The sequence below is a fragment of the Rhinolophus sinicus genome, chromosome 3 (assembly GCF_057876585.1).
Source record: "Rhinolophus sinicus isolate RSI-liver-muscle chromosome 3, RSI-T2T, whole genome shotgun sequence".
Lineage (NCBI taxonomy): Eukaryota > Metazoa > Chordata > Mammalia > Chiroptera > Rhinolophidae > Rhinolophus > Rhinolophus sinicus.
The window spans coordinates 186,772,415-186,916,593 of NC_142503.1; the positions used below are offsets into that span (position 1 = coordinate 186,772,415).

A 144,179-nucleotide genomic window follows, 5' to 3' on the forward strand; every position below is an offset into this window, starting at 1 on the left:
TATTGTTCAGAGCAACTTTGCAGAAACTAGGCAGCTCTGTATGTTTGAAACTCTGGGGCAGTGTGTAAAACAAGGTGCCCAGAAAAGCAAAAAATAGCAAAACAAGTAAACCCATGGCTTAAGATTAAAGTAAAAACAGAGTAAAATATATCTCACATTAAATGACATAAAATACAATCATTATATAAATAATGACAGTTTATTCTTATTTTGAACTTGGAAGTACCTCACTTATTCTTTATATATCAACCTTGGAAAACAATTTTGGTTTTGCTCTTTTGACAGAAGAGAAACTGAGGCTTCGTGCAACTTAGTGATTTCCCTGACAATGTAGTGGAAACTTGAAGTACCATCTTCCAAGTCCAAGTTTAGGGCTCTTGCAACTACACAAAGTTTAATAGATACGATATTTTTTTCCTCATAATGAGTCAGTCTCAAAAACTATTTTTGACTTTCTATATAATGCAATTTTATTATTCTAATATATGTGTGTATAGTGTAGTGGGAAATTTTATATATATATATATATATATATATATATATATATATATATATATATAATTACACACACACACACACACACACACACACACACACAAATTTAGAATCTTATATAGCCAGTCAGATAAATGTGTTTTCTCAGATTAAAATGGCACCTCCCTCTTCATCAGAACTACAGTCAGATATAGAAAGCTCAGTAACATTTCTACAATGGTAGCGTCCAGGTTTGAATAAGTCCTTGGGTATATCATTCATCTCTTCTTAAAACGGTTTACATCTTTATATCTTGCCTATACCCTTTTTTAGAAAGCATTTCCCTTACTTATTCTTCCCCAGTGCTGTTGCAGAATATTTGCTTCAAGTTTTTGCCAGCTTCCCTTTGGAACAGAGAGCAACTGCTTAACAAATGGCAGGTTTATGTAAAAGGAAATCTCCATGGTTTAACGTGCATTTGTTTCCTGTCAGTATGTACCTTCTGTTTCTGTTCACGCATAATCATCTTGTAACCTGCATGGAAAGGCAAAGAAACCAAGGCTTGGGGAAATGGATATTCATGCAATTACTTCCACACTGATTTTCCAATTCTTGGCCCAAAGAGCTTTCCATGAGACAGAGGACTCCAGTTGGTACCTGGGGCTGTGCTATGGAGAAGGCTGGATATAAAAATGATGTTGCAAAGTCCCTTGTAAAATCCATACATTGTCAAAAGAGCTACATCATCACTTGGATGAGGTCTTCCCTCTAGAGAAAAACTATTTCAGGGCACTAAACTACATTGCCTATAACGAAATTGTTATATTTCCCTAATGAGTGTATAATTATTTGTCTATGTGACTCCATTAGACTGAGTGTGGACCGAATAGGGACTCAATATATTCATCACATTCCTGACACATGTTTTGTGTTTTCTACAAATGATTATTAAATGAATAGATGAATTATATACTGTAGTGTGGTGTTTCAAAATCAGAAGGGTATGTATTTCAATGTCATGGATTCACATAAATCAAGCCACATTCACAAAAAAGGATACCATGCATTAGAAGTAGTTTATACTCATGAGAGAAATGAAAAGCTACCTCTCCAGTGTGTTCACCATCGACTTCATTACAAAAATTCTTTTCTTAGAAGAAAGGATTTATTCTCTCTACCTGCTGGAGGAGTTTACTCATGAAGTCAACAAGCATAATTTGAGTATTTACCAGGAGAAGAGAAAACTAAGACTGACTCAGTTCTTTGAGACTCTTAGGTCTAGTCCAGAAACAATCATGTAGATAGCTATTATCACTTTAAAGGAGAATGAAGTGAACACTATACTGTCAGAAAACCAAGAAAGAGAAAGAAGGATAAGAAGTCATGGATGTCATCTTTTCATAGGGAAGTTGGAATTCTAAACCGACCAGATATGACAATGAGGATTGAAAAAGAAGGGGGCATTTCAGAATAGAATCAACACGATTTGGGAATTACTGTGTTTGGGGATTGTAAAACATGCGGTAGTTAAAGATGATTCAAAATATATAGCCAAGAAGAGATTGTTGAACACTTTCCTAAGGATATAGCATCGTGCAGGAGGAATTTCCTGGGAGATTATTTCTGGGTGAATTTGATATCTGGGGTGAGGTGGGGTGATGTTTACAAATTGCACTAACTGCTTATTTGGCTTATTTAAAAATTCCAAATTCATGAGGGTGGGCAGGGCTTACTGATTTACCTCCAAAGAATAGATTATGTAAAAGGACAAATAACTTTACAGTAGAGAAACCCTGCACACAATACCTAGAGAGTGACGAGGTCATGCTGACATCCTGTACTGCCTGACATGATGTGATGAGAACACACTACACCTCCATGGTATTACTTCCCCAAACCCATAATTAGAGTTCAATCACGACAAAACATCAGACAAACCAAAACTGAGAGACAAAATACCTGACCATTACTCCTCAAAACTCTCAGGGTCACAAAAAGCAAGGAAAGACTGAGGACCTGTCACAGAGCACAGGAGATGTACTGACTGAAGGCTATGCAGTATCCTAGATGGAATCCTGAAACAGAAACAAGGACAGTGGTGTAAAAGAACTGATAAAGTATGAATAAAGTGTGCAGTTCAGTTAATGGCAATGTAGCAGTGTTGGTTTCTTCCTTTTGATAAGTGTTCGAAGATGATCACTTCAGGGGAAACTATGTTCAGATTGATGTAATTTTCCTCTGTTTTGAAGGCTGGGACTGTGTGATGCAAAGATAATATCGTTAGCAACAACCACTCAGATTTCTAAAGCACTGATCACATACACTGACTCATTATGTGACAACAATATGAGGCTGGTCAAACAGGTATCTTTATGCTCATTTTATAAATGAGTAGACAGTGGCTCGAAACGGAACTTATCCAAGATCAAAATTTTCAGGGCTTTGGGCTTAAACCATGATCTTGTGATTCAGAATCCTGTGTTATTTTTCCTTTCACCAAGTATGAGAAAGACAGGCCAATGTACAGTGTGCATGTGCAGATGGGGGAGGGTACAAGAGACATGGAGAGAGGGTGTTAAAGGATTTGAAAGGGAAGTCAAATTTCAATTGAAGTGAAAACCCCATTGAGGACTGAAGGCCTAAACATAACTAATGAGCTGACTTTCTGTTTTTCGAAGCTCACAGATTTTTTTTTTTTTTGTCTCTATACTTCCCTATCCTTATGGATAAGTGATAATTTCTCAATGAAAATAACCTTAGTATCACAGTTTTGTGAGTCTGAAAAATTATCATACTCTGGAGCCCTCGAACCACATTTGCTATTCCTTTGCTTCCTCTGGCCCCGTCATCACGTATTTCTAAAGCTGACTCATAGATCATGCGGATAAGAAATTTGTTACAGAGATTATGTTCCTACATTTGGTGTGATATTGTTCCATACTTCACTTTCCTCATCCAGATTACAGTAATGGCACCAACATTCTCACAGAGGGAGCACAGCCACATGATACTGTTTTCTTATAATTTGGAAACAGCACTAATAAAATACAAATTTTGTACATCTGCAACCATCCCCTCTTCCTTTTTCAGTCTTATTCATTTTCCAGGAGCATAAATCAGAAAGTTAAACCTGTACAAGGTTCTGTTTTGCCTTTAATCAAAAATGGATTCTTAAAGATAAAATAATATACTGTTATCTTAGATCAAGGTATCAAAGACATCATGTGCATACTTATGTAACTGACACACACAGGAAGATGGATGTTTAAAAGCAGGTAGATGAGTATTTGTCCCCAAATGTGGTCTTTCGCGTTGGTTCTGCAGCCTGACAAGCTATCCCTATGCTTTGCTGCCCCCTTGGCACACTAGAAGGATTTACAGCGGAATTCTGCACCCGGCGGCTGGAAACAGCTTTCCCACCCACCGCCTCTGCGAGCTGGCCTGGCTGGGGAGGCTTTTGAAATGGCTATTGCAGATTCTCACTGACTGGGGTACGTTGCAGAGAGAGAGATTAGGACATCTTTCTGGTGGAGAAACACATTTTCTCTTTTTAAAATAACTCAGTTTCCGCAAGATCCACGTGTTACCCTCTGAATCATTATTAAAGACTCGGCATTTTTCTTTCTTTCGAGAAAGAACGGGTCGGTTGAAGGTGTCTGAGTTGGCGCTCGGGGCGACGCTCTGGCTCATCTGGGTATGACGGTGATAGCAGAAGCATTCTGCTGTCAGTTTTCTCTTTTCTAAACTTACATCCGCGTCCACGAAAAGACTCGTCTCCAACTCCAGTTAACTTCTTGGGAGTCCAGAGCACTTAAACGAAGCTGCTACAAAATGCAAAGCATCTGGGTGACCGAGGCGGACGCTGCTGTATTGTTTGTTTTTTTGTTGTTGTTGTTTTGTTTTGTTTTTCCTTTAACCGCTCCCAAAGGAGCCGGGGAAATAATGCCAATCAAAATCTAGGCGCATAAAGCTGGCCTGCTGCTTCCAATGTTGAAACTCGTATATTTTCTGCATCGTCATTCCTGTTTGTAGTTCTCCTGTTTATACCATTCTAAGGCTCTGTGCCCCCCTCCATCCCCACCTTTCCATCTCTCTAGTCACATCGCCGACTCCCTCAAACCCGACCCCTCTCCATTTTCCCGTGTTTTAGTCTTATTTGAATACGTGGTCATTTGGCTAATGCGGGCACTGGATGCACGGGTGGGAGGCAGTTTTCCTTGCTATTTCATTTAAATGTGGCGTGGGTAGGTGGGTTCCTTACACAGTTCGTCTCGCACACGCAAAACAGTTAAAAGCTCGAGTTAGAACAAGCAGAGAGTTCCACATATTCAAAGAGCCTCTAGGAAAGGAAATGATACGAGGGACAGGAAGGGGGGAAGAAATAAAGGAATAAAACCCAACTTCCCTGGCAACTTCAACAAATCTGGTAACCGGAGGCAAAAAATAGATTCCGAGGGCTGGGTCTGGTCCGGATGAAATGCTAGGGCTCCTTCCCATGTCGGAGTCTGGCGCTGGAAGCCTGCCACTGGCGTCTTGCCACGCGAGTGCCCCCAGATAGCAACACACCCACTGGTAACGCACGTGAACAAAGCTCTTGCCCCGGGAGCCGCCGCCTGCGGTTTCCTAGTCGATTCCAGCTTCTCCAGGGAGTGTAAGGCGCACACAGGGTTAAATTAATTCCCTCCCCTGTAGGAGGGAGATGAGGGGGAGGGGGAAAGTAGCTTGCAGTCTCCAGCAGGGTACCTTGTAGTTAGTTGTACGTTCGAAACCTGTCGCCGTCACTCGCAATTTTGGCATCTTCCATTGTCACCACAGAGGAACCAGCTCTGGGAGAGAACATCAGTAGCTGCAATCTCGGCGCTGAGGCGTCGAGCAGCGACCGCGCAGGGTGCGTCTCTGGCCCTAGGTCCTGGTAGTCAAGCAGCGGCGAGGCGGCTGCTCCAGGGCTGCCGCTGTGTCCACCCAGCTCCGGGACCAAGTTGGCAGTTCTCAACGATGGGCAGGAGGGACCTCGGCGGCGACCCCTAAAACAATACCATGCCCCGGGATCCCCGCTGCTGTCGCGCCAGCTTCTTCCCTTTCCACCTCCCTGACCCTGTCGGATTTGGATGAGCCCATTGCAAGGAGACGCGCCGCCAGGTAAAAGGGCTGTGGTGCCAGGTGGAGTTTTCAGTAGCTGCCGGGGCTGCCACTACGCTAGCACCACGCGGTTTCTCTCTTTCTTTCCTTTCTTTTTTTTGTGTGTGTGGTGGGGGTGGTTGTTAACCAGCAGGGGTAATCATCGGGTGGGTGGGATGTTTTAGTCTTTATCTTTCATCCAGAGAGAAAATAAGCTGCTTAACTCTCCCCCGACTTTAGAGAGGTCTATTAGCAGGTCGAATACACTTCCTCTAAGGAGTTTTGTAACTGAGCTCTGAGTCAAAACGCAAATTTGCTAGCCTGCTGGAAGCATCACCCTAAATTAAGTTTCTAGAGCCACTAAACTTGCCGGAATCCAGCCTCTCACATCCCAAGAATGAATGTGAACGTTCCTACGTCCCCACCCTGAGCCCGCTCCATCTGCTGTTAATATCACCAGTGTTATTATCGAGAGCAAGCGTCTAAAGCCACCAGCACGCCCCCTGCCCGCAATCCGGGATCGATTAGTGGCTAAGAAGATGCGGGGGATGCTAATTCGTTTTCCTTCGAGTTAGGGAGGGGATTACTTTCTCCCAAACCAAGTCTTTCTCCAGCCCGTCTGGTCATCAGTGGCCAGGCACTGAGCTAGGACCAGCGCGTCCTCTCCGCGCGCCATCGGGGGCGGTGAGGACACGGGCAGCCCACTAAGCTGAACACCGATTGAGTTCCCTGCGCTGCCTGCGTGGGACGCGGGGAGGGGGTGGTTAACACCTCTAGGCGCTGAGTGCAGGGGGGCAAGGTGACAGTGAGGAGGGCGGGAGCAGAGCCTCTCTAGCTGCCAATTCGTCCCTGCGCGGGCTGGGAGCCGGCTGTACAGATTCCTCCACCGCGCTCACCGGTTCTAGCTAGTTCCCCTCGGTTTCAGCCGGCACGGTCACTTCTCGTTTGTAACCCCGGGGCAAGATCAAGGTTGAAGTCTGGGCACTAACCAGGGAAAGGAAGTATCGGGAAAGGGGGTTATTGGGGCGGGCTGGACCCACACTTGATGCCCGGGAAACTCCCGGAGCGTGTGAGGCTCTCGCTGGCGGCAGCTGCTGGTGGAGGCGGAGGCCACCGCTGCTGTCGTCGCTGGTGTTTTGCTCCTGGAACCTCTTAGCAAGATGGCACTCACTGTCCTAGTCCAATTAACTCCCCCAGCCATGTGCCCCACCCTCCGGATATTACTCACACACTGAGTTTGGGGAGAAGCTGGCTATGTATATGTCAGTCAAAGCATTTTCTTAGCCATCTTTGCCTTATGCATTATTTGCCTGGGTCGTGTGTGCCAGCGTGCCTCTCCGGTGTGCGTCTGGGTGGATCTGTGCGTGGCTTGTGCCTGGGAGGCAAATCGGGCGTTTTTCCAAGTCGTTTTAACACGATTTAAGCGCTCAAGTGCGTGGAGGCGATAGACCTAACAGGGATGCGAAGGAAATGAAAACAATTGGGAAAGTGGTGCCAAGTGACTCAGGCTTTGAACTGAGGACCCAGAAATCATCCCTAGCCGGCTGGTTGTGGCCACCGCCCCTGCCCAACTCTTCTGCTGCGCTATCCGAACGGATCCTTCGGGAGTTTGTCCTGTGCTAGTTTCAAGCTCGTGGGTACTTTTGGCCTGGCCCCACCAACGGCGCGTCTCTGCACAGCCCAGCACTTGGCGCGAGCTCGCTCTCCCTCTTCTGTTCAGATTCGGCCTCTGTACAGACTAGTTAGAACATGACAGCAACTTACTGGAGGCAGGAGCTGCGGCAATGAAATTAGAGGAGAAAACAAGACACCCCCTCCAAAGAGACGTGCACCTGGTTTTCTTACATTACTTTTTCACTGTTGCAAAGAGATTGGGAATTGGAAATGTTGCCTGTATTTAAATCAGGCTTCTTTAGCTGTCAAGCCCGTTTCCTAAATCTGTGAGGCTGAATTTGGTTGTCCGTTGTAATATTTGGGGAAAGTGAACAACGCTCTTTCCGGAGGCCAGCGTGAAGGGAGAAAAAAATGGGGTGTTTAAAATAATCATATTCAATTTTGGATTATATTCCCAAGTAGAGTTATTTAAGAAGGTCCGGGATCAGGGAACTAATGATGGGGTGGGGGGCAAACCACCAACTTTACTTGCATTTGAAATAACGCCATCTTGGTTGAGAGACTTGTAATATTTTTACCCTCTATTCTCACGCTTCGATCATGTCTTAGTATCTAAGTAATAGATATTGGAAGTACAACACCAAGTGGGAAGGAGGTAAATCGGCTTTCAGTGTTCAGATGGTGGCATTATCCCTAAGAGTTGGGGGGTGGGTGAGATGGTGCAGGGTAAAGAGAGAAGAGGCGGCATGCACAGTCTCGATGTCATCCGCGGTGTCAGCCCCGCGCTTGGCAACTCTCTTCAGGGAGGACAGGGTTAAGAGCCGAGTCTGACTTGGCCTCTTGGAAAGCTTTGGGTTGCGGCCGCGCCTCCCAAGCATTCTTTAAACCAGAAATGTGGGAGGGACTCCGAGAGGGAGGGAGTAAGCGAGGGAGGGAGAGAAAGAGGGCTAGAAGTGGGGAGCGCGCCAGAGCGCGAGGGACTGGGGGAGAGGAGGAGCGCGGGAGCCGCGGAGGCGATCCCGCGAATTCATTACTGTAAACATCTCCCGGGGGTGTCAGGAGGGTGGGGGTGGGGGCCGCGGCGCCTACATTAGCCGGGCCGCGTCGCATCCAGGCAGCAGTGAGGTCTGAGAAACCTCCCGACCCACGCGGAGCCGGTGCAGCACTCAAGCGAGCCCCGCGCAGCGCCACGCGCAGGGCTCTGCGAGGTGGGCACCCGGGCGTCCGAGGCGCGCTCGCCCGGCTCTCCAGACGCCCCCCGGGGTCCTCTGTCTCCGAGGAGCCCCGGCGCCGCGGGGCCTCTTTCCGCCGCCTTCCTCGCTCGCCCGCCTTTCGGGACTCGTTGGCGTGACCGAGGCGGAGAGGGGGAGGCAGAGGAGGAGGGGAGGGGGCCGCGGCGGCCGGAGCCGAGAGAAAGTGGCATGCTCGAGTCCTGGAGGCGTAGGTGGCGGAGGACTGGGGAAGACGATGCCGCGACTCCGTAGGGGAGAAAGGCGAGAGCGAGAGAGGCTAGCGGGGCGCCCGGGCATCGGCCGGCTACGGGGAGGCGCGCGCCGCTCTGAGCCTTCGGCCTCTGCACCCTCGCGCCCCGACGCAGCGGGCGAAAGGGCCGGGCTCCGGCAGCACCCACCGTCGCCGCCCCCGCCACCTGGAGGACCAAGCAAAAGTTTGGATTTGGGGGAGGACGCGGCGCTGACCGGGATTATTACCAAGGCTGGAAGGAGACCTCGAGAACCTTCGCAGGTAACAGGCACCCCCAACCTTCTTCTTCTAGCCTCTCCGCTGGGCTTCTGCTCCCTCCCAGCGCCTTTCCTGACTCTCTCCAGTTCTGGCTGAAAGTGAGAGGGAGGCGAAGTTCAAGATCCCGGGGACAGGCACCTAGCGCCGAGAGATCTACAGTAACGTTAGAGGGGCCCGTGGCGCTTCTCTGAGAACCGGGGGCAGCTGTGCAAGGAAGCGAATCTCTCCTGGGAATGGATGATAACCCTCGGCCCCAGCTGGTGCCTCCTCTTGTAGCTCGTTGGAAATTTAGAATGTGGAGTCAGTGGTTTTAGCATTCTTCAACCCAGGGAAATAATGCATGGATTTCACTCACTTCCACCCTCACCCTCTTACCCTTATTTAACATCTTTTAAAAATTATATGAACCCACCCGCATTCGCCCACCGCGTTCGGCTGGCGCAGGAAAGCAAATGGGGGCGGGGTAGATGTGCGTAAAAATTTCAAAGTAGGGGGAAAATTATCCTTCCCGGTTTTGACATCCCTGGGGCTCTCCTTCCCTCCTTCCATTCACTTTATGGCGTTATAAAATAGGAACTTTAGAAGTCACATTTTGATTGAAGGGAGATGAAACGCACTAACCATTGGTAACGTGAATTTGCAATGCTTGTGCGCGCGCGTGTGTGTGTGTGTGTGTGTGAGTGTGTGTGTGCGCGCGCGCGCGCGCGCTCGTTCGTGTGTGGGGTTATGGTGTTGCAGAGAGACCGGTTTTTCCTCGGTGGCCTGATGTACGGTAGTGCTGGGGCGGCGAGTGGTCGCAGGTGTTCACTGAGGAGGGGTCAACGGAGAGAAGCTCTCCTTTCCGGAATAGCAGCGTTACTAAGGCTAAGTATAAAGACAATAAAATAGCTCCTGCTTTTCACTCCGAGAGCGGAAAGATTCTAGCCCCAACTCCCCAACATCCCCTCTCGCACAGTCGAGTTTTTGGGTTTCCAAGCAGCTCAACGTTTGCTGCTATCATCTTTATTATGATCGTTATTTATTCACCTGGAAACTCGTAGTGACTTCTTGTAAATGGAAATCAGTCTTCAAGAGCTTTGATTAATTTTAGTGGAGGGAATCTCTTGTAAAGCTTACAGTAAGCTAATCAGGTGCAAGGCACAACTCCGTGTAAAGGTTTGCGCAGGAGTGCAAGGTGCTGATTAGATTTCTTTGCATGCTGCATTTGCTATGCAAAGCCTCTCCTAAGTGGAAACTATTGCTCCCAACTCAGCTGGGAGGCTCTTTTATCACCCAGGGTTTCAGGGAGCTTTGGGGCATGTCCACTTACTCTCAGGCTTATTGCTAAATTTATTATGTCTAACTTTTCTCCTACCCAAAAAGCTAATATGAAGGCTAGCTTCCATATCGGGAAGATATTGTCTGTAGATATAAGTGGCATGACCTTCTTAAATCTACAGTGAAAGGATACCCCAAACATTTTGAGGTAAATAGAATGCAGTTTGGTATTTGTCCAGGGACATATTTGGTGGTTGCAGTATTAATGTATAATTTTAAGTCAGTGTTAGAACTGGACATTTTTTTTAATCGCTAAGCAACATGCACCAGATCCATAAGATTGACAGGCCACCATATTAGAAGACAATAAATCGTTGGGTAATACACATACCATGAAAAGTTGCTTATTTCTTTACAACATTATTGCTCCCCCAAATACAAGCTTTCTTCCTCCCCTCCTCAAAGGCCCGGACAGGATAGGGTTAAACCATTTAGGATTTTTAATAATCACAGTGGACAGTTCAACACCATACTGTCAGGTTGAGTTGCAAATATCTGTGACTGGAGGAGGTTGCAAGATGGAATTTCAAACATGATTCCCTGTCTCTGCCAGTAGGTACAAGAAATTGTAAAAAGAATTGGGCTAGCTGTACTATAGCAGAAACTATTACAAAGCTAGCATATAGCATGGAAGGAATGCTGGGTTTTTTTTAATGCCCATGTCTTAACATGTAAGTAGTTTCATTGTGGGTTTAGAAATTCCAGGGGATGCTTTTAACAGAAGAAAGTAGATTCCCAAATGACTCCATGCTGGGCACCTTGGGGTCCCCAAGACTGTCATGATTTTTCCTGTATGCTAGATTTCAGATGATGTGATTTTACCGGAGTTCGATTTTGACAGGCTGGGTCTAATTTGAACGTCCCCTGATGCCTGTTACATTTATATTCTGGCCTGTCGGAGAGTTTGATTTAGGATTTAGACATAGCTCCCTTATATCTTCCCAGTTTGAGGCTGTGGTTTCAAGAAAGGCTCAAATATGTACAAGTCCAGAGTCTTAATCTGTAGAGACCCAGCATGAGCATCGGACCTAGTTTGACTCTTCAGCTTTGTATTCTACAAGGAAGAATTGCTGCTTCTATACTGAAGTTAGAAAACAGCAAAGGTGACTGACAGGGTGGCTCTTGGTTTTGGAAGATTCCGAAAAGGTCAAGGTGATGTCATTTTATTTCTATTCAGGTCAGACCTTCCAGGATAATCATCTTTTGGTGTCTTTAATTTCAATTCAAGTTCATTTTTCACTAGATTACTTTAATAACTTTGTGGTTACTGCCTTGGTGATTTGAATTCAGTCCATTAGTGACCTCTGTCTGCGAGAAGTGAATACTCATTGTTTTCCTTTCTTCTCATCAGAGTCTGCAGATTATGTGGGGGGCGGGGAAGCCAACAGCTCTGTAGTTCTTTCTGGATATTTAGATTTTTGAGCTTGATTTTTCCATTTCAGCGTTCAGTATGGGGAATGATATTTAACAACAGTAATAAAAATGTTACAGGCTAATAGGCTGCTAAATGGTTCTTCCATAGAGCACTGACAATACAATCCACATCAATAAAACCCGTGCTCTCCTCTGCCAATAAAAGGATTGTACAGTCAGGTAGACTAATGTTTTGAGACTCACAGTGCTGCTGGATGTTAGTGAAATTTTATTGCCCCTCAGGGAAGCTTGATTCAAGCTCAGAACATATATGTGGTAACTGGACTTCATAGCAGCAGTGTGTGTATGTCTTTAAATTCAGCTGTGCTTCTGTGACTTACTGTACGGATCAAAGGCAAAGTGGGGTATGAGAAGGGTGTCTATAAACAGATAGTCTTTTAAGGAGACCTAAAATCTGATTCTTAATCCAGCTTTGTCTTCTCAGGGTTTTCACATCGGAATCTCAATTTGAGTTGATTATTCTAAACGGTAACTGAAGACAAAGTTTACTGAATTTTTGAGGTGGGTGGATACCCATTATCAGACATTTTCCAGATGGTTTTTGATGTTAGTGGTATTTGGAGATATGGAATTTTTAGGAGGTTTTCTTTTTTTTTTTGTTTCCCTTACGTAGGTTTTGTGCAAGACATTTTTGAAGACCAATTATTATTATTATTTTATTATTATTACAGTTAAATAACCATTATAGTACCCCAGCCAACTTTCTTATTTTTCTCCACCTTCCAAATTGCTTTGCTCTTTTTTTTTTTTTTAATTATGTTTTTCTTCTAAAAACTACATGTTGGGGATAGGAGTAAGACTATCAGTACTTCTTTACTCTTTTCAGCAATGGGACCTCCCAATTAAGTATCTGTTTATAGTAAAACACACTCACACTCACATATAATATCAAGAACCATTTTAAGACACAGATTCTTTTCAAGGTTTTAAAATATGTTCCCTTTTAAGGAGCTATGACACAAATATTGTAATAAAAATATCCTGTGTTCCTATGAATACAGAGGCTTATTTCAGTCACATGGAACAGTAAAACACTGTAGTAGCAAAATAATCAGTGGTATTTTCAGTACATGGTCAAAATCTGTTAGAACCTTCATGGTTTTTCTTTTTCCCCCCTTGGCGAATTTCACATCTACTGGCCTTTTTGGTTTTCTTTGATTTCTTCTGCTGTGGCTCTTTGAAGTGATTCAAAATTAAACAGTAGCTACTTCTTAGGGAAATTCATCATGCTATGTTCAGGATTCCAGAAGAGTTAATGATGCAGAAAAAGTCCTGTAAAACATCTTTCTAAAAGAAGTCCTTTTCTTGCAGGCTTCCCACTTACTGGCCTCCTGTACCATTTGCAGTGAATTGGAACTTCGTTATTTATTTATTTTTCAAATACCACCTCTAACTTAATTTAACGTGGGATGTGTTTCTACAGAAGCATGCAGCACCATGTGTCCTGAGTCGCTTGAACAAAGCAGTGTCGTTTTTACGGATCTATAATAAGGGAAGGTCAAAGAAAATATCCTCATATAATTTGGGAAGTCAAAAGGCCACATTCATGATTCTTAAACACTGGTCGGTTATTCTGCTGATACTTAATAAGGGCACACGCTTTCTGGAAGTTTAGTGGTTAAAGACCTCAGCCATTTTTTGAAGCATTCACAAAATAAATCTCTGGTGCTCTTACCTATTAGGTGCTCATTAGAACTGAGCTGTTTTTTCTCACTTTCTTACAAGGTTGCTTTTAAGGAAATATTCAAGAAACTTGGCAAAAGGTCTTCTGTTCCCCTCAGGTCACAGGTCATATGTTATATGTGTATTTCAGTTCTCTTTATTAGAGCTTTCAAGGCACAGATAAAATACTCTTCCAGCTGAACCTTTTAAGAACCTGAGGGCTTTTGGATTTAAACCTACCGAAAAATATCAGGTACCCAAATTCATATATGCCATTAAGCCTCAGAACACTGAAACCTACTTCAACAGGGAGTAAAAGAACAGTGGCTCCTAAGATCGGTTCACAAATTTATTGTCCATTGAAGTCAACAGAGGTCATGCGGCTGAATGGAAAACATTAGACTCTTATCAGTCCCGAAATAGGTCCACATGTTGGTGTCACTCTTAGCCCCAGCTGCCTATGGGCATCACGTTTATGAAATCCAGTGTCAAAATAGTCTCTGTGATGGTTTCCTCTCCCACTTTGCTCCAGAGCTGGGACTCAGATATTTTGAAGAAGGACTAATGCAGGAGATAGTAATGTTCTTCGTAAATATATTAAAGAGGAGGTGAAGTTTAGAAGAGGAGATTGGCTAAGCATTTGCCATAGAGGTTCCAGGAAATTCTGCTTAGGCCCTGAGGAATGAAACTGATTTTAAGGTACATTCACACCTACCTACCATTTATGTACCTCTCCTCTATTACATTTTCTGATTCTTACACACAGAAATTCATTTATTCCTCACAACTGCCTCTGAGAGTTAGTATGAGAAAGCCTTGCTCGCCTAGCCTCTCATTGGGTAACTGGAGCTAGAAAGAAGTTGAGGGCTGCCTAAGGCTGCACAGAGTTCTCATTGACACCATCTGACTGTACAAAATGATGGCCATTACATTTTATTGCATAGATGTTGAATTCTCCAGATACAGTTTAGAAGTTTCCTTCTTTATGAACCCACCCAAAATGACCAGAGTTGGATCTTTTTTTTCTAAAACAGTAAAACATATATAGCAATCATACAAATATGTAGATTAAAAAAGTAGAATTTCACTCTCTCTAATATTATATTATTTACAAGTTTGCCTGTTCTGGATGAGGATAATTTTATGATGTGGGCATTGTGATTGGGGACTTAACTGTGGCGGGGACTAAGCAATGGGGAGGTTGTTTTAGGGGAAAGAAAAGATGTATTTTTATAAAGAAAACCTGCCTTCTCATGTCAGCACACTCCTTTCTACATTTATGACCTTGGACAAATTGCTCAATCTCCTGGAGACCTAATTTTGTCTCTGCAGAGTTCAACAGGGTTGTTGTGGGGTCAGATAAGATTAATGTGTGTGAAAATACCCTGATAACAATAAAGTTTTATATTCCCATACAGAGACATTATTCGAATTGGTGACATTTATCACTTCATGATTGTCATGCGCTAGAATAGTTCTAGGGTTTATATAAATAAAATGGTAACCAGAGTGCTCTGCTCTGCAGGAGCTTTTTTGGGTACTGTGGATATCACCCAACCAGTAAATTGTCTGGTGGCCCTCTTCTTCACTTCTGCCATTCATTTAATGGTGCATTGTTTCCTTTTGTGAGTTTGCTCTATTTTAATACAAGTATTCTTTTCAGTGATCAAGTGTAATTGGGGTTAGTTGGGTGCGAGGGCCAAACTTTCCTTTCCTGAAAGCTTGGCTTGATGTTGGAAACCGAATTTGTCACAGATGGACTCCTTTGAGGATCTTTGGGGAAGAAACCATCAATGAATGTTCTATGAAGTAAGGTTGTTTCCCCTTTTCACTGGGTTTTTATGTTAGCCAAACAAGTTACCTTTTACAAAAACACAGTCGTTAATAAGATATATGATGATTTATAAAACGTTTGTTTTGCAAAGTAAGGCAGACTAGTGCAAAGGACTGCTTTTTTAGTAGTTTGGCAAATGTCCTGAGCTCATTATCGATAAATGGAAAGACATGATTTATTCTGACACTGACATAATCTCTGAAGCTCAGCCTTATATTGACTTTGTTAGTGTCACAGAACATTGTGGGACAGTTCTTTACAACTTATTTCTCCATATTTTGTTCAGTTATTATTTTTATAATTGCCGTATCTGAGACACTTAATTTTAAATGTTCAAGTTGATTTTATTTCCCTAATTTGTATACATGTGGGTGCTTGTAAAGGTAAATTTCTAATAGTTTTAAGGTTACTTAATGAAGCCTGCAGAAAACACTGCTGTGAAGTGTCTGTGGTTAGAGCACAATTCTTGGTCAGAAGGAATATGTCTGTCAGTGGTTTGAATGTATGACAGTCTGTAGCTTGCAACGTTCATTTCAGTTTCTGATTTACTATTTGTCAGAGGTCTGACAGTTGCTTTTTTTTTTTTTTAAGTTGATTAGTATTTGAGTAGTATCTGGCCATAGAACTGTGTTTTAACATGACAAGTTACTTTCACAGAATCTGGTGCTGAATGACATAATAATAATATTTGAAGAAGGAAAATGTTTACTACTCCTCTGAAGAGTTTTGTTAATACAATGAGAAAAATCTGTAGGTATATGTGTGGGGAGTTTGTATACATTTTTCAAATGCACAAACAAATCTAAGTCTCTGATACTATGGGGAGGGGGTACAGTTATACCTTTAAGCTAGATGGTGCCAATTTAACCCATATGTCACTAATATGATAGAATGAGATAACCTTTATTTTTAATTGGAGGTATACTTTTCCAAGAAAGCCCTAGGGAAACTCTTAAGTAAAGAAATGCACAAAAGGCAGTGAGGGAACATATTTTTGTGTGAATGTCTTAGTATTCATGAAGGATATAGTTATTCTTGTGCAGGGAGATGGTATTCACCACATGATGAAGAAAGCTTTTTTATTCATTCAGTTGATGATTTTTAACACTCACTATGTACCAGGCAAAGAATAAGACTGGAGCAACAAACATAGAAGAGGCCGGATCCTTCCACGGAGGCTATCTGGGTTGGTGAGGAGAGAGGGAAACACAAAACCTAATTGCATTACAGTTTTGTACATGATTGAAAACAGTGCAGTCAACCCCAATAAGTGCCCCAGGAATACACTGTATTAATGAAAAGAACCTTATGTTTCTGGAAAGGGAGAGTCTTGGGTTCTAATGCTAGCTCTGCTACTTGTTAGTTTTGTACACTTGGACAAAATTTTCAGTGTCGTTTAGTCTTTGTCTCCTCAAGTATAAAATGGGAGGAAATACTTTCCACGCACAGAGCTGTTCTTCTGAGGTTTGAGATAATTAGGTAAAATGTCTACCTGTCTGGCACACAGTAGAAGCTTAATAAATGCTGACTGCAGATCATTCTGTCTCCAACATGATAATGATTCCATTATGTTACTCTCTCCCTCTACAAATATTTTTGCCATTTCTCTGGAATCCCAAAGAAAGCTTTTGACTCCTTGAACCTGTTCACTAACAGGATGCAGCCTCTCCTGCAAAATAAAATTTCATTATTTATGCGTGTAATGGAGCATGAAAGGACAGCAGAGGAAATAAGCACTCCACGCAGTGGCAGAATGAGCTCATAGCTGGTGGTGCACAGTGTAGGCTGATGGTGACAGAGGGGGCAGAGAGGGGAGGGAGGGCAGAAATGAGAACTTGTCTAAGTTTGGGGAATCAGAAAATGGTGTCAGCTGGGTCCTGCTTAACGGTAGTTTTCCTAACAATTGACAGCGTTTAAGCGGTGCCTCTCCATACACACCCACACACCTCCATGCATCCTTCCACTGGTGACTTGCAGCTTGTACCAAGTTCTGGTCTGGGCTATGATACTGGTCGCAGTGAGCTGTTCTTGTGTCTTTGTCAGTGTTCAGAGGTTTTTTTTTCAGAGTGAATTTTCAACACTTTCTTCACATAGTTCATCTCACACATGACTCTTGGCAGAGTCATGAAGATATTTTAATGTAGAAAATTAACATGTAAATTATTGGTAGGTTTATATAAGCCGCCTTCTGTACTTAGAGAATGGTTATACCTTGCTTGTTCAATGATAGATGTTAAAATCAAAATAGTGCTCTTGGGTTATCGGTTCAGTATGAAAATATTTCTTTTAGAAAGTAATTTTCAATTAATTTAAGTACAGGAGCTTTTTACTGCTTCTATGACAGATACTTCTGAACAAATACAGTGCTCAGAGGCACTGGCCAAAATATGCAATATTGGGATAATTTTTCAATTATCATTATAATTGCATGAATACATAGTATGACATTTGCGTTTTACTTAACAATTGAGATTTGGTTCTTTTTTTTTTTTTTTTTTTTTGATACTATGAATCTGTAAATTTATTGATGTAGGAGAGTTATGTTTAACAAGATTTTAGGCATGCCCCAGACCTCCAAGTTTGGAAGCACAGAAGCTTCTGTTAAGGTCATGTAAGAAATAATGTTATGTAGATACATACAATGAATCAAATTGGAGAAGAGAGAAGCAGGCACTAGGGTATATTTTGTAGACTGTTAACATCTTAGTAAGTATCTTATGAACCAATATTTCATCCACTATAAAACAATAAGACCTTGTTTACAGCTTTAGCACATGTAAGAGAGATTAAAATTCTTTGGGAAGTGGTTTAAAAAATTGTTTTTACCCAAATAGGCAAGAACAAGTCCAGTAGTGCTGACAGCAATGGAATTTAAAACCCAGTTCTAATAATCTCGGAGTCTTAAAGGAATGCAAGGCAAACATCCGTTCAAGTCACGAGCTTAGAAATGAGGATTGACAAAGGTTGGTTCCTTACCTTGCACAAGGCACCACGCTAAGTTTCCTGCTGGACATTTGGGCTATTCTTTCAAAGAAGAACTTGTCTCTGCTCACCAAGAAATCTGATGGGTTGGTCTAGAGTTGTCCTCTTCCAAACTTGACTTATCCATCTGAATTAACTGGAGAAGGTGGTTAAATATGCAGGTTCCTAGGCTCTAGGCCTGGAGATTCTGATTTATTAAATCTATGATGAAGCCTTTGAATGTAGATGCTCAAAAGCTTCCAGGTTTGGAGATTGCTGACTTAGAGAATTTTTAGAAATTTTTCCGACCCAGAGACTCAGTGGTTTTATAATCGTTTCTCTGGTGTATAGTCATTTGTGAGTTTCTGCGAGTATTTTTTTCTATGCATTTGCCACATGGGAAATATTGCTCAATTTAACCCTACTCTTCTAGGAAAGAACCTTCAATGGGGCCAAACGTCAGGGCTGGATTCGCTCTTGGTAGTCACAGTCTTCTGTGTGATCTTTCTATCATCTATCAGTATGCCCTAAACCGCTGGACTGGATTGCTGTTGGTATCGCCGGAGGTAATTCCCTAAAAAGGATAAATAGCATCATATTGCCTACGTCACCTACTGCTTAGATTCCTTGTTCCTCTGGATAAAGCTCAACCTTGTTATCATGACATGTGAGATGTGACGATCCGGATCTCAAACCTTCACACAGGCCTTATCCTTAAGCACGTACCCTCTGCAGCCATGTACCAACGATGGGAAGGCGTGTTCCTCTTCACACTTGGCCTTTCTCATGCTTATACTCTTCGCATACCCTTAGAATATTACCTGCTTACTCTCTTTTTGGCAGACTCTTTTCCTTTAAGACCAACATGAAGTTCACCTCTCTCCCAGCCAATCACTCCTTACTCTGGGCTTCTACAGCATTTGTTCTCTGCCTTTATTGGTTCCCTCTTCATGTTGTATTATAACTGGACTGTTCACATGTCTGTTTACCCCAGTAGGCTCTAAGAACCTTGGCTCATTCATTCCATCTCCCCAGTGCTAACATCAGAGCCCAGTGCATCAGGTTCTGTACAAATGAATAGAATGAATAAATGCATCCTCATGCTGGCCCATCCGGAAGACAAGGAGATTCATAATCTAGTGAAAGGGAGTGGCTCCTCAGAAGTGCTTTTTCATTCCCATATGGGGAAAACAATACAACCACTACCTTCCTACCTTCCTCTAAGCAGGTTTGTCAGGCAAATGCCTACTGTTAACCCAACCCAGATCAGCATCAGGCTCTCCAAACCACACATGAGGCAATTCAGATGCCACACTGGAAGATCTGTTTAAAGAAGAAATAATTTCACTTGATGATATCTCTTTCTTGGCATCAAGTAAAACCATCAGTGAAGTAGATATTCACACAGATGTGGTTTCCATGGCATGAGAAATTTAACTCATCACATTAACTTTGTGTATCTTTCTTGGCATAATTAAAGAGAGCAAAGCAAAAAACTTGTGAAAGATGCATGCATTTGCTCTCGTTTTCATTTTTTTGCTCTTTGTTTTTATTTTGTTTATTTTACCCTAGGCACATTATTTCCAGATGGTGACATCTGAGGAGCCAGGGCCCTTCAGAGAGGAGAAAAGAAGACTAGAAATCATAACTCCTTAATCACTCTGTCTCCATAAAGCAGGACCCACCTTAGTCTTCATGGTTTGCACACTGAATGCAGCAAAGAGCATTGAAAGGTCACAATAATTCTAAACTGCTAGGGTTTGATGAGGTCATGATGGTGACAGAAGTTGGACTTTAAATCCTTCTTGTTGGCCAAGAAACAACTCTAACAACACCTGGCTACTTGCATGGTGGATTATTGATTAATGGACAGAGACAACTGCATGCATGTGGAGTGTGTGTGTACCTATAAATACACTCCAGTCCCTCTTCCCCATTTTTCAGCAAAATTTTCAGTGGCTACAAGGAGTAGATGATGGTGGAGCATATTTTGTTATGTCCCTACCTTAACCCTTAGTCCCTTCTGGGATGTCTATACCTTGGCACCACTTTCCATGCCGATGGGAAACATCTGAGATATTCCTCAGATGTTACTATGCTTTAATGCTGGGGTCTTATAACACCACCCTGAAAGATTTTATAATGTCAATTTATAATTTATGAGACGGTTTAGAAACAGTATATCTCCTGATCCTTGAATCACACTGAATATTAGTAAGGCCACATTCTCATCCAGGGGGATTAATGATGTAACAGTAATTAACAACAGTGATAATAATTGCATTGATCATAGAGTTTGTTTAAAGTTTTGCTTATGCAGTTCATGTATATTATCACATTTAAATCTTCACAAAAACCCTGCTAAGTTGGTTCTGTTTAGTAATATTGCTCATAACCCCATTTTACACACGGGGAAGAATTGCTTCAGGTTGCTTATCTTATTTTGTAGCAGTCGTTAATTACCTTTAGAGGGCAGGTGAGCTTTGGGTAATTTCCAAACTCAACTGTAAATTTTTCCATGCCCTAAAAAAATCTAATTCAGGGTGATTGCTCACTGAAAGAATGAAGTCTGTGGATAAGTGCCTAATGATTAAGGAGTGCATTTGTTGTACAGTACACTCGCCATTTTCTGCCTTTACCCCTTTACCAGCACTACTAATAAATAGTTAAATGGATGAATTTGAGATTCACCTACTTTTCCCTGTGGAGGTGATAATGGACAATGGAATGCCCAGAGGTCAGATAATAACATAAAGCGAATGGCCTCTGAGAGAGCCTGGAAATAATGGAGAATCGACTGTGTTATAAATAGGTCAGATTCTCTTTTCTAAATCTATGTAATTGCTCAGGCGGTAGACTTTATTGGGTGAAAAAAAATGACCCAGAGATGGGTTGGGAAAGGCTGTTCCACATTGATAATTAGAAAATAAGTGCAGTATGTGCTTGCAAGTTTTCACCATGTACAGTTTGATTCTTGACCACAGCTGCCTTTCCCCACTCCTGCTGAGTCACTCATCTTCGCATGTGTCAAGGTTGTGTTTTATGAATTCAGAGATTATAATTAAGACCCTCCAATGATTTGTCCTTCCTAGTTCCATGTAAATATTATTGATGCTGTCTACATTAAGTGATCGATTCCTTAATTTGTTCATTTACCCCTAGGCAGCTAGACTATGGCTAGTGTTATTTCTACGTTCTTTTGTCATCATATGCCCATTATCTGTCATAAGACAACTGTGGATGGGGTGGCATAAGATTATTGCTGATTTTTAGGTCAGTCTAGATGGGCTCATTGATGTGGTTGCTGATGAAAGCAGGCTCTGCCCAGGTGTGGTAGCAGTTCGGTGAATGGCTCCATAGCCAACCAGATCCACGACCACATGAAAACACCAGCTCCGTTTGGCCCTCTGGAGAATTCTGTGGTGTTTCTGTTTATGACAGTGGGAGTCTAGCTGAGTTGGATGGAATCAGAAACATTTACTCCCTGCATTTTGCAACGGAGAAGTGATCAGGCCATGTGAAAGAAACCTAAACATGACAATGTCACTTTTTTTTTTAATTTTTATTGGGGAATATTGGGGAACAGTGTTTTTCTCCAGTGCCCATCAGCTCCAAGTCGTTGTCCTTCATTCTAGTTGTGGAGGGCACAGCTCAGCTCCAAGTCCAGTTGCCGTTTTCAGTCTTTAGTTGCAGGGGGCACAGCCCACCATCCCATGTGGGAATTGAACCGGCAACCTTGTTGTTGAGAGCTCGAGCTCTAAGCAATAGCCATTGGCCGCCCTTCTGGAAGCTCAGCGGCAGCTAGTTGTCTTCAATCTAGTTGTGGAGGGCGCAGCTCCCTGACCCATGTAGGAATTGAACTGGCAACCATGTTGTTCAGAGTTCGTCCTCTAACCAACTGAGCCATCCGGCTGCACGCATCAGTGTCACGCTTATTGGAAGTGGCTGCCTGGTTTGTCTGGACCACATGCATCTCTAAATGATCAGCCTGTTACTCAGTGTCACTCTTCCCTCTCCACCCTGAGTGCTGAATTCGCTTGGATTTTCTGCTGTGCTTTGGTATGGGTATGTTTTAGAATGAGCTAATCATTCTCGGTAAATCCCATTCCACTTATGAGTAATTCATATTCTTTATTAAACAAGATATGCTGCCTAGAACCACTATTTTGAGTCATCTTTGATTACACCCTTTCATTCATTGTCAACCATTCTGTCGCTAGCTTTATGCGTCTTCAAAAAATTCTGTCCTTGTCCTTTCACTTTGGTTCTTTTGTGTCCATGGTAGTTAAGCTCAGGTGTGTCTTTCCACCCTTGACCTTCACACTGTACTTAAGTTACTCTTCCTCTTACTCTCCATTATTTACAAGATGAAGTCTCAACACCTTAGCTTGACACTCAAGGCCGTTCCTTCTGTATCTTTCCCTAATCTTCCAGCCCAAAATTCAGTCTTTTCTTAGGAACTAAATTTAGGGTGTTTCCTTAGTTTTATCTTTATTGTGGTCTCATTACCAAATGCTTTGTCTCCATTATCTGTGAGCTCATTTAGGTCAAAGGCCATGCTCAATAAATGTTTGAGGAGATAAACCGGACCCCAGCCTGCCTACCTCTGTGAAACTCACATACTGCAGGAGTCTATGTCTCCTTTCTATAGTCCAGTTCCCATCAGATTTTAAATATTGAGCAAATTAATATTATCAAAGTTTGCACAACTAACTCTTATGAATTTGAGTTCTAAAGTTATCTCATAGAAGCTTCCTTTGTTCCCTCTGTGGAATCCTGTCAAAGCAGGGCGCCCTTGCTTTGAAAACAGGAAGGTAGAACATTCCAACAGCATCATGAGCCCTGTGTTTATGTTTGTAAAACCTGTAGTCTTTCCAGACCTCTAGGCAAGAGCAAATAGAAATAATCAGAGGCATTAGAACTTGATTATGTTAAATTGGATTCTTATAGCAGAGGCTTGATAGCCAAAATTTGTGGCTTGGTAGTTTATACTGAAAAAAAATACTTGCAATATTGCAAAACCATAGACTCCGGCTTGCTGGAATCTTTGAAGACATCTGGATATTTTGAAAAATACAATAATCCCATGCTTTTTGTTACTGTTCATTATCTCCATAATTGTATTCCTTTTAAAAAGGAGCTGCATGAAGATTTAGGCTGAGGGGATTGGGAAGGCCACGAAGTGTGGATTCAGACATACTGGATTTGTTCTGCTTCAACCAGCTAGGGTCCCTTAAACATGTTTCTTAGTCTCTGTGTCTACTTCCTCAATTTTTGCATAGAGGAAAAATAATGTGTATCTCATAGGGTCGCTGTGTTAAATAGATTAGGTAATGCCTGCCACACATCAAGTACTAATGAGCATTAACTCCCTTCCCTTTTCCCCTCCAACGTAAAATAATAGGAATGCTGTGGCTTATAAATGGCTGTTTTCTTTTTCCTTCCTGGATAAGGCAGTTCTGTAATACTTTGCCACTTTCCCCAAAGGGGCTCTCTGTGGGGCCACAGTACCTTTGCCTGGTTAGTCTATAATAGCATTTATTTCTGGGGTCCCGAAGAGGATAGGATACATTAGAAATAGGCATCGCTGGTCTCAGGCCACTCACTGTTGAAGAACTCTTAAAATCACTTTACTTTCTGGGGAAACAGGAAATCTTTCCAGCAGTCTCATCGCCTCAAAAGCAGTAGGTATCATGGATTATTAGAAAAGAATTACCCAAAGAAAGTGCTCTTAAAAACAACTGCCTGCAGAGGAGTCTGGCTTATCAACAGGCACAAAAGAATTTTTCTACTAAATTTCAGCTTGTCACTATAAACATGAAAATTGCAACGCTCATAATATATTCTATGGGGAAAATGCTGTGAGTGTTTCCACTAGGTGAAATTCTCAAGTGAGAGCTTCTAAGAATGAACATTTACTCTTAGAGAACCCTAGGGAATGTCTATTAGAAAACAGGTGAACAACAAGCAAAAGCCATTACAAAGAGGGAAGCAAAAAAAGGCAAATCAAGTAAATAATTTCATTGCAGACCACAGTGTGGAAAATATGATGTGATATGAGACACATTTCATTTAGCATGAATGGCCAATGTAATTATAATTGGCTAATGAATATTTTTTCTTTTTCTGCATAATATTAGTGTCATCTAAAATGATGAAGTTGTTTTGCACATCAAAACCCCACAGTGATGCATAATTATATTTATAGTCTTCTTTTCTGGTGAAAAGTCAGTGTTCTTTTAGTCTTTATCTAGATTTTGGTTTAAAGGCTTAGCTATCCTCTGAAAACACAGTTATAAGACAAAGAAGGATCAAGAATACAACCTGATTTTTTTTTTCCCTTTAACAAACAGATTATTAGAGCTTTCCCTTGCTTATATTTTCCTACATGTGGAAATATTGATCTCCTTGTATAAAATGCTTTGGGAATCTGGAAAAGGTTTCATGGGAAAATTGTAGCATTGCCTTCATTAGCGATTTTTGAAAGAATGAGAATAATTATCTTGATGGTTTAGCTTAAATCTGGTCTTTTTGACAGGTGTGCAAACATACTGGCTTGTCATTGCCACTTCCTGTTCCATGATTCTATATTTCTAAGTAATTAATGGAATTGCTATGGAAATACATAGCAAATAGATTCCTGAAAAAAATGACTATTCAGATAATTCTTGGCCTTTAAGTGATGGAGAGATTTGTGAATAATGAAATCTAGAGGCAGATCCCTAATTTAATTTAACTGGTAATTGGGTTTGATTCTGACACCACCTTTATACTGAACTCTTAATAGGAAAGGTGAAAGGATTTAAACTTCAAGTCCCATTTCCTTGTTGCTGATGGAGGAGTGATAGTTGGTATCTGTGAAATGTGGTGAACAGGACCACTAGGTCATAACTGAAATGATATAAGCAATGACATTGGAAAAATTAGGAAATGGCCATGGGGGAGAAGATTAAGAAAAGCACAGGCATACCATGGGTAGAATAATCTTCTAGAATCTCCTTTTTTGTGTGTACAGTAGGTCTTAGCCTTCTCCAATGGCTATTTATTGGGGGTTCATAGAAAAAGTGAAATGTTTCCTTTTTTTATGTCACTCTATGATTTAACTCTGTAACACCCACGTGAGAGCAACAGAGGCTCCAGTGTCACTTCCTCTTGTCCTGTTTGACAGGAAGGAGTAGGAGGGTCAGTAACTTGTGGTCATGCGCACATCCACACATGATTCCAGGTAAATGGAATCTCAAGAACAGTGTGGTTGTTCAATATTGGAATGATATTAGGTGAGACTGAGTTTGAATTCCAGCCTGCTATTATTACCTGACTGTGAAATTTTTGGCAAATTATAAATTTTATCAGCCTCTTTTGTCAAATGAATACATTAATATCTTACAGAGTTCTTATAAAGATTAAGTGAAATAAGTTATGGAAAGTATTATGCATAGTACAATCTTAGTATATTGTTGTTGGTTGATTTCCATTGAATACTAAATTCTTTAATAAATGGATGGATGAATGCATGCATGCATGCATGGATGCATGGAATGGATGAATATGCATAGTGGTTCTGCCCTCGAATGCCTAAAATATTCATTTTATTTAAGATTGCAGTCGACCCTAATCAAATAACTGAAGACCTAATTTAATTGTTGCCAGTGAGAAATTATGATATGACTTGTAAAACTTGAAGATTGGTGCCGTTTTTCATAATCTTTTCCAATTTTGTAAGTCGTGTTTCTCTTATTTCTTAAAGCTTGTATTTTGGGGTATCATTTTACATTCTTATCTCCTGTAGTAGGTAAGACATGTGTAATTATTTCTATCCCATAGATTCCCAGAGAGGAAAGTGAAATGCTGAAGGTCCTGTCGCTTTCTGTTTTGTGGAGCTATGTACCAAATAGTCATCTTATTAACAACCGATGCCCTGAATTGGGTCGGACCAGCAGTGTGGGATGCTCAACAGATCAACAAGCTGGTAGACAGAAGGTCTGAGCTGTCTCTAAAAAAATCTTTGATTTTTATCAAATTATTCAACCTACTTGAGCCTCAGTTTCTCCATCTGTGCAAGACTGGGAGGTTCCAGTAACTCTCTAATTGTCAGAGTCTAGGGAGCTAGTATTAGTGGTTAGGAGCTTGGCTCTGGATTTTGTCTGCTTGGGCTTGAGCTGCCTTCACTGCTTCCTGGCTCTGGCATCTTGGCAAGGTACTTAATCTATGTAAACCTCACTTTTCTCATCTGTGCAGTGGGGATAGCATAATCAAAGTCTCCTTAAGGAGAGGCCAGGAGGATTAAATGAGGAAATACTTGCGAAGCGCTTAACCTGGTACGGTTAAGTGCTCAGTAAATATTAACAAGTCTTCCCGCATGGCTTATTCAAAAATAGGTGAGGTAAGTATCAATGATGATTTCAGAAAGCAATAGACATTAATGTATGTCTGCATTACTGACCCAACAGCCTATATCATGCCCTTCAAAGCTACCAAGGGCAGATGATCACAGAGGAACATCCCACAAACCTCCTCAGAGAAGAGACGTGGGTCCCTCTAGGAGCTCAGAAAATGTTTCATGATGATAATATTGATGATTTTGTCATTGATAGCATGGCGTTTCCTGGTACAGACAGGTGAAACACGGAGACCTTTTAGTTTATGGCAGGATTTGGAAAGCTAATTGTGAAACCTTTGATAAAAGGGAGCTATTCCAGAAATCCTTCTAAGAAGCTTAAACTGCTGTAACTAATGAGTCTTGTTGCTCATATACCTGATGCTCCTGGCACTGCATTGTCTCTAAAAAATTTACCAGCCTAACCTCCAGGATCTAGTGTTAGAAGACTACAGGGTAATGGTGTTATTTGATGCAGTGCTGAGTATGGGATTCCCATGTTAAATTTTAACTATGGGATTTTTGCAAATTAAAGACATGCAATAACCACAGATACAGTGAAGAAAGCATGGAATACTTAGACAGCAGCCAACTTTCACCTGTTGGCTCTTTTGATTCGGGTAAGATTGTACAACTATCTGCAGTAGTCATTGCTAGGTAATGGGCACGTACTCTCCTTTGCAGCTTTCAGACAGAGCAAAAGGATGCAGTGGATAATGCAGCAATAAAGGTTTAGTGGTCAAGAAACATGATATCAAGACAGATGTGATGATAAAATCTTCTTGAAAGGCAAAACGAGTATTTAGTAGTGGCCACCTTTTAAATGCCTCGCCCCCAATAATACACATTCATTCTCTCTCTCTCTCTCTCTCTCTCTCGATCTCTCTCTCTCTCTCTCTCTCTCTCTCTCTCTCTCTCTCTCTTCCACAGCCCCCCACCCCTCCCAGGGGGCTATGCTACTGGGATCATCTAAGGGTCACTTCTCCTCATTGAATCCCTTGGGACTATGGCCATCTGATTCATGCTTTTACCTCAGATTCCAGGAGTAATCAGGTATGCAGTAGGGATTCAACAAATACTGGTGGAAAGAAGTAGTGAGAGAGGGAGCAGGAGAGATGGAAAGATTGAGGGAGAAGGAAAAAGGGAAGAAGATTTCAGTTTACATCCAATAGGTGACTGTAAATAGTTTTGTTGGTGGTGATGGTGGTGGTTCTGCATTGTAATTTTGGAAGAGGGCAGAGCCTTTTGGTCCTAAGGAAGAAATTGCATAACAGATGAGTTTTGAAGTGTGTTGAACTCAGCTCTGCCTATGTAATTGACACAATTGTCCAGATTTCTACAAAAACAGAATAGACTGAATTTTATGTTCATTAGCTGATAGGATAGGGCAGATACTTTTCAAAGGTGGTTTTAGGGGTTTAAATTGGAAAGACATTCTCATCAGGAATAGAAAGCCAAGCCTCCCTTCTCTTTTCATTCTCATATAGAAAAAAGGGGGAAAACATTTTACTTTCTTTTCAAAGAGCTCAGCTTATTAAAGGGCTTCATTATGCTCTGCAGGACACCACATGGATTTAAGTAAAAATGATTCATAATAGGCCCAGCTATCAAGTATTTATTGAAGTCCCAAATACCAGAACGTTCTAAATGCTAGTATAGTGGTCTTCCTGAGGGATTTAATAAACCATCATCTTACAAAAAGACATTGTAGACGATAAACGTTTGACAGTGAGTGATCACAGGCTGCACAGACCCTCCTACGGAGTGGAAGTATTATGTGCTTCATTTCCTGACATGTTAGTACACCTGAGAAATACAGTCCAGGATGAACAACACTTTCATTTTTTTTGAAGCTTGCCAGGGGCATGCAGATAACTCTGAGATCCTATCAGAATATTCCCGTGTGGTAGGAATACCTATTCTGAATCTTCCACCCCATTTCTTAACAGATACCTGACGTTCCAGTTACAATTGACAACAGATTCCACTTACCTCATAGAGCTGACAATCTCACCCTCTTTAAAATCGTGATATTTTTACTTGAACCATTATTGGTAAAATTGAACTTACTGACTTTGACCAAAACCATTAGCATTGTGAATATGGGTTTGGTGTTTAACCCAATTCAAGGAATGATTATGTCCTTTTAGCCATTCCTCTCTGAATGTAAAAATAGAGAGCTGCTGCTATGAATTTCAATAAACTCGGCCTAGTTCAGAGAACAGTTCACCATCACTACAGGAGGCCCCTTAAGGTCTGATTTAGAGGTCCCTTTTCCCTGAAGGGGATTTGCTGTCCTGCAGAGTCGGAGGTGATGCTCTGTCACATGCCACCCTCATCCACCCTCACCCCTTGGGTATACATCACACTCTGCAAAAGGCACTAATGTGGATTAAAGACCTATAACATCTAATAATGCCTGTCTAATGGAGATAGGCTTCATTCTGGTAATGTAATTTGGGTCCTTAGAGACTTGGTATGCAAGTTAGAAATTTGATTTTACTCTTAGTGTAAAAGCTATCTTTATTGAAAGAGAGAGACGGAGAGTCTACAGGTGGCAAAGTATTGTAGGCTTTTCACTCCAAATGTCATAGTAGATTGAGATCCTGATATAAGGGGACAAAGGAAGTGAGCAGCCCTAATAATCTTGCTATACCTTCGGAAATGACTCATCAGTATGTGAGAATATGCCTAGATACCTACAAGATGCTATAGGCCAGCAACATAAGTATTTCCCCTATCTAAAACCTTAAAATGAATCTGGTAAGGAGAGAAAACAATGGGGATAAAGCCAACTATTAAAAACTAGAAAAGAAATGACTGTTTAAGCTTTTAACGTTAGAGGAAGAAATAAGCATTCAGATGTACATGTTTCTGTTTTCTAGCCGTGAGATGTTAATGTAATATGGATAGAATACATACAATTAAGAAATTTACCATTAAGTTGATAAATTCAGCTGTGTGAATATAGATGTTTTCTACTTACATTAAACCGTCTGGAATATATAGATTGTTCCCTTAAAATTAAATCAAAGCAGTAGTAATAAGCAACACTGTCTAGACATTTAACATTTTTTACAAAGTTTGGTATTCTATAGACAATTACATAGATTTCATATACAATAGTCTCTCTTCTGAGACAGTGCCCATTGGGTTGTGCAAGGGGTCGGTGAAGGCACCAGAATTTCACTGATAGGGGCTTTGTTTTAGCTATTTATTTACTTTTGACAAGCTCTATCCTACATTCCAGATACCCTGCTTTCTTTCCCAAAATTTCACCTACAAGTGGTGGTCTATTAATTTCACAACATCAGTGATAAAGTTCTGTTAGCTTTAAAAATGGAACCAGAGCTGAGCTTGGTCTGGGGACCCCCCTTGGAGAGCATCCGTGTTAAGCCTAGTAATATTGCTTGTGCTCTACTCTGCAGGACGCACCTATTCCTAGGGGCACTAATGGAAAATGGTTAAGCTCATCCTGAAGCCAGACTCCTGGGGTTCAAAGACTATCTCTTCCTGTTACTCAGCTATTACCTCAGACAAGTTACTTGTCTCCCTGGGCCTTAATTCTTGCCTCTAGAGTATGGAGGTAAAGTCTCCCTTATAAAACTATTGAGAGGATTAAAGGACTTCCTGCACACACTGTGCTCAGGACAGGGCCTGGCAGGTAATACATGCACATTAAGTATTAGCTATTCCTATAGCTTATAAATAATGCTGTACAAGCACAATTTCTGTCCCATTTGTAATTAGTCTAGTAAATGACTTTGTGAACTCTTCCTGTTTTCTAAGTGATAACCCCGCCTAAACAAACAAACAAAGAAAAAACACAGATCCCCTTACTCAATTGGAAACTTAAAGCCCTGACTAATTTACAGGTTTTTTTTTTTATAATTTTATTTTTAATTGGGTAGTTCTGTTACTAGTTTGCAGATACCTTGAGAGCAAGTTTCATAAATACCTATGCAGCTTCTCAATGTGTAGTCAATGAAGTGATACATAAATTTGTCTTCCCTAAGTTTGCATTATGAATATTAGGTTTCATGAGAAGGGTACCTAGATTTCCAAAAGGGAGATAGACTAGGTGGTGTCCCTATACAGACCCAGACAATATAAAAGTAAAAGCAAAACAAAAAAAGACATTTCTGAGAACTGTGTTTTGTATAGCAGTAGTTCATATTAGAAGGAAAATGGGGATTGCAGAAATAGTTAAGCTGGTGCCCTTTGCTGGAAAGCAGGTAATGGACTTCTGTAGAAAGTGTCCCTTACAGAACACAAGCATAATGAAGCCTTTGTGTGGTCTGTTTGGTTCGTGGAATATATTGTATGTCCTGTGTGTTTTCAATTGGGTGAGGACATTGACATTTTGTCAGCAGAGAAAGAGGCAAAAGGCTCTCATTTGCCCCTGGAGTTATATTTAAGGTTGCCACGGAATTTGTGTTTTTACCCTGCCACCATTATCTTTGCTTCAAAAATTAATTTGAAAAATAAGTGAAGGGGAATAGAGAAAACAGACTGGGTAGGTGCGGGGAGTGGAGAGCTGGAGTTATGGGGATGGGCAGGTGGTTAGCTGATTTAAAATGAGAAGTAAAGCAACGGCCGATGTTCCTGGGTAAATGTCGATATGCATTATTAAATGAAACAGGAGTAAAATATAGACTGTCAGAAGCATTTTTCTTCTAGAGACATGGAGAGAATTGAAATGCACTTTCAAAGGAGAAGTCTCTTTCAGTATTCAATCATTTTCTGTTTGAAGCTTTAATTACAGTGCTCCTTGCTACCTAATGCTTTCAGTTTAAAATCACATCACAAAAGAGAGGGGAAGATGCGTATACTCAGAGGAACAGCAGCCATAGCATCAAGAGCATCAGCGTTGAGGTGTTTATTCACCAGGGAGTTCCTGCTACATGATTCCTTTCTAGATTTCCATTTTGTTTTGCCAGTGCTTTTGTATCATGCATATTGGACACAGTGTTTCTTTAGAGTGATTACTGTGATTCTGCCACTGCCAGAGCAGATAATAAGCTTCGGGAAATAATGTATTCTGAAATAAAGGAGCGGTTATTCACGTCACCTTCTCTGGATCGGGTAATGTGGGTGGCTAGCCACTTCCTAAAGGTTTAGTATCCTAATCAAAGAAAACTATTTAAAATATATGTCCGTGCATAGATGCATGAACATCTAAACACACGCATACACGTAGATAAGTTCACATGCATATGCATACATGAACACATATACACATGGAACTGTCATAATTACATGCTAAATACTTTGTTATTCAGCCCGATCAACCCATACTTTCTGAGCGTGTGCTCAGCCTATGGGTACAGAGGTGCAGAGGACTCAGCCACTGTCAAGTTGTTCCCGGTCTGATGCTGGACAGACAAGGGAGTAGGTGTCATAAGCTGTGATGGTGGGGGGTGTAGACAGCGACCTGGAGCAGAGTAGAAGTGGGGCTCAATTCCCCTCTGGGACCCTGCAAAGGCTCCATGAGGAGGTGACCTTTGAGCTGATCCCTGATGAAGAAACAGAAATAAGCAGATCAGCAAAAAGAGGTCTACCAGATGCAGTAAGTAATCACTTCGGGGCTTTATTTACAGCAACGTGAATATGAGTTCTTTTCTTTCCAGATAGTTCAGATGTTCTTTGAATGCACTGTTTGTACTGCCCAGAGGAAAGGGAGCCAGGGAGCTAAACCAAAGTTGCTTGTAGTAACGTTTCTATGTGATTTCCAGTATTTTGATAACATGTACATACGAATACGTGTAATATATGTGATGTCGTTGATAATGCCCTTTTACACTTTTTTTTCTTTTTCCTTTTCCCCTTGTAGCAGCTCAGCAAGTTAGATGAATAGGGTCATTTTTTCAGGTAAGGAAAGGAAGGCTCACAGACTCGGTGTCACTTGCACAAAGTCCCATGGCTCAGTCCCCCTCCAATGATGTTCCTGAACCTCACTACTCTGACCCTGGTCTGTGCTGTTTGGTGTCACCCTAAGGTTAGATGGCAGGTTACAGGTTAGATCTCTGACCCCAGGGTTTCCCTGGTATTAGCAGAGTTTAGTCAGTGACTTTCCAGGGCCTGTCTCCATCACTCTCACTTCATGTCAAGTGGGTGAAGCTTTTAATCTGTCTCAGGATACCCAAAGGATTTTAGCAAAAATGTTGACTTTCTCACAGCTCTGCCCAGTCCACTCCTTTCTCCCTCCAGGAATTTAAACAAATCTCTTAATGCCACTTCCTCATTTCTGTACTTCAAAGTGTTTCTGCCAGACAGACCTTGTCTGTTCCAGCTCTGACTCTTCAGGGATGGGTAGGTTTTATTTATTTATTTACAATTTTTTCACTTGTCTGCACGTGGATTTTGAGCCATCTGGTAAAACGATTTGGGTTTTCCTCCTTTTTATCGGTGAGACAGTGTGAACATACAATTAATTGAGACTAAGTTCAGAATCAGGAGGCATGAAAGAGAAAAAAACATTTTAACCTATCAGAATTAGAAATGATATCACATAAATAAAGGACTGACTTTTTGTAGCCAGTCTTCACACATAGAATCCATGCTATGTGACAAGGAATTTGTAACAGCTAAAAGGAAAAAAAAAGTTCATGAGAAGGAAAATGAAAGGCACTATGTAGCAATGTAACTAGTCTGGCTGCTTTTGGGTTCTGTGATACTTGTGAGAAATTTTTTTTAAAAATGAATATGTTCTTTTTATCTACAATTATATGTTTTTGACTAAGAAAAATGCTAAAGAGCATTTACTCTGTTACTTTAATTACCCTCCTAATTATAACGATAACCTTGTCACATTATGATAATTCCCCAAACAGAAAATGCAAGCTCCGAATTGCACCAATATTTGGTAATTTTACCTTGTTAGCGGCTCACCGTCAGTGCAGAGAACACTAGGTTTTCCCCCCATTACATTTCTGTTGCACAGTGTACAGTATATTTCTTTGCCTTAGAAAACGATACTGTACTCTGTTCAGCATGTTTGTGTTCCTCCATCCCAGGATTTGAATGCAGCTTTTTAACATCTCACAGTTTCAGAAGCTGTCTCCTGAGCAGTACGTAATTCTCCCCTCGTTGTTTGATGGTAATGGGAGCTGTGCAAGTATCTGGAGAGAGTAGAGTACAGCCTGGGGTGAGAAAGTAGCTATTTATCAAGGTATCTTACAATCTCAGTTTATGTTGTTGTAAAACGTTACTGTGCATGTTCTGTGAGATTATATCCGCTAGAAATTTGTCAGCCATTGTCAGCATACTGTAAGGAACGAGGATGTGTATTATTCTAGTCAACTTAATTTGATTCTGCATTTCTTTGCCCTTATTTTCAAAGAGACTGACTACCAGGGACACTTGCTTAATGGTGCCATCTGTTAGATTGTGAGGTGTACAGAATGAGTGCTGGAAATATACTGGGCCCCTCAGAGAACCCTGGCAGGTAGACGACAAGGCATCCTGATGCACGGCTCTTGCCGGCATGGAAATTCTCCCTCTATTATTGCAACAGATGATATTGTTGACAACCAATAAAGTTGCAGAATAGCTGCCTCGTATACAATGATAAAGCAGGTGTGAGATAAAACAGAAGCCTTTCCAAATAGAATAGTAAATTTCCCTGATTTTAAAATGTACAATAACATTGTCCTGAAAATCATTAGTTCTTTAGACAGCCCCAGCCTCTGGTAAAAATTACAAAATTGTTTCTGTTGTCATTGTCGCCTTTGTATTTTGTTGCCATTATTTGGCTTTAGTAGTGTCCCTAATACTCCAGAGCTCCCCATCCTCACTTCTATGGGACACTTCTGTCACCACATTTCTTTTCTGTCCTCAAGCTGTCTTGCCAATAAAACTGATCTTGAGATAAGTTGGAAACGTCTTCACCACAGTGACAATGACTGACACCAATGCTAAGTGTGTTTTCGAAAGTATTTACTTTTTAAAACTATGGGTAACTCCTTGGACCAAGTGCAAGTAGTTTCTGACATGGAATGTTTGGCATCTAACGAGCAACGGGGGAGAATGTCCATGGAAGGAGAAGCATCTTGTTCTCCTGAGAGTTTACTATGTACTTGGTCAGCTTCTAGTGTCCATCTGACTTAGGACATTTCACTTCATACAGACGTAGATATTTCTTCAGTTCAAACCAAAAGAATTGGAATGCTATTAAAAATTTAAATATCTCTATATGATTTCTGGATTATCCATGGAGGATGTGTGGCAGCTGGCATTCATCAGACCAAGTGCGAGGGTACTCTCTACCCTTGTTTGGTTGTGAGGATTTAATGCAGGTTATTTGACGTTCTGGAAATGCAGACTCGTCCTCTATAAACTGAGGTTAATAATACTAACTTGTGGATTTGTTCTGAGGATCAAATGAGATGAGTATTGGAGTAAGGGAGAAAGTGGAAGGGTATATAATGTCAGCTACTTGAGGCTCGTTCCCAACTATCCTAATTTATTTCATAGTTGTCTTAAAGTTTATTTTGTTCGTGGGCATCAATTATTTTCTTGTGTTTTTTTTAGGATATTCTTCAGGCAACAACAGTTCAATAACAGAAAAGAACGCCATCGCATGATTGCATTGGGTTCTTCAAAATGAAATCTATTGATGGTTGAACAGTATAAACAACAAGGAACATAATTGGTCAGAATGACCCAGGGGGAATAGCCCGATGAAATTAAGCAGAGGAAATTTTATACTGTGAGGAAAAATCAATGGGTTGTAACAGGAACCTGCAAGGAGAGACAAGGAAGGCCTCTGAGTCCCAGAGGCCTACAGGCAATGTGTGCCCTAGAGCCTGCCTGGGCTTCTTGTTCTGCCTTTCCAAGACTATTTCCACAGTGTTAAATATAAAGATAAATACTAAAGAAATGCATTTTTTAAATCTTTTTTTTTTTTTCTTACAGAAAGTTAGACATCCAGAAGCATCGATTAGATAGCTACTCCTTGAAATAAACATGACGTTTTTGAGAATTACGGTTTTCTGGATAATGTTGCCTTACTAGATTTAATCATTATAGAAACCTTAAAATTTATAAATTATCATGGTTATGTCCAAGTAATATTACAGCAGTTACCCCTATCAGCAGGGCCACACAACCAGGAAGTGATGAGATTTGAGATGGGCCAGCTGTATCTGATTCCAAAGTTTATGCCGTTAATCAAATGCCAGATGCATTGAATGTACCCTCACCCCCACCCCTCCTTACTTTGTGTGATCTTGGGGAAGAAAAACAAACACAGATAGAGTAGACTTATCTCTTAAAAAATGTTTTATCCATTTCCTCCTAGATGGAGAGCATGGATGTGTCTGGTATTTACTCGTATACATAACTTAATAGATGATAGTTGACTCTCACACTCACTGAAGATACTAGAGTTTGAAAAAGGAGATGGTGTTGACATGTGTAAAAATCCTAGCATGACATAGTCCTTTAAAAAAGGCAGTCCGACATATTACATTTGAATAAACCCGCCAGAAGTCAGGGCATTGATCCCTTTTTTTGATTGACTCATAAGCTGATCTTATCAAGGGAAATATAAGGCAGACAGGGAGTTTTGCTCTTCACTGACTCTATTTTCAATGTTTACATGACAGAAAATCAGAGTGGCACTTGGCTACCTGATCTTCTCTGCCTGTATATGGAGAATAGTATAGCCAAATGACGTGGGGTCTTTTTGTTTTGTTTTGTTTTTTCCATGTCTCATGAATTGATTTCTCCAATGACTACATATTGCTTGAATTGGATGGATAGGTTTATAAGTTTTAGTGATTTTTCTTTTTTTTTAACCCTTACGGTGAGTAGCGATTTGGGAATGTTAAAAGATACACAGGTTTACCTTATTTTAGTACAAATGAATTGTCTTAGAAAAATAGCATATAATAAAAAAAACTGAACAAACAAAAACCATCACTAACAACCTGAGTTAGAAATAAGTTTAGGTAATTAAATCCTAAATCACTACAACTCCATTGGGCCAACCAAGACAATTCTAAATGTATTTATTGGAGGATCTATGTGAAGACATTTTGACTTCGGCAAAAAGGGCTGGTTTTTGTGCATGTGCCATTAGACTCATACATAACATAAAAGAAAGTATTAGAAAGTAAGGTTCTGTTGTAGAAACCATTCTTTATGTCTTTTATAGACATGAGTAATGCTACTACAGAAAAATACTATCCCTATTGTGATTGAAACAAATGACATGTAATTTAATGTAATAGTTCTTAAATTATGCATTTCTATATTTCTGCAAATCAGCATCTTCATTATACGATTTATGATAGTGCTAATCTCAAAGGGTTTTTTGTAGTGATCAGTTGTGAGACTGTATCTAAAAGTAGTTTGCAAGTTGAAGAGTACTAGTCATGTGTAAGTCCTAGTAGCGGTGATTATTCTGATTCTATGTGATGGTTCATACATTTAGATATATTTCATGGGGCTTATCTTGTCTTATCTTAAGTGTACATAATAATACCCGACTTAAATATGTTTCCTTTTGTTTCACTAAATTACTCTATCACATTTCCTGTATAGACATGGATTAGTTCTCCACTGCAATTCTGGGCTTAACCAATTTAATTTTATAATTCGATCAAGTCTTTGGGATTTTAAAATGTTGCTTCCTCAACATTAAAGAGAATTAAAGCTCCTGAATTGATGTGTTCCACCTAACTTACCAGTGGCACCAACACAATGTATACAATTGGACCCTTTGGTCAATGTTGCTCATGCAGTAGTTTGCCATAATCAGAATCATCTGGACGCTGATGGTAACCACTTTGATCATCACTTGGAATTGCAGAAGTCAAACGTGACTTGTATTCAACTTTTGTTATTGGTATATATTGAGTATTACAATTTTAATACAGTTTTCCTTTCTTAAAATATGTATACATTTTTTTTGGCACCCTCTCTATGTAATATTAAAAGGGAAGCTGTTGAATGTACACTAGTCATTTCGTAGTAAGAAAAAGATAAGATATTTATCATATGATTACTGGTTTTATGTTGTCTCTGTCTTGCCATTTCTATGACAGCAAGGAAAGATTAGTGGAGTTATGAACAATGCCAGTCTGAGGAACAGAATTTATAAGAACAGTCAAAGTTCAAAGCCACAGAAATCCTGAAGTTCTATTTTAAATTAGACTTCAATTTCTGTCAACTCCATTCCCCCCCCCCCCCCCCCCCCCAGGGATCTTAGGAAATATGAATGAAATATCCTACTTTAAAAACTTTTGTTGTTTTTTTATTTTGGACATTAGGATAATGAACATCTTCCTGGCACAAATGGTGTTCAGACTGGGGTGTCATATATTGTTTTTGCATAGGAAGAGTGATAGTAATATCCTCAGTATGTATAGAGTCATAAAGATAGCTTTTGTCATAATATTTCTTGTGTGCTACTACTTTTCTCATAAGAAATCTGTCACATTTGTTTTAAGTTACATTGTAGATATGAGAGAAGTAGATTCTGCAGTTGTTTTAATGGGTTGGTTATAAAAATAATGACCCTGATGGAACTATTCAGAGTAATATGTAGCATCTGGTACCCCAGGAGTTTCTTAATTTTATTAATAGAAACATTACCACCTCTTTAGTACATGCATGGCTAGTGGCCACATTTATTTATTTTTTTAAATTCTCAGATGATTTCAGGAACCAAATACATGGAGAAGTATTAAAATATATATGCTTGAGAATCTTGGTGCTCAGGGTATTAGTGGTTTTAAAATACAGGTTGTTTGCTTTTTAAAAAGAGTTGCTATTTTGCGTTGTCTGTCATGCCTAAAAGGTACTTGGCAATATCATAAAAAGACTCCTAGATTGAAAGAGCTGTTGCAAGTTATGAGAGGAAATTGAGGAGACACTGCTGCGTTCACACCTGTTGAATCCATAGGGCCCTTAGAAGGGTTAGAACCTATAATGGAATTTATTACAACATGCCTACCAACAGGCTGTAACTTCAGGGAGAAAGCCATTTCTTTGTTAGTCCTCCAGACAGAAATTTCACTGCTGGGGGCGTCCTTTCAGTAGAGGATGAACAAGCAAAATGGACCAGTTTTTGTAGGATTCTCCCCCACCCCAATCATTAGAATAAGAAAGATGAGTCTGTCTTCTGCCAAACCTAGGCCATGATGACAGATAAACCAGAATAGGAAAATGACAGATTTAGGGGAATTTGCAAATGCGACTATGCCAGCAGTAGTTTTCTCATGAATTATCCTGATGATTGTCACAATGGAGACTGGAGGACAACACAGGAGAGACCTGGGAGATCCACTTCCATATTGGCACTTGCTTAATTCACTCTGGTTGGGGGCCTTGCACATGAACCAACAGGTTGTAGTTTCTAGATGTGTTAGAGGGAAAACAAGTCACAGGTATTGTAGCCTGAAGTACCCCAGTGAGCCACCCATGCATGTACAGGTCCGGGAAGATGGTATTCACTGGGCGATTACTGAGTCTGATTTATAGAAACTTACAAAGGAAAGTTTCATTGAGAAATAAATGTAACACATTATTACTCCATTCGAGACTGAAATCAGGGGCTGTTCTCCAAGAATAAAATGGCTTCTTCAAGGAATCCAGGGGATCGGCTTGATTTTTCAGCACTTGGTAAATAATCATGAAGTAGTTGTGCGCGTGTGTGCGTGTGCGCGCGTGTGTGAAAGAAAGATGGGACATTTCTGCTGCTGTTTTGGTGAAAGCATTTTGGAAAATGCAATATTTGGTATTTTTTTTGTAGTTGGTCCCAATATGTATGGTAGAATACACAGGGTTTATATTCCTGGCCTAGTTGCAGGGAAAGAGAATGTCATCTGGAGGCTGAAAAATAGTCTCAGTATTGATATCAAATCTTTGGCACAAATAACAAGGAACATATTCCTTCTATGTCTCAGCTTCCCAGGAATGAAGCAAGCGTAAATATTTTTCAGTTTGATCGCTTGTGAATTACTCATGATGAAAAAACAGTCCGTTTCTGCCAGATGAAGGGGAATCCAGTGTAGTACTTTCAAACAGTACTGATGTTTGTGTTGTGACTAAAAAGTAATGAAAATAGTTTCCACAGGTCACACAAAATTTTTCATGATTCAACCAGTATTGTTGAAAGTTGGAGGAAGGACACAGCTATTGGAACCTATTCAAATGAAAAAATGTGATTATGCTTGTGCTTAGTGGCCTTTTGTTTTGTTTTGTTTTTAAAGAGCTGGGATCTGGAAAACACATGAATAAATTGGGAGCAGGATAGTAGAGTTGAGCATTACAGAAATGGTTGGAACCGTCCCAGTTCAGCCAGCACATTTGATACGTCCCCTCAGGACCCTGTGGGCACGTTTGCAGTGTCTTGAACACTGATATATTCTCCTCCCTGGCATGATGTCTGCACATAATGCAAACTCCAAAGGTATTTGGAACCTCTAAGCTTCCTTCTGCATACTTCCTCTGTTAGATCACAATGGAGCTTTCTAGGAAAGCATGCACTGTCTCTATTTGCTGCGTGTGTTTGCTCTGTTGTCATATTATATAGATTAAGAGCATGGATTCCAGAGCCAGACCACCTGGGCTCACACCTCAGCTCTGCCACTTATCTAGAAGCTTGGGCAAGTGTTGTTATCACTCTGCCTCAGCATCGTTCTCTGTACAATGCAGATAATTACAGTACATGCTCATAGGGTTGATGTGAAGATTGAATGAGTTAATGTCTGTAAAAGGCTTAGAATAGGGTCTACCACCGACGAAATAACTTATAAGTGAATTTTGTTTTCCTGTAGAGATGACGGGACCGTTTACCTCGATTAATTTCTAGGAAGAACATGGTTTACTCTTCTCCCGGCAGGTGAGTAACAGAAGGCTTGTACAGAACAACTGGCAAGGAGTGTTACTACTTATTTGGAAATTAGTCATCCCTGCTTTCCTAATGGTGGGTCTCTTGAGAATTTGGCCCCTTTCCTGTCTCACAAGGGGACTAATAAAGACGAGATAGTGAAAGGGTAGTAAGGACAGCCTCTATTCATAGAACCGTGTTGACTTGCGGGAAGGAGGATGCTGGGGGAAGATCATGGGCCTTTGAGGCAGAACACATGGTTTGCTCTGGTTCTACCCTCAGCAATTCCCTCAGTTTCTCACTGGATAGGAAGAGTATCTCTGCCCTGCTTGGGCAATTAAAAGGTTTATCATAAGGAGAATGAACACTGAAGTTAGAAGATGATTGGAAAACCCTAATGACCATGTGTGAGGCACTAGTACCAAGACAACAGTTAGTGTTGTGTATATTTGCAAATGAATTTAATTTTCCTTCTGTTATATAATATCGGTGGTGATTTTCCTTAAAAATGTGCTCACATTCAGGAAGCTTAGAGCAACTGTGGACTAAATGGCTCAAAAGATGGTGATTGAGCATCAGAACCCATTGACCACGCTGTTTCTTTTGTCTTTTCTTCTTTGTTTCCATGAGCTGCCTCAGGGAGCCAGTGTCCCAATCCTGTCTGCCCCCCATACCCTCCTAATTAATGAGGACACCTCATTGTGGAGGTCCATCTTAGCTGCTCTCTCTTGCTAGTCTTGCGATCATTACCTTTCTCTTGTCAGTTACTTAATCTTTTGAAACCTGGCTTCACTGTAAAGTGGAAAACCCATTACCAAAGTCATGATTAACTGACATGATATAGAAATGTCTAGCACAGTGCCTGGTATATATTAGTCACCTCTCCCTGCCTTTCATGTGTTCCATCCCTTTTCCCTAATCTACTATTCCCTTAAGGATTTGCAGTTCAATTTACCTTTATTTTGGTAATGCCAGCTATGATAATAATTGATCAGTTAACCCTTTATGATAAATCGTAGCATTTTAACAGTAATTTCCTAGCAACTACAATGGTCACTAAAAAAGACTGTATTAATGGTGGACCTTTTGGGCATTGAGGCCAACTAGTGACAGTTCTGTGGGACAAACAGAAGACATTTTATCCTGAACATGTGATTGTCATTTTGCCGTTGAGCACTGTTCTTAGATTCCTCCTAGAAAGAAAAGAGGAACAGTGTCTGTCCAAAGGAGCTTTGTCATTACCCCACATCCTTGGCAGCTGACCATCTATTGTTAAGGCAATGATTGCCCACGCAGGTTTCCTTTTTCTTGCCTGGGGTGGAGTGAACGGGAAATTTGAGGTCTGCTGGCTCTCTGGGCTGATCAAGAAATAGCACCAGGAGTGACAAAGATTGCAGAACCCAGTATGGAGTCCTTTGTGCTGGGACTGTGACCATGAGGACAGGGTAAGCACTACAGGAGCAAGAGATCATTTCCTGCAGCAAACAGCGACTTGGATGCCTTCAACTTGGTCCTTAGAGATAAACGTCAGAGACGGGGACCCATTAGGAACCAGGACATTGTGGGCTCACTTTAGAGTTCTAATGAAAGTCTGCAGACAGTCACAATAAGGAGTGCGTTTTAAGAATTTCAGATGAGGTTTATTTTGTCCCCAAGCTCTTTGGTTACCATGGTTTGTTTTGGTTTTATCAGTGCTACTAAAAAATACATTTATCTTGCTAAACACCAATGAGACAATGGCAGACTACCAAACCTGAAATATGTTATTAAAGCATTTTTTTCCCTGTACTTTTGGAGCAATTTTGCATTAGCCATAAAATGATCACAAGTGTTGTCATTACCAAGATGTTTTCTTGGCTAGTTCAGTTTTGGGACCATGCTAATTAGATGTGACAGTGACTATTAGTGGTATTTATAAGATGTCGGTATGTCCATTTCATTTACCACAGTATTCTTTAAATAGGCTTTTTCCAAATGGGCATATCATCTTTAAGCCTTAGGAAAAAACCAGGAACAGAAAGTGACAAGCTTTCACACCAAATAAGGCTGTATATCTCCATCATCCTCCCGGTATTGACAGCCATCACCCAAGAGGGTAGGGTTGTCATTTTGACACATAAATTATGTCTTGGCTCCTTCAAAGATGGTTTCTCGTTCTTTTGCCAAGTTTGCATTGAGTATTAAAGATGAAATCTCTTGGTTTTCCTAGATTAGAATTTATGTGAGGATATTGTAAATAAGTCCGTAGATACACAGGAAAATTAAACATGTAATAATTCAACTCCTTTCTCATTTTAGGTATTAGGATTCATAATTTTACTTTCTTACCTCAACCTGACCACAGTATTGGAAGCAGCTAAATGAATTCACATTTAGCGGTCAATTATTTTTAAAACATTGCATAGATGTGCTTTAATTTGTATACTTAATGAAAAAGCAAAGAGTAAAGTGTGTGGTTTTTAAGGAATGCTTTATGTTTTGTTTTCCTTCAAATTCTCATTATTTCTTTGAAAACATTTCGGGTAGCTAAATGTATTCCATTATACTTTTCATTGCATTCTACACTGAGTCAAGAGTTTAGATTTTTAAAGCATTCGTTGCTTCTAGTGTTTGTACAACCTGTTTCTTAAGACAGTGTCTATTTGTGGTTCTCAGTGGTATTGTGTTTGAGTAGTGTAAGGTGATAATAGTGTATCTTGGGCCCTGGTGATAGCCTTAGGATTTGAAACCCAGGGCTTTTCTTCATCTGTTTTGCTGAAGTGGTTTAAAATGGATATACTACACTTCAGCACAGGATGCTGTCGGCTAATGTGTTTCTCCCGAAGAGTGCATCAGTTTAAGTCACCATGATGTTAGCTTGGATCAGCCATGTGGATGAAAAAGTGCACTGTAATAAATCATAAACTCCTAACTGGGCAGGTCAGGGTGGGTAGTCACACCTCAGGCCTATAAATTCTTTAGTGAAAGGCTTATCTTTGCCTTAAGCAAGCCCTGTCCATTGTTTCTGTGCATCTAGGGTCACACACCTTTGACATGCATCTTTTCAGACCCTACCTTCTAATAACTGACTACCCTTTGAGACCCCTCTTTCTAAAAAGCACACAATCTTGTAAACTACCCTGTAATCCAGTCCCCGCCTTGCTTTCTCCACTCTTCCTTGCTTTCCCTCCTTAATTTCAAATGCATAAAAGAAGTTACAAAACTATTACTGTTGGGAGCATTTGGGATCGTGTTCCCTGGTATGTGTCGTCAGGTTGGCTCAAATAAACCCTTATAAAAATTCTCTACAGGTTGGGACGTTTCTTATGTTGACAGCTATAGTGTTTTTACATATGTGTGTGTGTGTGTGTGTGTGTGTGTGTGTGTGTGTGTGTGTGTATGTGTGTATATATATATATATCCAAATATATATATATATATATATATATATATATATATATATATATATATATATATTTGGATCTGCCTTAAAATTTTTCTATTCTAGAAATTCTTTTAAAAACGGAAATCATCACACCCATATATTAGTTTCAGAAACTTGAACAAACTATAAATATAAAGAATGTTGTGGGGTAGGGAGGATTATGAAATTATTAGGTGGCCAAATAATGCAGAAAGTGACATTTTCATTTCACAGTTCAAAATTGGCAGTTAAAAAGAGTATAACCCAATGGATTGGGTAGTTGGTGTGGGCATAAGAAAGGAGAAATGGTTTGTCTAAACTCTGGGCTCCTCCCTTCCATTGACATGTCCAAAGGCTAGATCAAAACTGATTCCAAAAAAGAGAATCAAAAGTGATTACTAATCATGGGCACTGAATATTTCCTGGATTTTCTTACCGTGGTGCAGTGGGAAGAATCGTAACAAGGTGGGCTGGGGTGAGTCCACTGGAGCCGCAGAGGGACTCTGTTTAATCAGACTCTGCGTGTGATGTTAGAAGAACACAGTTAGCACCTTCTTTCCTTATCATGTCTCTTGATTCAGCTTATCAAAACTCTTCGTGGCTTCTGTTTCCCAAGGCAGCCAAGAGCCACCATTGTTATGCTGTCAGTGAAAAGGAAGTGTGTGTGTGTGTGTGTGTGTGTGTGTGGTGGGAGGACGGTGTTAGTGCCAATTTACTAGGATTTCATATCATCTACAACCAATGGAATGCAATCCGCCACATGTTTGTGTGGCGGTGCCTTGACAATGATCACTCTTATTATCTGATGGTGTTATAGTGGCAAGACGAATAAAATGTTTAGAACCATAGGCCTAAGTATTAATAGCAATGGTCCAACTTTTGTGCCCGGCATTCAGGGCTATAAAGGTCATGGAGAATGTACTAGAGATCTCTAAGTCATCACTTAGCCCTATTGCATCATTTCTGTGGCTTTACTTGTATCATAAACCTAGGATTTCCTCTTCTCTACGTATCTAAATCCTACTCTTTCAAGGCCAAGCCCCAGTGTCTTATCTTCCATGAAGAATTCCCAGACTGCTTTCACGCATGGCGGTTCCCTTTCCTCAGAGCTCATCGGAATGACCTCTTCTCTGACTATCCATCAGTTAGTCATCACCTGCCACTCATACTTTTATGTTGTGCTTTTATTGTTATTTATATCATTTTCATTAGCTTCCCAAGAAGGTATCTGTTATCTTTTCAAACAAGACCTGGGGAGCAGGGGAGCACACCTTAGAATTTTTTGTATTTTTTACATCAATTAATCAGGTCCCATGTTCACAGTGGGGGTTGTTATTAAACATGCATTGATTAATTGATTATAAGACAATTATGTGCAGATAGTAGCCTTGATATTATTTTATAGCTCATTTGTTCTGCACGTAGCTAGGCGCGGAGTAGTTTGTACCTAAGTACTGGCAAATGTATGGGGACTGGCTGACGCATTGGGCCCACGGAAATGCACGCATGCTCTTCTTTCTCATTCTTACCATTTAGTAAGACTTGTACCACTCCCTGTGCTGGGTACATCACACATACAGCAGTCCTCACTCTACATTGCATGCAGGCCTGTGCTTCAGTTTGACCTTCCCAGTTTTTGGTCATTTTTATCACTGAGTAGCCACAGTTTGTCTGTTAACGTCTTTCCTGGGCTGAATCATCTTTTTGGACATTTGGACCTCAGAATTAAGAACTCAGAATTGTCACATATAGCCTCCTTGGGAGGGAAGTTCATTTCAATTGTAAATGGAAGGGTGGTGGGGAGTTAATTTAAATGACCAGTATATCACAGAGAAGAAATTTTGCTGATGGTAAGAGAATGAAACACTCAACACTTCCTCCTTTATCACTCCTGCCACAGACACAGCACACACACACACACACACACACACACACCCTTGGAATCAAAAAGTGATTGAGTTTTATTTTCATTGAAGTGCAATTAGATTTTTCTTTACTCTCTTTTAATGCTATATTAGCATCTACTGATACAGTGAAGAAGCAGCTTACATCCGTTAAGGTAATTCCTGACTCAAATGTAGATTTCTTTATGTTATGTTTTGATTGGACAGTTAACTTTGTAACGAAGGCGGTTGCACATTAGCTGAGGGCAGAAAAATGTCTCAGCTCCTTCTGTTGGGTGTGTCAACTCTTGCAGCTGTTCAAGAAACAGGATGTAAGAAGGAATTGTTTAGAAATGACAGCATAGGGTAAATTCTGGCATCAGGTGTCAGAGATTCTATTCTTGGTTGTGCTTCTGGATTGCTAATTTAGAGTGAGTGATTTTCCCTCAGGGTCCTCATCTGGGTAATGAAGAAGTGGTCCATGACAATATTTTCTTAACCAATATTTGAGCTTACATGATCTCTTTTTGACATTCTCAAGTTAACCCTGTCTTAAATTTAAGACATCTGAGCCACCTTTAAAGACCTAATGGAGTGATTTCAGCCATCAGAAAAATCTGGCTTCTTTGTCTTCCTCATTTCTTTTTGTTACTCTGGGTTAAAACAGTCATTCACAAATGTGCATGCATTAGGATTCACCTGAGAGCTTGTAAATGCAGTGATGTTTGGCCCCTAGGAGAATGAATCTCTAGGGGAAGGTCCCAGGAGTCTGCTTTTTCAGAGAGCCTCCTAGGACACCATGAAGCACAATATGGACTAAGGACCTCTGGTTGCACCATTAACCAGCTTAAAAATAGTTCATTCAAAATTTCTCAGGACTGCTTGATTGTTCCGTTATGGGGATAATAGATTTAATAAGTAAAAATACACGATGCCCGGTTAATTTGAATCTCTGATCAACAGTGACTGTTTTGTTGCATACATATGTCTCATGCACCATTTGCATCTTATTTTCTTTCACCTGACAACCTTTCATGCTATAGAGAGCCAAGAAATCTCTGGTTCTTTCACAAGTGTTCATACTGAGGGGTCAAAAAGGGTCTGAGACAAAGAGATGTTTGTGGAGGTTTGGGTGCCGCACTGTGATGTGTATCTTGATCCTTTTCAGGACCATTATATTAGAAAGACATTTTGGAGATGCTTTATTTTTTAATCTTTCATTCATTTTCTTCCCTTTCTACTGCGTTTTGCCAGTGCTGCATTCACTGTTTCTAAAACAGAAGATTTTTTTCTTTCCTTTTCTTTTTTTTTTTTAAGAGTGAAAAGGAATTTAGCCACATGGCTCCTATTAAGCCATCACTTCATATGGAAATTTGTTCCAGTTTCTCATGTGGGTACAGCCACCTTCTCCTAAATTGCACAATTCTATTTTGACGTGAGGCTTTAAGAGGAATCTGTGACCTCCCCATTGACCAATTTGTTGTCTTCCCAAATAATTATTCTTCCAAATGGAGTATTTTCCACTGGCGTTAAACTGCGTTGCTTTAGTCCCCTTTGGAAAACATTTACCCAGTAAGTACCGAGTAAGGTAAGAAACAAAGGCATCAGCCATTGTTTAGGAGCAGACCAGGTCAGAGCTTACAAGAGTCATTTTCACTGAAATTGATCTCTGGGTACCTCCCTCACTTATTGTAGACTGATTCAGCTGAAAAGACCTGTAACCATTAGATAAGCAAACATTTTTGCTTAAGCTCTTATTAATAAGTTATCTGATGTGATTTTCTATGCACTAAATGGGCACACTTTTCTTGTGAATACGGTAGATACTAGCACAGAGCCTGTGATAGCTGGTGGTGGTTGCCAAGTTCAGCTAACTGGACCCAGCCACGTCATCTGTCTGAGGGTTGTTTTTTCCCAACCTTTGCTCCCAGACTTTTAACTGTCTCACTGACATCTTGAAACCGGAACCCAGATCGTCCTACACAATCCTTATGTCTAAAACAGGCCCTACATAAAATTGCAGGTAAATACAGAATATGTATATCTGATACATCTCAGTACCTTGGAGTGGGTAGAATAATAGGAGACTGTGTGACTTAGAATCCCATTTCCCACTTTCTGGGGCTGATGACAATTTGATTATTGAAAGGTTTCTTCAAACTTCAAAAATATCTACCAATCCCTCTGTTTTCCCTCAAAACATGGTTTTGCAGTGGATTCAGGGCTTTGCCTCTCAAGAAAGAAATAATAAGTGCCTCCAGATTGGCTCACCTTTTTAGTAAGTCCATGCTTGGTTAGAACTGGGGAAATGGAATAGTTCTCTGCCTTGAGATTGGCACAGAGCCTCTCCATTGGTAATCTCATGCAAAGAGTAGCTAAGTGGAGTGATAAGAGATGAACAGATTGGATCCCTGAGGCCCCAAAACAATGGTGTTTACAACAAGTATTGAAAATCCTACCCCAGACCATACTTTTTACCATAGGTCCAATGGGCTAATGAATGGACAATGTGCAGCAGCAATTTCAAGCTGTGGAGACTGAGCGTGTGTAGGAGGGAAGACAGGTTTCATACCTTGCCTGGCACGTCCTGGGTAAATGTTTTCCAAAGGGGACCAAAGAGATGCAGTTTAACACCAGTGGACATGGGGCTGCATCTGTCCCCTTCAGCCACCTTCTAGCCTTAGTTCTGCTGCTAAGCTCCTCCACTTCTGAGTGTCAGATGGTTTATCTGTAAAGAAGTGATAATGCTACCTACTTGGCTGGGTTATCCGGAAGATTAAAGCAAGTAATATATGTTAAGTGCTTAGCACAGTGTCTGGGAGGGACACGGCTTTTAAGGAGCTCAGCAAACCTTAATTCCCTCTTGCCTGTAAAAACACTCCATTTGTGAGGGCATATTCTAGAATTGGGAAGGATGTTTATTTATCTGTGAGCTTGTTTACTGTTTACTTATACTCTGTGTTCCCTTTGATTGATAATCTAGCATCGAGTTTACCCGTGACCAGTCTTGAGATAAAATGATCTTCCTTTACTCAAAATCTGTGCTATATTTATTTATCTGTTTTTTTATTGCTAGAGACAATGAATAACATTTTATTTTCTTCTGTAATAAACATTTCTTTTAAAAATTTTTATTGAAGTATAATTGGCATACAATATCCTATTAGTTGCAGGTGTACCTCATAGTGATTCCATATTTATATACCTTATGAAATGATCACCACAATAGGTGTCGTTACCATCTGTCATCATGCAAAGTTATTATAATGATATTGACCATACCCTTTATGCTGTATATTACATTCCCATAACTTACTTATTTTATAACTGGAAGTTTGTCATGCTATATTTAACATTGTGGCGGTCAGAGGCAGCCTCAGAAATTCCTGACCAAACCCTCAGTTATTCAGGTTTCTTTCAGATTGGTTGCTATTTTAATTATTGTGTTTTCTTATTTTCCTTTTAGAACTTGAGCTATGTATTTTTATCACCATGGTTATCTTCTGGTGTCTCCAAGTATTTGGCTGTTTTCTTCTCTTTGGGCATAGAGGCAGTGGCATTATAATTTGTCTAAAAGTATTTGCTTTCTCCAAACAGTAGACAGAGTGACTTACATTTATAAAGTGCTAAAACATTATCATTGTTTTGTGTTTGGTGCTTGCAAACTTGGAACTTTATAGGTTATTAAGAGCTTTCAACACTTTCTTTTCCTCCTTTGAAAAGCAATCAGCATATTCCTTGCCTCCGGCATTTTTTCAAGGAAAGCCAAAGACTTGTGTGTTCCAATTTCTGAAAATCTAATTCCTAAAGCAATGGCAGGACAAACTGGTTGTACCTTTTGTGGGTAGGTTAACAAGCCATTTGTTCTTCTGTTTTCACACTCATTTCGGATTTGCAGTGCTCCATATTAAAACTAATTGCTTGCTTGATGGTGGAAATACTGTATTGCATGGGAGGCAGGGCACTACAAACCCACCTTGGGAATGTTCCAGATGTGCTGCCAAGATCAGGAACACCCTGCGCTCAGAGGGGAGCAGAAATTCTGGTGGCAGACCCCAATCCTTGACATGGAATTCACCCGGTGTGCACCTGCTTTGTATTTCTCTTTAGAAAGAGTGAAAAGCCAACTCTGCCCATGTGTGCGCCTGATCTTAAATATTGTTACTCCTCTAAATATAGCTCAGGACATTTGTCAGTGAACTGTGAAGCGCTTGTTAAAAATAAAATGGAAATTCAAATCTCAAAATAAATAAGGAGTGATTTGTAACACATTGCCATTTGCGTTTTTCATTCTGGGTTGGCGAATCTGCGATCCACGGAGTTCCATTGTGGGTGACCTTATTTAAATAATTATTCAAAGGCTATCAGATCTTATAATTTTGATGTCTGCTTTTGCTGTTAGAGGAGAAAACTACAAAGCAGAATTGATTTTAAGAAAATGTATTTTTATATTTTGTCAATATGTATGAAAATGGAGGAGAGGAAGTGAAATGATTCATTTTAAATGACGTATGAATCCATTTTCTCCTGCAGCACTATTGCAGAAGCCCTATTGACATTAAGGAGAGTTGAGTGCATGCATGAAAAGAATTGTAGTCACAAGCCCAAGGCTGTTGTGACTACAAAGGAGATGCCTGGAGTTTTATTAATTTCCTGCAGCAGCACTTCTCTTTGCTGTTCTGCTTTCTGGGCAGTATACTTTTTTTGAGTCAGTTTATTAGCCTCCGAGGATCTTGCTCTGCCTTCAATATGTGTGTTTTACTTTCCCTGCTGTCAATAGGACTTGAGTAAGAAGGTCAAGGTCAGACTTGGGCCTTTATTCAGCAAATGGCAATCATTACCCTTAAAGAGTTTGTCAAACTGTGAGTTGAGGAAAAGGCCAGATATTTTAAATGTCATCTATGCACAAAAGGACATCCAGTTTGTTGTTTAATAAAAATACATTAGCACCTTTTCCCCCCCAGTTCTTCATATAACCATTTAGAAAACTGTTAAGCATTCTATTGCAGCAGCTTTTGTGATTTGTGCCAGAACAAAAATCATGGGCACACTGTTAACTCGGCAGTGTAAAAGCATATTGTGAACATTATTATCAGATGAGAACATCTTTATAAGTCTATAATCATTTTGAATGATAATGGCAGCAGTAACAATGATAACCGACGGATGATAAACCAAGAGTAGTTGGCTAAGTGGCTTTCTCTAAGAAGTCACCTTGTAAATCAGAGGCAGAACAGAGGGAAGAATGCATCTGCCTGACTTCCAGGCAGAGCCTCCAACCCCTGACTCAGGCAAAGAAAATAGACACCGCAACAGTGTGGGGCAAATGGGGGTTGGGGAATGTAACAAACGATTTTAAGGAACTTTTTGGTTATCTGACTTACTTTATGTAGCTCAATTCAGGAGCATTCTTTTATAAAAAAAAGCATTGCTTCAATTGATAGAAATGCACAAAGTCACAGACAGCTAGCTCTCTTGAAGGGTGAAATACTGCTGCCTTGTCATGGTAAAAGGGGTCCATTGAGTCTAATTGACATCTAGACGGCTGTCCCTGCTCCTCAAACCCAGACAAGCACTCAAAAACCTGGAACCATCTCACCAACCTGGGAAATATCTGGGCAGCAGAAACACATTCCTCCCGGTTGGAACCTCATACCCTCTGATCCTCCCCGGCAGCCCTGATAGCAATCAGCTCTTGGAAAACACTGGAATTCTTTTTTTGAGATGACTGGCGTCTGCAGTGGAGTAGTACTCCTCACCCACCCTCCCCTAGGCATAAGGTCCACCTTCCAGCTGGCGCTGACAGACCTCACGCTCCTTTCTCCTGGAGCTGTCTTTGAAGTCAGTGGGAGCTGTGCAGTGGCTGGTGGGAGTGGGGAGTGGGACGGTAGGAGTGGGGCCAGTTGAAATATATGCTGCTCAATGGGATTACAGGTTTCTCTTTCTCCTCCTTCAAAAATTGTATGTTCACTTTTATTTTGAAATGTGTGTCTTCTCTTGGCTAAAGTAAGACAGAATTGGTCTGGTTTTTAAAGAACACCTCCAGAGCCAATCTATTTATGTAGAGTTGACTGTGACAAACAGCTGCTACCAAAGCCATGAGTGCCAGGATTTGGAAATTGAACGGATACCCATTTCATTTATGCTTAGGTGATCTGGGAGGTGGGGGAGGGCTGGGAGGTTTCAGAGAATTTATAAATGAATCCTGCTGCTTTTTCTCCCCTAGTATCTCATTTCCCAATTACGTGGAGAAAATGACTTTACCTCCCAGAACCTCAATTTTCCTTATCTGTAAAATGGAAATAAAACTCTCAGCTGGTAGGGTTGTTTTGAAGATTAAAGAATGCAGTATTCTGAACCACTTTATATAGTTTCTGGTTCATCTTAATTGCTTAGGAACCTGAATTGTTCGTCGTGATTGGGACTGTACAGCAAATTTCTACTGAGTGTGTACACGTGTCAGAGGGCAAAAATTGAAAGCAACATACTGGCATAATACTGGCATACAACATACTGGCATAATAATAAATACTCTTGTGAACATATATACCAATAGTCCAGGTTAGGAGGGAATGCTCACTCAGTGCATAGGCTGTTGGAATTTCCTAAAATAAGTAGTTATCAAAAGAGGATATCTGGGTCATTTGTAGATTTGTCCTTGAACATTCACCAGTCTGGCTTGGATTGTCTCAATTTTGTCACTCAGATTTGCATCTTGTCTTTCTTTCTGTTTTTAGTTGTTTGGATTTCTCCCAAAGTATTTGTGGCTAAAATTCCTTTTGGACTCTGAGCTGCCTTTTTTACATAAGCTTTGGATTGGAATCAATAGAATGTCAAGATGCCAGGCCCATTCAGCCTAATAGCAGGTGGGTGTCTGCTGGCCAGTACGCCTGGATTGCCTGACAGTAGCAACTTCAGGCCAGAATTAATGAGATAGAGAAGGTGCTATAAGTGTTGCAGAATTTTTGTAGAGTTTTCAGAAGTAATTTTGTTTTTTTTTCTTGTAACAGGATCACATTTGCTCAAGAAATACGTGTTCCTATATATGTGTGTGTGTGTGATTGTTTGTGTGCATGCATTTATTATGACATTGAGCCGATTTATTCTTGGAAAATAATATTCACACACACCTACAAACCTGGCTCATAGCCCTAAATAGAGTTTCGTTTAAGTTAACAGTTTGTCTCAGCCTATTTCATGTTCAAGGAGAATAAAACACTCAAAAACTGAGTGAACTGCTGAAGATTTTGTCTACGCTTATTAGGACACATTCCTGTGATATGGTAGGCTTATGTCAGAAAACAACAGGTGAACAGAAGGGAGGTCACCTGGATGCTGGGTAGAGGGAATGGGACTGGAGCCAGAGACTATGGCGTGAATCTTGCTTCTGCTGCTTAGAGGATGTTTAACATTGAGAAAACCACCTGCCTTTTGACTTTCTTTTTCCTCTGGGTCATTACTTGTATATCAGAGAGTAAAAAAAAAAAAAAAAAAAAAAAAGATTAAATGTGGACATGCAGGTAAAGTGTCTGGAGTACATCATAAGCACTCCTTAAGTGGTGGCTTTCTAGCTCCTAAGTAGAGAGAGAAAATTATAGCGATGGTTCTGGTTTCTTCCATGTTTATACTTTAGTTGAGTTTTTGTGTTTTTTTTTTTCCTTTGTATCTTACAACAGACTTTCTCTCATTTCAGCTTTTAATTTCAAACAGAAACTCAACTCTGGAACCCATGCCTTCTTTGACCACAAATGCCCTTTAAATGCCTGCGACCTCCCACAGTGGGATGGTATTAGGCATCCTGATCTAGACTTGGGCAGAGGATGAATAAAATCAAAATGAGGCTTATGCAAATTAGCTTCCCATTTGTTTGGAGATGGTCCGGAGGCAGCAGCAGTTGTCCAGTATTCCAGGATTCTAGAACAGAGCAAGCAGTGCTCTGCATGACAAGCCCATGGCTTCACATGGCTCATTACAGGATACCACTTATTCCCAGAAAAGACTGGCCTCTACATTTAGTGGTCAAAGAAAGGAAAACAATAGTTTGACAGTACCATTGAGTCCTAGTTCAAACAGCTTAGAAAATTCTACCACGTCTCCACTTTTGGGAACAAAATGTTGGTTATAACTGTCTTTTAGGTTCAAAACCCCAGTTCTCAAGGGCACTCATACGTAATTGTGAGTACAACGATGGTGGTGTTGGAGATGGATCCCAGGGTGAAAATTTCCATGTTCTTCTGGAATAACGTGTTAAATTCTCCGTATGCAATGGTGACATTGCATGCATTTTACAAAGTGTGTTTTGCAGTATCAATTATTTTAAAATAATTGAGAAAAAAAGATTTTAAGTAATTTTTAAAAATTTTATCCAGAAAACAATGTGTTTATTTATGGAGGTTTTAAGGATGGTTGGTACCCAAAAGTTCCTTTTCTACATTTCACTTGAATGAAAATAGGTCTAATATTTGGGGTCATTTTGCAGTGTAATTAGGATGTGTGACAGATGCGATTCTGTCACTTCATTTCACCCTGGGTCATAGCCTTTGGAGGGATGAAGTCTTGACTACGGATGACAGCCTTCCCTGCAAAGATGGCTGCAGTTTGGCATTAACTTGTGTGTTTCCTTTTATGTGTTATGGTTTTCTTTTCATGGAGTTTATAGTTCACACTGGCTATTTCTTTTCTTGGGGGTGGTAGCAAATAGGGAGCCTCATCAGTGCAGTTTGTCAGTGGAAGAAGCACATGCTTTGGAGGAAAAACGAATCTTAAATATTTATTCGACCGTTATTTTTCTGAATCTAGGTTTTTGTGTCTCCAAATTGTATATAAGAAGTCTTTCTGGCATGTTCTCCAGGTTCATGAGAGGATGTTTATAGGAAACAGTACCCTCTCACAATAGAACATACTTAATAACAGCTACTACTCCATACCCTGTGGGATATACTAGGTTTAAGGTATCCTTAGGACCTACTCTTAAATCTACAAGCTGGTGGTAAGGCAAAATAAAGGGAGTTTTGATACCATTCTATTTAATAGCCAGAGGAACATTATTCTGATATATATGTAATACAGCCTTCTCATTATATGATGTCGGTGTGTGTTTAAAGGGTAATCGTGGTTTGTTTTAATTTAGGAACCTCTATGAGAGAGAGAGAAAGCTTCAGTTGGGAACCTAAAGGTAGACATTATTTGCTCAATAACTCTTAGAGATCTTTTCCAGCCCACTTACTGATTTTCATTTGTAGTTAGTGTTTATTTCACGTAGGTGTGTATATTAGATATAGTTTAGGGTTTTTTTTGCTATGTATTTCTATAATATTCTTCAGAATTTTTCAGATTAAAAATGTTCACATTGTTTCACTGCACAACTGGAGGTTAAAGCTAAGTATCCTCTCTACTCCCCCGTCCTTGCCCTTACTTTCTGAAAGAGAAGAACCTAAGGAAAATTCCCATGTGAGGAGTCAGATTGTCCTTGTGAGGGGTTTGGGCTCTAGGAACTGTGTGAGGAAAATCATTGAAAGAGAATCTCTACAGATGCTGAAAATTACTGGGAGGGATCAACCCTGAAGGTTAGACTGTCTCTCCCAACACTTCCAATAGTATATACTTAGGGGGCATTTATTTATTTATGATGATTCATTTTAATTCATTTAATTTTTATGCTATGTCATAATTTTTAAAGAAACAGAGATGATGATAAAGAATATATAAAGTGCATCCATTTTGTTGAATCAAAAACTCAGGAAACACGTTGAACCCATTGCAAATCCTTGCTGCTGGTTACCTGGAGTGGACAGAGTTCCCCAACCGCAATCAAGGAATTAATCCATTGGGCAACTGGTGGGTGCTCTGTCCCATGAACAGAGTTCAAATGTGGGTTAAAGCAATGGATTTTAGGAGCAGAACAATCCTGTTTCGGCAACAGTTACTTGAAGCTCCAGATAAACCCAGAACCAGGCAGCAGATGTCACAGAGAGAAACTCCAAGCACATTTTTGTCAGGATAAAGGCAAAATCAGACTCTCTGCACCATGTAAGGGTATTTCTTCAAGGGATTGTTCAAGGAAGAAAATACAACTCCCTTTATGTAACATGAGAGCTGCGTGTTGATTATAATGCTCTGATAGCAGCAGCTAACCTCCTGAAAATCAGGGAGAAGGAAGGGAAAATGGGCCTTTCTTAAGCTAATCAGAGTCTGACAATGGATGTATGGGTGTTTTAAGATAGGTGGTGATTGGCATTTGTTTTTTGTTACTGATTGGCCCCTGTGGTGAACTGGACTGTCTTTATCCCTGCAATCGGATTTCTTTATTTATCTCTCAGGGAATACAGGCTCTCCCTTCTCTCACCTGAGAGCTCCCAGTCTCAGGAAGGCTCTGCTAATAAGTTGCTCTGTTGTCTTCACCTCTCGATTTAAGCACTGGTGAACTAGGGCTCCTTAGCTACTTGCATCGCAAAATGCAAGAGTTTATTAATATTTGCCCAGGACTAGAAAATGTCTTTTATGAACGGGCTGTGCACCGACCAGGCCATATAGTATTGACTCAGAACTTCACATGTATTTCCTTGTTTAAACAATGACATAAGAAAAAAAAGCACTGAAAAGTACAAATGAAAAAAAAAAATGTAGGGGCTAATGAAAGCCGTGAAAGACCCTTTTGATGGTGTCTTAATTCTGTATTTGCAGGAGACATTGAGTGCTTAGGTTGCGTGAGTCAAGACAGTCAGCCTTGCAGTGCTTAGACATTTCTGCAGCTCTGTCTCCCCTTCCTGCCTTTCAGGACATAACAATATGCCCTCACAGAGGACAGACATTCTTCTCTGGGCTCCCATGCCCGCTTCTCTGCTCACACAGCAGTCCTGCCTGGGTTCAGCAGAGAATTACTTACTGTGCAGTAGCTGGCCGCCGCTGCAGATGCCCGCTCACACAGGGTTCTAAGTGGTGCTGAAAGCTGCTTTATGAGCCTTGCAGAGCCGGTGTGCATGTCTGCAGCTGCAAGTTTGCGAGAATACTGGTGGGTTCAGGCATCGCTGGCCCCACCTTAGTCAGGCTTTCTGTGTGGGAGCTATATGAGGCTTTTGTACTCTTGCTTACTTTTCATTGCAAATGGGGCAGCATCCAAAAAACATGGAAGGGGGTGGGCTTGAAGCAGGGAGCCTGATAGAGGCAATGAATAACGATATGAGAGGGCTGAGGAAAGGCAAGAGGCAGATGAGGGCCTCTGTGGCATGGTGAAAGGATATTTAACTTTGAGCCAGGAAATGTGGTTGGCATTCCACCGAGGCGGCTGACTGGCTGAGTGACCTTGAACCCTGGTTTGGTTATTTGTAAAACGGTGGTCCAAATAGCTCCCTACAAAGTGGAGATGAGATTAGTGGAGATGATGCTTGTCAAGTCATCTGTCATCAACACTCAATAAGTGTCCTCAAGTCACTAAGCCTTTCAAGGCCACCCCTCCTCAGGTTTGACTGAGTTGAGTATCTGCCCTCTGTGATGAAAGAGCAAGATTGTTTGCTCAAATGTTTTATTTCTGTTACTAATCTTTTTCACATTCAGTTTATCCCATACTGTCATTTTTTGGGGGGCAGTATTTATGTTATCAGTATGCTCATCCTCCTTTTCCCACTCAAAGGGGGCTCAGTAATATTCAGTTATACTGAGAATACCAAAAGTATCTCTTAAATAGTGCAATTTTAAAAATGCAAACCTTTTTATTTCTGATCACAAATGTAAGGCAACCTTATTGTAGATAATTTGTAAAATCCAAAGTTAAGGAGTAAAATAACCAGTAATTATAATCTCAGTACACAGAAAGACTCACTGTGTTTATGTGTAATTATATATGCATGAGTGTTAATATGACTGGTATTTTATTGTGTGTTATAGTACCGAATATATTATTTAGGGTTCTGGATTCTGCAAAATTAAGTTTATTGAGATTGAGGTTGGATGGATTTTATTTTCTTCTTATTTAGATATATCTAAATCACAGGATATTTGACAATTCCATCTGGTTCCGGAACCTTCTAGAAGCTCTACATAAAAAGCTGGGAAACTGAAAATGAGTGGTGCGTTTTCCTTTTGTCCTTTCTCCGGCTTTATTGAGGAATAATTGAAAAATGTAATTGTACATACATTTTCCTTTCTTAATGTTCTTCAGGAGAACCGATGCTAGTTCTGCTGGTTGTCAGTGATAAATGATAGCAGGTACTTTTTATGTAATTTACCTTGTTGGCATTGGTTCTACAGGTCACATGCACATACCTATATAATACATACATACACACATATTTGCTATATGTACATGTAAACACACATATATGATTTATTTAATTACTTTCGTAGAAGAGGTAAAGGAAGCATAGAGAAGTTAAGTAACTTGCCTGCCAGTCACACAGTAAATAGTGGAGCCAGGCTTCAATCCCAGGGGTTGTAGAGCTTGTGCTTTTATCTACTCTGCTTACGGTACTGGCAGTTCTGTGTAAGAAATAACGCTCAATCAGTAGGCAAAATTTTCCATTCTACAAGATGAATAAATTCTAGACATCTGCTGTACAACATTCTGCCTGTAGTTAACAATATTGTATTGTACACTTGAAAACTATGTTATGAGAGTAGATCTTAAGTACGCTTATTGCAATAAAATCAAATTTTAAAAAAGAAGAAAATAAATGATACCCAAAATTGGTGTTTCATAATCCTGATAAAACTCACCTCTATTTATGTGCCAAGTCTTCCGCAATTTAGGAATTGAAAATATGGTGTCCATATATAGATATAAAAGAGCCCTTTAAAAAGGGCTCTTTGTTTAATATTATTTTAAAACAATTGAAGGTAGAATACCAGTCAGGCAAATTTTCATGGCCATGGTAGACATGGGATCAATTTAGTAATGATCCCATCATGTGTATAGTGGGGCCATGGTATTTTTCAAAGTCACAAGAAGTTCATATCTAAAAGGACAACATAGGAAGGTAAGTTAGCTCTCATAGATTTTAGGTGAGTCAAAGGAACTCATGGTAGCATGTGAGTATCAAAGGTAGCATGTGAATATTAAAAAGAGTAAAGATTTTTTTTTTTTTTTTTTGGAGTTGGCTTTCCTTTATAGATCAGTCATCTCTGGTTTGGCATAGGGAAATTTACACTATTTTATATAATCAGTATCTTGGTTATGTCTTAGAGAAGGTGTTGTAATTTCCAGTTTTACCATCGAATGAGGAAGCTCGATTTTACTCTGTTTTCAAAAGGATATTGAAAAAAAACCCCACTACATTTGCATTCTTTCAGTGTTTCAGGAAATGGGCAAGAGTAGATTTTAGCCTTGAAATTGCTTTGTCATCAGTTGGTAGCTGTCTAAAGGAATGAAAAAAAAAAAAAAAAAGAGCAAGAGAGAGAGCTCATCTTGGTCATTTTAATTGGTACGGACAGCAGACATCAATGTGCCAACAGTTCCAAAGAATTCTTGTGGAAGAACTACTTCTGCTCTCTGATATTTTCCCGATTTGTTTTGTTTGCTCATTTGATATATAATCTTGTGGTTTCTGTCCCTCTTCACCACCTACAGCAGAAAAACATATTTGATTCTTAGGTCGTTTGAACTAGAACTTGCTCTTCAAGTTCTAACTATTTCAACAAATTAAAGGACCTGAGTGTGGATTTTTTTTTTTTTTTTAAGTGAACACTTTGCTATTACTCAAACCAGACCACACGTTCAGCAGACAAATGTAAAATGTCTCTTTAGATGTGGTCTTCACAATTGACAGTTCAAAAGAACGAAATCCAAACCCTTAAGACTTGAAACAAAAACTCATCCTTAGAATAAGAGCTCTTATTTCAAAGATGATATTAAAATGATAATAATTTTTAACACACCCCCTTTAGCATACATGTCTCATGGTTAAACTCTATCCACACGGCTGTATTATCTTAGTTACCCTACTGAGACCTCTGGAACTCTCCCATGGTGAATGATGAGGGAATGTTCTGGGAGATTGTTTTTATTTCAGCTTCCTTTATTATTGGTGGTGATGAGATTAGATTAAACATTCTAGAATGAACCAAATGAAGAACCATACAGTAAGCATTTTTAAATGGCTCATTCATCTCTCTCCCCTTACACAATGTGTGCTTGGGTTATACAGTCATGTGTTCCCTGAGACAGACCTCTCATTGCAGTTTCCTCTGAATTGCTGAGTGGCCTTGAGCAAGTGAGTGAATCATGTGTGCTCTTTTTCCCTTTTTTGATAAAATGAGAACCATCTTTCCATCATAAGTCCTCTGACCTTTGACTTGGGAGAGTGGTGGGATATTAACTGTCAAACACTTAATTCTAAGATATTCAATTTATTGAAAAGTAAATCTAATTTTGGGGGAAAAAAGCACTATTCATTTGGATTAATTTTCAAGTTGAAATAGTCTATTTGTCAGCCATCAGTATGTAAAATACTGTAAAAAGAAGTCAGGAGGGAGCAACACCAGTCTTTCCCCAGCCACCCTCAGCTTGGTTTTGATTTTCTCAGTGGTGAACACTTTCTAGTCACCAAGCATTTGGGTAAATACAAAACCATTTTGAAAAAACAAAATGAAAAGCACACATCGGTAGTGTCTTGATGTTGGTGCCATCCATTCTTTTCTAGAAGCTGAGGACATATCTTACCCGCTCTTAATGTAAGTGTGTTTCAAGTGCATTGTCTTGTGGGAATTCATTCTCTAGGTTAGGAAGTTTGTAGTGGAAAAGAGCTTGGACTGAAGATCTGAAGATGCACAGACAGGGCACAGACCCCAGCCCTGCCCCTTGCTTCGGGATGTTATGGTGCAGGATCTGATTAAACACTTGAAAAGCAACTTTGGTGAATGCTTAGAGGACCAGCAATCCCATCACCTTGGGCCTGCACAATAGCCATCCAATTGTTTTTGCCAATTAGCACAAAAACTGGTTCACTGAGCATAAAACATATATCTATGTTAGTAGGCAACTAAATGGTTTTTAATTAGTTTTGTGTTAGTGAGTGACAAGAGTACATGGCTATCTAATTTATAAATGAGTTGAGATTTGTCTGCTGAATATATAGCATTTTTATTGCTTAATCAATATTTTGTGAGCTAAGCCCTGACTCATAGATGTGGAGAATAAAGAGGCACTATACTTACATGGACTGCTATATAAATTTAATGTACATTTATCTTATTGTTTTAAACACATGAAACAGTCAAGAAATGAATGACTTACTCCAGTAAATTGAAATAATAAAGTAAATTACAAGTTGATTTTTAACACGTCCAGTTAAATATTTCTCTACATAATTGATTTCACCCTGCCTGAGATGGGTCATTAAAATAGATGTGACAGGAAGAGAACAAAAATCGTGTATAAGAAAGAACAAGTGATAAGATAAAGATGGCTTTCATATTTCTTAATGTTAATCAATATATTCTGTGATGATGGAAAACAATAGAAAAGGTAGAAAATGACCTAGAGAAGGAAGATGATATAGATCCTTTTTTTTTCCCCCCTGCTCTTTACATCCCAATAGCTACATCCTGGTATCTCTCTCAATCTGGTAGCAATTGGGCTGCAAATTGTGGCACACAGTAAGTGGAGACCTGCACCTTCCCGCCCTTGTTTATGAAGTAAGAAGAACTGGTACACCCTTTCACCTTTCTTGGTAAAAGGGTATCGATTCACACATCGCTTTAGCGCCTGTTCATGCGAGATGCTATCAGAGTGTGTGAGTGGCCCAGAGGTGGAGGACATGCATGTTGTCAGTTCCATGAGCACAGGGCTTTCTTTGTAGTCAATCCATAATATTTTAAATTACATAAATATTATGCATATTTTCAAATCAGTAGTTGGAAAATACACAAAATACACCTTCATCCACTGTACACTAAATCTCAGTTCACACCTGGATAACATTTTCTTTTCTTCTTATGTTGTATACTTGCCAGTGGATTGTATTATGATTATTTAAGAACACTTAGGTTAACTTCAGAAGAAGAAAAAGATGATTTGACTTGATGTCTACATAATATCTCTAGATTAACTTTTTTGTTTCTTTGAGTGTGGCTCTCAAATGGTTAATCAATGAGATTTTAAATTTTTCCTAAAATTACTACATTTTTCTGTGAAGTCTTTGCAGATCCATTCTGTGTTATTTTTGAAATTCCATGAAGTCAACGGCTGTCTGTCACACATGAGATTCAAATGCTTTTTCTGTGCCTCATCTCCTGGCTTCATGGCCAGCCAGTAGGTTAATTTAAGACTTATCATACCTTTCATATGGTGCTGGTAGGATTTTAAATATGTTGTGTACTTTTTGGGGCCTAGAACCAAAGGATGCTGTTGGGTATTTATAGTCTACATGGGGACCAATTAATGTTTTATAGATCCTGGACTCTTTGTGTCATTGCCAATGCTAACAATTTCTTTTGGTTGTTTATCATTGTTTACGTAGGTCTTAGTTTCCTGTGTTTTTTTTTTTTTTTTTTTTCCTTGAATTGAAATAATTTTACATCTTGCTCTGCGTGTTAAAGGTACTCTGCATCTGATTTTTTAAAATAACATTTTAAAAATTCCTGTTCATCTTACATACTGTGGATCCCATAATTTTTCTGCTTATTTAGAATATTCAGGTCACAAGTATCTGTTTTTAATGTGTTCCTAAATTTATCTAAAAACAATATTGTTTCATATTAAGTATATAATATTTATACATTATTATTAAATAATACTAAGCAAAGAAGTAATGAAACTGTTGACACTGACCACAAATATGTTTTTACGTAAAATAATTTACATAAGCTAAAATTTATATTTTCAACAATAATGAGACTTGAAGTCTGCTCAAATTGTGGTCTTCTGAATATTTTAATGAACTGACTCTAGATTTAAGCTCCTCAATCCAGTTTACCTAGAAAAATTCAACTTGCAGTTGGTACACCCTGGTAATTCAGCAGTCATGTGAAAAATAGATTAAGCTCTTGTCTTGACATGACCAAGATGAGCATCTTCCGTTGGTTGAGAGCATGAAGTATGGGCTGGTGGGAGGAAACACATGGGGCTGTATGTTCTGTCCCAAACACCAGGCCCACTGTCTGTTCCCCATCAGCATGGCTTCCTTCTTTAGGATCCCCAGGGCTTTTCTGTAGATAAGAATACAGTTTACAATAATTTATCTTGATTAGACAGGGTCTCCTAATATTAATGAGCTGTTAAAATAGGATGATATTAACTTCTAACTGAGAATAAGAATAGGCCCGGGAAAGGCGTCTGCAGAAAGGGGAGGACAGATGGAACAAACCATCTGACTCAAGGAAGGGACAGCAGAGTAAAAACAAAAGAAATTCCACAGACACAAGACGCAGAGGTTTGACCCTAAGGAAAGTTACAAGTCTGTAAAAGGATATGGCACTTGAACAGGAGGTTGGAAAGGCAGGTGGTGATGGAGTGACTGAAGATGGATGCAGGAATCTTGTCCAAGTCTTATTTGTATTTCAAGTTTGCCCTCAGTGAAGGGAGGGGAGGAGAAATATAGGCTCTGATCACTAAAATTGGGGCAGGTCTGGGGATTTGTGTTGTGTGTGGTGCCTGTGAGTGTGCATGTGTGTGTACATGATCAGAGCTTCATCCAGCTGCTTCTCCCAGGTATTCATGTACCAGCTCCCTCCATCCTGCAAGTCTGCTCTCAAATGCCCTATTTAAAATGGTACCCACTTGGCCCTTCACCACACATCCTAAATCCCTCTTCCTTCAGTAGATGCTCAATAAACATTTGACAATTTTCTTCCTCAGCTCCGAACGAAGTTGAGCCTTTGGAATTGTCCCCATCTGAGCCATTTTTAGTTGATCCTAAGTCCTTCTCCGTTCAGTTTTGATGTAATCCTTATAAGAACTAAATTTTTCTTAATAGTTCTATAAACACCCACAATAATTAGCTAATAGAAGTGTGTGATATGTCAGAACGACTCTGGGTCTTGAGAATCACATAATCCTAGGCTCAAGAGCTGATGTTTATAATCTGTGTGAATTTGAGCAAATTATTTCACTTTTCTTAAATTTAGATTTACTTTTTCTTAAATCTCAATAATGGGTCAGCATTAATGACTTACACATATTTTGTGAGGGTTAGTGATACAATGTAAAGAAATGTGTAGGCACACATTTTGAATATATATTTATGCTTATTTATTACGTATGTGTATATATGCACATAGCTATGAGAAGTCATGGATTCCTTTCAAAGTTCTAGAAGAACCTTTTGATCCTTTTGATATATGGAAAGGGCTTAGGAATTAATGTCCTGGTTTTATCCAAGGTATAAGTATCTACCATGTTCAAAGGACATCAGTAGGATTGATATTCAGAACTTTTTTAAAGTTCTAATATAGAAGAGCCTGGAAGTGAACTGCATAGCTATTTCTGTAGGGGAATAAGTTCTCCGTATGAAATAACAGGCCCAGTGAGAAACTTAGGCCATTTGTGATTTGCTGTATTTTCCTGTCTTCATGTACATATTTTCTTGGTACCATGAGGAAGAATTAGAATCGTTCAATTGACTAGCAAGAGGTGAGCATGTTCCTTGCTTGCTTTGTCTCAGAGTCAAACTGCACAAGTCCCTGGGGCAGGTTTGGAGGTCTTCGAGATTTCTGCATTTGGGATTGGGCTTGTTTTCATTCATCTTTGGACAGGATTATGGCTGCATCTCTCAGGAAATTACAGTTCATTTTTGACTATTCAGGAAGGGACTTTTAAAATCCTGGTGTCCAACAAACAGTCTCCCTCCCAGCACCGGACCGGGAGGCCACATCTCACCCGGGGGGGGGGGGCAGGAAACAAGGCTCCGCTGAACTTTATAATGGTTTGTTTTCACACGTTATCTTCTCTCCCAGATCTGGAGAATGACAGAGAACCTGCTCTCCTGGGTTTAGGTGGCGGTCCATTAAGTAACCATTAGCCCTCATATTCACAAGAAACATAAACTTAAATGAATCACGCCTTTTGGTAAATATTAAAATAGTTGGACACATGCTTTCCATGTAGATTTTCTTTTTTGAGAAGCTCTAGCACCTTTGTTTGCTGTTTGTCATGATTGTACCTTGTAGAATCATTGACTAAGCTAGAGATTGACACGAACATAAGGCAGGCTTTTTTTGAAGTAACTTGCTCTTTTTCAATGTGGAAAAAGGACTTCAGTGTGAGAATTTGTTTTCTGGATTTGTCCAATGTGCAAGAAGATAAAATAATTTCAGATTTAGAAATTCTAAAGTAACTGAACCCATCATCTTTTGAAAGGCCTTTTTATCTTTTTTCTTTTTTTTTTCCTTCTTTCTTCCGTCTGTTTTTTTTTTGTGTTTTTTCTTTTTTTTTTTTTTTAATATTTTCACTGTTTAAATTCTTTCTGCCTATCACCATGGTACCTGGGAGAATTCAGATGTTTCACAGGAGAGCAGTTACCATGCAACTGCACAGATCAGAACATGCTAGCTGTGCCTTGTTATGTGATGTGTTGACTTTCAATTGATTTTAAGCACACTTTAAATGGTAATGAGAATGCAGAGCTTGGAAATAGCATATGGCTTTTAACGATTTGATTCTAAGAAAGCAAGCAAACATTTAAAAATGATAGAGTTTCATGATAGAGAAAGTCAAGGTGAAATCAGAGTGTTTGAATGACAGAGACTATTTCTTCTCTCTATTATTTTTAGCTATGCCTTTATTAGATTGTATTGTGTTGATAGGAAGAAATAAAGAAGAAAGCCAGAGTTTGCTATCAAAATTTGGATCAAATTAAACATGACATAAGACTTTGCTCAGAAGGTATGACTACTTTGGTGCTTTTAAACTCAAATCATCCTTTCAAGCAAAATTTAATATGAAAAGTCAATTAAAATATAATAAGGAAATATGTAGTTCAAGGAGCTGGAAAATGAGAGAAGATGTGTCAAGGCATGAAAGAAAAATGAAGAGAAATATTAGCTATTTAGGCATGAACTACATTTATACAAATTACTCACTACATGGTCTGTTATTAACCGAGAGTAATATGTGAGTAAATGGGATGAGCAATTAGGAGATACTTGATTTCTTTACGGTAAAAGACATCACAGAGGTGCCATTATAAGTTTGTCTTTTTTATTTATTTTATTAGATTTTGCTGGCTGCCATTCCCAGCTAAACGACCAAACTCTCTGAGGTTATTTTTTCTTAAGCTGCACTATTTTCATAGTTAAAAGCTTAATACCAGAAATAACAAAGTACAGTTGACTTAAAGATATTCAGAAGGTTTAAAAAACGTGTGAGAAGTCTGGTCTGTTGACAGAGACTCCATGCTTCTCTACAGTTCCGTCATCTCTGCCTGTGCAGAAACGTAAAGGCCTTGGTGAGCTATATAGTAAGATGTGTGCCTTAAAATTATATACTGACGGAGAGGATGTTACCGCCGAGTGGGACTGTAGAGACAATATGCTTTCTTGGTATTTTTTTACACCAGCAAAATTAACTTATTTACAGTTATAAACATAATTGTCTGTAGTTGGGAAATAAATCCTTGATCTCCTCAGTTTTAAACTCTTTAATGGCTTGTCTACACTCATCACTATTTCATTTCAGTTGTTTCACTCAAAATGGTTAATCTAGTTACTTCAAATAGACACAACCTAAGTCTAATGATGAAAATAATGATCACCATTTTTCACTCCATTCAGGTCATTTACTAAGTGAAGTTTTTGCATGAGTGCCCTCATTTAACCTTTACAACCGTGTTGTAAGGAATTTTTGGATTAAAGAAGTTAAGTGATTTGCTTAATATTTGTCCACAGTTCATCAATGGCAGAGAAAATGGACACAAGTCTGCCATTGATGAACTGTGTACACAAGTCTGACTACATTTATTCATCTTGGAATTAAACAGGTGTTTTGTTTGTTTGTTTTTTGTTTTGTTTTTTAATTGAGTAAAAGCATTATGCTGGAATTCTAAACTTCCTTAGATTTTCAAATGGTTTTGGTTTGCAATGTACAAGTGAAAGCTACTATAAACCAGATACTGGAAGCAGATGCAGGAAACCAAGTCTTCTCTGTCATCTTCTCAACACTTTGTTTCTACTCTGTTCATCGTAAGGCTTGGCTGGCTTCTTATGACTCAGGGAAGTTAAATAACTTTAACATTCAGATGCTCTGAGAAGTTCTTAAAATCTTCAGCCACTTCTCAATTGGATCCAATGGGTGGCACTCCATTCTTGGAACTCGGGGGGTTTTCATGTTGAAAGAGACCTTAGGCATTATAAAAACCATCTTCCCATTATGGTTTTAATACTCAAACCTGAGAAATGAAATTACTTTCCCCAAGGCCACACATTTAGTTAGTGACAAAACTCAGACCAAGACTCAGGTCTCTGAAATCCATGGATTTACTGCTTTCTACTATTGAGACAGCCTCTCTTTAAAGAGTAGTGTTGAGTAGTTGATTTAATCATATATAGCATATTTTGTGCAGCTATGCATTAGGATGAAATAACAGGAATTTTTTTATTCATTTGTTTTAAATTCAGTTGACAAATGCAAATAGCTTTTGGCCCCATGAAACACTTTTGACCCAATGAGCTAAAAATAATGTCACAGTTGGCTGTGTTCTGGCCGCTACCTTCCCAGATCATTCTTAAGAATATCTTAATAAATACCATTGGGTTGGTGGCCCAATGGCTACCATAGATACAACATGCTGCTACTCCCAATTTTTAAAGTAACCCTCTAAAGTAGGTATCATTATCCCTATTTACGAAGAGAAAACCTCGACTCAGTGAAGTTGAATGACTTTAGCAATGTCATATGGCTATTCATTAGAATATTCAGGAATTGAACACTGTTTTCTCTAATTGTGAAGCTTCTATATTTCCCCCTTCTATGTACCACTTTGGACTAACAAAGTTAAATAATTAAAGTTGAAGACTTATCAAGTAGGTTTAAAATACCAAGCACAACAAATTCATTGTCTCTTTCTTATATAGCACCTTAGGCATTTAGTTTAATCATTCATTCATTCATCCTTTCGTCAGTGAGTTAACAAATGAATTTATATTTTACAAATGAGGAAGCCAGGTCACAGGAAGATTAAGTAACTTCCTCAAGGTCACACAGCTAGGAAGTGGCAAATCTGAGATTTAAATCCAGGACCCAAATACAAAGATAGGCTGCATCCAGCAATAGAAAAGTTTAAATGGCATTATCCTCACAGGCAGGACAAATAAAATTTTGAGTAGGGCCATACAAAGATACTTCCAGGATGTTTATCCACAAGTAGTTCGGGGTGATTAGACAAGAGAGACAATGAGGTATGGGGCGAATGCATGTTAGCTTATTTATGGGGGAAGCAGTAAATATATGGACAGGGAGTTGTGAAGAAAGAATTGACGTCACTAATGACTCATTTGGGTGGTAGGTTAGGAGGACATAAGAGAAGTGGTAACTCCTTTACTGGGAGTGACTGAGAGGATGTCAGTGCCACTGGTTAAAATGGAGAAGTCAGAAGGGCCTGAGAAATTTGGTTTGAAGTTCCAGATGGATGTGTGGCTGTTAATACCCACAGTTATGGAAACACAGGACTGAATTTCTGATCAGATGTTGGCACTGGTTTGAAGGTTTGGGATCCAGCTTTGTAAGATTAAAGCAGCAGCATTTCATCACGTATGGAAGAGAAGGTGCATGAGGATAGAACTGTGAGGACTGTCCGTGGTTAGGGGTTGGGAAGAAAACAGATATGGTCAGAAAAGTAAGAGGAAGACTGGCAGGATATCAGAGAAACTGATGGAGGGGAGAGTTTAGGGAAAGGAAAAGGGGTCCAGAGTATCAGTCCTATAGAGAGGTCAGCATGAAGGAAGGTTGAAAGAGACCATTGAATTTTGGATTTTTGAAATCATAGTGTGGACTTTTTAGAGAGAAGTTTCAAAAATATTTCGGAATAGTGTAAGATGGATTATAAGGAGCCAGAGAGTAAGACATAGAAATAATGTCATTTACATGAATGCAAGGAGAGAGATGGAGTGGGAGCTTGGTAGACTCTGTGCTGCCAAAGAGGACCTGATCATCTTTGCTATCAGGGGAGACCAAGTTTGGGGTCACGTCCTTGACTTACACACATGCTGCACACCTTATCCACTCCAGGTGCTTCGTAGATGTTTGTTGAAGGACTAATTTAGTCTTATCACTCCACAAAGATAGATGTTGCCGCCATTTTATATATTAAAAACCATGGAATCAAATGGAAGCTATATGTCTCCTAGTTAACTTCATAAAGACAAGGTTAACTTCATAAAGAAGAAGTTTCAGCTGAAGGCCAGGCAGGGGTGAAGGTTCTGAGGATGCAGAGATAGAGGCTGAAGTGCTGAAGTGATTGTAGGATGAGATTGAAGGGAAGCGAAATGCGAAAGAGACCAACTGACAGCAAGTGGCCCAGGGTAGGCAGTAAACTGGCAGTTCCGACACATCAGGGCCGACTTGAATGGCCGTGAACTCATAGACCATTGTTGAGCCATTTTGTCAGCATTGTTTACAAGCCCCTTTGAACTTTAAATGACGCAGTGTGATCCTAATAAAGAGGTCTTGGAGCACAGCCAGGCTGCCAGGACTAAAATTATGCCCCACATCACCAGCTCCCCAAAGAGACGGCTGGCCTCTGGATAACAGAAGACAGCAGGCCGTCCTAGCCGCTGGTGAGTGGCAAGCTGCAGTGGATTAGTGGCCTGGGAAGAAAAGCCCTAAAAAACTTATCACCCCAAAGGAAGGAGCACAACCCCTGGAATCAGAACACTTGGACTTAAACCCCAGCTCTGCTACCCACTGCCTAGGTAAGCTTGAGCAAATCTGTGGAACTGCTTGAGCGTCAGTTTTGTCACTTAGAAAATGGGACCAATGATAAGACTTGCCTCGTTGAGATGTATAGGTGAATACTTTGTAAATTCTATGCAAATATTAGGTCTTTAATAATTACTGTTATTATTGGTAAAGCCACAGAGAGGTGGATGGCTAAAAAACAGAACCAGCAGAAGGATTGCCCTATATCCAGCATACAGTACTCAGAAATGGGAGATTTGTCCCTGAGTCCACCATGGAATGTTTTGAACACCAAGTTATACAAGTGTTTGCTCCTGGAGGTCAGGTAGAAGGGTTCATTGACTATGACAAACAACGCTTCTTGGTCAGTGTGGAGTAAAGGTCCTTTTCACAATAGACACTTTTTAAAAATAACATCTAAAATTTGTCATTACATACTTAGTTGATAGTAAAGGGTAGTGAAATGTGTTTTGTAGATATAAATGTATTTGTGTGTGTGTGTGTGTATTTTACATATATATAGTGTGTGTGTGTATATATGTATACATATACATATATATATTTAAAACACACATTATCCTGTAATTACGTATAAAAATGTCATGTATATGTATATACACGAAAATACATATATAACTACCTTGTTTCTACCTTGAGGGTTTATTTATTTATTTATTTTTGCTCCATCCTACCACAACTATCTTTTCCGGCGATGATGCATTTATTTCAGTTTCTCAGTGTTAGCTTCTTGCTGAAACAACCTATTCCCTGTGCTCCGATTTGGAGTTACTATTGCAGAATCATTCCTGCTCTGCTCCTGGCTCCTCTCCCTACCCAGCTTCTCCATTGGAAGGCGAGATGGCACTTCTGATGTCATTAAAGCACTCTGTAGCCTTGGAGGACAAATTGGAGAAATCAGGATTGATTACATCCTGTGCTCTCTTTGTCTTAGTCAGGGTTTGCTCAAAGCCAAGTTAGAGTTTCCAGAGCGAGAGTCGCTTAAAGGGGGCTCTACATTCAGTACAGAAAACAATGAATTGGCAAATGTTCTCTTATTATGAAGTACGAAATGGAAAAGGCAGGTGTAATTTGGTTTTGGGAACCTTTTTTCCCACTCCAGTGACCTATTTTCCTGGTAGCTGAATGAATCTGGCAATTTATTTATTAGGAACCAAGTTGCTAGAAGATCATAAGTGGGTGGTGTATCCTTTGATGCATGAGAATTCTGCGTGGGGACTCTTCATTCTTGTATAAAATAAAACTAATAACCATTTGGAAGACATATTGCAGAGAAAATCTGCCATCACCCCAGATTAATGATCATCTCTATTCTTGGGTTTATTTTGAGGGGTTGGGAGAGGTCTTGATGTAATTTTCTTCTTTATAACTCAAGTGCCACTTTCTTTTCAAATCTTTCAGATCTCTCCAAATATTCCTTCTTTTCTGCCTCGGTATAATTTTGTAGATACCTCTATTTATGACCTTCTGCCTTCAGTTGTTTATCTCCCCATCTTCCTTGTCTTCCTTTCTCCTAAGGAACATGAAGGCAAGGACTTGAACTGATGTATTTCTGAACTTCCTAAAATCAGTTGCTACGGAGCCCGTCACTTAGTAAGTGCTTACTTGGTAACTGCTTCAGTTGTTCAATGATATAAATGCCAGAGAACAGCAGGTAGAGGCCCCTTCCCTTGTGTCTACAGAGAAGAGGAAAGTTGAGGTTTGGGGCATTCATTGTTAAAGAAGGAAAAAACGACTTGTGTCATAATGGTTTCTAGGATGATGGAATTGACTGATAAGCTCAAAACAACATATAAAGAATGACCCTGTCTTAACTGTTCATTGATGAGTGACGCTCTCTGCTGAGGACAAGATAAGGACAGACAAATAACTTCTCAGTGAAGATGAAGGGGTTCCATCTTTATTTTTTCCTCTCTGTTCTTTTTTGTTGGATCTTAGTCTGTAACTGAGACCTGGGTTAAGCAAAGAGAAAACTTCACAGGTTAAAATTGTGTGGCTTTCTGGGTAATAAAATGAATGGCTTTTCATTCTATCTTGATGGCACCATTTTGACGTGCGAAAACGTACTGCGTTTGGTGAAGCCGGCATGTATTACTTTCTTTAATATATTTCTATGAACTCAAGAACTTCAAATGCTACCCTTTCTAAATTAATCCCACCTCATCTTATTAGTTTAAAAAAAACATTTCTTGTGGAGTTTTTTGTTGTTTGGGGGGCTGGGGTTGGGGTGGGTTGGAAAATTATCACTTATTTAAAATTGGAAAGGAGCTTAGGTATAATTGAATCCGTCTCCTTCCATAAAGAGGCGTGATATGATGCTCAGGTATGTTAAGTGATATGCCTGTATTAGTAGACCTTTCAGGAGTGAGATGTTTCCAAATTTTTACCCAGGTCCTCCTTTAATTATGCCTCGTTTTGTGTGTTTTCCACATGTTTATCTGTTGCCTGGTGATCTCTGATGTGGGTATTTTATTTACCCAACTAAATTGTAAATTTTTCAAGAACTCAGTTATATCTTTGACTTTTTTTGATCTCTCACAAAGAAGCCCAAGTCTTTGAACATTATTATTCACAGTAGGTCACATTTTAAGGATTAATGATGGCTGTGGGCAGCATTTGTTTGCACAAATTGCTGTGGGTGAAGAAGTTGAGAGATAGCTGAAAAACTGCACTAAAAAGGGAGAAAAAAACACACAACAAAAACATTAGAAGCAAGATAAAAAAGACAAAGGATTGTTTTTAAAACTGAGAAGACTTTTTTTTGTTGTTGTTCTTACTGTTTTTGAAATTGGACTAATGGTAGAGGGAATAACAGGGTGCAGATAAACTAAATTGCTCTAAATAGCTTCAGATCAGAGCAGTGCTAGAGAAATGTCTTCAAAGAGAGCTTAGAAAATGGGAAGAAATTAGTCTTTCCTGCTGTGTTTGCATGGAGTGATGGAATGTGGGGATTAGGAAAGAAAATGTGAAGACAAGACCCTGCAATGGCCTTCCCAGCCTCCTCTGCTGCCAGTGCTGGTTAGCAAAGACGTGGTTCTTTTACAGGGAGGGTTCAGAATCATCACAGGTCACAAAGAAGACACTACTAAGAATCCATATTTGGGGCTGAACTGTAGTGCACCTGATAAATAAATATTCAGATAGTCAGAAATGCCGGAGTCTAAAATACTTCAACTATATTTTTTCATCTTTTCCTTTAATATCATCCCAGGCATTTCCATGGGATTCTATTAAACCTACACATCTTTCCCTCCCTCCCTCCCTTTCTCTCCTCCCTTTTTTCTCTATCTCCTTCTCTCTTTCTCTCCCTTTTTCTGTATATCATCTCTATCTCTTTCTGTGTCTCTTTCTCTCTTGTCAAGAAAGAGTTTCCGGAGTCCAGTGTTTGGTTTTGCTCTCAGGTGCATTTTGCTTTTGAGAACTCAGAAATACGGAGTATTATTTATTTCGGTAATGGTAGCTCTCACGATTGGATGTGCGTATCACTTTAGCTTGGGTTTTGGCCTCAATAATAAGTTACAGGGTTTCCAGGTTTTAAGGCTGATACAACCGTGATACACGTTTGAAAATTTGCATTGTGTACACATTATCTAATATCAATCACACATAATTGGGAAGTTATTTCAGACAAATTAAGAAATCCTAAAAATATTTGATAATAACTTATACACACACACAATTTTAAGTGGATATGAATTTGCCAAGCTTTTGAATGTGCCCAGGTTTTCGTCTGCTTTGGGAACCAATGATTGAATTGATTTTCTTTTCTCCACCAAATTCTGATTCCCATTCACTTTCTTATGTTAGAATGAAAACATTTCAACACTTGGAGAGTAATTTGCATGTAGAGTCCTAATAGATTTTTAAGATGCTGTCCTATCCATTTCCCACCCAATTTGCCAGCAAATTTAACTGACTTGCCATCAATGTTTTTCTAAACCATTCAACTAGGTTTTCCATATGAATTACTCCCTTTTTGTACTCTAATTTTATTACTTGGCAAAATATTTGTTCTTATGATATAATTACAGTATAAAGGTATAACTGGCATAATATGGTTTGGAGCTTTGGGTAGGCATAGAATTCAACAGTCAAGAACATGTGTGAAGGTGCTAGAAGAAACCCTGAGTAGCTGCTAGAGCACAGTACTTTCTGATATATTGATCAGGTGGAGTATTGATAAGGACCTTACTGCTGCATATATATGCCAGCTGCTATATATATAAGCTGTGTAATCTTGAGAAAATGACTTAAACACTTTATGATTCAGTTTCTACAACACTAAAATGGTAATATAATAATGATAATAATAATAATACCTATCTCTTAAGGCTGCCATGAGAATGAAATGAGTTGGCAAATCTCAAACATGTGACATTGTGCGTTTCACAATGTCACACAGAACTCAGCACATGTTAGCTATTTTCCTCACTACTATGCTTGGTAGGCTATTGCAGTGTCTCTCAAACTTCTTTTCCTCATTGCCCCCTTCTAAAGAGGTTGTTTTTTATTACCCAAAGATCCCCTTCACTTATGACATTTTAATACCATAAATAGTACTGCGTATCTCTTTATGTACTGTGGCCACTTGGAGGGCTGTCAACTCTCATCATATCTAAGATGTTCTCCTCCTTTCCCCAAGTCCTGATTTTTATCCCCCTGGGGATGCTACGCCCTCACTGAGAATGCACAGTCTATTGTATTTCAGGTGGTAGTGTTCTCCCCAACCCAAGACATCAGGAGGCTATGTTAGCTAGAGTGGGCTTGACTCATTATAATATGGGTTGAGCAAGCTTTTACCTGGGAGTCTGCCCCCTTCTCCCATGGATGCTTCCCTCTGAGACAGATGCATAGATTTGGGAGTTACTGAAGTGGAGGACTCTGTAAAAAATTGAAGCACATCAGTGATTTTTAGAGTCTGAAAAGTTGTTCTTATTAATGCTTTTGTTCTTATTAATATTTTTCTTAATAACCACCTACCAGTTTTCATTTTTTGTTAGTGGATTGTCATTGAAAGTGTGAAGTCATTATTCATTGGCCTGAAAAGTAAGGGGTAGATGGATTCTTGAAACACTGGAGGTTTGACCACCTTACCTGGGGATGGAAGGTTTTCAGCCCCAAGAATAAGAAATACTTTTGGGAGGTCTGGAAGCTGAGCTTAGGTTCCAAGTAGGCATTCAGAAGGAAGTCTTTCCTTCAGTTTACAAACAAGTCTGCTTTGTAGTCCTGCTACGCGAGTTGGATGGAAGTGAGCTGCTTCTTAATCACTTTGTCTTACATTTAGTTGTGGCATATCTTTATTTTGCATTCTATGATGAACTACTGAAGTGAGTGTATTTCTGTAGTTTTAGAAGGACACCAGTCATATTGGATTAGGGCCTACCCTAATGACCTCATTTTAACTTGACAGTAGAGACCCCATCTTCACATAGGGTCACATTCTAAGGTACTGGGGACTAGGGTTTCAACAGATAAGTTTTGGGGGGCACAGTTCAGTCTATAAAAACCCACCACCTGTGATGTAGTGGGCATTCAACAATGAATGAATGAATGATTTTTTTTCTCTGTTTCTTAAATTAGCAATTCTACCAATACTTGTGTTATTAATAAGTTTCTTAAAATTTTTGTATTTCTTTCACCCTGAAGATATGCTTAGGAGATAAAATTTCATGGTGATGTTTCTATTTATTCAGTAACTCATCAGGTGAAGAGTCACTGCCATTAGCAGACCTGACAAGGCCCACCATAGCTCTAATGTTTCAAAAGTTTTAAATCTTATTAACAAATTATTTTAAAAGTGTGCACAGTTAGCCTATAACTGATCTGCTTTCCAGAATGTCCTGGAAGGCCAGGTAGCTTTGACTTTAGAGTTCTCCGACTCTACCAAGATCTGCGTGGAAAGTGGCAGTACAGAGAGAACTAGTTCCCAGCCTCTTCTCTTCCCACAGGGGTTCCTTCCTGAATCCTAAGTTTAGGGCCTTGCACCACACACACCTGATCTGCACTCTCCCGTCCCCAGATAAATGGGCCTAAAGGTGTCAGAACCACAGGAGGACAGACCCAGTGGAGAAGCCCACACAGGCCCTGGGAGAAGGGGCCATCCAGGCTTCGATAGTCATGCCCCTTGACCCTGTGCACACCTTGCCCTGAAGGGAGGGTGTGGGTTGCAGGTCTGAGGGTGGTACTGTGGTTGGTTTTAGCTCCTTCAGGAACTCCCATGAGTTTTGAGATTTTTTCCCCCCATTCTCTAACTTCCATGAAGAGTGAGCAAGAGAATCAGAGGGACAGAACATTGTGAGAAAACACTGGGGTCAGGGCTTAGCGACACCCAAAGGTAGCTAAGGGAGGCAGCTGTTTCACGTGGGAATTCACTTCATTAAGTCTTGACCCTAAATACCCACAGTTTCCATACCCCATGAGTTTCCCTAAAAGACCATTTCACTGCTTGTGAGGAGACTTTAGTCTTAAAGCATGTGAGCGGGTTTCAGACAGAAGCAGAGACTGCACGAGCTCCTGCACCCCTCGAGGGGGGCCCACCCTCACCTGCTACAGCCTGGACAGCAGCCCCCATCCCTGTGCTCAGGGGACACAGCACAGCCACTCATGAATGATGCAGACCCATCAATCCCTGGACTGCACTAGCAATGTTTTTGTCACTAGGGTCACTGAAAGCTGCTTTTTCAAATTATCTATGGTTGTTTGCCAGCCTGTGCTTATAGCTTCAGAAAAAAAAAAAAAAGAAAGAAAAAAGACAAAAGAAAAAGCCAATGCTTTTCTTCACCACATAGAATAATTTATAGGTAGAGTCCAATTTACTTGCTAGGGAACAGCAGGTGGTCTCCGCCTTTCCCAATGGAAGGGACATTATGCTAAGCAGGGTGGCAGGAGTCCATGCTCACAGAAGGGGTGAGACCCTTCTAATTAATTACATGGCTATCTTTACCTACCATGGGTATCTCACTTTGTCATCAAAGTTCTTGTTTACTAAAAACTGTGTTTCTTTCATTTGTTTATTATTCACACATCATCTATTTCTAAAGAGAATTTGCGACAGCTGGAAAAAAGTGTGTGTGTTGGGGGGTGCATTTGGGACGCTTTCTGAAACACGGCACTTGAAGAGAAAATTCTGACAGGAGTAGCTCAGACCTTGCTTTTCCTCCCAAGCTCCTTTTCTTGATAAAATGTCCTGTTCTCCGTCATCATTATTTTCTCTCCCCAAAATCTTCTTTCAACTTTCTGCTGTATGGATTCAGGTCATCCCTTTCGATCTTTACTTCCTCTCACCATACCCTCCTTGCGCTGGTCCATTGATCGTAGGCTTTCTGTTGCTCTAAGAATAAGAATGGCTTGCCAAAACCACAAGGCTTTGCTTGACCAGGCCCATCCGAAACCTTGGTTCTCCTCCACTCACCCCATTCCTCACAGAATGTCTCCAGCCACATTGGTCTTTCAGTTCTTGAAAGAAATCCGACTCTTCTTCCCTTGTACGTTTGTGTCTGCTATTACACAGCCTATTGTGTTAGCCTCTGTCCTCCCATGCAGTACCCTCCCTTGTCCTGGGTCCCCCATCCGTAATAATTCCTCATTCTATGGGAATCCCATTCTCCAAGATCCATGACCACCATATCCAAACCCATATCCACAGCCTCCCAATATTGTCCAGGACCCTTTGATAGGTCCTTCATAACATGACTCACAATCTTATTTTTTCCTAACTTCCAGTTTGTAGTTTTTATTTGATTGTTTTTTTTTCTGTCTTGGTTTTTAAACAAACTACCTTCCTAACTATAGAGACTTTGCCTTGTTCACCTTGCATCACAAGGGTCTTGCACTGTATCAGGCACACAGTAGGCATTCAGCCACACTGGCTTTTGGAAATGGTCTGAGACACTTCATGTGATTTAGAATGTCTGCCAAGAATATTGGCCTGTCTAGAGAGGGTAGCATTTTATCCACAGGGACTGGTTTATCATTATAAAATTTTAATTGTCAGGAAACTGGTAGAAAGGTGTTAGAGGAGACAGAGCCCCATTGGTAATCCACATCACATTAAGTGGCTGCCCAGTCATGTGTCTTCTTCCTTGCCCTGTTACTTGAGTGTTTTGAGAGCAGACCTGCCATTTCCACGTAGTATTTTAGAAGATGAACTTTGTTAGACACACCACGATTCTCCTGAGGACTGGGGTCCTTGCACTGCAGTTGATTGTGAGGGTGTAGCTAAGGAAGGATGAGTAATGTGATCTGGTTTCGAACATATGGTCCTCCACTTATCAATCTCAATATTTGAAATCTGCTTACCATCCCAAATCTCACATCACTCTCATATTTTAGTTTTTAAATTTTATTTGCAACTGAAGATTAGAACTGTTTTCTGGACAACCATCAAGTAACTGAGACAAAGATGAAAAATCAGTCAAAATTATCTTCTCATGTGACTCCTCTCTCTCCCTCTCTGTCCCTATCTCTCCCTCTCTCTCTCACGGGGGCCATTTTTTAGCTGTGTTGCCTCCCTCTGGTGGCAGCTATGTGCACGTTGGCCTGGGTGGAATGGACTGAGTAAGACTATAGTTTGCTTTCCTGGGGGTTACAATGCTTTTATCATTTCAGGCATCATTTTAGCTTCAAAACAAGCTGAGCACACTGTTAAATCATGATTTTGCAGACCCTTTGGTTTTGGACAGTTTCATTTTTTTGGATTTGAGATAGATTACAGAGGAGTATGGAGTATGCTGTAAATAAAAATATAAGCTAGTGCTTTGTCTTAGTAGTTTTAAGAAATTAAAGCAAACAACTTTAAGTTTTCTTGTATTGAAAATAACCTATGATTGTATGTTTTGCATTCCTAGAAGCAGGTTAACTGTTTTTAAATTGTTATAACTTCCCACCATTTTGAAATCTAGCTTACAAAATTTATTTGGCTTAAACGTTAAAGCCATGAAGATTTGTTCTCTGATGGGATTTTAAATTTCTTGCTCATGTAAGATTTCAATAAAACTCCAAAATCTATTCAAAACAAACAAACAAAAAAATAAGTTATGTCTCTTATTTTCTTTTTTTTTTCTTCTTCTTTTTTTTGCAAGAGCTCTTTTTTAGAAACAAAATACACTTAAGAAAGTATCTTCTTGTTTTTTGGTAAAGTTGGAAACCTGCAGTGTCCATAAATGAAAGCAGTGCCTGACTGTATATAAACCTCAGAAAGGATCTGCTTATATGTTTAAATTCCTCTGTGTTTGGGGAACATATCTCAAAATTTATTCAAATGAGAAAGGCCACCAGCATAGATTTTTTTTTTTTTTTTTTAAGGTAGCTTTTAAAATCTTTTGTATTTTTTACTATTTTCTTTTCAATTATCCCCTGTGTGCTCTTCGTAGCTACATTGGATATGATGCTGATGTTTGTCATCTGGGGTTTTATTTCATGTCTTGGAAATCACTTGATTTTTATCTTAACCCACATCTGATCATGTTTCAGGGTGGAGAAATGTCCTTGAGAGAAGGAGAGGGTCAAGGATAAGAAATGATCATCTTTATTCTGTTTCCTGTCCCTGCTCATCCCCTAAATCCAGAAATAGTCGCCTGAACATAGCCTGACACTTCAGCATGACAGGTATTTGGAAGACGAGAAGGTACATTGTAAAATCTATTTATTCAGTGAGGAATTTTTACACCATTTACATTCAGAACTCTCCCTATGATACCAAAATAGGCATAAGCAATGAATTTTTCATTTTTTAGACTCAAAACCAGATAACTCACCTGGTAATACACACTATGTAATTTCATTCTATGTGCTAATCAATATTGCTGACTGAAATCTGTATTCTCCTTGTGAAGGAGACATCCGATTTTCTGTTTCATTATGCATATTACATAGATGGTACAATATTTTGGTGGGAAAATGGGCCATGTTCATATTTGGGATTCAGTTTATTTTTTTCATAAGTGTTTTTATCTCTCTCAAAGATGTTGGCCTATTTTGTATTGATTCTAACTCGGTGGAATGGTAAAGTGGTGTGCAATTAAAGCACAGTTGAACTGTCACACTGAACTTATGGAAATATTTATAAGTCATCAGTGTTACAGGAGAAATATCTATATTTTTCTATGGTAGGTCATAAAGACTTACCTGCAGTCAGGTCATAAGCATCATGGAACTGAAGTATTAGGTATCTAGTGTGATCAGACTTGCCTTTCATCAGATGAAGTTGGTAACAGTGGGTCATACTGACCCTATTTCAGTAGTGCTGTCAGTCAATAAGAACACATAATTTGATGTTATTTTTGTAAAACAAGTCTAGTGCTGTCGTAAGTGCAATTATTTTCTAGCTGCATGTTCTATGCCCTTTTTTCTAAGGTCATCGAACTTCTTTGTGTTCGGGGACACTTCATTCATCTATCTATCCTCAATCTCTCTGGGTAGGATATTGTAGCTTAAACCCCTTAAAGCTGGTTCTGAAATATTATCTTGGTGATCCCTTGAGAGACCTCACATGGAAGATGTCGGAGCATTTTTTACAGATGGCCTCTTCAAACAAAGTCATCATGTGAAGGTCGTTCTTTGCTCCGTTCATTTATTCCACAAACACTTCTTGAATCTCTGCCACGTGCTTCTCTCATCTCTGAGGAAACATTAGTGAGCAAAAGCAGACTCATCTCTGGCTGCGTGCAGCTTACAGGGAGGCAGGACATGGGTTAGGAGCAAGGCTCTCCAACCATGCCCAAGTTCAAATCCCATGCCTGTCACTTATCTGCTGATTGGCCTTGGAGAAGCTCCTTTACCTGGAACACTCATTCCTTCTTTGGGGGTAATAACAGTATAAAATGCATTGTTTTATTAGGAGTCAATGCATGTAAAGTTCTTTAAAAGTATCTGAAATTATAAATGCTAAATTGTTAAGTCAGTGGTGCCCAAACTTTTTTCAACGTTTTTTACCAAGGGCCATATGCGGTAAAATACACAAACAGCCGGGCCACTCACTCGAGGTGAAGTACTTATTGCCTCACCTGGTTTATTTAAGTAAACTAAATATATTTTTGGAATTTGCTGCGGGCCAATTAACAATGTATTATTGACTGCAGTTGGCCCTCGGGCTGCAGTTTTGACACCCCTGTTGTAAGTGATCTTGAAATACTGAAGTAAGTCAAGATAAGCAATTAAAAAGACAGTGTAGGATGGAGATTTACATATATGATTCATTTGCATAGAGATGATAATTTAAGCTTAAGGCTTGAATTCCATAGCCTATAGAGGGCCAAGAATACCAGTCCCTAGACCTGAGCTTACTGGATTCACACTGAGTGGCTAGAATTAAAGAAGGAGAGCCTGAAGAATAGGAAATAGAAGAAGGAATTGGAAGAAAACCAGCAGACACTGGTGTCATGGTAACCATGGACTGAGAATGTTTCTAGAAGGGCATGCACAACAAGTCGAAATGATGCTGTGAGATCAAGTAGGAGGGAGACAGGCAGAGCCTTTTGGATTTCGCAACCTGGGGCTGACTGTTGACATCAGGGAGAGATGCTTGTGGGAAAGTCAGGCAGGAACCAGTGTGGAGTGAGATGATAAGAGATGAGTGGGAGGTGAGAGAACAGACATTTCTGATGGACTGTTCATTTTAGGAATTTGGCTAAAAGTCAGGAGAGAAATGTGACAACAGCTGCAGGGGGAGAGGATTTTGGTCAAGGTGATTTTTATTTTTTTAAAGGAAAAATACTGGAGAATGTTGAAAAGTTTGACAGTGAGAAGTTACATACACACAAAGGGAAGGAAAAGATAGGGACTTATGTTCTAGAGAGGCCTGTAGGGCAAGGGTTCCAAGGAAGAGATGATATGGTCAACCTTTAAGGAAAAGAAAGTAGGTAAAGTAGGTAAGGATGAAGGTGGACTCATATGCTTCGCAACAGAAAGATGTGGGAGATCCTGTCTCATGTCTTCTAGTTAACTGCTTATTCAAATCAGGTTTTCTGCTGAGAGTGAGGGGAAAAGGTCTGGAGATCTAACGAGAGTGAGGGTTGAAGCCATCTTTGAGGAGAATAGGGGAGGGATTTTTCCAGAGAAGTATAATAGGATTGCTAGATGGGGTGAGGTCTCACTTTAGATAGAGAATTTCTTGTTTAAGGTAGACCTAGTCTGTATTGTTAGATGACTTTCTCTAGTGGGAATCTGAAACTCAGGCAGGCACTGGGGAGATAGGGCTTGTGATTGGGTGAGCGGTTGGTTGGATGGGTGCAATGAAAGAACAGAAGGTCAGGGAATCTTGGGTGTTGGCAGAATTTTTGAAATGATAGATTGTAAAGTCTAAACTGAAAAGGAGAGGGAAGGGCACTGATTTTTTTAAACCAGGAAAACTGAGTTGCAATTCTATCTCTAGGATTTGCTACTATTTGAACTTGAGTAAGTCACACATTTCTCCAAGGTCATTTCCTCATTTGTAAATTAGCTATAATAAAATCTTATTCTTTATAGCTCTGTAAATATTTCACAATACTAGCATTGGCTAATGCTCAATAGATATTTGAATATTTATCTGCATCTGAACTCAAGTTGGAAATGTACAGGAGCCTAGGAATGAATAATGAGTATAATTATCTGCTTATTCCTTCTTTTGAGTTGTCAAAATTGTATCAACATTGTGCTCAAATCTCTTATTCTATCCCAGCATAGATTGCCTTCCAAAAAAGAAAGGGCAGGAAGAAGGGATGATGGGAATGGACTTATCTCTTCCCCCATTCCAGATGAATGCTGGAATGAGCACTGCAAGTTTGAATTATAGGGCAGAAGATGAAAGAAGAAACCTTTCAGGCTTTTTGGAGTTAAGTGCTCTTACGGGATTGCATGGATATTGTGTTTTGTAGAGAAAAGAAAGTTCTAGCAAGATTTTCCTTAAATTTACTGTTTGGTGGGTTACTGATTCCACTTTCTATGGATTTTTTTTTTCCCCCCATGAAATTCATGGAACTCATGATATCTATGGCACCTCATCCCAAATGATGAGTATACATATAGAGGTCGTGTGTTGGGCAGTTGGCAATTATTTTCACCTTCAATAGCTTTTCCCACAGCGGCCCCACATAAAGATCTTCCCAAGCTGTACAATGTGATGGCAACCAATCTGGGACTTTTTGACACTGCAGTAGGCAAGGAAACTTTGTTGTCTGTCTTTCTACCATCCGGTAAGGAGCTGTCAAATCTTTCAAACACCCTCAATTCTTGGCACCTCAATGCTGCTCATCAGCGGGGCAGCCACTTGGTTTTCTACTCCCGTTGAGCCTTGTCGTGACGTGAGGAGAGTGGATCGCAGGTCCCTGGCTAATCACCCTTCACGTATGCACCGGTCCAGCTTGGAAGTGTTACCTGCTTCAAGTACTAGGCTATTGCTAGTTTTGTAAATTGAAGCAGTAGGGGGAGCTTTCATTTTTTCAGAGAAGTTGGTGTTGGTTTTAATACCATTCATAAGAAAATCATACTCAAAGCGAGTATTTTCTTATGGAAAATGTACAATACCATCTTCTATCTAAACTATCTATATGGCTTCAGGCAAATTGCTTTATCTCTATGGACTTCATTCAAAGTCAGTATACATATTTCCTGTTGGTTGTTGTGTGATTAAATGAAATGAAATATTGAAATGCTTTTGGAATTGTAAAGAGCTTTGTGCAAAGAGTTATTTGATCTGAAATGAACTTCTACTCAACACCAGGGGCCATGCCATAGTTACCGTTTTAGTAATTAGCTCCATGGCAAGGAGAGGTCACTCCTCAAGTATATGCTAGGCTGTCCTTGGTGCTGATCAGACTACATTGTGTCTTGTTTTCCATTCTGGGCCACACATATCAAGAAAACGTTACCAGTGAAGGCATCAGAATTGCCAAGAGTCTGGAGGAAATGAAAGAAATGGGACATTTACACAGGAGAGGAGAAGATCGCAGAAAGCCAATAAATATGTCCACATAGTTGCAGGATTGATGGCTGGGAAGGTGTAGGTGTGTATCTCCAAAGGAAAGAAATTGTGATCAAAATAATGAATGAAAGTTAGAGGAAAGTGAAATTTGATGGATTTAAAAGAACCGAAACTCTACCAAATTTAGGGACAAAAGCTGCCTGGAGCAGGAGACTTTTCGTTACTTGTTATTTTTATTTTCTTTACTGCAGTAAAATTGGTATATAATATTATATAACTTTCAGGGTTATAACATGTAACTTGACATCTGTGTTCACTACAAAGTGATCATCACTACAATTCTATTTACCATCTTTCTCCATACAGTTGACTCCATTCACCCAGTTTTTTCTCCCTCAGCCCGCCCCTCTGATAACCACCAGTGTTATATGAATTTGTTTGTGTTTTGTTTTAAATTCTACCTATTTGTAAAAACATGTTGTAGATGTCTTTCTCTGACTTACTTCCTTAACATAATACCTTCACAGTCCATCCATGTTGTCGGAAATGCATGATTTCATTCTTTTTCATGGCTGAGTAGTATCCACTGTTGTTATTAAGCTAGTGATAGGAATGACCAGCACACAATGAGTTTATGTTTTCTATGTGTTAGACAATATTCTAAGTGATTTGTAGTCCTACAACATCCACAAGTGAATAATACATCCTTTTCTCTACTTATATATGAGTTATGTGGGGTACAGGAAGGTAAAGTAATGTTCCCAAGTTAGCACAGCTAGTAAGTGAGAAAGTTATTCAGGACACCTGTCCCCAGATCCCAGCTCATGCTCACTGCACCATCTCACCTCTCTTAAATCAGTGTATGGAATGTATTTAATCACTACTTGGCACTCTTAGTAACTCGACATGCCTTATCTTGTCTTCCCAACAATTTCGTAAGTACGACTTACTATCCTTTCTTGAGACAAAATAAAGTGAGGTTCAGAAAGGTTGTCAGGTGACTATTGTCATGCCATCAATGAGTGGCTGAGCTGAGGTCAAAGCTAAATTCTTTGCTCCTTATACACCACCATGCCACCACTCCACCTCTCACATGTTGGTCTGACCCCAGAGAGAGAAGGACCAGTTGTCTCAATGCTCTGAAAGCAATTCCTGATAGTGAGTGCCTGGGTAGCCGAAACTTAAAGTGGCTGATCATCAGATACAAATGGGGAAAGCTGACAAAATGTACATGCCCAGCCTTCTTTGCAGACCTATCAAATCAGAATCTGCAAGGGCAGGACCTAGAAACCTTCATTTTTTTATCACCTTCCCCTAGTGCTTTGGATTAACCTTGGGTTTGGGGGAGTCACTGCATGAGATGATGGGAAAGATCTCTCCCCAAAATAAGAGTTTATAAATCAGCTATTTTCTATGCCTGAAACACGTGGTGTTCAGTATCTGTTTGAACAATGAATGAGTGAACTTCAATGAACCCTTTGAAATGTACTGAAAGTATATAGATGTGAGCTGTAGGGAGTTCATCCTTTGTGGACCATACCCTTTTTTCTTTAATTCTGTTGGTGCTGTCTTAATAAAATTCTTCTCTTTTAGTGTCTGCTCACCACTGGGTTTATTGAACACCCTGAAGGCCCAGTTTTGCAGTCCTAAATTATGCAGATTTTAATGGACCCACGGGATGGTCAGTGGAAGCTCCCCAGTGGATTAAGAAATTGAGAGCAGTCTGTGGCAGTAATGAATGTGTCTTCAAAGGTTATGCATTTGAGTTTGTAACACTAGTTGCTTGTTCTAAACTTATCCTTATTATTTGAACCAACTGCATTGGAAATCTTGTGAGAACAACTCTTCAAATGTGTTAGCTTTATGCTTGCCAGGAGAATAGCTTTTTTTTTTTTTTTTGTAAGTCCAATTTTAATGTTTTCAATTCTAGACGGACTGGAGCCAGGAAATTGTCAACTGTTAAAGTGTTTCCTTTCTTTCCTTCCCTCCTTCTCTCTTCCCTTCTTTCTCTCTTTGTTTTAGCAAAGAAAAAAATATTTGTCTAATGAGAAACTTTAAGGGCTTGGTTGAGTTTCAGTGAATGAGATGGAAAAACGGTTTCCAGTTAGGGGGTGTCTACTTTTATATTTTCCCCAAATTCCTTTGTGAATCCCCACATCTTGGCCAGCTAACTATTGAACTCTCCTGATTGTTGTACGAACAGTATTTATAACCTATCTTCAGGAATGTGGAAATGTGTACAAGATCTATAAATTGCTTTAGTGTTTCCAGATTGTAATAAAGACATTTGTAGTAAACTTAGGCTCCTGCACCTGTGTGTGTCGGATTTTAAGCATGAACTGCCTAACTCCAGAAGCTCTAAGTGGGATGTACCCTACGATACTTTTGTAGGAGAACCCCTCTTCGTGTTAGCTTTCTCATTTGTGTCACTTCATGCAATGTGCTGTCTTGTCACAATCTAGCCAATGCTGAAAACATTAAGGTTTTATTAGTTTTGTCCTAGTATCATTATATTATGCAACCGGGCATGCTTATTGACAGTTCCGATTTTCTGTACTATGGTTTTTATAGTCTGAGTTTACTAAGCTCTCCTGGAATATGGGCTCCTGGAATTAACTAAAAAAACAACAACAAACAAACAAAAAACCCCTTCTTAGGAAGCACTAGGAGAGAAACACTTTGCAGGAAGCTTTTACATGATTTGTGCTTTGAGTCTTGTTTCCTATGAAAAGAGTTAAAGTAAAGTAGCCTGGAATAACCTCTGCTGGTCCTGTCATCTTTAACGGACTGGCAGAGCCAGGGTCTCGCTGTCTCCAAAAAGCGTTTCTTCGATGTTGATTTACACTCAGGCTTTTCAAACTGTGTTTTCAGCTTTTAAATGAAAATTTCTATTTTTACCGAGCACCTTCCATTAAGCCATTCTTCATAATCTCCAGTTTCCTGCAGGGGAAATGTGTTCAATGCAGCATTGAAACAAATAGGAAAGAAAGAAAGAAAAAAAAAAAAAAGAAAATAAAAAAAAAATTTTGCTCTTAATATTTGAAATTCATCTTATAAAGCACAATCTTTTTATTCCCAACAGTTAGAGACTCACAAATGAAATGGCTAATTATTTTGAAACATAGGTTCGTTTATTATTTACTGGGAACAGGAAGGACTACCTCAGTGCAAAGCAGACGGGGGGAAAGTCCTGTGCAGTCAAAGTTTAATTCCTTCCCTCGGCTGAGCTGGGTTGCGCATCTCGATCCACATTACAACCAGCTTGGATCTTTGTGCAGAGCTTCTCAGATTTCTTCCTGGGCTTGCACATTCGTGTCCTTCAGATCATCACATAGACAATCCTTCCCCTTAGCTCTTTTCCTGATACCTGCTGGACTAAGTTAGAGCTTTTCACACAGTACCGTAATCCCCTGCTTAGTCATTTCTCTCCCCTCTGGAAACTAAGCCTCAGGAAGCCCAAAAATCACATCAGCTCCGCAAAAGACTGTGTCCTCATTCTAGTGCCCCAAAAATACAGGTTGAATAAATGAATGAAAAACATTGCATTTTCATGCTTTTCTGGTGTCCGTGGCAAGGAGCATTTTTAGGTTCTGTTTATTAGAAATGGATCTTCAGTGTTCTCTATAAAATCAGAATAATAATGTTAACCTTCTAAGGTACTTAGAAGATGGTACAGGTCCGTGACTTTCAACTTGGGGGAGGTTTTGCCACCCCAGGGGACATATACGAGGTCCGACAATTAAGTTCGCGAACTTGTTGCAACGATGTTGCTAACCTTTTTTATTCATTATGAATTTGTACCAACTGGACAAACAGTTAACCAAGTTTACTACTTGGAAGTGCTGAAAGGCTGCATGAAAAAGTTAGACGTCCTGAACTTTTTGCCAGCAATGCATGGCTCTTGCATCACGACAATGCACCAGCTCACATGGCACTGTCTGTGAGGGAGTTTTTAGCCAGTAAACAAATAACTGTATTGGAACACCCTCCCTACTCACCTGATCTCGCCCCCAATGACTTCTTTCTTTACCCAAAGATAAAGGAAATATTGAAAGGAAGACATTTGGATGACATACAGGACATCAAGCATCATACAATGACAGCTCTGATGGTCATTCCAGAAAGAGTTCCAAAATTGCTTTGAAGGGAGGACTAGGTGCTGGCATCAGTGCATAGCTTCCCAAGGGGAGTAATTAGAAGGTGACCATAGTGATATTCAGCAATGAGTTATGTAGCACTTTTTCTAAGATGAGTTCGCAAACTTAAGTGTCAGACCTCATATGGCAATGTCTGCAGATATGTTTGGGTGCTCATGGCAGCCCCACAACAAAGGAATTGTTGGGCCCACAATGTCAGTAGTGCTGAGGTTGAGACATCCTGAGGTAAGTGAAAGTGCACAGAACTTGGCAGGTCATTGGTGATTTTATTTTTGCTCTACATATTGGGATTCACCTCTTTGGATATTACTATCAGTAACAGGTACACAGAGAATAATAGTTTATAATTATCACATTCCTGCCGTGTGTCAGACACCATATAAGCTTTGCACAAATATTATCCTACTTAATCCTCTCAAGAGTGTTGTGAATTAGGATCTATCATTATCCTCATTTCTCATATGAGGAGACTAAGACTTAAAAGGTTAAGTAATTTACCCAAAATCCTACAGTTACCCAGGTGTCAGAGGTAGGATGAGAACTCAGGGCTTAGGCTTTTGACAATTACACTATACTACTTTCTCTCTAAATACAGTTTCCAGCTTAAGGTATAAAAGGATATCTGCCCTCAGTATGCAGTAGGAATTAGAGCTGAAAATATAGAGGAAATTGTAGCCTACTGAAATTTAAAAATGTTTTTTTTTCCCCTATGTGTTTATAATTTTCCACTTGCACTATTTTGAACAAAGATAGAATATATTGGTTGACATAATATATAGGTTGCTGTTGATCCAAGGATGAGAACAAATCTACCATGCACAGTTATTTTGTGGGGTTCCCAAGAAGCTCAAAGAAAACTCTGAGAGTTGGTTTTCATTCATAATTGTCCAACTTTCTGTAATCGACTCGTATTTGTAAATGTTTTCTGTGCACATACAAATATACATACACATATTTTAAAATATTTTTGCAAGTACAACGAATGTAAAAAGGTATGGGGGGGGCATACCTAACTTTAAGAAAAGGAACAGAATATATTTTGTAAAAAAAAGAAAAAGAAGGAGAGGAAGGAAGCAAGGAAGAAATTGTACTTGTCACATAGCTGATCAACCCACTGTGATCTAGATGGGACTTTTTCCCTATGAAGGTGGATACACAGGGACAGTATGGCCCATGGAATCCTATGAGGAGCTTTCTTCAGGACCACAGCCTTTTATTACATAACTATAAGGGAACCAATCCTAAGTAAGTCCCACCTGCAAGGGGACAATGACTACCTGGGACAGAGGGTTGGCTGATGGGCCTTTCTCTCTCCTCCTCCACAGGACACATCTCAGGCAAGTGGAAAATTTACAGTTTGAATACGTCGAGTCCCCAGGTCCCTCCCTGACACTTTGTTAACTCCCAATGATTATTGCCTTGATGTTGCTAGCTGACTAACTTCCGAAGTCAATTCTGTCATCCTCAAGTATTGGTTTATTGTTTTCTAGGCCCTACAACTTGGCATGTAAGCACAGTTAAACATCTATTATTTTTACATAGGCACTTAGAGAACCTGGAACAGCTGTTTTTCCCCCCAGAACAGCCAATTCTGTTCACTTTGTGCTGCCATCACACTTTGAAGATTACTAGGCAATACTGAAAAATGTATTAAGTTCTATTCTTTTGGTCGCACTTTCCTCCCTCTTTTGAAGAGTGAATGCTAATAACATCAAACAGTTTTTTTGTTCTCAAATAAATCATGTTTTATAAAAATGGGCTCCTCTGATTACAAACAGCTCTTGAAGCTCCTACCAGGCATCAGTGCTTGTCATTCAAACATTTTTCAAGAGTCCATTGGGGCCAAGGGACATACATAGTCATAACACTGCTCCACCTATAAGATGTCATTGACATATATGATTTGAGACTATTTCTTAGAGACAAAAGTGATTTGTATGCCTTATATGCCTTTACTCCTTACAAAAGAGTCATTTGACATGCTCTCACACATATTTCACATTAAATTAAAACATTTGAGTGATCAAATAAGATGGCACTGTTTAGAGTAGTGCTTTTCAAATTTTAATGTGTGCACCCTAGGCTCTCACTAACATGAAGATTCTGGGTTTCCAACAACTTCCGAGGTCAAACTTATGCTGCCAGACCAGGGGTCACACCTGAGTAGCAAGCTACTAGGAACATTGAGATGGTGTGAAACTTTGAAGGCTATGGATGGCACCAAGCTGATGGCATTTCACCCATTTTTCCTATACCTCCCTTGGTTGTATTATAAATTCCATATAGGGATTTTACCAGAGGGGATGGCTCCTCGTCAGTGGCAAACCATACATTTGTAAGTTTAACAAATAATGCTTGATTATTATAAAGTATCGCATTTATCTGTTTTTGCCTGGAAAGAGACTCCCCACACCCTTTTAAGGTTTCTGAATAATAAAAAATGGATTTTACCATGTCTGGTTATCAAAGGCATTTTTTTAGATGGTTCACAATATTTTATAGAACAAATTTAAAATATCCTTGACACTTAATTTTTTTTTTCTCTTTTTAAATTATGTTTCTAAAGATAGTTAAGGGGACAGTTTCAAATAGTTCCTCTGTGCTTTTAGATATAAGTTATTTCAATCTCTAGGTATTGGTGAGAATTAAGAGACTCATAGCTTGCCATGTCCTGTCATGTTAGCTTATTTTGTAGGAAAATCAAATCTGGCACCTTTCAATTAACTTCTTTACCTCTTTAATCTAAAAACAGATGGAACACGTTCAGGAGCAAGAAGGCACGATTACTATCTGTGGGTTGCCTTTACTTCCCCAACTGTGTCTTCTATTATTTCAAAATTTGCTGAAAGTCCTTCTTTAAAAGAAGAAGAAACTCACAGATAGGAGAAAGGTTGTGTTGTCGAAAAACAATGTATTCCCAGTCATGAGCTTCTCAAAGGGACCACATCAGTGTATCTCGTGTGCACCTGGAAGTCCCGAAAGAGGGGATAAGTGGAAATGTGGCATGGACTGCAATTTGGTTATTCTATTTGGTAACTGGAGTGTAAGCTATTTTGGAGGAAGAGGAAGATGAGAGGAAGCAAAACGTGGGGAAAAAAAGTCTTCTCTCTGCTTTCACACATGCTTTTTTCTGTGCATTAAGTTTATACTGCTTAGTCAGTGTCAGATTAAAGGGCTGTGTCCTTGAAATGACTTTGTCAGTCCCTATTTTGTATTTGTTAATTTATAACTGGAAAGTGTTTCATATATTTTTTTCCCTTAAATTTTATTAGTCACTAAGTCACTTGTTTCGTCTTGACACAAGACTGCGACCAGTTGGATTTGTAGGTGATCATCGTTTGAGTCAGTGGATTGATTCAGCAAGGTGCCCGGTACACCTGTCTATTTGGTTATGCAAATGCATACGTATGAGAAAGTACTGATTGGGATTGTAAAATTCACAATAGGATCACTGATAGTGAGAGGTAACAGTACGGTTTTCTTTTGAAGGTAATTGAGTCATTTTCATTTCTTGAATACCTTTTCAACTAAACTTAAAGTATCACTTAACACAAATCACATGCCTTTAGTCATTTAGACCCAGTCATGTCGTTCTTGAAAGGTGTACAGTCAGATCAGCACTCCTTCCATTACTGCCCTGAACTGACTCTTTTCTTTCTACTTTCTACAACAGATTGCACATTGAGCTAAACCAAGAAGTTCATAGGCTGATCAGCACTGACCTGACCTACAATAGAAGAAGGGAGTTCTGCGTGCCCAGCTGGGCCCCTGTTGACCACTGATAACTTGGCTTCATTCATTGCCCGTGTGGAAAATTCTCTCTATTGAATATATATATATATATATATATATTTTTTTTTTGTTGTTGTTGTTGTTGTTTGTTTTTTTGGCACATGGAGGACAATAACAAGGAGGGCAATACAGGCTGATAAGACCAGAGACCACAGGAAGATTCTTTACCGTGGGTCTTCAGGACTTTTCCTCTAGTTGGAGTTCTGGACTTTGACAGAACCTCATCCAGTCATTTTGGTTTTGCTCTCTATTTTTTTTTCTTTTCCCCACCACATTGTATTTTCTTTCTGTACATCAGAAATGGGCCTACAGACCACACAGTGGCCCAGCCATGGGGCTTTTTTCCTGAAATCTTGGCTTGTCATTTCCCTGGGGCTCTACTCACAAGTGTCCAAACTCCTGGCTTGCCCCAGCGTGTGTCGCTGCGACAAGAACTTTGTCTACTGTAACGAGCGAAGCTTGACCTCAGTGCCTCTTGGGATCCCGGAGGGCGTAACCGTACTCTACCTCCACAACAACCAAATTAATAATGCTGGATTTCCTGCAGAACTGCACAACGTACAGTCGGTGCACACGGTCTACCTTTACGGCAACCAACTGGATGAGTTCCCCATGAACCTTCCCAAGAACGTCCGAGTTCTCCATTTGCAGGAAAACAATATTCAGACCATTTCACGAGCGGCCCTGGCCCAGCTCTTGAAGCTCGAAGAGCTGCACCTGGATGACAATTCTATATCCACAGTGGGGGTGGAAGACGGGGCCTTCCGGGAGGCTATTAGCCTCAAGTTGTTGTTTCTATCCAAGAATCACCTGAGCAGTGTGCCTGTTGGGCTTCCCGTGGACTTGCAAGAGCTGAGAGTGGATGAAAATAGAATTGCTGTCATATCAGACATGGCCTTTCAGAACCTCACGAGCTTGGAGCGTCTGATTGTGGACGGGAACCTCCTGACCAACAAGGGCATTGCTGAGGGCACCTTCAGCCATCTTACCAAGCTCAAGGAATTTTCAATCGTGAGGAATTCGCTCTCCCACCCCCCACCGGATCTCCCAGGTACGCATCTGATCCGCCTCTGTCTGCAGGACAACCAGATAAACCACATCCCTTTGACAGCCTTCTCAAATCTCCGTAAGCTGGAACGGCTGGATATATCCAACAACCAACTGCGCATGTTGACGCAAGGGGTCTTCGATAATCTCTCCAACCTGAAGCAGCTCACTGCTCGGAATAACCCTTGGTTTTGTGACTGCAGTATAAAGTGGGTCACAGAGTGGCTCAAATACATCCCTTCATCTCTCAACGTGCGAGGTTTCATGTGCCAAGGTCCTGAACAAGTCCGGGGGATGGCTGTCAGGGAGTTGAATATGAATCTTTTGTCATGTCCCACCACGACCCCTGGCCTGCCTCTCTTCACCCCAGCCCCAAGTACAGCTTCTCCAACAACTCAGCCTCCCACACTCTCCGTCCCAACCCCTAGCAGAAGCTATCCGCCTCCAACGCCTACCACCTCGAAACTTCCCACGATTCCTGACTGGGATGGCAGAGAAAGAGTGACTCCACCTATTTCCGAACGGATCCAACTGTCTATCCATTTTGTGAATGACACATCCATTCAAGTCAGCTGGCTCTCTCTTTTTACTGTGATGGCATACAAACTCACGTGGGTGAAAATGGGCCACAGTTTAGTAGGGGGCATTGTTCAGGAACGCATACTCAGTGGTGAGAAGCAACATTTGAGCCTGGTCAATTTGGAGCCCAGATCCACCTATCGGATTTGTTTAGTGCCACTGGATGCTTTTAACTACCGAGCTGTAGAAGATACCATTTGTTCTGAGGCCACCACCCATGCCTCCTATTTGAACAATGGCAGCAACACGGCTTCCAGCCACGAGCAGACGACTTCCCACAGCATGGGCTCCCCGTTTCTGCTGGCGGGCCTGATCGGGGGTGCAGTGATATTTGTGCTCGTGGTCTTGCTCAGCGTCTTTTGCTGGCACATGCACAAAAAGGGGCGCTACACCTCCCAGAAGTGGAAATACAACCGAGGCCGGCGGAAAGATGACTACTGCGAGGCAGGCACGAAGAAGGACAATTCCATCCTGGAGATGACAGAAACCAGCTTTCAGATCGTCTCTTTAAATAACGATCAGCTCCTTAAAGGAGATTTCAGACTGCAGCCCATTTACACCCCGAACGGGGGCATTAATTACACAGACTGCCATATCCCCAATAACATGCGATACTGCAACAGCAGTGTGCCAGACCTGGAGCACTGCCATACGTGACAGCCAGAGGTCCAGCGTCATCAAGGCGGACAGTAACACTCTTGAGAACACACACGTGTGTGCACGTAAAGACACGCAAATTACATTTGATAAATGTTACACAGATGCATTTGTGCATTTGAATACTCTGTAATTTATACGGTGTACTATATAATGGGATTTAAAAAAAAGTGCTATCTTTTCTATTTCAAGTTAATTACAAACAGTTTTGTAACTCTTTGCTTTTTAAATCTTAAAAAAAAAATAGTTGCTGAAGTACTGTACAGGGTTGTACAAAGAGAACCCAACGCCAAGGCAAAAGAATGAGTGATTCTTCCTTATGAGGCCCACTAACCACTTTGCCGTCGAAGCTGTCAGAAAAAATTCCTTTCCTAGAGCTGGTAGGAAGATGAGAGGGCGGATTAAAATGGACTCATCATGGTCGGATAAATAATAGGGTTCAAACAAGAAATGGCCCAGATATCTCCATGCTATTTCTATACTTCCTGATCTGGAAGAAAAGTTAAAAATTCCCAAATATAAGAAAGGAGGTAGTTTACCCTGACTTGACCCAAAACAGGAAATGGAGAAAGCATCACAAGGAAGTCAGTTCCTGTGAGATAAATTAACCCAACCTGACAGAATCAAGAAAATGGCAGGAGCTTTGAAAAGACCCTTAAACCTGGGTGTTGGCTTTCCGACTGGGAACTTAGAAATCATTCCTCATGTTTCCCCAGTCCTATGTGATAACAGTTAGAAATGTGGGTCTGATTTTAGTCATCTTCAGGGACAGGAATGATGTCCAGGCAAGAAAACTCCCTTTAAAAGCGTTACTGTTCAAAGTATATGTCAGGTTGAATCACCTTCAACAGAGATATATTCTAGAATACTTTTTTTAGAAGAGGCTAATAAAATAATGGGAAGATTATATTGAATGGAATTATTTTTGATAATGAGAATTATTTGGGTAGCTTCATTGCAGCTATGTCAACATGATATTTAGACCGACAAGGGATTAATGTTTGCAATATACTAAAACCACTTATTATTTAAAAATTATTGATACCATTTAGACAAAAGCAAGTGATCAGTGGTTCTACTATACTATGTCAACTGCCTTTGTTAGTATCATGTTGAAATAGCTTGAATTAATACCTTTATTCCCTCACAAATTCTTGTCTTCCAATCACCTCACATGTATTTTCATAATTAGCTGTGTTATGCTTCATTTGTTGTTTCTTCCCCCCTCTGCTCAAAATTTGAAAGAAAATTACAGATGCCAGTTTTGGTTGCACAGAATATCCATCTGTATTTACATACTTTAAAATGTATACTTATTTTCACTGGTAATAATTCTGTAAGGACACATCAAAGCTGGTCGAAATAATGTTTTTGTTTGTTTGTTTGTTTGTTTTAAGAGCAATATTGAGTTTCCACCTTGGACTGACTTTGATCCTGTCCTAATTTTGAAATTTCATGTATTCCTTTTCAATCTTGGATGTTCCTCTTCTTTGGGAATTGTGGCGGGATCATCAATCTTATAATAACAGGATACCAGATGAAAAATGACCGAGTGAGAGAGCCAGGGTTTGTTGCCCTCGTCTTGGCAGAGTGGACACAGAGCAAAGGGCAGAGAGAAGAGAGGGAAGTCCCTGCTTTATTCCAAATATTTTTTAAGCAATGCCAATCTTCGGAAAGCATATATAATTTATTCCTTTTCAACCCTGAGATGTAGAAGGGCTATAGATTACATACATTATCTATAAAAGACACCCTTGAATTCTTTTCAAGATTAAATTTAGGGATTTCACTCTGTGTTGCCTATTTCCTTTACCATTGGCCATTATTTTAGGGGCCCATGAAGTTAATGTCACAATAGTTTTGTTCTCTTTCTCTCTCTCTCTAAACAAAATAGAACTGTGATTTGTCGTCTTTGTAAAAGTTTAGGTATGAAATGCTATGCAAGTTTTTCTTTATAGTAAGAGCTTTATTTTCCTTAATAATATAACCCCAGCTTATATGTTTTAATCTCCCTTGTCCCACAGAATAAGCAGAAAATATAACTGAAGATATAATGTTGTAGACACAAGAATTGAAACTGTGCAGTCAGTTGAGCTGAAATTAGCTGCAAATTAATTTGAATTAATTCTACAGTGATTTTGGTTTCCATTTTAGTCTATTAGCTAGTTAGTTTTGGCCTTTGCGCTTTTAAAGCTGGGTCCACATAATGAAGGGATAAGGCAGTCCATGAAGGTGATCCGTGTATCAGTAAGCCATCTAAAATTCAGGACAATGACATGGGGTTTTGTGTATTTAACTGGATAATTCCCTTCCACTGTCCTCTTCCCCTGGGCTGTGTAGATAGAACTAAGTGTTCAAATGATGGTACTCTGACTTTTGACAGTTTTTCCCCCACTTTTATCCACAAAATAGCCTTTCTCATTTATTAGTGTTGTGTGTATAACCCCTAGTAGGATACTTGGTTGCTGAAATATCTTTGCTCTGAGCCAAGAAGATCAAGGTTGGAGAGGCTTCTATAATGTTTTGTGGGATTCACAGAACTATTTGGGACTTAAGTGGTACCACGGGAACCTAGTCATGTGAAATGGTTAGGGTAATCTGAAGAGGTTCCTTTGCTAGAAGGTGTTCCTAAAGAGATAGTATCTAGTTACAGACTTTAGTTTGATCTTGTGCACTACATGACAAAGATGGCTAAAATGAAAATCAATCCCCCATTTGTCATAGCATCCCTGAGGCTCTCACCTACACCAGGATAAAAAGCACATTATGGGATTTCTAATGTCTGATGTGTCTTAGGAAAATCACTGAACAACCATCAGTGGTGGATTATGTTTTGATTGACATTTTTAGTCATGAGAATGACTTTTGTTAATACATCTGCACTGTCTCTGGGCCTTTCTTGCTGGCATTACTATATTTTGAGGTCAAGAGTCAAGGTTGAAGGTGCAGGCCAAGAGCATGAACAAAGCCATCCTCACTGGTTTATAAAGAAATTGATGCTGACCAAATGAGGTGATCTGAGACAGTATGTGACCACGCAGAGGAAATTCTAAGAGGAAAAGACATAGCCATGATCACACATATTATTGACCGTTATTCATTCCCAGGGCTGTCATTTATACCTACTTGTTTGGAAAGATGTGTTCGATCATGGACAGACCCTGGGCTTTCCTCAAAACCATCAAATGCGTTAGCGGCCCATCACGGGACAATCGCAGGGAGAGACAAAGAATGTGTTCCCCTGCCTATTGTCCTTGTGTAACAAGTGGAAAACATTCTACCCTGTGAGAAACAATGCTATTTCTAATTTTCTGGATATTGGTTAAAATATATTAGATATTTTCTTTTTCCTGAGGTTAAAAACAAAAAGGTGTGTCATGTGACCAGTCTGGTAAAAGGTAGTAATGAAGTAGCTAATATTATTGATCCATTTCCTACTAGTACAGACCTTAAGGGTCTTCGTCATTTCACAGGAGTCAGAATTTCCTTCCCCACTGAGGAGGACACGCTCTTCATATTGTTAGCAGAGCATCCATTCTAAACAAAAGGCGATATTGTTGTAACCCACAGGGGGCAGAGGTGGCCTTGACCAACCAACCTTAGCTGCAGAGCCCATTGCAACTTTTGACAGTGAAGTGGTTAATTTCCATTGATGTCTTTGCTTATAGCATTTTTCTCTAACCTAGAACAAGGAGACATTAAGTTTTGCTTTTAGAACGTGAGAAGAATGGTTTTGCTCATGACTTACATTTCCAGCTGCGTGGGAAAGCAAAGCAGAAAAGAGTGCCCCAATGGGAAAGAGATACATATATACATAAAACAAACAAACAAAAAGAACCCGTTCTAGTTCTTAGTCTTGTCGAATCTTGCCAATGCTCTTATTTTTTTTTTTTTTTTTTTTAAGTTAAAATGCTAATGTAGGAAGCTGTAGCTTACCTCCTTCTCTAATTTCTTCAGGAAGGTCGAATTAGAACTGTTGGCGATGGGGGATGCTTGTCACTGATTGTGGGGAGAAACTTTTGTACACATATAATACTGTTGTTATAACACACAATTCAGATTATTTTGCTAAAGTCTTTGTTTCTCTAACAGCACACTCACCAAAAGAGCACAAAGCAAGGCCATCGCAACAGACATTTTTAAACTAGTATAAAACACATGTGCATGTACACACACACACACACACACACACACACACACGCACACGCTGGGACATTTGTAAAGATATCTATGGGATGTAAGATTTAAACCTTTTCAAGGCAAGGTGAAGAAATCATTGCCACTGTGTGTCCCTCATAGGACCAGTATATCTTCACTGAAAGTTAATCCTAATGATTTGTTATTGTTTAAACCATATGTTGATTTGCTTCTGGTTTGTGTTTAGTGCGTTCTCGCTGACAAGGGACTGCAAGGGGCTGGAAGATTCTGCATCACACATCCTCTGAGACCTACCATGTCGCACACGTTGTTAACTACAAATTTCACTCTACACTATACAGTACCTTGTTGATATATTCAGTAAAGGCTTATTTTAAAAGAAAACCACATTGTGTTTATCTGAGTAAGTTTATTGGGTTATAGGCAATACTCTTTAGTGTTAAAGATAAATGAGAGATGCTTCCTGATGATGCAGGAGGATGATAAGAATGAAGGATTTTTCGTTTTCTCTTACCTTGAAGACAACGTCGGTGTTTTAAGGCCGTTTGATCCTTTTCATGTGAGGGATTTACATGAAATCTTCATGTCCCCACTAAATTGTTTGTTCCTATGAATACCTTTTAAATATAACACACATACATTGAGCATGTTATTTTGTATTTGTGAAATATATGTTGTTTAGGATATAAATACCAATGTAGTTACCTAATCAGAATAGTCTTTTTTTCCTATTTCATAATATACACTATTGGTTTTAAATGTCAATTTTCCTCAAGAATTGTTATGGTCTTTTTCAACCTCAGAATTTTTTGTAGGTCATCAACCCATACTTTGAAAGAACACTCATGAAAAAGTTTCTATTCAAGTTCAACTCCGGATTAATCTCATGATTTTCCAGAACCCCTTTTTCTATCCCCTCTTGGCCATTTCACTAATAATATATTTCACAGAGATTGAATCAGGAAATAAAATCATGACGTTTCAGTTAACTAGTATTAATTATTTGTAGAAGCTCTGTTGGAAAATTTGCTATGAAAGACAGTAGTAACGGGATTCATATTACATTTGGGAGATCTCATGTAAAATAATGTCCGTGTATTTTTTTGTTACTTTTGCCAAGAGTTACAAACCTCATTCTATAAAGACCAGACCCTTAGTCAAGGAATAACATTCATTCAAAGAAGTTTATTAAACTCCACTCTGTTCCAGGCACTGGGCTGAGTTCAGAGGTCTCATAGATGAATAAAATACAGTCTTAGCCAACTCAAGCATACTTTCTACTCTACAGTGTTCCTGAAGAAATTTGTTCTTCATTTCAATGTATTTCCTCCTCATCCAGTTTCTACAGAGGATGATCTTATGGTCTACTAGGGATTCAGAGAAAAATAGGACTCCACTGCTAAGGAGCTTACAGATTGTGTAATAAACTCGTGTTCTAACACATTCTAGAGTCTGAGAGCCCATGTAATGACTTAACATGTTCTCATTAAACTCAACAGAGTATCTAAGGTGACAAAAGAGACATACATACGTGTTGGTAAATTTGATGATGCATCTGTTGTATATATTAGATGATCTTGTTGTTTAATAGATGAAACCATGACAGTGAGTTGATAAAATCAGAACTCAATTTGAATTAAATTTTCAAATTTATACCAAGTAATTGAAAATTTAAGAATTGTATTTGGTAATTACACAGGCAACCTCTTAAATTTCCGTTATGCACCAGAATAGGAATCAATCTAAAATAATAATAATGGCACCTGACAATTACTGAGCACTTATGTGTATGTAAAACTGTATTCAAAATGCTTTGATACACTTGATTGCATTTTGTCTTTAATCTTGTAAGGTGCACTCTCTTAATTTTTCAGATTTTCAAACTCAGCTTCCTGAGAAGTGAAATGATTGGTCCATAATCACAAACCCTGTAAATGACAGAGTCAGGAATTAACCCCAAGCATGACAACATGGTTTCTTAACTGTTTTCTTGCCTGTTAATAAATTGACTTGACTTAAGGCTGATTAGCCTTTAGGACAAATTCTTAGTCAATGGCTTAAGATTTTTTGATGATGGATATATCATAACTTCACTCCAGATGCATATATTACTTACTGTCACAAACCAAGGTAATATTTTTATAAACCTCAAAATATTTATGTGGTTAAAATCCCTTGGTCAGCCATTCCCATTTTGTAATAGAAATTCTGTTTTTGTGATTATTTGATGGCTGCACATTTATCTGATTTGAAAGCTTCAGATGGAATCCAGATATGTCTACACCCATAGGGTGAGCTAAGAGAACTATTAAAAGGCCTTGAGTCAGGTTATTTTTAGTAATGAATATTTTTATACTTGAGAGGTTGCTCTAAGTATTTTGTAGATCCTGCTGAAGATGCTCATATGTCAGAATCTATTAGGGCATTAGCAGACTGATTTCTGCACTTACACCTTTTTTTTTTTTTTTTTTTTGTAGCACAAATAAAGAATGTGTTCTTTAGAGGATATTATACAAGCTTTATTTTCATTAGTTATACAGAAAGTTAAAGATAAAAACTTTTTAATGTTATATTCCAAACCAGATGTCATTTTAGCAGACGCATACCAACTGATGATTGCATTTGTCCATTTTCCTTATATGAAGTCTAAACTAGATGAAAACTTCAATATACCCTTAGGGGGATTCTTATCATTTCCATGACATATTAAACCTCCATATTGGGTCAATCTTTTCCTAATCAAATATGAAACTGTGCTGGCTCAGAGTCTGCCAAACTCTCTGGTTTGGGTAGTATGGACCTTTGTTAGTTTTCTTTTCATTTAGCAGATATTTGCGGAGGCCTGGTTAGTTTTGGTGCTGAATAAGACTTCCAGGAGAGTAAACTTTACATCATCAAAAGTCCTTCCAAGAGGCTGCTGGTATTCAACCCAAGGTCTAGGCTGTTCCTGCCTCTTTACCTTTGAATGCTTACCCTCCAGTATGTAGATAATCAGCCAGTCATCCTCGCTCCAGCACTTTCGCGCTCTCTCACATACATTTGCTTCTATGTTTCCTAACTCGGACATGGTTGAGACCCTTCCTCTAGTCTGTTCCCACTTCAACCTTTCCTACACACTGTGGGACAAAAGGTAACCTAAAAAGAATACCTGACGGTGGCATCGTCTTATTTTCAAGACACAAATCAAACTCCTTGTGTAACATACGAGCATACGCCATGCCTGGCATTCCTTACCAGTATTTCCTCCTCAGTCATATGTGTTATATTTTAGATACATATTTAAAATGAATAGACCAAAAGCTTTCAGTCTATCTCCAAGAGATCTCAAGCTCCTCAGACTGTAATTCTGCTCAAGGTCTTTTCATTCTATGACATTCACTTTCTCCTTTGCCTGGCATGTTCCTCCTTCAGGATACAATTCAAATACCACCCCCACAACCTGGCTGAGAAAGCTTCTTGAATCACACCTGTCAACCATCTGACTCCTCCGGTGCAGTGTAACTTTAAAATACTTCTATTTATAGCACCTCTGTGTTACATGTTTTCATGGGTCTGTTTCATGGCTGTTCTCTGACACCCCTGAAGACAGAGCACACATTCTATCAATTGTTGTTTCATTGGAAGCTGAATATGGTATCCAGTCTCTGGCAGATGCCCAATACCTCCTTTTAGAAACAGTGTGAATGGAGCACATGAGGCACTACAGTGATATCAGGCTCCTTGTGGGGTACGGGCTCCACCCACCCAGAGCAGCAGCTCAAATAACAGCTACTTTGTCCCTGTGGCTGGACGACTTAAAAATAAGCCTCAGAAAGAGCTGCGGAATTCTGAATTATGTGGAACAGGCCTTGTTCAAACACCACAGTATGCATTTTACAAGAAGCAGCAGAACATGTACATTTTCTTTAAAATCTTTTGGTTTACCCATTACTATTTTTTCCAGAACTTTTATTTCGGTGATTATTTGCTGGCCACACACTAATCTGATTCGAAAGCTTTAGAAGGAATCAGGACATGTCTACACCCACAAGGGAGGCTGAGAGAGCTATTAAAATGACTTGAAGAACGTCCTTTTCACATTTTACAGACAATCTCAAAGCCCTGAGCCGGGCATATAAAGAAATAAAGAATTGTCTTGCAACAAAATGTCATTATCATGAAAAGTATGGGTAGACACAAAGTTGAAGTAAACCATTTTGACAGTTTGCTCGTCAAAATGAATTCTTCACATGTAAAAGCAGAGGTAGATATTATTTTTTGTTTGTTTCCATCAGCAATATCAAAAGGGACAGTCATTCACTGTGTCACATCCTATGTCTAAAATGTGGCACACATCATTTAAAGGTTCATATTGTATTATCTTGGCTATTACCATGAAAATAAATAGTTCTCTTCTAGAAAGGATAATCCTATAAAGAGGGAGACTGTGGAGAGTGATGGTTATGAAGAAGTCAGACTTAGGCTGACTTATTTTGGGAACGTGCCTTTGCCATTGACCTGCCAATTGGCATTGTTAATAATCTATAGTTTATAGGCATTGGATTATTTTGCTGTAAATGGAGACAGTGAAGTCTAATACATATAGTGGTTGTCAGAATTGAAGTCATGTAGAACAGTTAACACAGTAGCTGGGACTGAATATATAAAATCAAGCACCATGTATTTTTCAGCCAAACCCAACTCACAGGCACAGGGTGACACATTGCCAACTTTATGCGAGGAAAACAAACTTCTTGCATTTTAAGATCAGAATTATATGTAAAGATGTGGGGACAGAGTCCCAGAGGGCAGTTTCTAGGCTCTCGGCCTCACGTGGAAAGGTGCTGGCTTGGGTGGTTAATGGCTATCAGCTGTGACAAGTTAGCCATTAGCTGTAACCAGGTAGCCATTAGCCACTAATATAACTGCCGTGGCTGAACTAGCAAGTGTGGATTGCCGCTAACAAGTGGAGTGGGTTGGTTGGCAGATAAGCGGATGGCAAGTTGCAGATCATGTGGCTCCTGCTTCCTGTGTCTCCGACCCAGCTGCCAGCGAGATTATAGTGGTATGACTCCCCTATCCACGGCTCCACTGGTGTTCCTTTTTGGCTTCATGATGCTCTGTGTCCACCTGCCAAGAGCGGGAGCCGGACCAGGGTCCCTGCATGACAAAGGATCATCTATTTAAAGGTAATTTGCATCTCAAATTCCACATACCTGTACAACCATTTCCAATACAAGTCTTACAGGGAGTTTTCCATTTTCCCTATTCTCTTTTTCTGGAAACATTGGGGAAAGTGAGGTATCACAGGTTAAAGCAGAATAATACCAGGCTCTCCGTCCAAGTGAGTGAGACCATTTGTAGGGACAGAGCCAGGAGTGCAATTTCCAGGCTCTCGGCCTCACGTGGAAAGGTGCTGGCTCAGGTAGTAAATGGCCATCAACTGTGATTGGATGGCCATCAGCTGTGGCTAGTTGGCCATCAGCTGTAACCAGTGAGCCATTGCCCACTAATACAACTGCTGTGGCTACACTAGCAGCAAATGGGGGCTAACAAGAAGATGGTGGCTGGCAAGAGCAGATTGCAGTTAGCACGGCGGATTGCAGCTAGCAAGCGAGACTGGTGCAGGATGACCCCTTGTGGGGTGATGGCAGATGTTTGCTTCCTGTGTCTCCAACCTAGCCGCCAGCGAGACTACAGTGGTATGTCTCCCCTGCCTATGGCTCCGTGGGTGTGCCTTTTTGGCCTCACCATGCCCTGCGGTCTTATGTGGGAAGTGGGACTAGAGACCCTGCATGCCACCTGCCATGACATCCCGCATGACACCACTGAACAGCATTATTGAAGGGGAAGATAATAGACTCCTTTGTGGTGTAGTATATTTCCTCTCTGATCTGCCGAGCACATACAGGTGTGGTTATTGCTGAAAATTTATTCAGGAACTGTGAGTATCAAATGGTCCTGAGAAGGAGTGTTCAGAAGACATTAGGAAAGTGAAAACATTTTAAAATCAAGATAGTAACTTTGTTTCAGAGTTCTCTGTTAAATGACATAGTTTTATTTCATTCTACATGACCAAACACACGACGTACATCCACATTTGGTTGACAGATAGTGGGGATCGTAGCTACCAAATGGAAGAGCATTTTAATGGCTCTGCAATGCAGATATAATAGTCTACCAGCTGTCATGCAGTCACTTTTTACAATCAATACCATTCTTAATCTTGTAATCTAGCTGTAATTAAGAGACACACATCCTCTTCAGCTGGGTAGTGTTGTTTTTCTCCCTTTTGTACACTTTCTGTTGCTGGTAGGTAAAATAGCCTCAAAGCAGCTCCCTCACGGGGTCTATATTAACATTATTTCCCTTTTTATTATTGCTCAATAAATGCAGAATATCAGATATTTGAATGGTAGGGGGGAAATATCCTTTCTCTTCTAGTCCTTGTCTGCAGAGTTTAATTGGTTTCAGGGTAGTTAGAAATCACTACTGGCATTCCCGTGGTCCATAACCAATTACTATTCATTTGGTCCAGTGTCTGTTTTGAAAGGTTGGTCCCCAGATCTTTCTATTGTTAAATACTTTATATATCAGCTCTCATAGGTGGAATACAGTATACTCCACTGGTGTATCTGAAGTAAGAGGAAACCAGTTGCTTTGGAATGGAGGTCACTACCATCTGAGAACAGCCGTTTCTATATAGCTTATTGGATGAGGAACAAAATTATTGAAACATGATAAATTCCTTTGATTCTGAGTTCAAAGTTGTCTAGAACTAGATTCATTTTTGTTCCATTCTAACCGTCAGCCTTGGGCACATTTATGCTTCAATTTCCTCACCTGTACAAATGAAATTACAAAACTTAGCAAAAACAATACAGCATAGGGTCTCACCAATACCAAATTCTCAATAGATGTCAGCTACTTTCTGAAATTATATGGAATAAATGTCCAAAAAGTTGGGCTACATACCTCATGTCTCCCTTGGATCTTGGATAAAACCATTCATCTCTCTGGCTTGTTTCTTCTAGCCCAAAGCATAGGAGTTCGGTTGATTTCTTAAGTTCTTTTGGACTTTAAATTCAATTTCATCCTTGTTAATTTTCCATGAAGTTTAGCTTTAGTAAATTGGGCTGACTTATGTCCTATGTTCTTATAAATTTCAGGATGATGTATATGGGATAGAAAAGAGAAAGCATTCAAACACTTAATTTCGTTGTCTTTATTATAAAGACTGACATGTTGGCTGTAAGTTATAGCACCAAATAAAGTCAATGTTTGGGAAGCAACATGCCTGTTCATTAAAAGCAGGATTTGTGGAATGGTAAAGAACTCCCACTTTGTACCTGTGTGCTGTTATTGAATGTGCCTAAGCCTCAGTTTCCTCATATGTAAAATGGAATACTAATACTCCTGAGAAGTCAATGGGGTAATTTATGCTAAGTGTCCAGTACAGTGAATGTGATTCATTTAAATCCATATGGCTGAAAAATTGCAAATGAATAGAAAGACAAGCAAGTGAAACAAAACTCATTCTTATTAACTCAATTACCTTTCCCTCAAAATAGGGAAATTCAAGCCATATTACTAGGTAGACATATTTATAAAACATTATTTCTATAAAACGTATCAAAGACAGAGTTCCCTACAATAACAATTTTATAAAGCAAAATTGTTTCTTAAAACATTGAATGCATCTTCTATTTTTATAGGCCTTGTATGCATTAGCTATTAAACTTTAGTCAACAGGAAAGGAATTATGAAAACAATATCCAGGAAAATGCTAAATGTGGCTTATTTTTGATGAAAGAGAACAGATTTCAACTCTTGACTCTGACACTTCTTATCATTGAAACTTGAAAAAGAATGCAATTTTGGTCTTAAATAAATAAGGGACGAGTTTTTAGAATAATTAGAAAATACTTCTTTCCAGGACCTTCAAAGCATTTACAAAATTACTACTTAACAGATAACAATGGATGTTAATTTCAAAATGTTTATAGTCTTAAAATTGTTGCCTAAATACCCCTGCCAGTTAACAATAGCTTCATGTGCTTACATGATACACCTGAATTTAATAATGAAACACTGTTTTATTAAAGATGTGTATATAATGCAGACTTTCCAATAATTTACAACAGTCTAATGATTGATATTTTAAATGAATGGCTTTTAATTGTGTTGTAGAAAGTGCTCATTGGAACTCAGATTGAGGTATCATTATCTATTCATCTCTTTTACAAACTGTTATGTATGGCAGTCTTTCACTAACTCTTTGTTATGAAAATTTTAAAAGTTAATTAATTCTTTAAAGGGAATTTAATAAAATGTAACCAAATTAATACAATGATTATTTTTTAAAGTTAATTAAGTATTATGCTACTTCTATAAAAGACCAAAATAGCATTTTAAAGTGAATTTATCAAAGTATATATCATGAAATTATTTAATATTTTTTTAAACATTAAAATTCTACCTGGCAGTTCAGGAATGTCCCTAATACTTTTTAAATACAAGTAAATCAAAGGTGAAGTCTTCTGGGGTAAAAACACATTATTATTAATCTTAACTATTTTTCTAGAGTGAGAGAAATTCAAAACTTCAAAGAGTTGTTTTTGAAATCATTTACTTTAATAAAGAAAGCTTTAACTAATGAAATAATTACTATAAAGTGAGTTTTTTTAAAAAAGTGAACTGAAAGTAAATAACAAACAAACTAGCATAAAGAAGAGAGAAAAACATAAATAAAATGTTTATACAAAATAAACAACTGAAACAACACAAAACAACAGAAACAAAATAAAAAACAAGTTTTACAGAAAAGTGATCAAAGTGATGGCAAGTTAATTGTGGTGTGACATACATTTTTAGGGAAAAATAAGCAACATGTTTTGCAGATATATGAATAAATACATTTAAACATACAAGTCATTTTTTGCATGAGTATAATTTCAATAATCAGGTGTAGTTTAGAAAATATGAAAAAATAATTACATCTAACCAAGATGTTATCAAAAGCATTAACAAGTAGTTTAAACTATGAACTGTCCAAGTGCTAGAAAGTTGAACTGCTATTATTAAAAATTATTCAAGGATGCCCAGGGTATATGGGCTGGTGGAAATAGCCTTGCCTTTGGAGTTAAATATTGGCCTATTCACTTACCAGCTGCGTTCCCTAGCTAAATAACTAACACCTTTAATATTTGGTTTCTTATCTCTAATGTGATGTAATAAAAACACCTGCCGTAGTGTTGGTGTGAGAATTAATTTACAGTTACCATTACAATGCCTAGTGCTTAGCTGTCTTAACTCCACCCAATTTCTTCCTGTCATTCCCATCTCTTTCCTTTTCTATTGCTCCTGGAAGAACTACATACTTTCCTGTCCTCCTGTAATGTGTACAAACATCTCTCCGCCTGCTCCTTCACGAGATCCTCAGACGGTGATGCTGCTTCACGTGACCAGGAATGATGTAGCCTTGAGCGTGGATCCACCAATCCTGCCATACTTTGGGTATGCTCATCTGTTGCTTGACTTCAATTAAGATTTCAAACACAGTAGTTTCCTCTTGAGCTTCTTCTGTCTCTGGAAGAGCTGGTGAGGCACACACTGTTACAAATTTTTCATGATTACTAATAGTAGGGCTAACTAGATGAACCCACATAATTATGTCATTTAAAAGGAGCTTGAACTCCTTATTGTCCTTACTCTTTGCTCTATCCTTCACTATGCTTCAAATTCCCACCAGTATCTTCATACCTTTGATTCTGGGTATCATTACCAAAATGTGTACATGTTACCTAGTTTCAAGTGAAGTTTACTAGCCATTATGATGAGAGCTGAGACTTTGTGTCTTATCCAAATATAATAATTACCAGTAGAGGATGGAACAACAGACAATTGAGTGTGGATAGAGAAAGGAGAATTGGAAGAGTTTGGAGTGCAGGCCATGAGGATGGATGGCCACCAGAAAAGTTCCCCAATGTGGAGGCAGTACCAAGGATAGCAAACTTGGCCTGTGTGGTTGGCATTCCAGGAAGTGCTCTTGTGCTATTGATGGAAAGCTTGAGGCTGAACTGACAGTATTCACCAAGGTTCTGTCCTCTTCCTAAGGCCACCCTTATATGATGACTGCTGCTGTGGGGTAGTATGAAGGCCTGGACATCTTATCCCAACTTGGATCAGCTCTGAATGGTCATGGCACCCCCCAAACAGTCGGCAGGCTCAGTTTAGACTTTTCTTGAGACATCATCATGGCTTCACTTTTCCCTCTATCCTTGTCTTCCTTCCCATCCCTTTCACAGGTGTTCATTGCAAGAGCCCTCCTTAGTAAGCCTCTAGCCTGCTAATTTCTGTCTCAGAGTCTGCTTCCTTGGGAACCCAATCTGCCAAAGCCTACACAGCATTTCTGCTCAAGGCTATCTTAAATTTCCCCAGAGATCGGACTATAAGTATGTGAAAAGGAAAGACTGAGCCCCAAGTTTTCCCCAACTATTGAACAAAGTGAAGTAAATTTCATGTTACAACCTCTGACTGCAGAATTCTATAAATTTGAATGACATACAAGAACATGTGTGAAGCCTAAATTTTGCTGCGTGTTTATAGCAAACCCATTTTGGTTAACCTGTGTTAACCTTCCCCCTTCTCTGATTATCGTCAAATTTCTGAAGAAATAATCATAATATATCCTAAACATAAAAATTAAAAAAAAAGCACCCTGAAGTACAAAAAATAAAAGTTAACATTTAGTTCTTTGAAGCCAAGTAAAACCAAGTTTATCAACTCTATATGAAAATAAAAATGTCTAAGAAAAAAGCAATTAAAATGATTCATGTGGTAGGACACATGTCTCCTGTGGATAGATAAAAGCTAAAGTAAAGCCAGAAGCACTTCCAGAGTGGGCAGTGTCTACTCTGTAACAATTGTCTCTCATGATCCAGTTATTGTAACTATTGCTGCAGGATCCTACAGAATTTCTCAAGCATTGCCTGAAATTTGGGACTCCCATTCACTGTTGCCCTGTTCCCTTCTGCCAGCCCTAATACTCCTTGACAATGCAGTTAACCAGATGGCAAGCTGTTTATAAGCATGCCTTCTTGTTTAGTCGACAAAAATCTTGACAGGCGTGAAAGAGAATTGAATTCTCTTTCTGAAGTGGTTTACGGTTTCTAAATAAGCAGCTTTTCTTGAATGCAGTTTACCCCACATGGGCGAAAAGAGGATGAATAGTAAGGCCATCAGATATTCAAGATGCCAAATTTACTTTTGATAATACATGTAGCTGAGGGGGCCCACCAGTAAGTCCGAGACTTCTGATTCCATTGGCTCCTTTACTTTTTAATGTGCCCAAAGAATGGTAGCCGTGAATGATATGTCTCAATCCTGTTGGATAGCTTCTGAATTTCTCTTACGATTTTGGTGAGGATTAGACTGTGCGTTGATGGAGTTTATATTTATAGACTCTTTTGCTGGCATTAAATTCATCACCCATTTTAAAGATGAATAGGTTTAAGCCCCCTGAAAGGACTAGCGAAGATCTGACAGGAAGTGATAGAGTAAGGTTCAAATACAAGGTTTAGGATTTCAAATCAGGTGTAGCGCACTGCTTCACTTGTAGATTTTCTTTCAGTTATTGTTATTTTCTAACTCCCTAACTCCTGCCTACTCTGCTGTGAGCTTCTGTTGGGCCATTCTGCAGATTAAGCCAAGGCAATCTGGAAATGACCAATCTGAGCATTTAATTCCCCAAACTGTTTATTGTGTCAGGATAGCAAAGCACTCAGTGGACTAATGACCCGACCAATCTACTGACCACATTTAGAATCATGTAATTACTAGTTTGTAATGCAGATCATGTCCCAGCTTCCCTTGGGAAGTAAATGGAGTCACCAAATATAGACTCATATAGCAAGTATTAGATATCTTGAGAGTTTTTTTTTTTTAATCCTTGAGAAAGCCACTGACTTCCTTCTCTCCAGAAGAAAATTAGAAGAGACAGAATTCATTAATAATGATAATAACAATAATAATAATAATAATAATTTTTCTCATTAAGGTGTCTGCACTACAGAGTCATTGCTGCTATAAATTTCCGAGTTTTTAATAATTGTACTTTGTGAATATTATTATGTCTATATACATGTGCTGAATTCTCACTGGTCAGGCTCAATCTTTTTTATTAGAGTCTAGTGTCTCTGCAAAACGATTTAAGCCTCTTGATGAGAACATAACAAAGTCCTCAGACAACCTGGCAAACATGTCATTAAAAGCCACCTCCTATTCTCTCTCACTAATAGCTTGAGAGCCTAAAGGTTTCTAAAGTACAGATCTTACCTTAGGCTTTAAAGGTTTCTAAAGTACAGATCTTACCTTAGGCTTTTCTGCAGCACAGATGTGGGTCTGTGTGGAAACCCTGACCTAGCTTTTTACTAGTCATTGAACCTTGGGTAAGTTGCTTAAACTGTAGCCATAATTTCCTTGTAGATTGGGTGTAAGTACTAAATGAGCTTAAATGTATGTATAGCATGTATGAAATCTAGTGCAGTCCTTCATAGTGTGGGTAAGCAGTATTCGAATTCCTCCCACAATGTATTTAGTCTATGACTTATTTCTGCTAAAACCCACTAAAGTGGAAACAGTAGAGAGGGCTTTTAGAAACATAACCTCCAAAAACAAAAGAAGGGAACCCAGTATTGAATACTAGAGTGGCAAGCTGTGAGAGCCAACTTTTTAGACAAAGCCTAGTTGGTGTTTGGTATTCCTACTTCCTTCTATAGACCTTTCTTTCTGGAAGGAATCAACCACATTGGCCAGACTCCTTTGCATGTAGGTTTTCACATGTGAATTATGTTCTGCCAATTATATGCATGTGTGCAAAATTTTCAAGGCAGAAGTGAAGTGGATGCCTATTAATGTTTGGGCTTAAGTGTAAGAGGCAGCCAGGCAAGGGAGCCACCATCAGTATTCTAGTGTCTGGTCACTCACTTCACTGGGGTCAAGAGGCAGGGGCAGGAGAGCCTTGATCTGGATAAAGGCTACAACAGAATGTCCTTGCACACACAAGGTTAGGCGTGGTCCCAGATTTTGTCTCCCTTAGCCATTTCACTGATTTTGAGCAACCTAATATTTGAATTAAATCTCTTCTTGCTTAGAATAACTGGAATCATTTCCTTTTGTTTTTGCATTTTATCTTGTTAGATAAAGTATTTGGTACCCAAACTGGGGGTAGGTCTCTTTACTCAAGGATATGAATTTGGTTATTTGTTGACTAATATAGTTGAGTATAAAAGAGGAATCTGATGTTCATTGCAGCATTATTCACAGTGGCCAAGACATGGAAACAACCAAAATGTCCTTTGATAGATGACTGGATAAAGAAAGTGTGGTATATATGTATACACAATGGAATATTACCTGGCCAGAAGAAAGATGAAATACTGCCATTTGCGACAACATGGATCTTGAGATTATCATGGAAGCAAAATAAGTCAGACAGAAAAAGTCAAGTATCATATGATTTCACTCATATGTGGGATATAAAACTGAAAACAACGAAGGAACAAGACAAACAAACAAATGAACAAAAACTCATAGACGCAGACAATAGTTCAGTGGTTACCAGAGGACCAAGTGGGGAGGGGAGGTGGTACATGAGGGTAAAGGGGTTCAAATATATGGTGATGGAAGGAGAACTGATTTTGGATGGTGAACACATAATGCAATACATAGATGATTTAGTATAAAAAAGTACATTTTAAACCTATATAATTTTATTAACCAATGTCACCCTCAATAAATTTAATTTAAAAAAGCACATGAATAAAATAGTTATTTCAGAGAGAGAGAGAAGAGACACTCGGATTAGTGCATAATGTAACACTGGTAATTCTTGGATAGCAATGAAAAAAAAAATGTCAGCTACTGAAATAGTTACCTGAGGCCACCTGAAATGAAATACCTATTAAAGCAAGGTTTTGGTGGATTGTGATTGCTTCAATAGAGTTTTATGATGGGAATATAAATATAATAATTGTGGGGTAGGCTAACTCATTCTGACTAAACTGAAGAGTGTAGAGAAAGAAAACAACAAGCTCAAGGTTTTAAATATTTTGCTCAAGGCAATTCAGAGGCCCAGGGAGCATCCATGACTATTTCCTGAAATCTTTTATATCTTATAGCTGCAGGGCTGCTGTTGGCAAAAAATGGTACACAGTGTCTGATCTTGTTTATTGCTGAATTATAATGTGGGCTGAGTAGAGGTCAAAGTGTGAACCAGGAGGAAAATGCTAAGACATAAAAAAATGTCAAGAGTTTGTTGGTTTTTTCATCAGCAGAAACCTGGGGGATATGTGTGGCAGTGGATTTGAAGGGAACTGTACCAAATAGGAAAAATCATAAACATTGGTCCAAATTAACCACTATGGGTGCAACTGCCAGATTATACATCTAATGTGCTTGCTCAAACAGTCCAGACTGATTGTAACTGCTTGTTGGATTGGTTGACTGAAACCTGGACTCAGTGATGGCTAATGCCAAACTAAATTGAAATGCAAGAATTCCTTGGCATATTGTAGAATCTGAGATTTGGGGGGATAGGAATATTGGAGCAATTTATCTATCATATGACTCACTTTAACCTCTAATTAATTTCTTAAGAGAATCCAGAGGGTATTTCTTTCACCAAGGCATTTAGCAATACTTAGATGAGGACTGGCCATTTTTCAACAGAAATGAAGGTATAGAATCTGCCCATGAAATTGGCTCCATGTTTCAGTGGGAATGATGGGTTTCAGTGGAAATGATGGAATCCTGGAGTGACAAATGTCAAATGCTAACATGTATTGTCAAGTACAGAGTGGATATGATTATAATAAGCATCAAGAGAATAGGCGTCAAGAGTAGGAAAAGGGTTTAACTTATTTTCTAGGACTGAACAATCCCTCATCATAACTTTGTGAATAAAATACATGTTCAACCAACTTACAATGTATTAAGTTGTACAACTGAAGAAATGACCCAGATGTGACAAATTATCACAGTGGAGTGTCACAGCCACGTACCCAATTCCCAGACTTAAGGTATATGGGTGGTGATTTCTGTGATATCCCCATTTAACTTGCTTCTTTCACCCATGAAGAAGTTGGCTATGTTTTGGAAAATAGCAGATCGATGTAAGTTTAATCAAGTGGTGACTTCGGTTGCTAATGTTGTGGATAATGTGGTCTCTACTGGAACAAAATCAATTGTGCTGTGACATCTCGTATGCAGCTATTAATCTGCAAGTGTCTTTCTTTATACTTCAGTAAGTGAAGAACACCAACGTGGTTTACTTTCACCTTGGGTAACATTTCTCATGGTTGTATCATGAATTACTCCCAGGGCCTCTGATTGTCTCACCTATAGAAGATGTCACACAGATGTACTATTTAATGACATCAAGTGACTGGAACAAAGGATATACTAGACAGCTTCATAATTCACGTGCCAGCAGGTAAGAGAAAATCCTCCATGAAAATTCTTCTTTTTCAAACTTTGGTGAGTTTGGTGGGGCATGTGCAGACATCCTTTCGAAAGAAATAGTCCCAGTTCTTTGTGGGCTTCTTGGGTGTTTGAAAGCAACATGTACTATTATGGGGTGTGCTGCTTCAACACTTTTACCAAGTATTTGCTACAGCTGTGAGTTTTCAGTTTGTTCCAGAGCAAGAGTAGACTTTCCAGCTTATCCAGATTGTGGTACAGACTGTTCTCTCAGCCACTTGGTCATTGCCATGATTCAGCAAATGCAATGGTGCCTAAAGTGTTGGAGGCAGATGGCCATGCAGTTTGGAAAATCTTGCAAATCTGATAGGAGATTAATAATGTAGACCTTTGGGGTTTTGAAACGAATCATGTCTTTTTCCTGAGATTATTAATCTCCTTTGGAGAAAAAGATCCTGCCTTGCTAATAGATGCTTGACATTGGACCTCAAGTGGTCATGCAACCATGATTTAGGTGTATTTTGTACACCTAACACTAAAATTATATATATATATACATATATGATTATATGTATATATGTATACATATACATACTAAGATTATATATATGTATATATATACATATATATGATCTTAGTTTTATACATATATATAATCTTAGTTTTATATATATATGTGTATATATATATATATATGTATATGTATATATATATATGTATATGTGTATATATATATATATATATATATATATAATCTTAGTTTTAGGTGTACAAAATAGTGATTAGACATTTATATAACTTACAAAGCAATCACCCCGATAAACCTAGCTATCTTTTTTTTTTTTTTAATCAACCAACTACAAAGTTAAGCTTGGGCAAGAAAACACCTATATCAAGTGGAAACAGTATATATGAGATAGGCTGAATGTTCAAATTTGTTGCTTGAGCAGTTGTTTACCCTCACAATGTACTGTATCTTGTCACATTACCACTTCTTTAATCCATACCTCTTTACCAGAAAAACTAGAGAAGAGAAATACGCATGAGAGCAGATCTTTGAGTGTTACATCTGTTTGTTCACTTTCTTGGAAACAAATGTTTCCCGAAGGATAAAGAGATACAGGGAAAGATATGTGGAAGGACCTGTCAGAACTGGCAAAGCCTATGTGGATATTAATGCCCCATGTGATTTCTCCTCAGAAGATATTTCTAGCTGAGGAATTGCTCAATGATTATGTGAATCATATAACAGGTCATATGATTGTCAGGCAGTTTCTTTCAGGCAACTTCCCTTGCTTGCTCAATGGATTCATAAATAAAGAGTTCATGACAGCAAGGATGTAGGTTAAACAGAGATTCAACAACACAGCTTATTTGGTACAGCCAATACTGAGAACCCAAACTGCCAACATCAGAGACAAATGCTGATACCCTCACATTGCATCATTCACTATGGGGGCATATCTGATGACAGGTGTTAATACTAGATTCCTTCCATTATGTAAAGGACAACTATTTATCCATATTGTAATAGATAATTATTCTGCATATGAAGTTGCTTCTCTCTTCACCATGTGTTGACTTACTTAATGGAACAGCATAATAGTGACCCATACAACATTGTTTTTGAACAGTGGATTCATTTGTAGTACAGAGATTGAAAAAGTGGACTCAAGTCAATAAGATTCACTTGTGTTATCATGTACCACAAGCTGCCTGAGGCAACTGGCCTTTTAAAAATATATAATATACTATTGAAGACTCGGTTATAGCACCACTGTGGAGAAGATACCGTTGGAGGTTGAGGACTCTGTTTTTCAGAATTAAACATATAATCTGAATTAGTAACGAATACATGGTACTTTGATTCTATAGTTAAATGCCATGTGGGGAATTTCCTAAAGCTATTCCAGAGGTCATTGAACAGAGAAGCTCACAGATCAAATGAAGATGCTCAAATCAGATGGCTTATTCAATTAAAGCATATGATAAGAAGTAAGGGAAAAGAGCTAAGGTCAATTAACACTCTTTTTATAATAAGACGCAAGTGGGTTAGATAGACCATAGTATTTGAATCTTGATGTGAAGATATTTATAGTTCTGCCTCTTGATTAGACTAGCCTTCCTCTCTGATGGCACAGTTATGAGGACCAGAGTCCAGGTTTAAGAAAGGGTCCCAATGAGATGGAAGTTGCCCGGAGCCGACAGACTCTGTCCAGGAAGCACTGGGACATGTACACCTGAGCAGAGCTGTAGCTTGTCGATTACTGGATGAACAGCCATGGACTTTATTTGCATTTATGGGGCACAGGACACATGGGTTCAGGATGAATGTCACTGATGTGTAGCTGATCCACAACCTCACAAATTTTGGGTACATTTAGTGTGTCAAGAATACATGTAGCCTCATGTATATTTAGAATATTATGAATGTTAGATGACTCTTGGTCTTCCCATCCCTTTAAGTTCAGCACAAACAAGACATACTTACTTTGTCTATGTTTAATATGTCTTGTAGGTTACTAACTTACTTAACACATCTTGTGAGCTTTGTTTTCATGTTTTCTACAGCAGAATTCAATGTTGTCTAACAATATAAGATATGCAAATCATACCAAAGTATATGTCTGGAAACTAAGAGATGGAACAGGAAAAGGGGGCAGCTAAGGAGGGGACATCCTTCATTAAAGACTGATCACAATATTTAGCTCTCCATCCACATGACTTTGAGCTGTGATGGTTTAGAGGTCTTAGTACTCAAAGGGAGAATGCCACCCATCCAAAAATATACAATAGTGAATCCTTTGAACTCTGACATTACCACTGGATAATTTGGTCTTTCCACATTCCTTAACTAATAGACAAATAAGTTAACTGCATTGGCTCGCGCAATTGATCCTGATGATCAAAGAGAAATAGAGTTGTTTCTACACAGACAAGATGTATGTATGGAACCCAGGGCATCTTCTAGGAGCAGCTTTCGTACTTCCATATGCTTTTGTCAAATGTTGAATCGGAGGCTATAACAACTGCATATGGGCAGAATCACCAAGAGTAATGACCCTTCAGGAATAAGGCTTTGGGTCCACCAGGCAATGAACCCTTACCAGTCACAGTGCTGGTTGAGGTAAAAAGCAATGCGAATGGGAAGAGGAGAAGAGGTGTCATAAACAACTGTGGTCCTGTGATCAGTTGCAGAATAAAGACTTTATCACAACTCCTCTTTTCTCCCTTTCTCTGTTATGTATGCACTGACTTTCCTTTGTAGCCCTTTCCTTTCCCCCTACAATTTTATATAAATTGTGATGTTTGTAATTTGGTCTTCAAGTTACAGACTATCAGGTTAGGATTTTGACTGGAGCTGAAAAGTGCTAATAACCCAGCTATGGATACAGAGACTAATAACTTTTGGGGAGATGATACGCCATTTCTATTTACATAAGGCATAGTTGCTGTATGATAGGCAGGTTAAAATTAATTTTTTTTGAAGTTGAAGTTCTGGGTCTTAAGTAGCCAAAGGGTGCACTGTACTGGACAGTCAGTTGGCCCTCAGCATCCACTCCCACATGCTTCCGGGTGCCATCCTGCACTAAAGAAGCCTTAAGCCTAAAAATTAATTTCCTAAAAATGTTGCTGGAGGCGTAGATGGAAATTAGAGGTTAGCTATACTTATACCTTCTGAAAGGCACCGTTAGCTATACTTATACCTTCTGAAAGGCAAACATGAGGTGGAGGCCTTCCTCGTGTTGTCTCAGTCACCAAGTTCACTGAGACATGAGTGTCAACAGCAGTTGTGCTGGGGGTGGTGGCTGTGCCGTGCAGCGGTGTTTACCTAATTCCCAGAGAGCAATCACTGGCACATGCTCTTTAACGTCAGGCTTCCACTGGCAGCCCCTTTCTCTGCTCCTTTAATTCTGCCTACAGTTTTCTAGGTACCTAATTTCCCTCCTTGCCTAAATACCCAGGGTAGGTTTTATTTCTTGAACTGGACTTTTGACTACATAGAGATAAGAAGTGCTGTCTACCAGAACTACACAGGACGCTGACTCGGAGTGGCCATCTATCTCTGTGATTGATTATGTGTTCAATGCCAGTCTCCTATTAAATTATATGGTTCATCAAAGGAGGGACAAGAGTTATTTTGTTCACAACTTAGTGCAATACTCAGCACTGTCAAAGAAAAGCAGAGCTTGACTGTAGTTGAAGTGGTCAAAACAGGTTTTATTTAGAAACTACCGCAATACGGGAAAAGAGACCTCAGTATAGAGCTTGGCTCCATTCTACATGCAGCAAAGTGAAGTGGGGACTTACAAGCATGGAGCAGGGTGAGGACTTAATCATGGAAAAGTGCTAAGAGGGAACATCTGTAGTAGAGGGTATTCTTGCTACACCACTTTCACAGGATTCTTCCTGTAGACAGGCCAACATCATCAGATATCGAGGGTAAGGGATTCTCTTTAAATGGACTGAGCAGGATTATTGCTACAGCTGGGCCAGGGAGGCTTGAGGACATGGCCCGAGGATGAGGTCTAGTTGCAAATATGGCCCAGAGAAGGCCGTTGAAAGTTCAGTTAAGCAGAGGGTCCTCCCATATATAAGGACCTACATAAAAACTTATTGATTGAATAGATTTTAAAACATGTGTAAGCAGGCACAGGATTTGTATTTCTTTTTTATAACTTACCAGTCCTTTGAACTCACAGCACCCATGTAGAGTATTTTGCCCACAGGCAGTGCTCCGTAAGTGATGTGAGCAGAAATTCCATACCTCTGGGTGACTTCTGGTCCTTCCCCTGTCATCAGGTCCATTATCTACATGTGACTTATGATTGCCCTGAAGTCTGGCTCCAGAATCTTAAATGTAATTGATTCATTTTTTTTCTTATTGGTTCAAGTCCTCTACATATATTGAATAGTAAACGTTAGCTTGCTATATTCTCTGTAGTAATTTCTTTTAATATAAAGCTGAATATTTCCCTCTAAGTACTAAGTGAGCTGCCTCCCTCTACTTTTGTATGTAATTTTCAATTATTAATTTTAATATTATAATTCATATTTATGTAATATAATTATTGATATTAATCAACATAAAATAAATAATATTCATCTCTAAAACTTTTTCTAATTTGATGGATATATCTTCTTTGATCCATAAATCATTTGGAATATCTCAGTATTTCAATAGGTAGACATTATTAATTACTCATCCCTAATTTATTTTCACTTAAGTTAGAGAATATGACCTGCAAAAAATTAATTCTTTGGTATTTGTTCTGATTTGTTTCATGGCTTTGTAAAATGTGGTCAAATGTTTTTTTGAAAAAGTGTTTGTTTGTTTTTTTTCTTTCCCCTTAATTATTATCTATAGAAATCTGTGTAATAACTCCATTAGATTGAGCTAAAGTTACCTGCATTTTATCTCTTGCCACATTTTTTTTTTTTTTTTTTTGCCTGTTTGTTCTACCAATTATTGGGATAATGTATTAAATGATCGGGCATGTGTCAATTTCAGTCAGTTGTGTCATATTTTGACTGTATATTATTAAATGGGTAGATTTTAGAATAGTTATATGTTTTCTGGTGAGACATTACTTTTATAATTATGCATGACCCACTTAATTTCTCAGAGAGATATCTTGTTTTACTGCCTTAAACTGTATTAGTTGACTGTAATTAATATAGTTATACCAGCTTTCTTTTGGCTGTATTTTCTTTGTTGTTGTTGTTTTGTTTGTTTCCTTTTCCTTTAAGCCCATCTGTGCTTATGCTTAAATTGTGCCTCTTGTGAGTTTCTTTTTGTTTGCTTGTTTTTCGTTCGTTTGTTTTTTGTTCATTTGTTTTGTTTGTTTGTTTTGTTTTCTTCTCCACTGATTTGAAAGATTCATGTTCTATTAGGTTGGTGCAAAGGTAATTACGGTTTTTGCAATTATTTTTAACTTTCTAACTGCAATTACTATTACACCAGCCTAATATTTCTTTTAGTGGTTTCCTGAAAAATCTCAGCATGCATATTTGAGTTAAAATCTAAAATTAATCAATACTTTCTCACTTTTCCTGAATAACAAGAGGAATTTGAAATATGCTATTGTCCTTCATTACCTGTGTCCTCGTATAAGCTTTCCCACTAGGGCTGGGAGCTCTTGTGTGCTACATTTAAAAGAAGACTTCTGAATTAAATATGGGGTTCTAAAACACACCGAGCATAATTTAGATCAGATAATTACCATTAAGTTATCTGTTCATAAGGAAAGCAATGGGTAAAGAATATCAATTATTTCTTACTTATGAGGCAAGACAAGATATTACTGAAAGTATGTTTAATATTACTGAAGATACTTTCATAAACATATTATTTAAAGTCAATGATAATTATGTTTTTAATAATCTTATTAGCTCAGAAGATGTTTTAATGATTTGTGCTGATATATTATTGGAGAATTTTAAAATAGCAATATTAGATTCTCTGATATGCAGTAACATCTCTACTGGGGTGCAACTTTTTTTCTAATTGTTTGGGAAAGATTTCTATTTCCTGACATGCTTCCTTTTCATTGAAAGATACCCAAGATAGCAGTTAGGGGTTTTTTGTTGTCATTGTTATTGCTACAGAAAATATTTTCTGAGAATTCTTGTAATGTTCTTCATCTGATTAATCAAACAAAAGCCATTTTTATTTTTAGATTTAAAAAATCTCCTAAAAAATATAAAACTTTTCCAAAATTGAAGAAGAGATTATGTCTTTTATTAGACTACAACTTAAATAGCATCTGCATCTAATAGTGAGCTAATTATAGGAGTTGAACGGTAAGGTGTTTGGTTCATGTTAATTTATATCAAATTAAGTTGCTCAAACTACATACATAACTAAACTAATATCATAAAAATACTTTTAGTGATTTACGAAAACCTAGAAATTATTCATGCTTTTTTTTTTTCATTATTTTGAACACTTTCGGCTGTTATCTTCCTCTTTTTAATAAAGGGAAGGAAAGAGACTCTAGTGCTTTTCAACCATTAATCGCAATAACACCCTAAAATCATTTAACCCGGAAGTTGTGGAACTTTTAGCACTTTGATTTCATCTGCTTGAGGAATGTCATATTCTATGCTGTGAATGGAAATTGTCTTTAATCACATGAGAACAATTAGGGGAAGATCAGGTTTTGGCCCAAGTCAGCTAATGTGCAACAGCCGGGACAATAGTGATTACCTACACGGACAGAGGAAGACAATGAATTCCAGACATTTACAGTGATACATCTGACCTTGAAACACTTCAAAAAATAATAACATTTTCAATTGGTGATCCACTTGTATAGATGAGCTGAAGAGATAACCAGAGTCATATATACGAATGGAATGTTTCAAGCAAAGCTAAAAAAGAAAGCAAAATAAAAGAAATTGCAACTCTACACATAGAATAGTTTTTGCTAGGAAGAGTTGTAACTTGGAAAGGTACCAACTTGGTCATCCCAGATGACAGATCTTCTGGTGGTATCAATAGAGTGTCATTTGGCTAGTCACGCCTGAGTGAAGGATATCCGGAGGTTCTATGCAGAGTCACTCTGGATGCTCCATTAAGTCTTTCAAAGCAAACGTCCTAGCAAGTGATCTCTAGAATCTCAATTGAACTGTATCCTTTGGAGATTTCAGGAAAACCTCTAGCAAAGCTAAAAATGCTTCTGCCAGGGAACCAATTAGTATTCTCCACAGTGCTATTCAAATCCTTACCTTTTCATAGAACCCCCCCCCCCACACACACACACACACACGCACAAACCAACTCAGAACCAAGCACGCTGTATTCTCACCAAACTTACCTTGGAGAGACCCTGTCCTGAGATGTGGGCTTTATTAAGAGCTCAGCCACAGAGATACTTTGCCACTTACCCTCTCCTGCAAGGACATTTTGAGAAGTCCACATGTATGAATCTTTCCCTGTGTGTTGCTCTTGGAGAGACCTGGGGACTGAACTGTGTAGCAGTCTTTCCAAGAAATGAATGAAGAAATCAGAAAAACCATGCTTATTTTTTTAAGTGAAGTACAAAGAAACTGTAGCTTTGTAATTTGTAATATTAAGAGTATATGATTCCAAAATTTTATTTCTCACCTCATATCAGTGTTATTTTATATTAACTGATTTAGTGTCATATATTGTCTTGCTTTTCAGTCATTTGATGAAAATCAGAATGATTTCACTAAATGCAAGGGACATTAAAATAAAAACTGGTAAAAAGAAAAAAAAAAGGTATCTTGACATCGATGTTTGTGCCAAATACTGTCCTGATGAATTTCTGAAGGAATGCGTGCAATCAGGAGACCAGCTTTTTTTGTTTGTGATCATTTGATAAATAATAGCATAGATTTGAGACAGCTATAAAAATGGCATGGTACTAATTTGTAAATAACTGTCTCTCTGTATGTAATTGGCATATACATTATTGAAAATCTAAAGAACACATAAGGTACAAAATTAAAATTACCTATATCTCACCAGCCAGAGCTAATGCCACCATTTTCATATCTGTGTGTCTAGTCTTTAATTAGAAAAAAATAAAATTTGGATAATCTATTTAAACAGGTTTGAATCCTGATTGAATCCAATTTATATTTATGAAATTTACTTTTAGAACATAATATTTTATCTTATTGGTATACCAATATTTTTTAATCAGCAGTCCAATGAAGTATATTCAGAGGAATTTTTTTCAGTATTTTGTATAAGGCAACATGTATATCTTCTTGCTCATACACCTCAAATAGTTGGGAAACTTGGGCAAAGGCATGAAAATTTTTAAGCTTTTATTTCGTATTATCACATTCTTTCCAGTCTGTACTAATTTACAGGTTTACCTGCAGTGTAGGGAAACCCCAATTTCACACTAGCCTCCCCAACACATTGTTAATTTAACAAGGCTGGAGATGTTGCTGGTGTCTTCTTGGTAAAATCATAAAACAGACTTCCACCAGATGTTGAAATAACACCTGGCTATTAACAACAGTTAAATAAATTGAAGAAGCGTCTTTAAACTCAATCCTGAAAGCTCTTCCTCAACATTTGAAAAGCTTCAGGCAACAGAAGAAGAAAGAATGCATTAATTTGAACCTAGGGGTCCATCTGGTGTCTACAAATCAGACCCATTAGCTTTGCTTACCTTATGGTTTGGCTATCATGTGGAAACCATCTTGACTGCCAAAGAGAGATAAAAGTGTACATTAAAAATACATTGCACCTTATCTCACGGAAGCAGGTGAAGAGGCTTTCATTCTTTAAGCAGACTGACTTTACCTTTTTGTCGCATGTGTTTAACGAGGACTCAACATAACTGCAAGCAACATGCAATCTGAGCATGCTGTCCAGGAGTGCTGTCTGCCATCTGCTTGGGCTAAATGGAACTGCCCAGCCCTTGCCTCCCTGCCCTTGAAACTTGACTATTGGAATTTAATTACATGATTAGATGATAAAATCAAAGAGATTGAAAGGTTAAATCTAATGTCCCTAGAGGTGAAGCAGGCCTGAAGCTTCTGAAACAGCTGGCATTGGGGGAACGAGTTGCCTCCTGGCATGTCAGAGAAGGAGAGGTAATGAGCTCTTCTGGGGGGTGACACTGATTTCATTCTATTGGATGTGGTGCTGATTGGGAAAGAATTTTAAGTTCTCAGGTCCAGAAAATGAATTTGAAAGTTCCTTTTGTGTTTTTTTAAAGTCAAAGTATCTGAACAATATTTTTCCTCCCAGTTGGGCTCTTTGATTTCTTTTGCTCTTTGGGAGTAATTTTGGGAGTCTGGAACATATTGTCTGAAAGTTAAAGAATTAGGGAGACACAAGTGAATCTGGAACTCATTTCAGTAGATGGGTAGTCTGTATCGTACCTCCAACAAATGAATGAATGGGCTGGTGTCAGCATCAAGATAGATATTTTCTGGTGGACTTTGACCTTGATAGAGAAATTCAGCATTCTTGTCAGAAGACCCATCAGAAACCAGCCAATGAGGAGAGATATCAGTTGCAAATGATCACCTGGGTTTTACAGTCTACTGCAGCCCAGAGAATAACAAGATGTGATAGAATCTAGACTCAGAAGACTAGGATTTGTACTAGGGAGAAAAACCTGGCTTTACCACTTTCTGGTGTTAGCAAGTTACTTCACTTCGCCTTGACTCAATTTTCTCACCTGGAAAATTAACTAATAATAACACCTACCTGATAGAATTGTGAATCAGGATTAAACTGGCTAGTTACTGGCAGGTGTGTGAAATGGGGCCATTGTAAAGATGAGTTCTAATTGCTACCAAATCAAATGATGGTAACTTCCAATTTCTTTTCCATTTGATTCTTCACACTCCTTTCATAGAAGTCTATGTAATTCTGTGGTTATTTCACACATTCTATACATGCAAAGAGTTTGCTGTGAAAATTTGAATTATCACATGGATTCATAGCAGTACCATATGACCTCTTAGCCACAACGGTAGACTTTTCAGAATTATTGTGGTAATGAAAAAATATTTAGGCCAGGAGAAGAGTGATAGAGACAGAGGCTGTGTTGCCCAGAGTCCTTCCAAATCCTCAGGAGCCATGCTCTCCGTTCATCCCACCTCTACCTCCTTCAGTTTAGCTTCCTTGGACCTGTCACCTTGAGGCATTTCACATTTGTTACTTCTGTTTATAAACAGCATATTCAGAAAAGATAGGACAATGTGCTGCTTGCACTGGAGAAGCAGTGTCTTTACCAAGTCAACAGTTACTTGCTATGGGGACAGAGTCCATCCCAGAGAGCAGTTTCCAGGCTCTCAATCTCATGAGGAAAGGTGCTGGCTCGGGTGGTAGATGGCCATCATTTGTAACCAGTTAGCCATTAGCCACTGATATAACTGCCAAGGCTGGGCTAGGGGTGGGTGGGTGGTTGGCAGAGAAGAGGATGGCAGATTGAGGATCGTGTGGCTCCTGCTCCCTGTGTCTCCAACCCAATCGCAAGCGAGACTATAGTGGTATCACTCCCCTATCTATGGCTCCGTTGGTGTTCCTTTTTGGCCTCACCCGGTCCTGTGTTCTTGTGCGGGTAGCGGTAGCTGGGTCCCTGCATGACACTTGAATTTATTTAAGAGAGGGGTGAAGTCTGACATGTAAAGCAGCTCTTGCTCGTGACTACGGAGACCAAAGGAAAAATAGACTTTAAATGCAGAACTACACAGTCATTGTAGGTATGGGTGAGAGTTTTCCATGGTGAGCATGGTGAATTTGGAAAACATTGATTTACTCCTCTGTTCTACATGTCATGCTCCTGTAGTGATGCATTTCAACAGCTAGAAATGGTTTGAACTCAGCACTTTGCTATCCCAAAGTCCTCATTCCTTTTTTATTTAAGCTTGTGTTTATTTATTTATTTATTTATTTATTTATTTTCTTAAAGTTTATCGGGGCGACAATTGTTAGTGAAATTACATAGATTTCAGGTGCACAATTCTGTAATACATTATCTATATCTCACATCGTGTGTTCACCACCCAGAGTCAGTTCTCATTCCATCACCATATATTAGACCCCATTTACCCTCTTCTAGAGTCCTGCTCCCCCCGCCCCCTTACCTTCTGGTAACCCCTAAACTATTATCTATGTCTATGAGTTTTTGTTATTTCAGTTTGTCTTATTCTTTTGTTGTTTTCAGCTTATATACCATATATCAGTGAAATCATATGGTTCTCTACTTTTTCTGTCTGACTTATTTCGCTTAACATTATAATCTCAAGATCCATCCGTGTTTTCACAAATCATCCTACATCATCTTTTCTTACCGCTGAATAGTATTCCATTGTGTATATATATCACAACTTCTTTATCCATTCATCTAGCAAAGGACATTTTGGTTGTTTCCATGTCTTGGCCACTGTAAATAAAGCTGTGATGAACATTAGAGCACACGTGTCTTTATGTATAAATGTTTTCAGATTTTTTTGATAGATACCCAGGAGAGGGACTACTGGGTCATATGGTCATTCTATTCGTAATTTTTTGAGGAACCTCCACACTGCCTTCCATAGCAGGTGCACCAATCTGCTTTCCCACCAACAGTGGGCTCTTCTAAAATGATTCAAAGTACTTTACTTTCATCCTTACATCAAAAATGCAGTGAAGGGAATGTGATATTAGCTCTACTGAAAAGATAAAGAAACTGAGGTTTGGGAATCTAATGAGGTCAGACTCAGACTCTAGGAGTCAAAGTCCGTCTCTTCTTAATTACATCATATTGAGAAATGTAAATTTATTTCTCTGACAGCCTAGGATTTGGGAGAAAAACAAATACATAAATACCTATGTAAAGCATTAAGCATCAATATAAAATGATTGAAAGCATTAGGGTTTAAGGATTTGGAAGCCCAAGTTCTGATTCTGTATCAATTTGGATAAACCAGTTAAGCACTCTATGAAAAGAATAAATTCAATGGATTATGATAACACATTCTGCCTGATGATCGTTCTGAATATAAGTACAAAATTATTGTCACAGGTCATAAAAGTTAAGATGACTAAAAGGAGAGTGATCTCCTTCTGAAAAGTATGGACTGTATCTACTAGAACCAGGAGAACCGATGGTGTTAAATTCTAGTCCCAAGCCTGGCAGACTGGAGACCCAAGGAGAGCCAAGATTTCAGTTCAAGTCTGAAGGCAAGAAAAGACCAATGTCCCAGATTGATCAATCAGTCAGGCAGGAGGCGTTCCTTCTCACTCAGCCATTTTGTTCTATTCAAATCTTCAATTGATTGGATGAGGTCCAGCACATTAAGGATGAAAACCTATAATACTTAATCTTCAGAAACAACTTCCAGACACACATAGTATATTTGACCAAATATCTGAGTACCCCATGACTAAGTCCAGTTGACACATAAATTAACCAGCACACCATAGAACTGTCGATGCTCAGAATTTGAGAGAGACAGACTTTGCCTGAATCTGTATGAATCAGGTATTCCTTAAGACATGGTTTTCATAACAAGAAGCCTAATATAAGGAGAGACAGAACAAAGCGTTAGAGACTGAATCACTCACACAATTCAGAAAAACCAAAACAGGTAAGAAAGAATCACTCTTGACTGTAAAGTCAGATACGGCCTACTGAATTTTGCTGTCTTAGACCTGATCACTAGAGTCAACAAGGGTCAAATTCCCTTGTCCAACCCATTGTTATAACAATAAGTTCTCATCCCACAATTTTGCGTAACCTTTCTTGAATAGGGATATAAGATCAAATCCTCCAATGTGAAATTTGATCCTGAAGGATGTGATGCCCGACAGGAAGTCGGTCAAGCTGACTCTGTTAGGTTTCCCTGTGTTCACCTAGAAACCTACCAATATCATCACTAACATAATCTATGTACATCCTCTTCACTTTCCTCATCCCCCATCTTTGCCGCCAACATATCTCAAAAGGGATACGCCAGCCATTTGGAAATCTAACTCTTCTAATAAAAAAGTGAGTGAGACTTTGTTTTCCATGAACCGTGATTTCTTAGCATGACAGGAAACAGATGTGAGCATCTAGCTCAGCTGTTTCTGTTAGTTTAATTTGAAAAATGGACTATTGGACCAATCCTACAAAATCTACTTAAAGTGGCGAACAAATTGTAATATGTTTAATTTTATAAAAGCATTGAATGCAGTTAAACAAAAACATTTGATGTGAAAGGTTTTGTAGTCTATTTCCTGTCACTGGTATTATCGAATAAATTCCATGCCTTCCTCTTTGCCTTATAGAACCTTTACTTGGACAAATAGAGATTTTGTTTTGTTTTGCTTTGTTTTGTTTTTCTTGGCAGTAGACAGAGTTGTCACATCCAAGCTACCAAGTCTTCAGCTTGGGTTTATCTGGTGATGCTATCACATCTCATTTTAAAAAGAGAAAATTGCACTGGTTGTCTGCAGGCCATAGAAATGTCAAAACTAGTAAAGAGTTTGATTCTCCTGATAGTTTGGAAAAGCTCTACTGAAAATCCCATGGATGTAACAAAAGAGCAAGAGAGAGAGAAGAGATAGAGAAAGGAAAAAAGTAATGGCTGTATTCATTTCCCCTAAACTGATGTAGCAATCAAGTTTGCAATTACCCAGATCCATTTCACTGGACTTTATCACTGGAAATGAAATGAGTGAGAAATGAGAATCTCTAATGAAGGCTCAGGTCCCCACCCATTGCGTTATCATCACATTCCACCAATTTCAACATTCACTGGCCAGCTTTGCAATTTGCAGCTTATTTTCTCACAGCTCGCCAAGCGATTCACATTCATTTATATTATGGCCATTTAACATGCAGACAAGGAGAAATATGGTTTCAGATCTGATGGGCTCGGCATTTTTTTGTTGTTGTTTATTTGAGTTTGTTTTGCTGCCTAAAACAAATGTCTCTGGAGCTCTGTTTAATTTAGCATGTCAAACTGCTTCCTTCAAAGGCGATTTGGAAATGCTTCACATATACAATAGATACAAAAAGCTGGAAAAAATAAAGTGGGGAGTGATGCTTAAATGAAAAACAATGAAAACACAAGCAGAGCTGCCCATCATCTCTATGATATTTCCATTGTTGTTAGATGAGCATCTGTATTGCAGAATTGACATAAACCGAGGACAAGGTCACAGGACATTTCAAAATTATGAACTATAAAAAACATTTCTTATTAGGCATTCCTTTTTTTCTATTCTTTTTATTGTTTTTTTAAAGTTTTTAATTAAAATACAGCTAACATGCAATATTTGTTTCAGATGTACATCACAGTTATTCTATGGTACCCACCTAGCACTATACAGTTATTAATACATTATTGATTTATTCCCTATGCTAAAGAAGTGATCACTGTAAGTCCAGAAACCACCTGACACCATGCCACTCTACCACAATATTATTAATCTTTTACCCCCTTTTTCAATTTAAAATTTTTCTCTTGTTGCTTTTAAGATTCTCTCTTTGTCTTTAACCATTAGCATTTTAATTATAATGTGTCTTAGTGTTGGCCTCTTTGGGTTCATCTTGTTTGGGACTCTCTGCATTCCCTGGGCTTGTATATCTATTGCCTTCATCAGGTTAGGGAAGTTTCCTGTCATTATTTCTTCAATAGGTTTTTAAATCCTTGCTCTATCTCTTCTCCTTCTGGTACCTGTATGATCTGAATGTTGGTACACTTGATGTTGTTCCAGATGCCCCTTAAACTCTCCTCAGTGTTTTGGGTTCTTTTTTCTTTTTGCTGTTCTGATTGGGTATTTTCTGCTGCCTTATCTTCTACATGACTTGTTCGATCCTCTGCTTCATCTCATCTACTGTTGATTCCCTGTAATGTAGTCTTCATTTCCATTATGGTATTTTTTTTTTTTTTTTATTTCTGACCGGTTCTTTTTCATGTTTTCTATCTCGATTTTTATGTTTCCTATCTCTTTGTTGAAGTTCTCTCTCTGAGATCACTGAGCATCCTTATAACCAGTGTTTGGAAGTCTGAGTCTGGTAGATTGCTTATCTCCATTTTGTTTAGTTCTTTTTCTGGAAGTTTGTTCTGTTCTTTTATTTGAGACATGTTTCTCCCCATTTTGACTGCCTTCCTGTGTTTGTTTCTATGTATTAGGTAGGGTTGCTGTGTCTCCTGGTCTTATTAGAGTGGCCTTATATAGTAGATGTTCTATGGGGCTCAGTGGTGTAGTCTTCCTGGTCACGTGACTGTGCACTCCAGGTGTGTCCCTTGTGTGAGTTGTGTGTACTCTCCTCTTTTAGTTGTGCCTTGGTTACTATTTGTATGTCAATGAGAGGGATTGTCCCTTAGGCTCATTGTTCGTGAGGACTGGCCTTGACTACAGTGGAGGAGTTGTGTTGCAGGGGTTGACCCTACAGAGCAGGTCTGCATCAGCAGGGCCCTGGTACCTACCCAATTCATCCATTGTGTGTGTCATTCCTAGAGGCTGCAGGTGATGCTTTATCTCGTTTTAAAGCTGGCCACTGGTGGTGCCAGCCCCAGGACAACCTTGGAAGAAATTCACTTCAGGTCAAGTTCAGGCACAGCCCATGCCCCACCTGGGGCCACCTGGAAGGAGCCACAAAGAAATCTGAAGATGGCTACCCTCTGTGCCATGCTTGGAAGTGCCTCAAGAGTCTAAGGTTGGCTACTGCTAGCTCTGGGGTTAGGGCTGCTCAGCCAGAGGTATGGGACACACTCAAGCCAGATACTGCTTGTCTGGGTTCCGCTAACATTTCAGAGACCATAGGAAATTCTGCAGCATGAACCAAGACAGGTTGTTTGAATGAAAAAGCCACTGTAAGCAGCTTGGGAGTGCCCAAAAGTTGGGCACGGCATGGTCTTGCATCACAGGGGCATGGTCTCCAGCTTGGTGGAAACTCAGATATGGCCGCCACCTGCGTCTGCATGCTGGGATGGGGGAGGGCTCAAGAAAGGAACACTGGTTTCTGCCAGCTCCTTCATCCAGGAGGAAACTGCCCCTCCAGTTCCTGTCCCAAGCCAGACGACTCAGTTCCCCACCATATGTCCCTGCCGCCTTAACAGCTGCTGCCCAGCACTGGAGCTCAGAGCCAGTGATTTAGTCATCAGTGAGTGAGTCCTTGTGTGGTCCCTTTAGGAAGAGCAGCTGGGAACTCAGCCACCTACTGTCTGCCTTACTCAGTCACAATCTCCCTTGGTTTTCACAACCAGAAATTATGATGACTTCTCTCCCTGGCATGGATCCCTGGACTGGAGTGTATCTGGGACCTCTTGCTCCTCTGGGAGGGACCCTCTACAGCAGATATTCCTCCCGATTATTAATGGTCATATATGGGTGTGTGTGACCAGCCATTCCATGTCACTGTTATGCCTACTAGTCTGAAGGTGGCTTCTTCTGCAAGTCCTGAGTTGTAGGGCTTCATTTCAGCAAGGTTCACAGAACCCACGTTCCACTGCACTTAACAATTCTAAACACCCCCATGAAACTCAGGATTTGGACACTCTCTTTATTGTTTTTAAATATAACCTACTGTGACAACTCAATAGTTTATCGAGGGGCCCAAATATACAGATTTTCCAGAGGTCTCTGGCTGTTAGAGATTCCATGGTTTATGTACTCTTGATACTAGATCCTTATCAGATAAATGACTGGCAATTATTTTCTCCCATCCTATGGGTAGCCTTTTTACCCTCTTGATAATAACCTTTGATGCACAAAAGTTTTTTATTCTGATGAAGTTCAATTTATCTTTTTTGCTTTTTGTTGTTCATACAAGTACAACTTGACAAGCAGGGCTCACACAGTACCCCACGCATTAAGACATTTAATAAATGTTCACTAAAAGTGGAATTTACATGGACCTCCCAAGAAGGAATGACATTAAATATTGAAGTCATGAGAATACAGGTTGGCAATTTCTCATCACAAATTCCAAAATCTGAAAAGCTATCGACATGGAAAATTTTTGTAATTCAATTGTGAGTAAAACCTGTCCTAAACTGTCATGAAGCTAGTGATAGTCTTCATTTCTCCCACTTAGTGGGAATATTAGTCCATTGTGTTTTACAAATATTAATGTGTTTAATAATGAGATGCTATCCCAGACTCCACTGAATCTAATATTGTCATATAAACTGAATTATCATTTTTCCTCAGGTTGCTAATAAACTTTATTTTTTTAAGGTGTACAATGTTATGATTTAATATACATATATATTGTGACATGATTACCACAATCAAATTAATTAACATATCCATCACTTTACAGTTACCACTTTGTGTGTATGTGTGTGGTAAGAACAGTTAAGATGTATTTTCTTAACAAGTTTCAGCTGAATTACTTTTTTAAAATCCAAAATGTTCTGAAGTTTGAAGTAATGCTGACAGAGCTTATGAACCTGCAATGATAATAGCAGCTAACAATGGTGTAATGCTTTCTAGCTTTTGAAGGACTTTCTTGTATATTATCTCACCTGAACCTCACCAAAGATTTTTATAGAGGGCATTATTCCTATTTTACAAGTAAGAACACTAATGCTCAAAGAGATTAAGTGTTTTAAAGAAAGCCAGAGCAGGACAAAAGTTAAAGCAGTTAAGACACATTTTATTAAAAACAAAACAAAACAAAAAACCTATTGCAAAAAGAGAAAAGAGAACACAGCATAAAACTGAGTTCAATTCAGAAAGCAGCATGGACAAGTGAAACCTATAGCCCAGGAGCAGGGGAGGTGGGTAGGGTGTCAGTGGATGGAAAATTACTAAGAGGAAACCATAGGGTTAAGGGGAAATTTTTGGCTAAACTTACTTGACCAATTCTTGCTGAAGGCAGGCCATGGTGATGAGATAACAAGGATGGGGGGTGAGGAATTTGATCAGATTTTGAGGGTGATCATATATCAAGGAAGGAGATTCTTGCTAAATTGATTTAGCAGGATTCTTGCTAAAACTGGATTCTGCAAGGAAGGACATAAAAGCCCAAAATTGAGGAATAGTCAGAAAGAGAGCTAAGAGGACACTGACCAAAGTTTGGTCTAGAAGAGATTCTTTATCAAATGGCTTTCACAAAGGTGATGAAGTGTTAGAACTCAGAGGTTGGATGCCCTGTCTTTTGGCTCCAAATTCCAGTGGATAGCATAGCTTTTATTTGCCAAGCACACAGGAAGTTTACAAAATAAGTTGGTGCCCATGCAAAGTTTAGCCCAAACTGTGTATGTAATACTAGAAAAACTAGGCAATTTAGAGAGAGAGAGAGAGAGAGAGAGAGAGAGAGAGAGAGAGAGAGAGAGATAGTTGATCTATGAGGTGTGATAAAAAAACATGGTGAATGTTTAAATAAATAAATAAAAAATTATTACAGTACAAGACACATTGCCATCAATCCTCCTCAAATAACTCCCCCTCACTTGGAAAACACTTATCCCATCATTCTTACCACTTTCTGAAGTACATCTGGAAGTCCTGTTTAGTGAGTATCTTTAGTTGTGCTGTCATGGCTGCCTCGGTGTCTTGAATCAATTCAAAACATTTACCTTTCATGGTCATTTTAACTTTGGGGAAGAGCCAGAAGTCGTACAATGCCAGATCCCGTGAATAAGGTGGATGAGGACACACTGTAATGTTTTTATTTGACAGAAATTGCCATACCAGAAACGATGTGTGACACAGAGCCTTTCCATTGTGATCACAAAATACAGTGAATGCTGCTGCCGAGTGCCATCTAACGGAAAGTCAGGGATATTCAATATGTGAAGCGGTGCATCAAACCTTAGTAACAGTGTGTGACAAGTTTCAACATGTTCAGTGCAGTCAGTTGGGTGTGAGCTACGGTTGAGAGAAGGTGTGTTTTAAAGTGTGTTGTAAATCATGGACCACGAACAACACATTAACATGAAATGGGCAAACAGTTTCATCCTCTTCCATGACACCGCTCCATGTCCCACATTGCTTCTGGTACAGCAATTTCTGTCAAATAAAAACATTACAGTGTGTCCTCATCACCTTATTCACGGGATCTGGCACCGTGAGACTTCTGGCTCTTCCCCAAAGTCAAACTGACCATGGAAGGTAAACGTTTTGAATCGATTCAGGACATTGAGGCAGCCACAACAGCACAACTAAAGACACTCACAAAAAAGGACTTCAAATCTGCTTCAGAAAGTGGCACGACAATGAGATACGTGTGTTCGAAGCAAGGAGGGGTATTTTAAGTGGGATTAATGGTAATATGTCTTTTATTATAGTATCGTTTGTTTTAGTTAAACATTCACCATATTGTTTGATCACACCTCAAATACCAGATACCCTGTGGACATGACTAACAATTGTGATTTTCTATTACTGAAGATCTGGAAACCTGAATTTGGGGAGTGGCGTTGACAGAACGTAGATGATAAGGTTGACGATATAGCCTATTCTAGACTTCTCTTCTATGGGACACTTCCTAACAAATATATTGAAGAGGTATATCAGCTTAATGAGATTTTAGGGGCTCAGAGAATTTTGTGACCTTTTGCCCTGACCCTTCTCCACTGTAGGTCCTTACAGATTTAACTGCTTTTAGTCCTGCTCTATTCAGGGGATGATAATTCATACCAAGAAGGACATATTAAACTGTTTCCACCTCTTATGCCTCACTCAGTGTGAGTAATATTTTTGGATTCTTGTCTGAAAGCATAATGACTCACAATATGAGGTGGGGAAGAGGGTAGCAAAGAACCCTGAAATTGTTGTTAAGATTTTTGGGAATTCCAGTCCATGTACATTCTTATAGGATGTTACTTTATAACTGTGCTTCCTCAGGGAAGTCATTAACTTCTTTGAGCCTTTATTTTCTTTGTTTCTGGGGGAAATTATAAATTTGGCCATCTTTCCAATATCTGTAAGGCTCAGTCCTGCTGGCAACTATTTTGGAGGCTAAGAACTCACTTTGTATGTACATTTGCCACGTGGTGGCGCTGTCATTGGAGGACAGCGGACAGTGGGTGGTTGCTTGTCTACAGTCCTCAGGTTGTTGCTGGGGATATTCCATTTGGAAGTTGTAGAGATTCCATACGTTAGGAAAGCCATGCTTGTGCTCGACTTTGGTCAAACTGAGATGGGGACTGGCAGTGGCCAGGATTCTGAATCATCCTGTGCCCCTTGATTCTTTTGGGGAAAAGAATCAGACAAGTTCACTCCAAACCAGAATTTACAAAAGACTTTTCTGTTAAAAGAGGATAAGTTTATAATTCTTCCAAGCTACTAGCTAGCTTAAATCTCAAATACATAGATAGGTTGGGGTGTGGGTGTGGGTGGGGGAATAACACTTGAGTGAAGCCTTTCTTGTTTTCCTTGATTCAAGCAAAATAAGCAGTTTCCATAGGTGTATAGCCAATGTTTACTATAAATCCTTTTCCTCTGGCATTTGGTGAGGATACAGGAGAGCCCTGGAAGTGCCTGTGCATAAGGAGTGTACTGTGTGTGCATCAGTGGCTCAAGTAAGCTAATTCCCACCCACACCCTAGCCTCTTTTTTTTTTTTTTTTTTTAAACAAAAACTTCTTTACTACCATGGTTAGGAGTATCAATTACCAGCTAAATCACACCCCCCTCCCCTTTTTTTCCGGGAAATAATTCTGCTGAAACTAATCTTGTCATATTAAGGTAGGTAGGTTAAGTAATGTTTAAGAAATATCCTAACTTATGTTAGTTATAGGGTGTCAAGATAGTAATTCTTACAAAGTAAACTTTTTCTTCCTTCTGTGGGTCTTATGATTCTATTATTTGTAGTGGTCCCACTACCCTGACGTAGACTCATTTCTTCTCTCCCTTGGGCTGTTAAGCCAGGACAGGAAGCATTTCATGACGGGCAGGATAGATTTCCAGAACTCCCAGGTGCTTCTAAATCTCCTGTTTTGGCTGCAGGAAATTACCCAGCACAATTTGTAATATCAGACAGCAGTGTAAGGAGAGGCTAAATGTCAGGGCTGGGGAAGCAAAACGATGAGGGATAAATGTGATTGCCTAAAGCAGGGCTGAAGACGATCTCATCAATCTTTCATTTTAAGGGCACTGGTTTCCAAGATAGACAACAGGGACACAAATAGAATAGGTGTGCTCTGGGCTACTTATGGCAACAAAACCTTCGCATGTCAGCCTCTTTGGAACGTCACATGGCTCTGCTAATACCAGTATTTAAAAGAGTCTGATGTTCTTGGGGTTGCCTCAAGGACCTCATTAAAAGAATAAGGATAAGCTTTCCTTAAATCTCCATGGAAAATACTCATACTTTGTGGGTCATCACAGAGTTTGTCTTTTAAACAAACCAACCTTGTTTTACATCACAGCAATTAACAATAACTTGTGTGAGTGTGGTATTTTCTATCATGATTGCTGCTGAGTATTAAATCTGGACCCCAAAGATTTGATGCCATAATTGCTCATCTGCATCTGAATAAACAATTTCCCTTGAAATCAGGTGAGACTACAATAAAATTTTTATCATTTCAATTGAGTAAAACCCACCAAGGTAACCGGACTCTGCTATATTCTGTCTGTTCTTTACTAGAAATGGAGCAGCATGGATCATATTTTCTCAAGAAAACTTTCTAATGTACACTTCCAGTTCTTCCATTTTTTCAGTCCCCTCGTATAATAGTCAACAGAATACCCTTCTCTTTATAAGGGAATGACCTCTTGCTGACCCTAACTTCTCTTTTATTGTTAAAGGATATGATAAGGCTGGTATATATAAAGAAAAAAGACCAATGGCCCAATTCTTAGTGACAGGAAAGCAGGAGAGAGACAAACACAAAAGTACAAGAGCTGCAGAAAAAATTCCCAAGAAAGTTCAACTGCACACATGTCTCTGAGTAGGAAAGATCAGTGAGGCTAGACTCGCCCCTCTCCAAATCAGGAATTCAGTTGGAAATAGAAAGACAGACCAACATCATGTAAAGGGCCTGATATGGAAGCGCATGTGAAATTAAACTGCCCAGGTCCATCATCATATATAACTGCTGTTACTAAGGAGCCGGCCGCGTGATATCCTACTTATATGATGAGATTATTTTAGTCAGACTCTATAACCACTCTAGCTACTTTGTCATTAAAAACAAAGAATGTTGTTGCTATGTTATTACAATCCACACACTATGTATTATCAAGTCAGAAAGTATATAAAAAAGTATGGTCTTCGTTTATGGTTCATGTGTTCATGGAATCAATCAGAATCAGATTTATCCCTGATGAAACATAATAAGTGTGTGATTTTGAATATTAAAGCACGACCATCTACCGTTCCTCCTGTTTTTTGTTTTGTTTTTTCTTTTAGTTTCTCCATTTTTAGAAGAGCCTCCTGTGAAATCAGAGGGGGAGAAACCTCTTTTTTAGTGCCTGTAGGATTCAAATAATTTAGTAAGGAACCTTCACCTCACCTCCATCGCATGGAACCAAGCTTGTCCCTTATTCCCAAAGTCTGGTTCAGGGTGAGAAGCAGCTGAAATCCCTACATCCTTCAACATGTAGATATCTGAGTGACAAAAGGAGAGAGTTGAGTCCAAAAGGCACTATTTATGGGTCTCAGCTGTTTTCAGTGTTGTCGTTTAAACTCAACCAGTCTCAGCATTTTATGCCAATGTGAACAGTGACTGCTCATTTGACAAAATACATTCATAACAACCCTATACTCCATCTTTCGTGACAACACCATTCAATTATTAACCTTTTTGAAAATGATGCCACAGAATGAAATTCATGAGCTGCTTTCCCCGCTGTGTTTTCTAAGAAGTTTTTAAATAACAAAACATCCTCTGTAGTTATTTAATACTTCCAAAAAGCAGTACATTTTTTAGCTACTTCATGATTAACTACTGAAATGTGTAAGCCTAGGAATTTAGCAGGTCTGCAAAAACCGAACACCTTCTAAATCTGGCTTCCACTTGAAAAACTAGAGGGCCATTTAACTCTTATTATAACTGCCTGTTGCTTAAAAGATCATACTGAATACCAAAGAGAAGTAAATAGATCCGATGAAAGGAATTTCTGTGGCTGGCTGCTTGGGTTTGTTCTGTGTTAAACGCACCTTTTTATTTAAATTAGACAAATGGCAGGGTTTCCTGCCTAATGAGACTGCTTGGACTAGTGGTTTGAGAGTGTCACTTCCACTCTTTATCAGATAATCATAATTAGGGTGAATGAACCAACCAGGGAAGTGGAGAGCAAGTCAAAAACTGTACTGAATGGAAACAAAAAAAGACCTCCAACAAACAGACCACCAGGACGCAAACAGGAGGAAGCATTATAGTGTGAACACACAGCCAGGGGGAAAAGTGCCCGCACCAATGATCTGACTGCTTGTTCATAGCAAGTTTGAACCCAGATTGTCCAGATTGCCTAACCAGTTATTTTAATTATGTCCACTCCCTCAAGACAGCCCGCACACACTCACATATTTCTTTCGTTTATTCTTCATCCAAACAGCCCATGATTGATTTGATTGCGCTTGTCCTTGTATTTGATTGTTTCATCCTTCTGCTCTAACTTGAGAAATCTTTTGACAATACTGGAATTTCCCTGTCTTAGCACACAAAAAGGCCTCTGAGTCCCTAAATGTACCCGTTTGGGTACATTGTTGAATCCATATCAGATAGAAATACTAGTTGCTATAAAGTCCCTTCAAATTTCTGTTTTTACAAAATTTCAATAATGTAAATGCTGTTTCTTTTAAGGAAGTTTCCTGAATGAAATTTCTAGGTCAAGCCAGAATAAGACTTGAACTGTGATGAAATACAAAGGGGACAGTAGTTACCAGACAGATAGACAAGGGATGATCAGGTTATTTTTTCAAAATGATGGAAAAACAGAGGTGAGAGAATTGTGTAATTAATTTGAAGGAGGCATGGAAGTACATTTTGGGGGCCTGGTGATTTAAGCAAATGGAAAGGAGCAAACAGATTCCAGATCTGTGACGATTAGACTTTGGAATGATAACATATGTATATTCCCAGGCCTCATTTTCCAAAAATTCTGTTTCAGTAAGTTAAGGCTGGGGCACAGAGATCTGAATGCTTTAAAGAATTCAAAATGATTCTGATTTGTGCTGTCATCACAGAGAATGCCTTTGAGGAACACTGTGCTAATATATGATTGAGCTCTTTTTGTGGCAAGAGACATAAACTCATCCCAAACTTATTTAAGCAAAAGCAGCAGGAGTATATTGATTCAAGTGGTTGAAATGTTCAGATCTTTGAGGTTAAAGTGTAGCTGGACCCAGGTGCTGAAAGGAAGTCATATGGAAACTTTTTCTGTTTTCTGGCGCTGCTTTTCTACTTGGCTTTGACTGGGAGTAGTATTAACACGGTACTAGCAAATCCGGCTTAAAGTATACTAGGTGAGCAATCCCACTAGAAAGTAGCTTCTATTTTCAGGTAGTTCAGCAGATTTCCCTGTTCAATTTCCAGTTCTCACATTTCCCTATTAAAACAGTAAAAATGGATTTAATTGTATTGAATTAATTTGTTGATTTAATTAAATTAATTTATATAAACAAGTTCAGTGGACAGGAGGATGGAACATACTAATGAACTATCTTTGAGTGACATAGCTCTCCCTGGATCTCAAGGTGGGATCTTCAGACACAATCCAGCGCATAAATCATGGTATCCTGGAATAATGCATTGTTTTAAAAGAAAGACAACCTAAAACGGAGAGTCTAAAATGCAAAGGAAAACATAAATAAATAAAAGTAGTTAAGTGGGTATGGCAAAAATTGTGAAGAGGATTTATGAAGTAGGGAAATTTTGGTAACTTGTTATGTATGTATTCAGGAAGAAATAAGTAGAAAATAAATGCATTGCCAGGAAGAAAAGGATACGTTAGCCAATTAAGGTCTCATTTAGACACATAGAAGTGACAGAGGAACAAACAAGTCATCACACATTGGAAAGAGAGAACTCATGTAGTACTTATTAGATACATGTGCGTAAAAGAGATGTATAAAAAGGAAGAACTTGAGCCAAGACTTGAAAGAGGTGATATAAATTTTTGCTTCATTGTTCACAGTGCTGATGTCAGATTCCCTTTCTGCCAGAATTAGCTTAAAGAGAATGAAGTGATTTTCACATTGAGCTCTTTCAGCAGCTCCACCTAGTTTTCTTGCTCGTCTGTCTCAAACTCCAAATGTTACACTCAACATGTTAAAACTACATTTATCAGACCTGTGGAAAAGGTTAAGTTAGTTCTTAGAAGTGTATTGTCATTTTTAAAATTTTTTCTATTCTAAAACTGTTTTTATGTGACACCCAAACTCTAGGGGTGAATTGTAAAACTCAGCTCAAACTACATATATTTTTTCTACAAAGGGGAAATAGATGTGTATTAAATAGTTACTCTAGGTATCTCCATGGAAATTAATGTATCCAATAGTTTATTTTTGGATATGAGATACTTGGCTGTTTCGTATGGCTTATCCTTGATGAAACTCTCTTACTTCATGCAATTTTCTGTGTTACAAAGCAAGAATCAACGCGATAAAGGATGAGGAATAGTGCATTTTAACAGCAAATGGAATCAGTCATTTTTAGGAAAAAATTAGAAAACGATCAGTCTTGATATCAGAAGACCATATATGTTCACCATGTTATACCTGTGAAGACTGAGTTGAGAACATCGCAGAGGCATACCTGAATGTATTTTAAATCAACATTTCTTAATTATTTGCCCATGAGATATAGGAATCAGCAAAATGGAATACTCCATGGAGAAGAACTTTGCCTAAAACCTCTGCACTTCCATAGTTCAACCCCAGTGTTAGATCCATGGAAGGTACCTAATAAATTTTGCAGGTGACTGATAATGTATGTTCATTTGAATAAAAGTTATTTCAAATTTATAAATTGAGCTTAAAAATAAATATCTCGAAATTGCTGATGAGAAAAATCTAGCTGTCCTTTGAAAGTTAAAACTTATGTTTTGTAAACATAAAATCAAAGGCAGAAAATTTTAAACATTTTTAGAGTTTATGTCAAAGACATAAAAATATTTGGAGTTTATGTGACCGATCTATAAAAATCTGAGAATATAGCACCCTTTTCCTGGATTGCTTGGTCTATTTCTTTCTTTCTTTCGCCAGCACTAAATCCATCAAAATATATTCTAGATCATTAAATTTTATTACACTTCCTAGATTGCAGAGAACTTCTGATTTTTTAACATATTAACTTCATATGGGGTTATCACCAGCTCAAAGCTGATGCTTCTAAAATGAAAACAGCCTAATTTTATCGATTTATTTAATCTCCATTAAAGCCATCACAACTGATTTATTGAATATTTTAAAAAGACAAATACTACTTTGCACATGGTTCTCTAAGAAGATTCCGGAAATGTGGTGCATACCCTCTAATGAATTTTCTATTCAAAAAGTTTTAGTAAATCTGTTTAAACTTTCAATACTTAGAAGACTATTTTTATAAGTAAAAAAACTATTATGTATACATACATATATATGCATATGTATATACATATATATGTATTTATATAAGTATATATACACACATATATGTACATATATAAGTATATATACATATATATGTATATATTACTCACACAACACACCCCATCAACTTTCTTAGATTCTGGAGTTTATGAATTAATATGTTTTAATAATTGATATAGAGCATTTGAAAATACAACTTAATTTTAAGAGTGAAATAATGCAATTATTAATTACTATTAATATATTTGTTAAAATGTATTTTTTAAAAGCAGTGTCATGCAGCATTTTCAAAATGTGTTTCATTAAACACTGTTTTTTGTGAAATGGTTTATGCTAAAAGGATTTAGTGGTCCAGGAAATTTGGAATATGTCTTCTGATAAATCATAATGTGCATTAGTCCATTAAAGTCTACAAGGCAATAGGATCATTCTAACTTGGCTTTAACTTGAACTAATATTTCATGATTTTTTTTTTTTAAATCATACAGATGGAACAGCTTTCAGAATTGATGTTTGATAGAATAGTAGAAAGAAGCCATAGAATATAGTATTTAAGAGAATACTCTGGGACCAAAAGGCTTGAATTCTAATCTTGACACTTAAGTCTTCATCTTGGATTTTCTTTAGCTGTGAAATTGGAATGCTTAAATAACATCTTCTTCTAAAGTTATTATAAGGTTTATATTAATCAATACATTAAGTGCTTAGAGTAGTGCATAGCACAATGCTCACTTAAAAATGTTAACTATTATCATATTTGGTAAATTAGTTTGGGGCTTTGAAATAATGCACAATTAATTCATGCATTCTTATTCTCTCTCTTATTACATATACATGTATATGTATGTACATATATGTGTGTATATGCATGCGTACACATGGATACATGCACATCTATCTAATCTAACCAAACCTAGTCTAAGCTAATATATTTCAATAAGCCTTACTTTCCAACATATTACAAAATATTTCCAATGGAAAACCATAACAAATAAAATAAGTCTTATTCCTTAGGTTAAAATATTTAGCTTTGCTGTAGAGTTGTTTATATATTTTCTTAAGATATAAATAAGATCATTGTCCTTCTTTTCAGGAACATGGTCTTGATAGCCAGTATGAATTAGAGGTTGCCTTTCCAAGGACTAATCCAGCTTTGACTCAGCACTTTTATTTTCAGTCTTCTACACAGAACTCCTTAAATCTTCTGATTTTGAAAATGAATTTCTGTGTTCTTTTTTGTAACCAGCGCATAAATTTCTCAGACTGATTTGTTTTTTACACAGTCTGGTTTCTCGATACACATGGTCTGTTTGGATTTCATTCCTAGATTAGACACTATATTACATTTTCATTAAAACCTATATATTTATAGTGATATTATAAGACAACTTCTGCATTGCCCCTATATAGCTCCTATTGTTTCCATATTCTTACAGAATGATAATTGTGGGAAATGACCCAGGAGCAAAAATGCAAACTCATTTATGCTTTCTTTTAGTGGAAGCTTATAAAAAAAAAAAAAAAAAAAAAAAAAAGCAGCAGCATTATCAGTCTAAAACATGTTGCCAAAAAGAGAGGAATATATTCGCTTACATAATTATAACATTCAAGCTGTGAAATTTGCTTTAGGTACGTCTGTATGCAAAGCCTTAAATCAATGGATCTCAGTGGGAGAGGCACCACCTTCCAGAATACATTTTGAAAATGTATGTGGGCTATGTGTAGTTATCACACATCTGGGGAGCGCCCACTACTAGAGTTTTATGAATGGGGCCAGAAAGGTTAGACATCCTACAATGATCATGATTGTTCTGCAAAAATGTTTTGTGCATATCCTGCAGTGCTCTTAAATATACTTCATGGAGCCAAAATGCGTGTTTATAACTAAACCTGTAAATTAAAACTCCATTTTATATATAAATTCAAAACAGGTTTTTTGGACTTTAAAGCCAATCGAATATCCAAGAAATGTAAATATTATATAAATCAAGGGGAGGTTGTTCCGTTTTAAACTTTACCAAGAATTACATATCATTTTGAATCTTTCATTATGTGTGGCCACACTTCTCCTGGAATTTGAATCTGGATCTCAATTTGTAGGTTTTGCATGCAAATTTGTAACACAGGCTATCTGAGACTCATTTTCACAGCCAGATAAAAATATTATTAAAATTAGTGGAGACCTATGAAATGTAGGTGTCTCATTAAATTTTATTAATAAAGGTTATCGAAAAAATAATTCATGTTCTTGACTTTCTATTTTGAGTGTTTCTGCAGTACAATGAAAAATATAATTTTTAAAAAACATGTTGAAATTACTTTTTATTTTTGTTTTTCCTGTATTTAAAACTGTTTTCATGATGTTCCTAGAGACTTGAATCACCATTTCTCTATAGATTTTTATTTCTGTTCTTTTTCCCTATGCATCCTACTTCTCCTGTCTTGTATTGATCGATGCAGTCTCCAAGGCCTTTTTTTACATAATAGAAGCAAATTGTATGCCTTGACATATGGTAGGATTTTAAACAAGAGATATATTTTGTGATTCTTTGATCCTGTTCTATCCCAGGATCCAAGTGTATATTGTGTTATAACATGACAATCAAGTGTCTAGACACTGGAATCGGAAAGCCTGGTCTTAAATCCGGGTTCCGCTACTTACTAGGTGTGGGTTCTTGGATAAGCCCTTATTTAACTCTTTGTGCCTCAGTTTCCTCTGCAAAATAACGATTCCAGTGTCACAGGGTAATTCATCTGAGTGAATGAGTTAATACATATAAAAATCATAGAACTGAACCAGGCATACAGAAAGAACTACATAAATATTTGGTAAAGAAAATATAAGTTATTTACAAACTACACTTATAAATAGTCTAAATCATTTACAAACATTCCAATTCCTCATTTTCTCCATTTCAACGATCTATGATAGTTCTTAGCATTTTATACCTATATTGATTAAATCCATTTCCCTTTTTCTCACAGAGCAGTCTATTCTGTTATTTACTTATCCTTCTACTGTGTTTTATTCTAATGTCCACCTGTATCTCTGCTTTTGTACAGAATCGCTTGTGATGGTCTTTCCCCTTTTTGTTCTAAACATGCTCTCTGTAATTAATAGAATAATCTGATGACTTTATTATATCTCCTGGTATAGTCAGCCTGAGCATTTACAAATTAAAATGGAATATTTCATTATAAATGTCTTTATTGTTATTCTTCTGTGAAACACTGGGCGCTTTAGATTGACTATTAAGAAAAAAACAGTTTGTATTATATATGAATTTTACTTCAGAATAGTAAATGAAACATTAAAAATATTGTTACAGAAAGGTTTTCAATTAGGTTGAGAACTTTTGTGAGAATATGAAGACACATCAAACATCTCCTCCCATAGACTCTATTTTTTTCCGGAATCGTGCTTGTAGATGATATTGAGAGATGACCTAACTCTAGAGAGTTAAGTGACTGTCTCACAACCACACATCCAGTACTACCAAAGGGAAAAACAAGAAACCAGATTTCTTTACTTCTATTAAACTCTACACAACTATAGGTGATGATAACTATCACATTAAGTTTTCATAAGGTTCATTTACTAAATGAAAATGTGGGGTTAAGAGAAAGTAATCAATAAATATTCATCTTAAATTAATTTTTACCCTTTTATGTTTTAATGTAAAGCATAGTGCTTTTGCAACTTTTCTGATGACTCCTTTCAACTCTGTGAAAAATAGCAGAGCACTTTGTCTTAGTCAATTCTACTGTCTACTTTGGGCCCTGCCTTCGAGACCTTAAGACTTTGTACACCTTAAATAATAATGGGAATCATGAATCATTTTATTTCCAAATCAGTAGAAGACCCACCTATGCAACGTGTTGAGGGAAATACAAAATCCCAAACCAAAACTCCAAATCACTCTGTCTTCAGGATGAAAAAATCTTGAGTCTTATTTACTTTGCTACTTCAGCTGAAAGAATGTG

General features: G+C 38.9%; 1 protein-coding gene across 4 annotated transcripts; it reads left to right on the plus strand.

Annotated features, from left to right (window-relative positions):
* The first annotated feature begins 5,182 nt into the window (after positions 1–5,182).
* Positions 5,183–105,886, plus strand: FLRT2 (fibronectin leucine rich transmembrane protein 2). 4 transcript variants are annotated; one of them, XM_019731120.3, is made up of 3 exons: positions 5,183–5,613; positions 40,319–40,383; positions 91,227–105,886. In XM_019731120.3, the coding sequence occupies exon 3, from the start codon at positions 91,646–91,648 to the stop codon at positions 93,626–93,628; it is 1,983 nt and encodes a 660-aa protein (XP_019586679.1). In that variant the 5' UTR covers positions 5,183–5,613; positions 40,319–40,383; positions 91,227–91,645; the 3' UTR covers positions 93,629–105,886. The 4 variants fall into 4 exon arrangements, with proteins under 4 accessions (XP_019586679.1, XP_019586677.1, XP_019586680.1 ...); XM_019731121.3 differs by lacking the exon at positions 5,183–5,613 and adding an exon at positions 8,820–8,949; XM_019731118.3 differs by lacking the exon at positions 40,319–40,383.
* The last annotated feature ends 38,293 nt before the right edge of the window (positions 105,887–144,179 follow it).

Bases quoted from the DNA above. Each gene is read 5' to 3' on its own strand.
- FLRT2 (XM_019731120.3), top strand. From the start codon at position 91,646: ATGGGCCTACAGACCACACAGTGGCCCAGCCATGGGGCTTTTTTCCTG.